The 136,657-nt window shown below is 53.7% G+C and overlaps 7 protein-coding genes across 7 annotated transcripts; 4 read left to right on the top strand and 3 right to left on the bottom strand.

The window, feature by feature from the left end:
- Nucleotides 1–19,745: 19,745 nt before the first annotated feature.
- WDR93 (WD repeat domain 93) lies at nt 19,746–31,338 on the bottom strand. The gene is made up of 15 exons (XM_054169200.1): nt 30,996–31,338; nt 29,726–29,921; nt 29,170–29,234; nt 28,859–28,937; nt 27,924–28,051; nt 26,506–26,593; nt 25,527–25,710; nt 25,252–25,322; nt 24,707–24,790; nt 24,208–24,339; nt 23,490–23,706; nt 22,153–22,287; nt 21,420–21,595; nt 21,137–21,314; nt 19,746–19,863 (listed from the first exon to the last, which is right to left on the bottom strand). The coding sequence occupies exons 1-15, from the start codon at nt 31,257–31,259 to the stop codon at nt 19,746–19,748; spliced, it is 2,115 nt and encodes a 704-aa protein (XP_054025175.1). The 5' UTR covers nt 31,260–31,338.
- Nucleotides 31,339–32,117: 779 nt separating this feature from the next.
- On the top strand, nt 32,118–37,194 carry PEX11A (peroxisomal biogenesis factor 11 alpha). The gene is made up of 3 exons (XM_054169237.1): nt 32,118–32,215; nt 32,597–32,712; nt 34,398–37,194. The coding sequence occupies exons 1-3, from the start codon at nt 32,160–32,162 to the stop codon at nt 34,949–34,951; spliced, it is 726 nt and encodes a 241-aa protein (XP_054025212.1). The 5' UTR covers nt 32,118–32,159; the 3' UTR covers nt 34,952–37,194.
- Nucleotides 37,195–42,229: 5,035 nt separating this feature from the next.
- On the top strand, nt 42,230–48,631 carry PLIN1 (perilipin 1). Its single transcript, XM_009903911.2, has 8 exons — nt 42,230–42,401; nt 43,879–44,077; nt 44,208–44,290; nt 44,639–44,891; nt 45,057–45,319; nt 45,863–46,015; nt 46,709–46,942; nt 47,584–48,631. Exons 1-8 carry the CDS (start codon nt 42,357–42,359, stop codon nt 47,953–47,955), a joined length of 1,602 nt encoding a protein of 533 aa, XP_009902213.2. The 5' UTR covers nt 42,230–42,356; the 3' UTR covers nt 47,956–48,631.
- A 227-nt stretch (nt 48,632–48,858) lies between these two features.
- On the bottom strand, nt 48,859–52,288 carry LOC104303297 (ras-related and estrogen-regulated growth inhibitor-like protein). Its single transcript, XM_009903913.2, has 4 exons — nt 51,668–52,288; nt 51,165–51,218; nt 50,642–50,718; nt 48,859–50,098 (listed from the first exon to the last, which is right to left on the bottom strand). Exons 1-4 carry the CDS (start codon nt 51,804–51,806, stop codon nt 49,673–49,675), a joined length of 696 nt encoding a protein of 231 aa, XP_009902215.1. The 5' UTR covers nt 51,807–52,288; the 3' UTR covers nt 48,859–49,672.
- Nucleotides 52,289–52,942: 654 nt separating this feature from the next.
- KIF7 (kinesin family member 7) lies at nt 52,943–64,353 on the top strand. The gene is made up of 18 exons (XM_054168964.1): nt 52,943–53,275; nt 54,522–54,722; nt 54,955–55,366; nt 56,572–57,103; nt 57,381–57,518; nt 57,652–57,879; nt 58,278–58,483; nt 58,757–58,863; nt 59,141–59,296; nt 59,635–59,837; nt 59,968–60,165; nt 60,897–61,022; nt 61,478–61,654; nt 61,957–62,172; nt 62,379–62,585; nt 63,300–63,498; nt 63,583–63,732; nt 63,943–64,353. Exons 1-18 carry the CDS (start codon nt 52,975–52,977, stop codon nt 64,308–64,310), a joined length of 4,125 nt encoding a protein of 1,374 aa, XP_054024939.1. The 5' UTR covers nt 52,943–52,974; the 3' UTR covers nt 64,311–64,353.
- A 1,161-nt stretch (nt 64,354–65,514) lies between these two features.
- TICRR (TOPBP1 interacting checkpoint and replication regulator) lies at nt 65,515–87,659 on the bottom strand. Its single transcript, XM_054169101.1, has 22 exons — nt 86,948–87,659; nt 86,154–86,439; nt 85,345–85,586; nt 84,868–85,111; nt 83,824–83,959; nt 82,657–82,799; nt 81,763–81,975; nt 81,082–81,227; nt 79,613–79,707; nt 79,195–79,288; nt 78,376–78,455; nt 77,799–78,041; nt 76,768–76,864; nt 76,169–76,238; nt 74,928–75,068; nt 74,348–74,438; nt 73,101–73,162; nt 71,720–71,857; nt 70,824–70,981; nt 68,114–70,376; nt 66,342–66,455; nt 65,515–66,019 (listed from the first exon to the last, which is right to left on the bottom strand). The coding sequence occupies exons 1-22, from the start codon at nt 87,602–87,604 to the stop codon at nt 65,901–65,903; spliced, it is 5,832 nt and encodes a 1,943-aa protein (XP_054025076.1). The 5' UTR covers nt 87,605–87,659; the 3' UTR covers nt 65,515–65,900.
- A 6,172-nt stretch (nt 87,660–93,831) lies between these two features.
- Nucleotides 93,832–102,154, top strand: RHCG (Rh family C glycoprotein). The gene is made up of 10 exons (XM_054168973.1): nt 93,832–94,042; nt 97,383–97,569; nt 98,015–98,165; nt 98,924–99,071; nt 99,453–99,619; nt 100,298–100,435; nt 100,780–100,916; nt 101,434–101,558; nt 101,884–101,957; nt 102,089–102,154. The coding sequence occupies exons 1-10, from the start codon at nt 93,832–93,834 to the stop codon at nt 102,152–102,154; spliced, it is 1,404 nt and encodes a 467-aa protein (XP_054024948.1).
- The last annotated feature ends 34,503 nt before the right edge of the window (nt 102,155–136,657 follow it).

The raw sequence follows: 136,657 nt of genomic DNA, 5'->3' as shown, positions 1-136,657 counted from the left end.
ACTCCACCACCTCTCTGGGCAGCCTGCTCCAGTGCTCCATCACCCTCAGTGTAAAGAAGTTCCTCCTCATGTTGAGGTGAACGCCCCTATGTTCCAGTTTGCATCCATTGCTCCTTGTCTTATTAGTGTGCACCACCAAAGAGAGATTGGTCTCCTCCACCTGACACCCACCCCTCATATTCATAGGCACTGGTCAGATCCCTTCTCAGTCTTCTCAAGGTGAGGAGAAAGTTCTTCACAGAGAGAGTTGTTGGCCATTGGAATGTGCTGCCCAGGGAGGTGGTGGAGTCCCCATCCCTGGAGGTGTTCAAGAGGGGATTGGACGTGGCACTTGAAGCCATGGTTTAGTAGCCATGAGGTGTTGGCTGACAGGTTGGACTTGATGATCTTTGAGGTCTTTTCCAATCTTATTGATTCTCAGGACTAAGCAGCCCCAGCTCTCTGTCTCTCTTCACAGGTGAGATGCTCAAGTCCCCTGATCATCATGTCCCTCTGTTGCCTGCATAAGCACAGCCCTGGCAAGCTGTGGCCAGGGTCCATGGGAATCTGTTTTACCTTGCTGTCAATCCCACCCCCAGGAAGAAGTTTCCCTGCCAGCCTGCTCAATGCCAAGCCAGTTTCTATTTTCCACACTGTCAGACTCAAATCCTATCAGATTTCAGAGTGTAGAAGACAGATTACCTCAGCAGCATGGTGACAGGTGCACTGCTGGGGATGTCCAGCTACTCAAAAAGGGAAGGGTAAGCTTTCCCCCCCCCCCATGCCTTTCTACCTGTGTCAAACCCATTTGCCATCCACTGCTGCATTCATCTCTGTCACACCTGGCAGCTGTGACTCTGCTGAAGGATCTGCAGCACACATTAAGCAGAAACATGGTTTGATGGAAACATTTGGCTTCTTTATCTATCAAGAAAAGGAACATCCTGGGAAAAGAAGCTGTGGTTAATCCCCCCTGCATATTGAAGGAGCTGCTCTGCACAGGGCTCAAACTGCAGTCAGACTGGAGCAGCCACTTGGCACAGAGAGAGATTGCTGGCTCTGTCATACCTGTGAACCTTATTTACAGAAGCACCACCAAAACCATTTGAGCTGGCAGCCATTCCATTCTCAGAGCAAAGACAGCTGAGAATTCTGCAGCATTTACAACTTCAGCAGTTTAAGCTTTCAAACACATCTCTGTCCTTCCAGTTCTTCAGCTCCTGCCTGCATTTTTTTCCAAGAGAGTCTTAAAAGCACAAAGTTATTTGCTAAAACACAGAGGTGTTGACCTCAGTGCTCAGCCTGCTTATGAGAAGCAAACTCTGAGACCAAGAGCAGCTGAAAGAGATTGTGTTTGGAGCCTGGTGCTGCTCAACCTCAGCTTCTTGCACATGCAGCCAAGTTAGTGGCTGCCTTCTGGACTGACACCATTGGAGGTGGTTTACACCATCCATGAGTCAGCCTGCAATGAAAACATTGGTTTCCCAGGTGGTGCTGAGCCTTCCCCAGTTTGGGGCAAAGAGAGACAGTGGTGCTAGCAAAAGGTTCCTGGAGGCATGGCTGAACTGCAGCAGCTCCCCAGGGTCAGGGCAGTCCCAGAAAACAAATTTCTTACCCTTCCCCCCAACTGTGAACTCAGAGCGCTCAGAGGCCTCACATGAATTGGGCACAGCCACAGGAGCAGCCCTGCCTTCAACCCCATGCTGCTCCCTCCATCACTCCAGTCTGCTTTTGCACATGCAGCTGCACTGAAGAACTGCTCTGGGCTAAAAATAGGGGCAGCTCTTTACAAATAGTCTCTTAAATTTAGCTTTAGAAGATGCAGCAAAACTCAGCTTGAATGGAGCTGGTGGGCAGAGGGGGAGATGTCTCCTGGCAGTTTGTGCCCACCGTGGCAAGCCCAGCACCTCCCAGGAGATGAGCAGCTCCTCCATGCTGCCCCTGTCCTCATCAGCATCACACGCCACAAAGCCTGGGGTCCCCAACACCACCACAGTCCTCCCCATGGGCCACATCTGACCAGGCACAGCCTCACCAGAGACACGAAACAAGGCAGATCCTCCGCCCTGCCCCAGAGTACTCAGTGCCTTTAGCTCATCATTGTAGCCAAGGGCAAAAGCCCCTAGATGTTAGGGTTTGCTGTTTTCCACAAGCTTCCCTGCTCAGCTGAAACATGCATCCATACACTCCACAAAAGTCATCTCTCTGCATCCAAGGAGAGGCAGAGAGGTAAAAGTCAGAAGGCAGGATTCACTCTGAGTGCGCCACCCTCAGCTCACAGCCATTCCCCTTCCAGGCTGAGCACACTAACCAGCTCTGCAGCTCACTCTCCTCTTCCAAACACAAATGCACAGCACAAGACAAACTGTGCCAGGACAAAAAGCACCTTTCCCCCTACCAACAGAGCCAGCACTGCACTTCAGAGCCAAAAAGTCTCACCTGGATGCTCATTAAAAACTCAGGTCAACACTTGACTTGCCTGGCACCAAGCAGAGCAACTCTGCTGAAAGCTGCTTGAACTGCACTGGCACAGGTCCTCCTGCCCTGCCCCCCAGAAAATCAACAGAGAACTTCCCCTGCTTAAGCAACTCTGCTTTCCCACTTGGTTTACCTAAGTGCAAGCCCTCTCCTGCTCCTCAGCAACTCACAAAGGGTTGAGCCCCCAAGTGAAGCAGCTGCTTCAAACAGAAGCAAAACCACAGCAGTCACCACCCCGACTTACCATCATCTCCCAAGCAGCTCTGCTTCCCACAGCCACCATCCTCCTCTGCAGAAGTCCTTCATCCTCCAAACTCCTCACCCAACACCACCCCACCCACCCACTGAGCCTTTTATAGGCTCAGGGCTCTTGATGATTTTCAGGTGGTCTCAATTTAATACCCACCACCACCCCCAAATAAAAGGCATCTTCTCCACCTGAAAGCTCTTACCCCTAGACTGCCCAGGGAGGAAAACCTGACTTTGATGATGGATCTTTTTTGTTCCTTCATGGGAAAGGCTGACAGAGGGTCCAAATGCAAATATTTCTTGGTGCACTGGTGTGTTTGGGTTTGGTGTGGTTTGGTTTGGTTTTCCTCCTGGACAAAGAAACAAGCTTTTCCATGTGGCAGAAATTAAAAGTAAATAAACAAACAGGGGGGGGTTCAGCAGCAGGGCACAGATCTGCTGCTAAAAACCAGCCTGGAGTAAAGGTGTCTGTGACTTGCTCCACACTTCAGCACCAGAGTGTCACTGAGGCATAGCTACCCATGCCACCAACCACGAACCACTTGCTGCTGCTCCGCCTGCAGAGCCAGGTCAGCAAAGAAAGAGCAACTTTGGGTCTGCTTTGCCCTACTCTACTCTACCCTTACTCTACTCTGCCAGAATTGTCCCTCAGAGGAGGGAACAGGTCCTTAGCAGTCTCCAGCACCACACACCTGTCACTGCTTGCTGCTGGAGCGTGATGAGGCTTCCCCTGCCCTTACCCACGGGTGACAAAGGGAGGCCAGAGGAGCAGCCATGCTTTAACAATCAAAGGGAACCTTCTTGTGGACCACTGCAGGAACAATGCTCTGCTAAACATGATTTAGCTCTGCACACCCAAAGTGTGAGCTCACTATGATGTTACTTGCAGGACTGGAGCCCAGAAAGCCCCAGCTTGGGGCAGCCACAGGGGCTGAGAGCAGTGTGCATCCCCAAGGCAGCTCTAAATGGCACCAGGGTGGATGTGCACGTGGATTCTTCCTCCCACAGCAGTCCATGGCATCCTCCTTGGCTCCACAACCCCTGCAGGTGTTCAAGAGGGGATTGGACGTGGCACTTGGTGCCATGGTTTAGTCATGAGGTCCGTGGTGACAGGTTGGACTTGGTGATCTTTGAGGTCTCTTCCAACCTTGGTGATTCTGTGAATCTGCATGGATCTGTGAATCTCCTGTGAACCAGGAGGGAGCACTGGAGCCTGTTTCTGTGTGGCTTGGAGAAGCATTCACCCTGCTGGGAGTGTTCCAGGAGAGGAAAAACTACTTTTTATTGAAGTGCTGGCTGTACATGGTGCTTTAGTGATAATACAACCATGGAACCGAGCTCCAACCTCCACAAACATCATCCTCCTGGTCTGAATCTGAAACTCCTTTCACCTCCCCTTTCCCGCTGCTAGCCACCGTGGTCCGGTATTGATTTGAACACTTACCAATTATTTAAGTCAATTGCCTATTAAAATTCATTTTTGGCAAAAGGTCAAGCTGCTGCAAGCTGAAGCCAGATGCAGTAGATTATGCCTATCAGTGCTGTGATCTGCACACACACAGGTTCATTATGGCTCCTGCAGAAGTCATTTCTGCTGTCAAGCTCTGCCCCGAGTGCCACGTCCCCGGCGCGGGCTCCGCTAATGAAGAGGCTTTCTGTTAGGATGAACAGAAAGGTTCAAACACTGCAGCCTCGAGTGAAGATATGTAAAAAGGCACCAGGGGCTGTGCATACTGCCCCTGATGTGCAGAAAGAAAAGGCAAAGGAGTGAAGTTTGCAGCTGGACGTGCATTTTACTCAGGGGCAGAAGACCTGAGGAGCTTTAGAGGCTCCACCGAATAGCAGTGCTAAGTGGTGCCCTCCTCCCACACCGCCAGGGACTTGCACAGGCAGGGCTGCATCACTTTGTAAAGTGCTGAGACTTCTCAGCAGCCCTTAATCCACTTGAAGTCCATCAAGAGGAAAAGGCCACAGGAGTGGCCTCCCCATCTCACCCTGGAACTTGTGCTGACTCCTGATGAAGGGCATCAGAAGGGCAGGAAGCCTCAGAGCAGCCTCAGAGCTGTCCTGCTGCTCTCTCCCTTCACAGCCAGAGCTGGGAGATCTCACCCTGGCTTGCTCTGGGTAGCTGTGAGGTGGCATGTGATTTTTAAGGTCCTAGAAAAATAAAGGCCAGATACTTTGGATTCCTCTGCCATGGCTTGCCTGTGTCTTCCCCCAGCACAGGGAAGGGATCCAGGTGGCTGATGCAGCAAAGGGGGCACTGGCAAGCAGGGCCAAATGTGGCAGGCTCACAAGAGTTTTGTTTCCTTTGAGGTTGACTCTGCAACTGTCTCCAGAGGAAAAATTAATTTCCTTCCCTACTAAAAAATCATTTGAAAGGAAGGCAGCAGTCCCAGGGGGGAAATGCTGGCATTCCCCTGGGGGAAACTGGAAACAAGCCCAAAGCGGAATCTTCAAATGCCAGCTCGAAACAGGACATTTGCCTTTGTGCCCTCCAATAGCAGACATGCTTCTCCTTCTTAGGTGTGTTCCAAAAGGCTGTGTTCTGCTGCAAGGAGGTGGTGTTTCCTGCTTCTGATAGGCAAATCTGTTCTCTGACCACCTCTGAACAGCTGAGAGTGTTTGGAGCTCCATACAACGCAGCCTACCTTCTCACTTCGCAGGGCCACAAGCTGCAAAGCTCAAACCAACAAATCTTCAGCATCCCCTGAATAGCTCAGCTCATCAGGGAGCTCCCAGCCCAGGGAATGACTTTGTTCCCCCTTGCTGGGGAAGACAGATGAGAGATTCCATCCAGCTCTGTGACTGGCCCTAGATGCATAAGCAGGGAAGAAGAAGAATGGAATGGAATGGAATGGAATGGAATGGAATGGAATGGAATGGAATGGAATGGAATGGAATGGAATGGAATGGAATAGGTTGAAACCTTTGAAATCATCAAGTCCAACCTATCACCCAGCACCATCTAATCAACTAAACCATGGCACCAAGCACCCCATCCAGGCTCTTCCTAAACACCTCCAGTGATGGTGACTCCACCACCTCCCTGGGCAGCACATTCCAATGGCCAATCTCTCTTTCTAGGAAGAACTTCTTCCTAACACCCAGCCTAAACCTCCCCTGGCACAGCTTGAGACTGTGTCCTCTTGTTCTGGTGCTGCTTGCCTGGGAGAAGAGACCAACCCCCACCTGGCTACAACCTCCCTTCAGGGAGTTGTACAGAGCAATAAGGTCTCCCCTGAGCCTCCTCTTCTCCAGGCTAAGCAACCCCAGCTCCCTCAGCCTCTCCTCACAGGGCTGTGCTCCAGACCCCTCCCCAGCCTCCTTGCCCTTCTCTGGACACCTTCAAGCAACTCAACATCTTTCCTAAACTGAGGGGCCCACAACTGGACACAGGACTCATGATTAAATGTTTGTTCTCTTGTACCCTGGTGAAAACTGAGAGGAACTGCACTGAAATGAGAGGAAAAGTTTTCATTTTCAACCAGGGTTTGGAGCAAGCAGAGGATCCAACCTCCTATTGACTTCTCTCTTCCCAGCTACTCATGCCCAGGAAGGGCTGGGATGCTATTTCCTATTGTCTCCTGAAATTAATCCCAGGGAAGAATACACTTTTTACAGAGAGAGGTGGTATCTTAAGTAGGAAGTGTTGGGAAGGTGCAGGTGAAGGGGCTGCACCCAGAGCAGATGTCTGCTGCACATCTCATGGGAAATTAGGTCCCCTCTGAAACCCCAGGAGTGTGCAGCCAGCCACAGAAAAGGGGGTTGAGGATGGGGAAAGGTACCCAAAAGCAAGAGCCCTGTTTGAAGGGATGCAGTGCTGGTCCTGCTTCTGGTTGGGTTGGGCTTAACTCATCTCTCTGAAAAGTTGTTTGAGAGCAGCTCTGTGGAGACAGCCTGCAAAGAAAGGAGCAGTGGAGAGAATAGGATCACAGGCTCACAGGATGTTAGGGGTTGGAAGGGACCCAAGGAGAGCATGGAGTCCAACCCCCCCTGCCAGAACAGGAGCATAGAATCCAGCACAGGTCGCACAGGAGCACATCCAGATGAGGCTTGAAAGTCTCCAGAGAAGGAGACTCCACAACCTCCCTGGGCAGCCTGCTCCAGTGCTCTGTGACCCTCAGTGAAGAAGTTCCTCCTCATGCTGAGGAGGCACCTCCTGTGCTGTAGTTGATGTCCATTGCCCCTTGTCCCTATCCCAGGGTGCAGCTGAGCAGAGCCTGTCCCCTCAGGGGGTTGTTCTCTCAGTGCCCACCGTATTCCCAGTTGAGCTGTGGGGGTGGCTGCTCTAAAGGCAGGAGGTGGCTGCTCTAAAGGCAGGTGAAGGCTTCTCTTGCAGGAGGGTTTGTGATACAAGCATGTATGTGCCAGGAAGAGAGTGGCATGGGCAGGCCAACAAGGCTTAGCAGATGGTGAGGTCCTTCCAGCTCAGCACAAGCCGCAGGGCTGTCTCAGGAGGAGGGGAAGCTCAACACCTGCTCCTTGAGTCTCACACAGCTCTCTGCAAGCAAAGGATGTTAGGAACAAGTTCTTTACCATCAGGGTGGTGGAACCCTGCAACAGGTTGCCCAGGGAGGTGATTGAGGCCCCATCCCTGGAGATATTCAAGGTGAGGCTGGACAGGGCTCTGGGCAACCTGATCTAGTTGGGGATGTCCCTGCTGACTGCAGAGGGGCTTGGACTGGATGACCTTTGGAGATCCCTTCCAACCCAGACCATCCTGTGATTCTATGAAAGGGATGAACCAGGAGCAGGACATGCACTGCCCTGGGGATGGTGGAGCCTTCCCAGCTGTGATCTCTGGAGGCCACAGCAAGAGGTCTGCAGGACAGCAACATTTGGAGGTCCCCACTGGGGACTGAAAGTGCTGCAGCTGCCCAAAAGAAACCACAGGAAGCAGGAGTGACTTGGAGCTCTGTCAACTAGGGGTTAAAGCCCAAAGTCCAATTACCTCTCCCCCACCTCTCTTTTTTTTTTCCTTCTTTCTTCCTCCCTTAGAACAAGGGCAAGCAAAACCTAGCCCCAGGCGAGACATCACAGCTCATGCCAGACCAGAATTGCCTCTCTCAACGCAATTCTCAAAGGGGAACCACCTCAGAGCCACTTCCAAATGTCCAATATGGAGGAGTTAAAATCATTTGGCAGAGCTCATCCCACTGACAGTGCAAGATGGTCCCGGGCTGGGTACACAGCTGATGCCAAACTGATGCTACACTTGATCTTAGCTGAAAGGCCATTAAGGAGGCATCAGGAGAGATGGGCTAAAAGCAATTTATGGGGTTCCAAAATGATGTATTACATGCACCATGGCTCCAGGTTTGCAGTAATTTAGGCTGGTATTGATTGAGGAGAGACTGGGGCATATTCCACCACCTTTTTAATTTCAGTCTGATTTGGCCACCACTTTGCAGGTCAGCAGGCAATTTGAGGAGACAAAAACAAACCAAGCATTAGAGCAGCCTAAATCACCCACGTTTGGAAGTGCCTGGTAAATAACTTTTAAGGCTGAACAAGGGGAAGGAAATGAAAGGACTGGCTGCTAAGGAGAGCCAGGCTGAAGTTCCAGGCAGGGAAAGAAAAACGGGTTCAGGGCACAGGTAAGAAGGAGTTTCACTCACACACACACACACCCACACCCACCATCATTGCCTGCCTTTGTTTGCCCACACAAGCAGGCTGCCTTTCTCCTTGTGTTGTGGTGCTAATCCTGATTCAATGGGAACTGATTCAAGCCCAGAATACAGCCCGGGGACACAAATCACATCCAGGCAGCAATGGGAATGGAATGGAATGGAATGGAATGGAATGGAATGGAATGGAATGGAATGGAATGGAATGGAATGGAATGGAATGGAATGGAACGGAACGGAACAGGACAGGACCAGGTTGGAAGAGACCTTCGAGATCATCACATCCAACCCATCATCCAACACCACCCAATCAACTAAAGCATGCAACCAAGCACCCCATCAAGTCTCCTCCTGAACACCTCGGTGGGATTCCAGGTTATCCAAACCACCCTGTGATGGTGTAAGGCTGTCTCTGTGCTGGAAACTTGAGTGTGAATCTGGGGGGATTTTCCTCTCCCAGAGGTGGTGGTTACACTGCTGGATGTACTGGCATGTGGGAGGTGTTAGTGAAGAGTGGAAACCCACAGAATCACAGAATGGTCTGGGTGGGAAGGAGCCTCCAAAGGTCATCCACTCCAAGCCCCTCTGCAGTCAGCAGGGACATCCTCAACTAGATCAGGTTGCCCAGAGCCCTGTTGAGCCTCACCTTGAATATCTTTAGGGTGTCAGGGAGGGATAGGACTGGGGGGAAGAGAACAAAACTAGAGAAGGGGAGATTCAGATTGGATGTTAGGAAGAAGTTGTTCCCCATGAGGGTGGTGAGAGACTGGCACAGGTTGCCCAGGGAGGTGGTGGGAGCCTCATCCCTGGAGGTTTTGAAGGCCAGGCTGGATGTGGCTGTGAGCAACCTGCTGTAGTGTGAGGTGTCCCTGCCCATGGCAGGGGGTTGGAACTGGATGATCCTTGAGGTCCCTTCCAACCCTAACAATTCTGTGATTCTCTCTCCAGGGTTGGGGCCCCAGCAGCACTTCATCAGTGCTTGTGGGGGGAGGGGGTGGAAATTGCCCATCGACTGAGGTCGGGGAAGAGAAGTTGCCAGGTAGCAGGTGGTGCTCAGGAGACAAAGCACAGGCAGAGAAAGCGGGAGGGAAAGGTCATTTCCTTGTTCATTTTGCCACTGAGATCCTGGTGCCGAAGGCGTCCCCTCTTCACAAAGCTGCATGGAATCCCCAGCCTCCTCCCCGCTGGAAATCAGCCCCAGGCGTTACCTGTGAATCCTCGAACGCATGCACAGGGCGAGAGGGTGGAGGTGAGATGTGGTAAAAGAGGGAATTGCCTCGGATCAAGGAGTGCATCCGACTGCAGACTGCCTTCAGGGTCAGCTGCAGCCCTGAGCTCACCTCTGCCGTGTTTGCATATCGATCACAGGCAAAGATCAGAGGCAAAGAGATCAATGATGCAGCTCAAACCAATCATCAGGTGCTGCAGAGAAACAGACTTTCCAGATTTACTACGACCATCAAACGCTTGAACTTTGATGTGCACAGGGAGAGAAAGACACAGAAATCTCTGATTGGACTAATTAACACTTCCCTGCAGGAAGGTTTCCTCTGATCTCTAATTGCATCTTCATTGCAGGCTTTTAATGTTGCACTTGTGAGGCTTTTCCCCCCCCCTTCTTTCTGCAGGTAAAGGGAGATGTGGCCTGGGATTCTGCCACTGGTGTTGGCAGAGCAGCTGATGTGATGCCCAGGTTTGCTGAAGCTCACAAGGGAGCAAGAAATCTCTCTGGATTTACTTCAGGCCAAGCAATTGCTGAGGAGCCAGGTCTTTATTCCTGGCTAGTGGGGCATTGGCACAAAGAGATCCCAGGCAAGATGAAATCCCACACTTTGGGCTCATAATAAAGTCAAGCTGAGTGGAGTGAGGGAGGATGACATCTCCTGCCACGGGCCTGGCAAAGTGATGACCTGCTCCCACAGGTGTTGGGAAGCCAGCTGAGCCAGGCTGTCACAGCTAGCATGGGGATTCTGCCCCTTTATACTGCTCTTGTGAGACCCCACCTCGAATGCTGCCTCCAGTTCTGCTGTCCCCAGCATGAGAAGGACACAAAGATGGTGGAGTGAGTCCAGGGGAAGGCACAAAGATGATCTGAGGTCTGAAGCACGTCTGCTATGAGGATAGGCTGAGGGAGCTGGGGATGTTCAGCCTGGGGAAGACTCCAGGGGGACCTTGGAGCTGTCTTCCAGTACCTGAAGGGATCCTACAGGAAGGCTGCAGAGGGACTTTGCATGAGGGTGTCTAGAGACAGGACAAGGGGGAATGGTTTGAAGCTGAGGCAGAGCAGGGTTAGACTGGAGCTGAGGAAGAAGTTCTTTGGTAGGAGGGTGGTGAGACTCTGGAATAGGGAGGCTGTGGCTGCCTCCTGCCTGGGGGTGCTCAAGGCCAGGCTGAATGAGGCCCTTGAGCAGCTGAGTCTAGTTGCGAGGTGTCCCTGACATGGTGGGGAGGTTGGAGGTGATGATCTCTGAGCTCCCTTCCAACCTGAGCCATTCTGTGGGTTTAAGGAAAATGCAGGGCTCAGCTGCCAGTGAACCCAGTTCCACTCTCCTAATAATTAGCTGTACAATCAAATGAAACCACCTGAGCATCTTGTTCCTTCACTTCAACTCCAGAAGTCAAAGACCTGAAAAGTTATTGGCAGTTTTAATTAAAACTAGCTTTGAGATAGAGAGCAACCTTTAATGGCTGTGGCTCATTCTAGATAACAGTGCAATAACCCTCTCTCATATTAAATATAGCAGCAATATTGTTCACCAGAGATGAGGACATTAGCACAAATAATCAGTCTCACTGTCGTGGAGAGGGCACTGAAGCCAAGAGGGGCTCTGAGATGATTGAATAAAAGGCATTTGCTCCTGACAAAGAGATACCCTGCAGCTCCCTGCCCTCCTCAGCACCCTTCCCAGAAGGTCTTTAAGTCTCCAGCAGGTTGAGTTCAACCTCCCCTTGCTCCCTCAGCAAAGTGCTGCTAGTGGGAGCAGCTTCCTGTGCCTGCTTGGGCACTGGCTGGACCACCTCATTCACCTGAGCACCCCTGTCCCTGGCACAGGGCTTTAGCAGGGAGGGCTGCAAGCACAACAGTTGCAGATGTGTCTGCAAGTTTCAGCCCTGCTCAGCCTTTCTGATTCCAGGCCCTGGGCTCTGCTCCAGGGGCCACAGCAAACACAGGGCTCAGCTCACAGTTTCCCCAGGGCTCCATGTTCAAGTAGCCTGATAAATATCACCATGGCTCTGCTGCATTGCAGAGCTGGGGTGGCCATGCTGCTCCAGCAGAAGGGCTTCAGTTAGAAGCCCAGGAGGCTCTGGATAGGATAGGATAGGATAGGATAGGATAGGATAGGATAGGATAGGATAGACCAGACCAGACCAGACCAGACCAGGTTAGAAGAGACCTTTGAGATCATCAAGTCCAACCTATCACCCAGCACCATCTAATCAACTAAACCATGGCACCAAGCACCCCATCCAGGCTCTTCCTAAACACCTCCAGGGATGGTGACTCCACCACCTCCCTGGGCAGCACATTCCAATGGCCAATAATTTTTTCTATGAAGAACTTCTTCCTAACATCCAGCCTGAACCTCCCCTGGCACAGCTTGAGACTGTGTCCTCTTGTTCTGGTGCTGCTTGCCTGGCAGAAGAGACCAAACCCCTCCTGGCTACAACCTCCCTTCAGGTAGTTGCAGAGAGCAATGAGGTCTCCCCTGAGCCTCCTCTTCTGCAGGCTAAACAACCCCAGCTCCCTCAGCCTCTCCTCACAGGGCTGTGCTCCAAACCCCTCCCCAGCCAGGGACAAGCAGAGTCCCTCAGGGATCAGTCCTGGGACCAGGCTTGTTCAACATCTTTGTGGGTGCCATGGACAGTAGTATTGAGTGCAGCCTCAGCAGGTTTGCTGATGACACCAAGCTTTGTGGGGCAGCAGACAGCTGGAGGGAAGGGATGCCATCCAGATGGACCTGGACAGGCTGGAGAGGTGGGCACAAGCCAACCTCATGAGGTTCAACAAGACCAAGTGCAGGGTCCTGCATCTGGGTCTAGGCAATCCCAGGCACAAATCCAGGCTGGGCAGGGACTGGCTGGAAAGCAGCCCTGAGGAGAGAGACTTGGGGGTGCTGGGGGAGGAGAAGCTCAGCAGGAGCTCTCAGTGTGCACTTGCAGCCCAGAAAGCCAACCAGAGCCTGGGCTGCAGCAAGAGAAGTGTGGCCAGCAGGGCAAGGGAGGGGATTCTCCCCCTCTGCTCAAGCTCTGCTGAGACCCCACCTGGAGTACTGCCTCCAGTTCTGCAGCCCCTATTGCAAGAGGGATCTGGAGGTGCTGGAAGGTGTCCAGAGAAGGGCCAGGAGGGTGAGCAGAGGGCTGGAGCACCTCTCCTGTGAGGACAGACTGAAGGAGTTGGGGCTGTGCAGTCTGGAGAAGAGAAGGCTCCAAGGTGACCTCATTGTGGCCTTCCAGGATCTACAAGAAGGCTGGGGAGGGACTGCTCAGGATCTCAGGTAGTGATAGGACTAAGGAGAATGGAATGAAGCTGGGGGTAGGGAGATTGAGGCTGGATGTGAGGAGGAAGTTCTTCCCCATGAGAGTGGTGAAGCCCGGGAATGGGTTGTCCAGGGAGGTGGTTGAGGCCCCAGCCCTGGAGGTGTTTAAGCCCAGGCTGGATGAGGCTGTGGCCAGCCTGATCTAGTGTGGGGTGTCCCTGCCCATGGCAGGGGGGTTGGAACTAGGTGATCCTTGTGGTCCCTTCCAACCCTGACTGATTCTATGATACTATGACACTAAGAGAACTCGAAGCTCCTGCTAACTTGCAATCCCTGGCACCTGAAATGAAATGCACCTCAGTGGCCATTCTGCTCAGGAACACTTCATCCTTGGGAAAACATTATTGCTGGAATGCTATGTGAGTCCACAGCTTCGAGCTGGAAGATGCATTTTAAACTCTCTAAAGAGGCTTTAGGAATTCATAACAGTGCTTGATCTACCTTTGGGGGGAAGGGGGGGGGGGAGGGAATATGTCTTCTTTGTGCTGCAGCAGCTGAAAGCATTAATTGGTTGATCTTTTTGCCAACAATTCATTAGATTTCATTACCTGCCTTTCATCTCTCTGTTCTGTTGCCCCAGTGCTTGGCTAAATATTCCCTAACTGCAGGATGGCATCTTTGAAAGAGGGAGAGGGCCTCTAGCAGTTGCTCTGCTCCCAACAAATGAAAGCAAAGTCAAAATTAAATGGGGAAATGACTGTCACCACAATGAGCATCAAACTGCAAAGGGCGAGAGTGGCTTTCCTCTGGAAGCTCTGGAATCACAGCATCATGGAAGGGGTTGGGCTGGAAAGGACCTTAAAGATCATCCAGTTCCAACCCCAAGCCACAGGCAGAGAGACCTTCCACTGGGCCAGGGTGCTCAAAGCCTCATCCAACCCAGCCTTGAACACCTCCAGGGGGGAGACATCTACAGCCTCCCTGGGCAACCTGTTCCAGGGCTTCACCACCCTCACTGTGAAGAATTTCTCCCTGATCTCCAGTCTCAATCTCCCCTCCTCCAGCTCACAGCCATTGCCTCTCTTCCTGTCACTTCCAGCCCTTGTCAAAAGTCCCTCCCCAGCCCTCCTGCAGCCCCCTTCAGGTACTGGAAAGCTGCTCTGAGGTCTCCCAAGAGCCTTCCCTTCTCCATCCAAGCGTTTCTACCAAATCATTATCTGTCATCAAATAACCTCAACCCCCCCTTAACTCTTCAGGTTTAAGTCACTTGAGCTCATTCCTTTTGGCATGTCCAGGGGGAATTCAGCACCCTTTCCCCTCTGCCTGCCACCCTGGCCCAGGAGAATTCACATTGCCCCCAAGATGTTTGTCTTCCAACAAAATGATCATGTTCTAATGAGGCTGCCCTGATGCAGTAGGTAAGGGCAGCTGTAGTTAATCCTGATTTCAGGGGGAGTGCCCCAGCAAGTAGCCTAAACCACAGTTAGCCTCCATACTCTCCTCCTCGCTGTGGAAGGTTAGGATCAGCGTGGTCACTGGGAGATGCAAGTGGAAAATCCAGGTCTGGATTTCAGGTTTTCCCTGAAGAGGTGGAGAATATACAGAGAAAGGCTTCAGATCCAGATTGGCTTTGTACAGGAGATGTGTCTCTATCTGTTCATGCTGGTTCTAACAAGTAAATAACCTCAGCCTCTCCGATCCCTGAGGAATGATGATTTACAGCCCTGGTAATGTGCACTGAAGAAAAATACAGCTTGTGCCTGAAAAGCACTGATTAAAGTGATGATAGCAAAGCAAAATAACTCGGCACTGCCTCTTTTTTTTATCACTCATACCTGCTTTACCCCTTCCTACCCCTGCTCAGAGCACTGCCTCCGAGTTCCCCTGCAGGAGGGGTGCTTTGTCCACGGTGCTGATCCACACCATGCGGCCTCGGCAAAGGTTCGCCGGTGCCAAGGGACCTCCTGGCAATGCTTTTGGCAGAGATAGTTGTAGGAAAACGTGTTGCTGAAATAGGAACTTCCACAGAGACAGCACCAGGAAGGGAAGAAACCAATAAGAGGTGACAAACCCATCGTCCCCAGTGCCTGCTCACCGGGAAGGGGAAGGGCTGTTGAAGCAGGAGGGAAGTACAGCCTGGCAGGTCTGTTATGTCCTGCCTCACCCTCCACCAGCACTGCTGCAGCCTCTGCCAGGAGCCTGTCGTGGGGGAGATCCATAAAGGATAAAAGCTACTAGGAATGGAACTGAGTATTCAATTCCCCTGGGAGCAACTGCAAATCTTTCTCCTGGTCTGGCTCCCTGCTCCTGTTGCACTGCCCCCAGGGACTGGGTGAAATGTTGTTCTCCTTTTCCTCCACCACACTAGAAGAATGTAACAGCCTTCATGGAGAGCAAGGAGCCAAGCAGAGAATGTGTGGGGAAGGCTTCAGGAACCCACACTGGTTTACTTCCAGAAATGGAGAAGCACTGGAAAGAAATTTGGGCTGGAAAAACCTCCGAAGATCTCCCCCTGCTACCGAGTCTCCCTGGCCAGGGCAAGGTCTGTGCAATGCCATTCCTGTCAGCTGCTTGAGAAGGCTTCCTGTGGTAGTTTTAGGCACATCCACAGATGGATGCTGCTGCAGGACTCCCCAGAAGAACCACACTAATGCTGCCTCCACAGCCAGTGCCAACTGCCCCTCACACCTAACCTCACCTCAACTTCACTGTGGACACCAAGAACTGTGTCTGCATTGAGCTTACACACAGCTTGTGAGTCTCTCCAACACAAACCACGCAGCTCTTCCATCTCCCTCACATCCAGCAAGGTCCAGTGAAGCTGGAACATGACCTGTTCAGGTGAGAAATGATTCCAGTTCCATCACAGGCAGCTCAACACCTGGCATCATTTCCACAGCCTGCGCTGGCACCTCTGACGAGCCGTTTAAAATCAGGGTGCCGGATGTTTGTTCCAGGATCCTCGTGTTTCTGAAAGGAATTAATTCAGCAACATCCTCTCCTTAGTGTTTGCCCTGCATCACTCTGCTCTATTATCCTGTAACTGATTGTTAGGTGAGGATTGCAACCTGGCAGGTTCCTCTTCCTTGCCTGATTAATGTCTCTTCCTCCTTGCTCTGTGCGGGACTTGTTTTTCCCCCCTCCGCAGCTCTCCATCTCCTTTGCACACTCCCTCACAAACCTATTCCTTCTCTCTCTGACCAGGATCCAGCCCTCTGCATGCAGAAGAGCTGTGCTTTGCTCCAGCAGGCAGATGTAAAGTTGCCACCAAAGGGAGCTGCTCAGCCTGAGGTGCTGGAGGCGACCAAAGCGTGTCACACTTGGCAGCCCCGGCCCAGATGCTGCACATTTCCCTCCTGCCTGATCAGCAGCCCTGCAGTGCCATGAGTCATTCACCTTCCCCTCCTCTTACTGTGGACTTTCCTGGGGCTGAGCCAGCACATGGCACTGTACAGAGGTGTGCCACGTGAAGACTTGGCCCTTGCACTGATAAATCCTCCCCTACTGCACAGCCAGGTTGCTGCCCCTCACCCCAGCCATGGCTCTTGGCTTACCTGGGTGTGAGTTCTTCAGTGAATGAGCTCTGTCTGTCCTCAGCTGCCTAAGGGGCCTGTACATCCACGGGGTGACAGCCAAAGCACAGCATCCCCCCAGCCATTGTGCAAGACTCTTATCCCTTCAGCACCCTCAGCCTGGCTCAGCCAGCTTCCTCCTGGAGTTTGGCCTTGAAATCAGGGCTCATTTCTCATGCCAGCAGTCTTCCTCTTACAAAAGCAGGTATGAAGGCCAGCAGAACCTGGCCTCTCATGCCCTGTGATCCTGCTTTGGCACAGGGGTTGGACTGGATGATCTCTGGAGGTCCCTTCCAACCCCTCATGTTCTGTGATTGCACCAGGTCATAGACAGAGCAGCAGCAGCAACACCAGACAAGGACAAACTGGCACAGAAACAGGGACAAACTGGAAGGGGTTTACAGAAACTCCAAATCCAACCAGGCTGAGATCCCTGACACAATGCATTGAGGAAGATTAAAAGAGTTAATCTGCTGAACAGCACAGCTTGACAGCTATAGCCTGGACTCAAGGGACGATGAGAAACTGTGCCCTGGTACAGGGAACTGGCATTAGAGGTAATGAGGCAACACTGGCTTGGACAATGAGAGCTATCTGAGCAGCTAGGAATGGGATGTGGCACCTGGCTCAGCTGTATCCAGACACAAATTTGTACAGCAGGGATAATTTTGACCTTGTGCTGCTCCTGTTTCCAGAGCAAACAGAGCAAGCACTTGCAGGGAGTGCCCTCGAGGCACCACATCGTGGCCCACAGTCTCTTGCCCCAGACAGGACACAGAGGTCTTTACAGATACCTCCTTGGGATGGCTTCAGGTTGTATGTGGTGAGGCACTCGAGGATATGTGAGCTGTTGTTGCCTCAAATCTGGCACCACAGGTGCAAGGAGTGTAGCTTCCAGAGCCCTTCTGAGGGCACAGCCAGGACTTATCCACACAGCCCAAGCCTTTGCTGGCCCTGGGGCGTGGGGGGAATCTTATCAGCTCAGCCTCTGATTTCCTCTGCTTCCAAAAAGCACAAACAAGTATGCAAAGATGTAAGATGACATTTGCCTTCTTGCAGAGAACAGCAGATAATTTAGTGAGATTAAAGGAGAGGCTCCTCTCCCACAGAAACCATCTCTGCATGGCTGGGCAGGAGCCTGGCTCTGCCGCCACGGTGCTGCTCCAGCGCCTCTCTGTGGCTCCCAGCTCCCCGTCCTCACTCTCACAAGCCTCAACGCACCAACGGGCTTCGTTTCTTAAAACACACAGAGAAATTGTTCTTATTACACCCAGGCAGCACCTCTGAGCTCACTGAACCTGGCACTGAGCTAGGAGCTGGCTCCCACCCAGGGCTCTTCAAGAGTTTCATCTTTTGATGGTGAAGTTTATGACACTTCCCAAGGCCTCTCTACAGCAGCAGAAGAGCTCAGGCTGGCTCAGATCTAGTGACCAGGAATGAAAGACTCGCTGGCAAGGGCATCATCTTTGGAATAAGCACTCCTCAGAACCTCTCCAGAAGGTGCTGTGGGAGCTCAGCACACAGCTCCCTCACAGAGGCAGCCTCAACACACTGATCAGACCTATTTTTTCCCGTGTCCCTTCGAAGAAGCAGGGAACAAATGGTCCCCTGCTGAAGTCATGAGGAAAAACAAAGGCTCTTCATCAACCTCCTGCAGCTGCTTGTTGTTTTCCTTTCTCTGTGGAGCCTGCCAGCTCCTGGCTATCTTGGCCAAGCACATGATTAGAGTTTTAGAACAAATCCAAACTGCAAACAAACAAGCACCTCTTGAGATGAACACACACAAAGTGGTGGAAGCACGGGACAGCTAACTGGTTAGCAGATCCTGCCCTGCCTCTCCTGATGCCAGGCAAGCCCTGCTCCTTTTCTGCATGGAAAGCAGATGGGGTGGGATTAAGGACACAGATCCTCAAGCCCTTCACATTTGCTCAAACAGCAAGAATTAAGACCCAGTGCTGTTCAGGAGGCTGTGTGCTAGCTGTGCTGGCTCTCTGCAGCGTGGGAAGCAATGCAGGGATAAGAATCCCTGCCCTGAGGGATCCCCTGTGTCCAGTTATGGCAGAAGGTCCATTGCTCATCTTAAAGTACCACAGAAACAAAATGATGAAGTTGTTAGTGCCAGCACAGCAAGCACAAAAGCAAGCATCAGGAATTATTCCTTGCTCACTGCAGTGCTGAACCAGGTGGCTCAGTTTAAAGAGGCATTGAAGGTGGTTGGAGCTAACCCACTTGACTTTGCACTGAGGCAGATGGGAAGAGCTCACTCAGCCCAGGATCAGTACCCATAACAATCAGAGGAGCTGTGAAGCTGTAATCTGTGGCAGATGGAAAATGACAGCACAAAAGGGCTTGGCTCGGGCCCCCACAGCTCTGCACAAAGGTAGCAAATAGAGAGGTTTAGTTCAAAGAGCTGCTCCTTCTCCACAGCAAACCCAGGCACCTGGCACTGGGGAACAAGTGGAATGCTTCTCCCCATTCCTACCTCCCTGACAGACTGGATGACTTTATTCCCACAGGATGAGCTTCAGCTTTTTATGGCCTTTGAACCAACATGCTGGCCATGCTCCTGGCCTGCCTTTGCTTCAGCACAGCCCTAACTTCTCTCCAACCCCCCCAGTCTCTGTCCTGCTCCTCAGTGACAGTGGTTCTTGGCTCCAAAACCAGCTCTAGCCTCACCACAACCCAGAGAGCTTCTCTGTACTGCCTGCTTGGAAGTCAAAAGAAACAACCACGCTGCAGAAGAGCCTAGGTCAGGCCTGACACTCTGCAGTGGCACTGCTGTGCTCTGCCCCCTTCATGGCCAGTTGGCTGGCTGGTTTGAAAAGATCAGGTCTCTTGCTAAGCTGAAGGATGCTGCTGCCTGCCCCTTTGGGTCAGAGCAGAAGATAAGACACAGTGGTGAGCCTCAACAACAGCAGGACAGAACACCAGAGTACAATAGAATGCCAGTCCTGTCAAGAGCAAGAGACTTCTGATGGAGAAAAGGCTTTATTATGGTGGGACACTGTGACACACCACATTGCCCTGACACTCCAGGTCTCTGGGAGGACCCAGAGATCCAGCACAAACACTTGGCTGAACCACACAGATGCTGGGCCTGCCACCTCCAAGCAGTGGCCTTTCCCACCTCAAGATTCTTCCATCAGCAGCATTTGGCTCTGATGAGGAGGAGCTGAACCCTGCTGGAACAGGCAGAGGGTTAGGCAAAGGGAGAGGCAGGGCTGCAGATCCTTGTGGCTGAGCAGCAGCAGCCAGGCAGCTGCTCCAGATGACAAACTGCCCCAGGCTGGACAGCAGCAGGAGAGTTGAATTGAGCTGCTATCAAAGTGTCAGTGCTGGGTCACAGATCTGCAGGATTATGGCTTCTTCTGACCCTTCACCTTCACTCTTTCCTTGTCCATGGCAGCTGCTTGTGCCTGCAGTGAGCTCCAGTACTCAGATAACTCCTCTTCACTTCCCAGCAGCTTCTGCTGCCTAACAAGGGGAGAAAAGGCTGATTAAAAGAGACCCTAGTGCTCAGACAACTTTAGCCTGGTTCCTCCAAGGGTCCCTGGGGCTCATTGTAAATTAAACAGTTCTGACTTCTTGTGTCCAAAAACCCTCAGTGACTCCCTCATGGAATCATAAAATGGTTTGGGTTGGAAGGGACCTCCAAAGGTCATCCACTCCAAGCCCCTCTGCAGTCAGCAGGGACAACCTCAACTAGATAGGCTGCCCAGAGCCCTTTTGAGCCTCACCTTGAATATGTCCAGGGATGAGGCCCCAGCCACCTCCCTGGGCAACCCTCATGCTCAAGTTTACTGTTCTTGACAGCAGTGACCTTCACCTTCTTCTTCACCTGCTGGCCTCTGTAGGCACAGGGCTCACTGCAGCTGTATTTGCTCTGCTCTGGCTCGAGCTCTCAGCACCCAGGGAGCAAGATACCCCTGGAGGTGAAGTCTCCCCTGGTTTTGTGTTATGAGGCAGGGAAGAGTCTCCTCTTCAGCTTTATGGGAGGGAGGGACAGAATGGGTGGCTGGTAGCACAGGATGAAACTTTTCTGCACTTAACCAACCAGGCAACAGCACAAGAATCACCCTGGAGACAAGGAATTGGGGAATTAGCAGGTGATGTGTGCTGTGAGGTGACCCCTGCACCCACCTGCTCCATTTCAGGTGGGAGAACGAAGGCACAGTGAAAAGAACAAAGAGAAGAGCGCTGGCACGGACCGAGCAGAAGCTCCCAAAAGGGAAAAGGTGCCCCGATAACAGAGGTCACATTGCCACCTACTGACAGCATGAACTCAACGCAGCAGCTCTGCAACCACGGCCTGAGGCGCTGGGGACCTTTTTAAACCGAGAAACCTCCAACACAGCTCTACCCAAACGTTAAATAAACCTCGGCGTGGAGGAGGGGAGCAAGGTGCCAGGGATCCCCACTCTGTCTGTCTCTGCTGCCAAAGGGAATAGGCAGACACTGAAGTGAGGATCATTTCCTGACAAGCTTGCACAGGAGCACAGTAGAACACAGTAGGACAAAGCTTCCCCCAGCATCCTGGCTTACAGCTCTTAAGTTGTTCCAGGAAAGACAGAAGGGAGTGGAGGAAGGGTCCTGGGTCTCTGTCAGGAATCCAGCTACCTGAACATCAGCCTTCCCCAGAGAGAAATCTGTCACAGCACTCAGAATGCAGGAGCTCCAGAGTGAGAGCTGAACACTGCAGCTCCCAGCAGTGCAGCTGCCCTCCCCTCTCAGGCAGGAGGGACCTTACCTATCACACAAGAACTTCTTACATCTCTCCATCCAAGGCAGGTTCTGTAAGGATTTGAGAGGCAAATCTGGTTCCTTTGGGAAAGCTTCCTTCAGTGGGTAGGAGTTGAAGTCAAAAAGGAAGATGGTGCTGTGGTTGTGTGCCAAGGTATCTCCCTCCTCCTGCTGCTGCTTATCTCCTACACAGAAACAAGAGCAGAGTCAGCCAGTGAGAACTATCAAGGATCAGTGCACAGCTGAAGCTACCCAGTGAGCACATGGCTAAGGCTACAGGTGCTGCCCACCTCGAAGCAGCAAGCAGCAGTTCACATCATCCATGCTGAACACTGGCTGCCAGGGGGATGCTACAGCATGAGGAGGTGGAGTAGTGAAGCAGCAAAGGATCTGTGATGTGGCAGTGTTCATCAGGGACAGCTTGCCATCCCAGGAGAAGACCAGCACCTCAAACAGCAAGTTAACACTTAGAAATAGATGTGACAGGAGTGAAAAGCATTTCCTAGAAAGGACATGGAATGACATTCAGCACTTCACATCCTCAACCCTGCTACCGTTTTCTTTGCCGGCTCAGTAGTCCTAGGGCCAGAGAAGATCAAGAACAGGCTGTGCAGGGAACCTGGACTGGAATTGCTGCAGGATGGGATTGGAAAGGGGCAGTAGAGAGAGTTAGAAATGAACTAGTTCCACCCTTCTGCACAGCTTGCTCTGGTGAGCAACTTTTTGTCCTTTTCCCCCCCATGCCTGAAAACTTTAAGGCTCCTTTGAAAGGTCTGGCTGGACCTGTGCTGGTAACTTCTCCTCACCATGATGCCCTCTCATATCTGACCCTGATGCCTGAAGCTTCATGCTCAGATCCTGTCATCTTTGCAGCTGGACCTGTCCATGTGCAGAAGGTCTCCAGGGCCTCTGGAAGGAAGCCCCCATGCTAACAATAGTTGGAGGCTGAGAAAGGATGTGAGGGCAGTACCACATCTGATTGCTCTGTTCCTTGTTTTCCAGGCATCCAGTTACAGCCATTACTTGGAAACAGGATCCTGGCCCAGGTGGACCTGTGACCTGCCCCAGCTGTGAGGAGGGCTGGCACTGCTACTCACTGCACTGGGGAGGGCCAGGACGGGCACCACGGCGCTGACCGCAAGGTCTGGATCTTCAGGCCTGGAAAACAGACTCATGGTGATGGCACTGCCTCATGGCCCTGCTGTGCAGTGAGAGCCTGTGAGAAAGGCAGTGTGTGGCACAGGGGCTGGCATGAAGCTCTAACCATGGAGGAACTGCTTGTCTTCTCCTGGGCAGGAAGCCCTGAGGCCCATCCTTCTGCAGACCTGCCTAGGAGCTGCGCTGGAGATACCAAGCCCCAGCCTGCCATGGAGGCAGGAAGCCACAGCCTGCAGAGCTGCAGCTTTCCTAGAGCTGAGCCCTCTCCTCAAACCAAGGGAATACATGAACACAACATTGGTGGAAAAGGCAAGAAATGCTTATTCTGGCTTCTGGGGGAAAGTTACTTTGGCAAGGGCAGAAGAGAAAAGGGAAGAGCTCCCATGGCACTTGGCAGAGACCCACCCAGCTGAATGGCAGCCCTGGAGCAGTGCTGCAAGGACTTGGGTTCTGCTTTGTAGAGCCCAGAGACAGCCCTAACTCTGCCATAGCCACTGACTCCTAGCAGAACCACACTTGCTGCTGGCAGCAGCATGGCAGAGCTACCTGAGTAACAGCAGTAGAAAGCTCCCTATAGAAGTCTGGGGCTCCCTGACCACCTGGACCTGCCTACCACCCCACAAGGCTGCTTTGGCTGGAGTGAGATCTGTCAGAGTCACAGAACCACAGAATGGTCTGGCTTGGAAGGGACCTCCAAAGGTCATCCAATCCAACATCCCCTGCAGTCAGCAGGGACATCCTCAACTAGATCAGGTTGCCCAGAGCCCTGTCGAGCCTGTATGAGGGCTGGGTGTCAGGAGGCAGGGGACAGGCTCTGCTCACTTGTTCCCTGTGATAGGACAAGGAGCAATGGATGTAAGCTGCAGCACAGCAGGCTCCACCTCAACACAAGGGGGAACTTCTTTCCTGTAAGGGTCACAGAGCACTGGAACAGGCTGCCCAGAGAGGTTGTGGAGTCTCCTTCCCTGGAGACTTTCAAGGCCTGTCTGGATGTGTTCCTTTGTGACCTGAGCTGGATTCTATGGTCCTGCTCTGGCAGGGGGGGGTTGGACTCCATGATCTATTTGGATCCCTTCCAACCCCTGACATTCTGTGATCCTCACCTTGAATATCTCTAGGGCTGGGGCCTCAATCACCTCCCTGGGCAACCTGTTGCAGTGTTCCTGCACCGCCCTCACAGCGCAGAACTTGTTCTACCTCACCTGTCTGCCAGAAGCGTGATGCTGGACCTCCCAGTCCTGGGTGCTTTCACCAAATAGAAAGAGCTGTCTGTACACAGCACTAGGAGCTGCACCATGGGGCAGGCAGGAGCTGCACCAGGACAAGGAGTCTCATCACTGGCAGCTGTAGAGCTCTGCAGGAAGTGGAGGCTACGGATGCGACGCTCCTCTGGAATGGCAGTCACAGAGAGTGGGTATCCTGGGGAAGGAGGGGGAGGAAAAACCAAACACACCAAAACCAGCTGCTTAGGAAGAAATCCAAGGAAAGTTTAGCTTGGACAGTGGCCTGCTCAGAGGCAGAAGCCACCAGAACAATCCTGAGAGCAGAAAATTCTTCTGGCAGGAGAATCCCTGCACCACGGCAGGACGACACTAGCACTGGCAGCAGCCTGGACTGTAGATGCCACAACAGCCTCAAAGATGGCCTCAGGCTGAAGTGGCAAATTGCCGCCTGGCCCACAGCCTCAGGGCCAGGCAGGCATAAGCCCTTGCTGCAGCAGCCCACAGCCCCCTGCACTGCTGTGGATGGGAATGGGTCTGTCAGGGCTAAGGCTGTCACACTGTGCTGGCAACTTCTGCCAAGCGTCCCATGAAGGAGTCCGAACTGTTTGGACTCCAGTTCCCAGAACCTGAAACCCCTAGGGAAGGGAGCAGTTTAGCCACTGTGACCCCAACACACAGTCCCAAAGGGCAAACTCACCTAGGTGCTTATCCCAGATAGCTATTGCTGCATCTTCACATGCCAGTGCCAGGTACCTGGAGCAGAAGCTAACAGCAGAGCACACAATTGGAGCTGCACATGGCCACACAACATCAGGGTTTGGATCAGACTCTAAACAGGAGGACATGAAGAGAGGTAACTGTAAGAAGGTGCAGGGCACACTCTCTCAGGAGAGGATTTGGTTCCAATTTGCTGCTACAGCATAGAATCATAGAATCAATAAGGTTGGAAAAGACCTCAGAGATCATCAAGTCCAACCTGTCACCCAACACCTCATGACCACTAAACCACTCTGGGGCCTCCTGCCAGAGTGGCTCCAGCATGGAGCCCTAGCATCCAGCCCAGCCTACATGACATGGGGCAACTCTCCTCCCCATTCCTCATTTCCCTGAGCCACCAAGGTCTGACTGAACAACAGCCACTGGCCACTGAATACTCCTGCTCCCCACAGAGTGCTCTGCTAGAGAGAGTCTCTTACCTGCTCTCTCCTTGAGTGGGTGAAGTGAGTAGAAGCAGAGGTTGTGGCTTCCATCCCAGTGCACACTGATGCCAGCTGCAACATCTGGTACAGTGAAGGGGACAAGAAGAGAGAGGAGGAGTTTGGGGACAAAGAAAGGAACCATACAGAACACCAAAACACCATCAGAAAGCTCTTGTTAGAGCTCTCATGGTTCCCCTGACACAGAAACTAAGCCACAACAAACCCTCCCTTTGTCTGTTACTTTTGATTATTTGCCTGCTCCATTTCTGTGGTGCTCTGGGGGGGATTTTTGTGCTGGTTTTGCTCTTCCATTTGTTTCTTGGCTGGTTGGTTGGTTGTTTTTTAAACCATGGAGCTAAGTTTCTTTGATTCCATGCCAGTAATTGGCTTGTAAGTCTCAGACATTTGTATCCAGGCTTATGTCCTTGGAGATGGAACTCATACAGTGAAGCCAAGCCAGAGCCAGTGAGCTCTAAACTGGAGCTCCAAGTCATGCAGTGATGTGCTTCACAGCTTAACAGCTTCTGATCCATTTGGGTTACCTGGCTGGACTTTGATTGCAGGTCCCACCTGTAGGATCCAGCTGGGCAAAATGAAGTGAAAAGTAGCATGTCTGGGGGGGAAAAAAAGGAAGAACTATTTGTAAAAGAAAAGCTTTGGTAAGTCAGCAGCACTGCAACAAGACCTGGTTCTAGCCCCCTGCCCTGGAACTTGAGATGAGGGGAGCAAAGCTGTGACAGAGGCTTCCCTCTGTGCTTGAAAAGGACCCAGGGTGGATGTCTCATGGACTGAAATCCTGGCTGATGCTCCCACTCACCTGGGGGTCTTCTCCTTGCACTCTGCCTCATCCACCACCTTCAGATACTCCTTGTAAGTTCTACAGAAGATTGCTTCATGCAGCTCCCACTGGGAGGCCTTGATTAGGTGATTGTACCCCAGGCCAAGCATGCTGTCATCATCCACTTCCTTCAGAGCATCCAAAGGGCTTTTAAAACTACTGCCTGGATTAGGGACACAAGGGGAAAAGGCACAGCCTTGGAGGAGCAGGCCTCATGGAGAGCTCTGAGGCACTTGAGTATCCTTCCTTCAGGGTGCCACTGTCCTGAAGAGGGACACATGGCATCTCCCTGGTAGAGGGATTTCAACACTGAGAACATGAGGCACTTGCCATGGCACTGGTCCCTGAAGGCAGGGACTAGGGCAAGTCATCTGAGGGCCCAGCTCACTCTGCCTGCCTGGGGCATTCTCCCTGAGCAGTGTTCCAGCCTGTGGTCTGCTCCCTCCCCAGCCTCAGCACCTTCCTGTGAACCCAGGACTCAGAGTGGCAAACCAGGGTTGCTGTCATGGAATCATAGAATTGTTAGGGCTGGAAGGGACCTCAAGGATCAGCCAGTTCCAACCCCCCTGCCATGGGCAGGGACACCTCACACTGCAGCAGGTTGCTCACAGCCACATCCAGCCTGGCTGCAAACACCTCCAGGCATGAGGCTTCCAGCACCTCCCTGGGCAACCTGTCAACCTAGGAAGCAACTTCCTTGCTCTCTGCTGACAAGGAAGCCAAGGGTGTATGACACCCACTTCAAGACACACTGAAGTATTTTGTGCTCACAGAGGTGACACCTGAGATGGTTGGAGAAGGAACAACTACAGCATTACAAGGGACTCCAAAGAGAGGTCAGGAAGGCACCAGGGAGCATGCTACTGGAACTCTCTGAACTGTTCTGTAGCCATAAGGGCCATGACCCCTTTGACAGCTGAAGGAGGCTTCACTTTGCAAGTACAGGATTGGTCCTGACCTGTAATGGGTTTGGGTGGCTTCACCTTCAGCAGCAGCACTGGGAGGCTCAGCTTTGCAGCAGCATTGTTTGCAGACACATGAGACTCCTGCAATGAAAATGGCAGCCTGAGAACTGTCCTGTGCCCCCTGTACTGCTAAGTTTCCCCCTGCTCATGGGAATCAAAAGCTTTCTAAAGTAACTGTATGCAAAGTTGGGCTGACCCTGCCTAGGAGCTACTGGGTTTAAGTTCAACCATCAAAACACAGAAGCTTCAGGGAGGTCACTGCTTTCTCAGCATCACAAAGGATGTTCTGCCCAAGCACCTCCTCTCTCTGTGCATTGAACAAGCCTCCACTTATTGCATGGGGCACAGGAAGGTACAGGGAAAAAGATGAGGGGGCAGGGAAAGCAGGACTAAAGGTTGCAGAGTGCTGCTGTCTCTAAGAACCAGGTTTTACTTCAGAGAGCCCAAGAATGGGGACTAGCACTGGGGAATCCCCATCATCACCAGACACACACACACACACACTGACAACTGGCTAAATAAGAGTCAACCATGTCTGAGAAGTACCTTACATGGAATCAGCAAAGAGGGAATGTCTGGGTGTTTGCTTTTGGCTTGGCCAAGTGAAGGGGAATGTCTGCCTTGAAGACAGGGCTGAGAAACACCTCCCTCTTAAATGGCCAGAAAAGCCTCTGCTGAAAAGGGGAAGGAAGGAGATACAAGGCAGGCATCACAGAGGGTTAGCTGGAGGTGCTGGGCAGAAGGTGGCTGTGTGTTGGGAGGTAAAATTTATCAGGGTGGAAGCAATGCAGGAGAGGGTTGACCACTGAGCTAGCTTTAACGTTCTCTGTAACAGCTGAGGCCAGTTATCATTTCAGCTGCACCCTCCATGCAGCTCCAGAGTTTTCTGCCAAAGAACCAGAGGTGGCAGTGGTCAGTGCAAACAGGCAGAGACCCAGTCCTGCTCAGGAGGGTTCAGCCACAACCCCACCAGCCTAAAACACAAACCATGGCTCAGGACCAGACTTCTAAGTGGAGGTACCAGGCCCAATTCCCACTCCTTAACCTTCCCCCAGCAGCATAAGGGAGAAGCCCTGTGGAATGCCCTTGTGCAGGGCACCCTCAGATGGGGCAACACTGCTGGGGAAGGAGTTTCAGGGAGGGGCAGCAGGACTAGCACTGGGACCAAGGGAGCCTCATTTAAAAGCCTGTCTTGGGAGAGTAAACATGTCCCAGTAACAAAAAACCCTTGTGAAATGTGGGATGGGCAGCAGCACAGCCACACAGACACAGACTCCATCCCCCTGGGCCAACAGACTTGTTCAGCCTGTATCTTGCTGTCACTGCCTGCTGGAGCAAGGCTTGGGGAAGGACCTGTAGGCAAAAGGGTACAAGCAAACAAGGCACAGTGGGAGATGGAACTGTTTTGTACCACAGATGTCCAGCTTGACCTCCTTTCCCCACAAACCAGCCCTGTTGCAGCTCCTGAGTTCTTTTCCATCTCCTTCAGCCAGGACTCCTTAGGCAATTGGTAGATCTCCAGCCAAGCTTTTGTACTGTCTGCATTGAGAAACCACGTTGAGCAATTGGAGAAGAGGAGAAAAGGTCTCTCAAGCAAGCAGCCTCTGCTATCTTATGTCCTCAAAACATGATCTGGATTACTACTTTTTCTTTAAATATAAAATCCCACCCCTCCTCCTCCTTAAGGCTTCACATGATTGATTGAGACTGACACCTCAGCCTCCAGGCCCAATACCCACCATGGAGAGGCTCCAAGTTATTTGCCCTCTGAGATAAAGTAGAAAGTGAGACAAGGTCTCACAGTGGTTCTGTGTGTGCCACTTATCCTGTTCTCTCAGGCAGATTCCACCAAACAAGGGATCAGAAAGCCTGCCAGCAGCAAATGGGTTCACACAGGCAGCTGCCACGAAGCAGAAAGATGTTGTGGCAAGGAGGTTGTTGCAGTGATTTTAGAGCCTTTGCTGCCTGGCTTATGCCTGTGGAGAACATTCTTCAGATGTACCTATTCCCACTGTCCCAGGGAGCCACAGCAAACCAGAGGAAAAAGTGAGTTTGATTCTTCTGAGGAGGCAGGAAAGTTGCTTTCACTGAGCCTCCTGGGAGCTGGGAACTGTGCTGGCCAGTTACAGACAGCTCACTTTGGGGATCAGCCCTGATCCACAGCAGGCCTTTTGGAGAGGATGGAAAGTGGCAGGACCAGCTTTCTCAGCTGGAGGAGGGACTGGGAGGGTTAGGAACAGGATCCCTGTGAACCCAGAACATTTTGAACACTTCAAAAGCATTGCTGCTGGCCTCTCTGCTAGAACACAGCAGCCATCACCCAACAAACCATGTGGCTGCACTTGCCTTGCAGCAGGACTCCTGTGTAATCACCTCCTGGAGACAGCACCACCTCCACACAAGTACTTTGCATCCTGATATCCTCCTGCCAAAGAAAATAGTGCTGGCATCAAAGCAAGATCCCTGATTCAGAGTTCTGTGGCCTTCCACAGTTCTCAACAGGGGGAAGGCCAGACAGACTGTAAGAAGAACAGGAATGAATATTGAGCAGCACTCTCAAAGTGCTGCTGCCCATGACAGAAGTTCTTGAGATCAATTAGCACTCCCTATGATTGATTTCTCACCAGCCTTTGCCCAGTGTCTGTGGCAGCACTTACCACTTCATTTAGGATTTTAACGAGCAAGAAGCTTTCCTTGTGAAAGCAGAAGAGCCAGACAAGTCCTGCAATAGAAACACAAAAGTAACAGAAGGAGGAGGAGAAAAGTGAACAGATGGCAGCCATGCTCTTTGGAGAAGGCTGTTACAACATGTACAGGAGAGTGAACAGGACAATATTTTTCTCCTGGGCTCAAGGAAGAACATCCCACTGCTTCCAGCACTACACTTTCACTGGCTTCCTTATGCCAGCAGCAATAAACACTCAACTGTAGACAGAGATGGATAAGCCAGTTTGAAAAGCCTGGTCTGAGGTGTCCCTGAAATCTCCCACACTCAGCTCTGCACCTGCCTCTGCTGTGCCAAAGAGGACACGAAACCCACACCCTCTGCTAATCACAGTCACCCTACAGCCTGCCATCGAACGCCCTCTTTGCAAGGCTTTCCAGGAACCCTGTCAGCCATTCCCATCTTCCTCCTGATTCAGCAGCTGTCAGCTCTTCAGCTCCAGAGCACAGCCATCCCCAGCCAGCCAAGGAAATCCAGGCCACACCAACCCATTTCATCCACAGCCAGCAGGACGTGGCGCCCATTCCCCAGCTGCGAAGCACGGACAGCACAAATCTCTGTGCTGGCTGCATCCCAGGCACTCAGCTCCCTGCAGTCAGACACCCTGAAGGCAGCCAGACCCACGGACAGGCCAACAAAGATGCATGTCCCAGACACTGCAAGGCAATTGGCTCTTCCAGTTACCTGCCAAGAAAGGGGAAAAGATGAGTGTACCCAACTGCATCCCCACATCAGCCATGCTAGCAAGAGACTCCCAGTCCTTCACCAGCAGAGATCATTGACTCTGCAAGGGAGGCATTTTAGCCTGAGCTTTCATCAGAAGAGCAGGGAAAGGCCTCTCATTCCCACCAAAGAGACTGGTCTGTGTTGGGAAGGAGAAAGTTTGCTCCCACCTCTCCCCTGCTGGCAAACAGAAGGGGCTTTAAAGGCCAAGAGCTGAGGAGCACTCAGCCTTCCCACAGAGCTTCAATGGGAGACCATATTGCTGTCTACAACTACCTGAAGGGAGGCTGTAGCCAGGTGGGGGTTGGTCTCTTTTCCCAGGCAACCAGCACTAGAACAAGAGGACACAGTCTCAAGCTGCACCAGGGGAGGTTTAGGCTGGATGTTAGGAAGAAGTTCTTCACAGAAATAGAGATGGGCCATTGGAATGTGCTGCCCAGGGAGATGGTGGAGTCCCCATCACTGGAGGTGGTCAAGAGGGGATTGGATGTGGCACTTGGTGCCATGGTCTAGTAGTCATGAGGCGTTGGGTGGCAGGTTGGACTTGATGATCTTTGAGGTCTTTGCCAACCTTATTGATTCTATGATACTGAGCTCCTCTGGGTAGAGCCCCAGCAGGCACCACTGCATCCTCCTGGATACCTCCACACAGCAATGGGGAGGGCAGTGCTGCCCTCCTGCTCCTGACCCTCCAGCCAGGGTGTACCCCAGAAGACAGAGCTGAGCTTGCCCACTGCTCAGGACTAGCTGCCTTCTCCTCAGCAAACAAGGGTGGAGCCAGCCTGAGAAGCAGAAGGTGAATTAAAAGCTGCTTAATATCTGCTTCTCTCTTTTCAGAGAGGTGTGATAGGTGGGTGAGAAGCAGAACCTGTCAGACCAGCTTAGAAGCTGCAACCTTCTCAAGTGAAAGCAGTGAGCTGGTGGTGGCTTCTGGGGAAGGTGATGAACAGAAGAGTATAAAAGCAGCTGAATGGATACGCTCCAGGAAAACCGCTACGGCGCTTAACTCTGCCTCTGCTCCCAGGGGCTCTGTACCTGGAATTCAGCTGCAGGAAAGCATTTTGTGGGCTGGCTCTTCAGTTTTTGGGCCTCTTGGAGCATCTCCCTTCTTTCAATGATCTCCATGGCATTCTCAAAAACCAGCATCACCAGTTTGTTGACCATCCTGAAGGGCTGAGGCAAGGCAGCACGCTTTCGCTCGGGATCCTGCAGGAAGAAATTCTCCTCCTGGTCCTTCAGCCAGTCCTTCTCAGATGGAGGAGGAATCTCCAGGGGGTGCCTCCGGCTATACACAGCCATGCTGCTGCCCTTCCAGATGCAAACCACACCGCGGACGTGGGAACCACAGGAGATGCAGAAGAGTGAAGAAACGTGCAATATCTACTTGCATGAGGTAATGGGGTGGGGGTGGGTGAAGAAAAAGGTGATTAATGCTCTCTGCAAGGCAAGGGAGATTCCTTTCAGCACAGATAGGCAGCCCTGTTCTACACAGATCATTTTGTCCCCTGCATTACCTCTGTTCCTCCTGGGAGTACTGAGCCAGGCAGATGTCTGCAAGCTGCCTACAGAAAACAAGAGTGTAAAAGCTTTGGCCCCAGTTTGTGTAAGAACTGTGACAAAGCACTTCGACAAAACGTTCATTTGTGCCCTCATTAGGAGACCTAATTCAGCCTGGATTAGATTCATGGAATCTTCCGATGCTTCGGGATGGAAAGGGACCTTTAAAGGCCGTGTAGCACAACCCCCGAGATAACCCCCCCCGACAATTCATTTGGAAAGCAGCTGATTGCCCTGCAAGCTACGACCTTCCTTTCCAAGCCAGCGGCGGCTCGCTGAGCTTCCCTCCTGCACAGCGGGGCCGGGGCAGCTGGGGCTCGGGCCGGGCTCCTCTCCGCCGCCGTCACCCCGCACCAGCCTCAGAGTGCGGGCCGGGACCCGAGGGCCCGGGCCCGGAACGGAGCCGCTGCCCTCCCACCTTCCCGAAGGCAACAGCCGTAGCCGGGGGGAGCCTTTAGCGGCGACACCTGCCCCGTGCTTGACGGTTACCGCGGCAACGGCGCGCAGCCCGGCCGGGAACGCAGCCCGGAGCCCAAGGTTCCCTCTGCGGGGCGGGACCCGGGCGGAGCGGGGCGGAGCGGAGCGGAGAGGCCACGGCCCCCGCGCCCCTCCCGCGCCTGCCGCCCCTCCGTCGCCGCTGCCATGGAGGCCTTCGTGGACTTCACCAACCGTAGCCAGGGCCGGGACCAGCTCTTCCGGTGAGTGCGGGGCCGGGCGGCCTGCTCATGCCGGGCCGGCGGCTCGGCCCCTGCGGGCAGCGGCCCCGCGGGGGCGGCTTTCCGGGGACCCCCGTGGGGCGGAGCATCCCCGCTGCGCCTCCCGGGGAACCCCCTGCCGCCGGCGGGGGAGCCGCCTGGGCTCCCCGGGCGGGCACCGGCCCCTCTCCCGCCGCACTGCTGCTCCCCTGCCGCTCCGCCTGTCCTCAGCCGCCCCTCCTGCGCTCGGCGCCCCTGCTCCCGGGTAGAGGGGGCGAGAGGGGTGACCTTAAGCTCGGAAATAAACTTTGCCCTGCTGCTGCCATCGCTGTGAAGTGCCTGTGTTTCACCTGTGTACCCTTTTCCTCGTTTTCTCCATTCCAGAGCCACTCAGTTCACATGCATGTTGCTTAGCTATCTAATAGAGCATAAGGCTGATAAAGAGAAGCTGGTAATGAAACTCAAGCAGTTGGAATCTAGCATGAGTTCTGGCCGCAAAAGTAAGTACCTGGTGTCTGGAGGGATAAGTCCCTTTTCACTTGTACCTCCCAGCAAAACAGCTCCTGGCCCTGCCTTTTCTGTAGGTAACTTAGCCCATAGCCACCAAATGGAAGCTGTCAATAGACCTTATTCTTGCCTTGGCTTGCCAGGCTAGGTATGGCCAAGTAGACATCCGTCACCTCTCAACCTCCTCTCCATTGAGGACATCTGAATTATCATGGGGAGAACTAGGGTGGTAAGTAAAGAGGCAGCTGTTGCTGCAGAGATCAAATTGTCACCTCTGTTCAAGGACAGACCACAGGGTTATGGTGCAAGGTTGTCTTGGTGCCCTCTTGTTAGACTTTCTAAGTGATGGGGTTGAGAAGGCCTAATGTTAAAGATCATCATTCCGTTAAAGATCACCTCTGAGGGACCAGACTTGACTATGGCTTTTTATATCCTGCTTCACAGATGAATTTCCTTTAGCATTTGTCCTCCACTAAATGATTTTTCCCTTCCATCCTTTTTCTCATAGTCTCAGTTGCTTGCATCACATTGTTCTGTGTCACAGCTGCATCCATTGTGGTTGCTGTCGTCATCACTGCTTAGGGTTGATCTTGCACCCACTTAGCAATTGCTCAATCCAGGAACAACTTCAATGTATGAGGCAAAGCTTCTGATTTCATGTGTTGCCATGGATTTGTTTTGGGTTTCCTTCCCCAGCTAGCTCCACAGCATGGTGAATTCCTAAGCAGAGAGGCCAGCTGGTTTATCAGCCATAATTCTGTTGCTGCTTATAAACAAATTAGGAGTAGATGTCAAGCCTAAATCCAGGACTAAGCTTGGGTGCTGCCAACATCTACCAGGGCAGCAGGTTATTCAAAGTGGTTTGCATAATAGCATGTTAACATTCAGGGGGCAAAAGCCAAACTGGGCAGCAGAAGAAATCATTTCCAAATGTTAGAGCTATTCCTGTCTGCAAGGAACTGCATCTGCCTCTGACAAATTCATGGCTGGGGAGGGACTGGGGTCTCATTGTGCTCAGCACATTACCCACCACCTTTCACAGAGGCTTAGGGAAGCCACAGCCCAAGATAGCAGTGGGGTTAGTGCAGTAACATTTCCTCCCCACAGAGCTAGGTGAAATCCAGTGCAGCATACAGCTGGAACTGGCAGCTCTGTCACTTTTGGCTGCCACATGGCTGTCTTGGCAAGCCGCAGTTCGGAAGCTGGAACAGGTTGCCCAGGGAGCTTGTGGATGCCTCTTCCCTGAAGGTGTGCAAGGCTAGGTTGGATGAGCCCTTGAGCAACCTGGGCTAATGGGAGGAGTCCCTGCCCATGGCAGGGGGGTTGGAACTGGATGATCTTTAAGGTCCCTCCCAACCCAATCTGTGTACCCATGGGTGATTCTGGTCCAGAGAGAACCCAGGCACTGAGAATGGAGCAGCAGGAGAAGGCTGCAAGTCCTGGCTATCGGCAGAGTTTGTGTGGGGGTGCTCAGGACAGAACTGAGGTGCTGACAACCCTTTCCTCACTCATCCTAGCTTCTCATGCTCTGAGAAGAGGATGCTTGAGCACACAAATGCTCAAAGCCCACAGAGGTTTCCAAGGGCACACGTGTGCAGGGACGCGGCAGGCTGTCCCGCCTGGGCCGGCCTGCGGTAAGGGCCCAGGCCGTGCTAACCTTTGTGGGGCTTTCTTGCAGTGTTCAGGCTGGGCAACGTGGTGCACGCCTTGGTGGCAGCCAGGAGGACGACACAGCTGGCAGATGTGGTTCCTTGCTTCTGCCTCACAGCCTCCAACCTGTCCCGAGCCCTCTACTTTGTCTGTGACACGGTCCTGTGGCTGAAGAGCGTGGGGCTGCGGCCCGACATCGACAGCCCCAAGTGGCACGGCTGGGCCACCAAGTGTTACTACATCTCACTGCTGCTGAACCTGGGCAGGGACTGGTATGAGATCTCCTGGAGGCTGGAACAAGCCATACAGGAAGAAAAGGTGAAGGAGAATTTCTGCCACCGGGAAGTAGGATGTGTGAAATCTGAGGGTTTCCCTGGGTTCCTCCTCCTGCTGTTCCAGGTGCTGAAGAGGCATCCTGCTCTGCTGCTGGACTTGGTGAAGAATCTCTGTGACCTCTCAGGCCCTCTGGATACATTGGGCGTCTACAAGACCAACCCAGGAGTGATTGGTTTCTGTGGGGTCCTCTCCTCCCTTGTGGGGATCCTCACACTGGCAAGGCCACACCTGAAGCTGAAACAGTGACTCCAAGTATGCGGCGAGCAAACAGCGCTGATCTTCTGATAGGTTTTGATCCTTCCTGTGGCACTTTGAAAATCCACATGTCTCACAGTAACTTCCAGATTGATTTTGTCCCCTGAATAAGTGAATTCTGCCCTTTTCCTTGCCCTGTGTCATTACAGCTGAGTTTGGTGCTATGACACGTTAACCTGATGGGGAGAAGACAGAGTGATGTTTCCCAAACAGAAACAGGACTTGGAACGTGGCTGCTCAATGAGGAGATGTTGATGGCCCTCTCCTTTAGTGCAGGGTTGTGAAATAACTGCATAGATACTGTCCTAGGGGTATGACTCAGAACTGATCGTGTTTGCACTGGAAAGCTGGAATTCAGGCCAAGGTTCCTGCATTCAGATTTTCTACAGTGGGCTCAGGCAGGTTAGGAGCTGTGCTTGCAGTGGCCTGAAGTCAAGTGTGAGTGTTCTGAAGGGTTTGGGTTGATGGACCTGTTCCCTGCAGGCAGTGGTGTGAATGCAGCGTGCTGGTTGCTGAGGAGTGGTGGGATCTGACCTTCTGCTCATCTGCTGGATCTGCAGTCTTGTGAGAGCCAGCTTGTGCCCCAGGAAATCAGCACTTTCTTCTTCTCCTTTGATAATGTGAGCCAAGGGCCTGTTGGCCACCACCTCTGGTTGCTGCAGTGGGCTATGGCTGAGGGGTTTGGTGGAGGACAGTGTGTGGAGCAGCTTGTCTGAGTGCTGATGATGCTGTGGTTTGTAGGGAAGTGGGGTTTCCACAGCTGTGAACCTGGAAGCACTCACAAGCACTCGACTTCCCATCAGGTGTGTGCCTGAGCTCCCTGTGACTCCAGGTACACCCACCTCCCATTAACCATACTGTGATGAGGAGCTTGCTCTGTGGTTTTGATTTTACATGAAAAATCCCAGTATAATAAAGAGCTCTGGAACCTGGAGTTAATGAGAGAAGCCTGGCTCAGAGCTCACTGAGTCAGAAAAACTGCCAGGGTGTGTTTCTAGTTGTGCAAGCTCCCAGTGGGGGAAGGGAACATAGTTGGTGGTGCTGTCAGAATCCCCATGGAGAAGAAAAGCTCATTACTGGAGCTGGGCATTCATGGGTTATATTTTCCTGTCTAGTCCTCTCTTTCCTCCCCTCTCCCATGGCCACAAGGCTTCTTGTGTGTTCCCTCACTGCTTGAATGGGTTCTACCATTTGAAAATGCCTTAAGTCTGCCCTGCAGCTGCATCCTTGCTCCTGGCTTACCCTTTGCCTAGCAGTGTCACCTAGGTGGAAGGAGCAATGTTGTGTCCAGCTGTCTTAACATGGCAGGCAGTCCCTGTTGCTCCTGGCTTGGCAGAGCACCAGTTCTGACACCAACATTTGCACATTATATGGGAGTGGTCCTTGTCCTTCATTAGGGTCAGGCCTGTGTGTTCTGCTGCTTTCTGATGCAAGGTCTCCTTGTTTAATCTCTTGGGAGATTTGAGCAGAGACTGCTCTAAGCTGGGCTCAGGTACTCTTATTAAGCCCTGATGTTGTCTGAAAACAGAAATGAAAAGGTGCTGGTCTCCTTTATTAAAAGGTGGAATTGAGGAGGCTCAGTCAGTGCCCCACTTTACCTTAAACTCTTGTGGTTGGGCTTGGAATTACTTCCAGCTTGGATCTGAAGTGTGAGCCTGCCAAAGAAGTGTTTGGAAAAAGAGGTTGCTGGGCAGGATGATAAAGTGTTCTTGAAGACCAAAGGTAGCCTGCAGCAGCTCCTCTTTTTAGCATGGAAGTGAATACCTCTAAAAGTAGAGAGTGCTGGCAGTTCATACCATAATGGAGCATCACTTAGGGGATATTTGTCTTCAAGGGCCTCCTCTCCTTTTTTAACAGTGGAATTTGTTGTTGTTGTTGTTGTTCCTTTGCTCCATTTGCCTTTGAGCTGCTGGCAACGTGCAGCCCAGCCCTCCCTGGTCAGCTCTGATCATTATCCCAGCCTGTGGCAACCCCTTCTAAGGAAGAAAGAGGAGTCTTGGTGATCTGGCAGCAGAGCTTTGGCCTCCTTTGGTCTCCTGAATTTGATCTTCTTGCAGAAAATGATGTTTTGAATTCCTCTGGGGGACCTGCTGGATACAAAACCCTTCTTTCAGTAGTTTGCAAACTGATTTCTCTTTTTCTCTTGTACTTCAAAGGTAAAGGGAAATTCATTACCACAGTGATGTGGTCCCTACCCAGCTGCACCTCCCTGTGCCTGACAAGGAGGAAGGGTGTTTTTTCCCCTTGTGCCAGGCAAGCACTGCAAAGCTATGAGCCAGGCTTTGATGTTTCTGCTGTAGGGACTGACATAGATTAGCAAGCACAGGCCTAATGTAGGAGCTGGGGACGTGAATTTTCAGCCTGTCTCAGCCTTACCTCTCCCCTACTACATGAGGTGGGTGGGAACACAGAGGAGTAACTCTCTTTACTGGATATTAAGCACTAATACTGGCCTTCTGCTCCCCAGCTGGAGGCTAGCACTTTAATTTACCTTAACATAATGTGACTGAAGCCATAGAATCACAATCATGTGGAGAAAATCCTTTTAGTGCCTTTTGTGTGTCTGTGTGTATGTTTCTAATACAGCAGCTGGCATAAGGCCAGCAATAAACTGAGATGACTGTGACACTGTCTCTGCCTGGAACTTAAAATGTGTTATGCAAAGGTGCTGCAGGAGGGATCCTCCCTCCCACCTCTGACTTTTGTGGAGGATCATCCTGTTCTTGTGCCTGGGTGCTGCAGAGCTGTCCTGTTGTGGCAGCCAGGTTGGTCAGGCTGATTTCCACTCCCCTTTTCAGCTGCAGAAACCTGGAGGAGTAGCTTTGTGACTGCCAGGTGAAACTGGAGGTGTGAAATCCCCTGAAACAAAGTGGCATCCTCAGAACTGCCATCAGTCACCCTTCAGGGCCAGCAGTGAGAGCTGGAGGCTTGGCACAGCTACAGTGAAGGGGATGTTCATACAGTCACAGAATGGCTCAGGCCTGAAGGGACCTCAGAGAACACTCCAATGTACCAGTGGTGTAGAGGAAAGGTGACTGGGGAAGGGTGTGAGAAGTCTTCAAGTGGTCTGCAAAGAAGGAGGCAATAAATCAGTCTTTAAATCCATCCAGGAGGTAATGCACTGAGATGGCAGCCAAGGGGAGTTAAATCTCACTTCTCCCAAGCTGAAGTAAAGCAGAACACCAAATGGGCTGCCCAGAGAGGCAGACCTGGAGAAGAAACTGGGCAGGCATCTGTCAGCAGAGAGGTGAGGGAGGTGCTGATCTTGCCATAGGGCATGGAACTTCACAGATTGTGTTGGGTGGGAAGGGGCCCTCAAAGGCCATCTTGTCCAACCCCTCTGCAGTCAGCAGGGACACCTCCAACTACAGCAGGCTGCTCAGGGCCACATTGAATCTGCTCCTGAATGCCTCCAGGGATGGGTCCTCAACCACATCCCTGGGCAACCTGTTCCAGTGTCTTACCACCCTCATTGTGAAGAACTCCTGATGTCCAACCTAAATCTATTCTTGCTCCAGTTTCAGACCATTGCCCCTCATCCTGTCACCACAGGCCCTTCTGAACAGCCCCTCCCCAGGCTTCAGACTGAATGCAGCTCTAAGATCTCCTTGGAGCCTTCTCTTCTCCAGGTTGAATACCCCCAGCCTGTCCTCAGAGGAGAGGTGCTCCAGCTCTGATCACCTTAGTGGCTTCCTCTGGATCATGTCTGTCTTGTGCTGGGGGACCCAGAGCTGGACACAGCACTGCAGATGAGCAGAGCAAAGGGGCAGAATCCACTCTCTCCATCTCTGGCCACACTGCTTTTGATGCAGCCCAGGCTGCCACTGTCCTTGGGCTGCAGGTGCCCATTGCAGGTTCATGTCCAGCTTCTTACCACCAGCACCCCCAAGTCCTTCTCTGCAGGGCTGCTCTCAGTCTCATCATCCTCCAGGCTGGATGGATATCAAGGGTTGCCCTGACCCAGGTGCAGGACCTTGCATTCTCCAGTTGCCTCCCAAACCTAACAGCAGAGGAGCCCTGCAGCTCCCTGGGGATCTGGTTCATGCTCTCGCTGTGGTGCATTAATGGTATGGAGCAGACTGCAGAGGCAAGGGTGTCAGACTGCTTCTGTGCACCCAGCTGATCTGGTGAGCTGTAAATGTTGCCTGCAGAGACACAGAAAGCATTTCTGGTGCTTGGGAGTGGAGGCAGTGGGAGTTTGCCCTGCAGAATCCTGGGTTGGCATAGCCTTTGCCCCAGAGGATAGGAGGGGGTGAGCTCAGGCGCCAGTAGGGCAAAGGCTGTGTGCTGTCTGCTGATCCTGGCTCCTGCCAGTGCAGGGAGAAGGTTGGCATGCCCCCTGCACTTCTAGCAAGGTCTGTGGGGCTGGAAAAAGGCTCAGTGCCAAAAGAGCAAACTTTTGAGCAGGCTGCTGCCCTTTGTGCTGCTGTCTGGAGAGCAGTGCCTCACCCCACCGTGAGCTGGTTTGTGTGCCCCTGCACCCAGCTGGCAGGGCAGGCCAGTGAGCTCTGTGCAGCCCCAGGCTGGGAGCAAACTCCAGGCTCTTTGCAGGGGAAGTAGGGATTTTCCTCTCTTGCATGGCCTTCCCACATGCCTGGGAAGTGTCCCACTCCCATGTAAGAGCAGCACAGCCAGGAGCAGGAAGCCTTGGAGCCATGGTGGTTGCACATCTCCGAGCCCTGCATCGGGGCGCTGGGCAGCTGCAGGTGTTTAAGGACTTGGCTTTGCTGCTTGGGCCTCCTCTGATGCTGAGCCACATGCCAAGGGTCTCCCTGCCTTGTGCCAGGTGGTCCAGGGGACAGAGCAGGCTTGTGTCAGCCAGCTGCCCAAACCACTCACCTGCACCCTTGGTTATTGCCTTGTCCTCTGGCCTTAGTCCTCTTTACACCACATTGTCCTCATCTGATCAGTGCAGCTCATCCTTGACATCCACAATCAGCAACCAAAACCTATCCTAGCTCCACACAGGTGGTGTCTTCTCTTTTTTTGAACCAATACCACAAGCAGCTTTGCTCACTATGGTGTGAACTGGCAGAGTGCCTCCTGTGCAGTGAGGCAGGCTGGCCATGGAAGAGCAGCAGTGGTGACAGCATTGCTGGCAGGTCAGGAGGAGCAGTTGCTCCTCTCTATGAAGCACTTGCAAGGCCACATTTGGGAACTGTATCCTGTTTTAGCCTCACCAGCAGAGAGCTGAAGTCCAGCAGAGGAGTCATGTAGCACAAGCTGTACCAGTGCAGACTGGAGCACAAACTCTGCTCAGGTGCACAGAAGAAGGAGAATCACACAATCAGCCAGGTTGGAAGAGACCTCCATGATCACCAAGTCCAACAGATCACCAAACCCTATCTAGTCAACTAGACCATGACACTGAGTGCCTCATCCAATCTCTTCTTCAACACCTCCAGGCACAGAGTGCAATGGAGAGCATCCCAGCTGGACATAAGGAAAACAGTTTAGCAGGAGTATGGCTGGCACAGGAACTGGGCCTCAAAGAGGTGGAGACCTTATCCTTGGAGATTTGCAAAGCCTTTAGACAAAACCTTGAGCTGCCTGATCTAGCTTTGAGGGTAGCCCTGCTTCGAGCAAGAGCTGGATGAGGTAACCTCCACCTTGATGTTTGTCCTCTGTTTCTGTCCACTCCAGATGCCTAGAGCATTCCTAATGCAGTGTCTGCCCTGACCCTCAGCTGAAACCCTCCCTGCCAAAACCCTAGGTGAATTCTCCTAGAAACTGCAGACCTGGCCAGACCAGACTGGTTTATGCAGGACGTGTGCCCCATGGCCACCTTTTTGCTCCTTGTGCTTAGTAAACTCTCCTGGGGAGAAGCTCTGTTCTTGCTCTGTGCTGTGTTCCCCAACAGGATAGCATCCTGGCCTGTCATGAGGCATAGCAAGGGCTACAGAAACACAGGAAAGGTTTTAATCTCTTAGAATCATAGAATCAATAAGGTGGGAAAAGACCTCAGAGATCATCAAGTCCAACCTGTCACCCAACACCTCATGACAAACTAAACCATGGCTCCGAGTGCCGCAACCAATCCCCTCTTGAACACCCCCAGTGATGGTGACTCCAACACCTCCCTGGGCAGCACATTCCAATGGCCAACAACTCTTTCTATGAAGAACTTTCTCCTCACCTCCAGCCTAAACTTCCCCTGGTGCAGCTTGAGACTGTGTCCTCTTGTTCTGGTGCTGCTTGCTGGGAGAAGAGACCAACCCCCTCCTGGCTACAACCTCCCTTCAGGTAGTTGTAGGCAGCAAGAAGGTCTCCCCTGAGCCTCCTCTTCTCCAGGCTAAGCAACGCCTGATCCCTCACCTTCTCCCTGGCTGCTCATGATCTGTGGCTTTTGAGGTGGTGAGGGCCAAGGGCTGCTGCTGTTCATCTTCTCTTGAAGGAGTGGCTTCACAGCCCGGTGCATCCCAGCTGGGCCACAGCTTCTGGGCTCTGCAGGGCAGTTGGCAAAGGGGATTTTCTGCTGTCATATGCTCCAAACGGCAGTGGTTTCAGGGAGCTCTTTGGCCAGTTTCCACTGCATTGTGCCAGCTCCCAAAGCACACAGGCAGGAGGTGGAGCCTCACGGCGGTAGTAGTGGCCGGGCAGGGTGCGTGCATCACTCTCAGAGGACCCGGGTGAAGGGACAGCACAGCCACCACTCTCTGCTCCTGCCTCGCCCTCGGTGAGTAGCCTGTCCCCATCCAGTGCTCTGTGGAGAGCTTCAGCAGGACCAAGGGGATGACAGCAGGGATCATACCACCCTTCTTAAGCCTCCTGAATTTCATCTGCTGCTAAGAAAAGGACGGTGCCAGGGCTGGGAGCTGCTGCCCAGCTGGGTGCACAGGAGATGGGTGTCCTGTGGTGCTTTTGCCCCTGCATGGAGCTGGTGCCTTGCAGGGTTGGGTGCTGGCAGGACGAGCAGCAGAGCTTCAGGGCAGGCATATGGGAGGGGGCTGCTGGGCAGCTTGCCCCATCCCTACCTGCAGCTCCTCTCCTCCTGTCCTGCCTTACCTCCTCTCAGCCTCCATCTCAGCCTGGCCCTCACACACAGCAAAGAGCATCTTGGTTGCTCTGAATGTGCTGTACAGCTCTGCCAGTGCTCTCTGTCCTGCCTTGTACTGCAGACTAGATGCCCCTCATTTTCACATCTTTGGGTGTTAAGAGACACTAGCAGAGGATGGTTGTGTGGAGTCATCAGTTCTACAGCTTCACTGGTGAAAAAGTCAAGCTTTAGGTATTGCCAAATCCATTGGACTGGCGTGGGGGGGGGGTTGTATCTCAGCCCAGCTCCTGGATCTGCCATGCTCAGGAGGTACAAGAGTGGTGGGGAGAGGCTGAGCCCAGCCCTGCCTTTGCAGCAGGGTCTGTGGCTCCCAACCTTGCTTTGCAGGTGTGTGCCACAATGACAGTGAAGAAGAATCAGACTCTGCAGAATGGAATTGCCAAGGTGAGTGCTGGGAGAGAGGGAGGGCAGAGGTGTGCCAAGGGCACCAGGCAGTGTGTGCCAACTCTGCCACAGAATCTCACACTGCCCCACAGTTCCCCCATAATTTTACATGGATCTTTACCTATCTATAGCCAGAGCATCATCAAATGCAAAGGATAAAACCTTTCACTGGCTTGAAATTAAATAGTTCAGAATGAAGAAAGTTACCCCTGAGCTGATGTGAGCCCTTGGTGATGCCTGCAGGCAGTGCCTGCCCTTCATCTGTGTCCCCACTGCGGGGAGAGCAGACCTCCAGCAGGCGTGAACAGCTGGAGCCCCTGGGATTGCTGAACTGCAGCATCTGTGAGAGGGTTGGCTCCCTGGCAAGCCAAAATCAGGACAAGATAGCACAAAACAAGGAGAGCTTTTCTCAGACCTGCAGATTCCCAGCCCAGGCATGGTATCCAGTGGGACATGAAGCCACACTCTCACCCACTGGAGATCAGGGCAAAGCTCAGCTCTTTCTTCTGCTCTGTCCCATGCAGCCCATGGTGCTCCTGCCTCACAGCTGCTGTGAGGAGCCAACATCCATTCTGGTCCTCCCTTGGGACTGCAATGTCTCTCAGTTGTCTGGGTGCTGGGTGAGAGCAGCACCCAGTGGAGTGGAGGGTTGGAGCTCAGGTTTATCCTGCTTACCCAGCTTTGAGGAACCTACCTCCACCCATGCTCTGACACTGGCAGTGCACACAGGAGTCAGCTGTGCTGGTGTGTACTGCCATCCCATGTCACCCTTGCTAGCAGGGTGTGGGGACACAGCACCTTGCTGCCTTGGAGAGCTCTGGTGCCCTCTTATAGCAATGGCTCCTACCAAAGTCTGGCATGCCCTCGGGGCCAGACCTGTTCCTCTCCACTTCTCCTTTTTGAGGTCCATATCCCTTACTTGTCACAATGGTAATGAGACAGAGAGGACAGAGGTGCCACATAGCCTGGTCTTTGTTGGTCCAAGGACAGTAGCAAGGACAGGGTCAGACAGAATGTGCTGCCCAGGGAGGTGGTGGAGTCACCTTCCCTGGAGGTGTTCAAGAGGGGATTGGACGTGGCACTTGGTGCCATGGTCTAGTCGTGAGGTCTGTGGTGACAGGTTAGACTTGATGATCTTTGAGGTCTCTTCCAACCTTGGTGATACTGTGATAGAAGAAACAGTAGAGCAGAGTGGAAAGGCAAAGAGAGCACCTGGACAGTCAGGCTCCAGAAACAAAGGGAGAGGGCATCATCACTTCTCTGACACTGGCTCCTTCAGCAGCAGCAGGAGCCAGCCTGCTTGCCCACGCCTGGTGCCATATAGAGCAGCCCCTCAGTGGGGTTTGAGAAATGCCCCCCTGCAGAGCTGAGGTCCTCTGGGCTCACTACGAGGCACCAAGCGCCAGCGGGGCGGTGAGGAGGAGGCGCTCCTCAGGGAAAGGCTGCCGGCTGACTGGCTCCTGTCTGCCACGCACAGGAGAACGTGCTGCAGAGGGTCCTGCAGCTGCCCGTGGTGAGCTCGACCTACGAGAGCCTGCAGAGGACCTACAGCAGCACCAAGGAGGCTCACCCGCTGGTGGCCTCGGTGTGCGATGTCTACGAGAGGGGCGTGCAGGGCGCCGGCGCCTTGGCCAAGTGGAGCGTGGAGCCCGTGGTGCGCCGGCTGGAGCCTCAGTGTGAGTCTGCACGGCACGGGGGAGCCCACCACGGCCTCTCCTGGTGGGACAGTGCTGGCACTAGCATGTGCCCAGCACAGCCCAGGAGCTTCTTGTTACCAACCCACCTCATGCTTTTTGCCCAAGGCAGTTGCTGTGGCTAACGACCTGGCTTGCCGAGGCTTGGACCACCTGGAGGAGAAGATCCCTGCCCTCCAGTACCCTGTTCATAAAGTAAGTCCTGTCACAGCCTGGGACCCCTTGGCCTCTCCACAGAGCCCACAGCATGTCTCCTCTGGCTCTGTTTCTCGATGGTGATGGCCTGCTATGGGGAAAATGAGGCAGCACCTCCAAGCCAGGGTTCTTTCAGGGGCTCCTGCAGTCCAGAGGGTGGTTTGCACACTCCCTAGTATGGGCCAGCAGCATCCTGTCAGCTACCTCCAGCCCAGGCTGGAGAGCTGTTATGCCCCTCTCAGGGCTGCCTACTGGCATTGCCAATGTTGGACTCCCCCTGGTCCCTCCAGCTGTCCCACACCACCCCAAGCACACCAACAAGGTTGTCCTCCATCTCTCTGCCTACAGCTTGCATCTGAACTGAAGGGCAGCATCTCCCTCCCCATCCTAAGTGCCAGAAGCACCATTGGCAACTCTGTGGATAAGATCATAGAGCTGGCAGCAGAGGGCTATGAAGCCACCAAGAGCACAGTGGAAACGACAGCAAAGTACACGAGAAGGAACTCGGTGACCCAGATGGCAGCTGCAGGGGTGGACACAGCTCTGGGAGGGCTGGAGAAGCTGATGGAGTACCTGCTGCCAGAGGAGGATGAGGAAACAGGTAGCCCTGATGCCCAAATGCCCTCTGAGGGTGTCTAATGAGGGCTGGCTGTATGTGGGGTGACACCTCACTCGTGGGGTGCACATAGCAGGAGGAAACTCCTGGATTTTGGCACAGGGATGGTCCCACCGGGACATAAATTCCCCACCGCTCTTCTGCCTTCAGATCAGAAGCCCAAAGCAGCATGTGGGGCAGCAGCAAAGGCCTCTCAGAAGCAGCCCTGTGTTCCCAGTGCTCCAAGTGTTCCCAGTGCTCCAAGTGCTCCCAGTGCTCCCAGTGCTCCCAGCACTCCCAGCGCTCCCAGCACCCTGGGACGGATTGGCGCCTTGGTTAGCACTGTCTCCCACCGCGCTTACCAGCAAACCACCCAGAGCCTCCAGCGCGCCAAAGCCAAAGGGCAGGAGCTGGCCACTTGGATCCCCATCCTGGTGAGTGCCAAAACCCACCTGCCAGCTTCCTGCTCCCCCATCCCTTCTTTCAGGCTGACTCTGCCTTCAGAGGGACATTTCAGGCTCCTTGGAGCAGGGCTGAGGGCAGAGTGGCGGCAGCAGGCTGCTCCCCCGGCTCAGCAGGACAGGCTGGGGCTGGCGGTTCCCGTGGCACGTTCACACACAACCTTGTGCTGTGCTGGTGGGACGAGTTATTTTTAGCTGCCTCCCAATGTATGTTGTTGATTTATGGCCTTGCCATAACATCCTCCTAAAGCAAAAAGCCCCTGCAGAGACCCAGAGAGGATGGGGAGAAGGAGGTGCCTCTCCTCTCCCACCCAGTGCTGTGGTGGGAACCCCTTCCCAGGCCTGTGCCCAAATCCCAGCGCTCTCAGCTGCACTCAGGATTTCCCCCGTGTGCAGAAATTAACTCCTCTGCTCCCTGCACACCCCTGGACCCCCGTGAAATCCTCAGGCTAAGCAGGATGGGGGGATGGGACCTGCCAGCTTTCTCTCAGTGGTGGCTTTTTGCTCCTTTTCCAGGGCAACTTGGCCAAGCCAAGTGCACCTGAGGCACCACAGGTCCACAGTGATGGGAAGAGCACCACATCTGGCTGGCTGAGCCGGCGGCAGAGCAAGGTGCCAGAGCAGAAGCAGGAGAAGGCAGGGAAGAAAGACAGCAACCCCACCAAGGAGGTATGGAAAAAAGAGGGGCAGTGAGACAGAGGCACCCCAAAACATCCTCCTGCCACCATGCCACCATGAAGGATGTTACCCCCCACAGCCTTGAGGACCATGCCTCCATCCCTGAACTGCAGCTCATTGGAGTCCAAGGGGAGTTGGCAGGGGTGCAGCCCCAGGAATCCCCTCCCCTGGCTCCCCAGAGCTGGAGGCTGTGGGCAGGCTCTGGGTTGGGCAGGGTCACTCTGGTTCATGTATTCAAGACTCCTTTGGTGCAGTGGGGTGTCAGCACCTAGCTCCCTGCTGAGCCCCTGAACACACTCAACCCCTTCCCTCCCAGTCCCTGCAGTGAGGGATGGTGTGAGCTGGTGGGGCTGGGAACAGTCCCCCGTGGTGGCTGTGCTGGGACATGGGGACAGGAAACAGCAGGTCGGGGTCACTGTCCTTCACCCCTGCCTGCGGCGGAAGCACAGCCCAGAGCAGAGTCCCTGGGGGCCTGGGAGTGGGAGCTGGGGGGTGGGAGGAGGGTGGACAACAGGGAGTGACCCTGGCACAAAGGACTCTGGTGGCTCTTGCAAAGCAGTGAGCTCAAAGCGCTCAGGCTTTGAGCTGCAGAGGGGACAGGGAGCCCTGGGCCACCCCTGCCCTGCCCTGCCCAGAGGGGCTGGTGAGCCCAGGGCCAGCAGCTGAGCTGGTTTCTCTTAGCAGGCAGGAGAGGAGCCCGGGCTGGTGGGCAGCATGGCTCACAACCTGCAAACTGCCTATGCCTCTGGCATCTCCAGCGTGAAGAAGGTCCCAGCCGTGGCCTGGGATGCAGCAGAGGGCTTGATCCTCTTCACCCCCCGCCGGCTGTCCAAGGCCATGGAGACAGTGGATGCCCTTGGAGGGACCCTTGTCAGTGCCCCCAAGCACCTGCTGGGCACCCTGTACAGCTATGTGCCGGTGAGTTTTGTCCTCAGTCAGGTCTTGTCCATCTCTAGCAACCCCCAGTTTGCCCAACCTCCTCCCATGAGCATCCCATAGCTCCAGGCAGTGCCAGGAGGTACCAGATGGGATGCTGTTAGAACACTTCAGTTGCATTCTCCTCCTGAGCATACCCCAAACTGTGGCAGCAAGTCCCCCTCATTCAGCCAGCAGATAGGCCAGTGGCTGCACCTTCACATGGAGGTGTTCAAGAAATGTGGGCATGGCACTTTGGGACGTGGTTTCACGGCCATGGTGGTGTTAGGTTGATGCTTGGACTCAATGTTCTTAGAGGTCTTTTCCAGCCAAAACAATTCTATGGTTCTATGCTTTATACCTAAACCATGTTGTGACAAGAAATTCCTGGGAAGCTCAGGTTGAACTTTTAACCACCCTGCTGCTCTCTTGGGACCATCTTTCCACTGCGGCTGCCCAGGGGCTGCAGCAAACCAGTCCCCTCCACTGGGGACCCTCCTAGGGGTAAACTGGCTTGTCCTGAGGCCCCTCTAGCATTAGGGGAACTGTGTGTCACAGGGCTGGCCGGCGGGCACGGGGCTGGCAGGCAGGCACGGGGCTGGCAGGCGGGCACAGCCCGGCCAGGTGCTCACTCCCTCTCTCAGCTCCGCAGGCAGTCAGTGAAGGACGAGAACGCGGCCGGGGGCAGCAAGCCTGACCCGGAGAAGGAGCAGAAGGAGGAGGACACCAAGTCTGCCGCCCCCTCCACCGAGGAGAAAGCCCAGCTGAGGGGTGACTGGAGGATGTACCGCGGCCACCACCCCCTCTCCTTCCTGGGGCTGGAGGACCCCCTGTTCCTGCGCCACAACTTCTACCGCAGCCCGGCCTTCGAGCCCGAGTACGCCGTGCCGCGGAAAGCCGCCTTCACCCCCTACAGCCGGCGGGTCAGCGAGGGCTCCTACCGCTTCGGCCCCGACGCCCTCTACGGCCGCGCCTACGGCGGCAGCCTCTACAGCCCTGCCTTCAAGAAGGACTGAGCGGGGGCGCAGCATGAGCCCACCCCGGCTCCCCCTCTCTCAGTCACTCCCCCGCATGCTTTGCCCGGGCCACCGCCAGCCACCCGCCCGCATCCCTGTACCAGCACAGGAGCTCAGAGTGGTAGACATGCCATGGGATATCCTCAGGACTGCATCGGGGCCAGGAGAGGGGAATAAAAGCATCTGAAAGCCCTGTTAGGGGAAGGAGAAGGTAGGGGGAGGTGGGACCAGAGAGGACCAGAGAGGCAAAGGAGATGTAGAAAGAGGGGTGAGACCAGAAAAAGGGACCAGCCAGGCCTGGCACTGGACTACCCCAGTCCCTACTGAGCAGATAGTGTGGGCTCAGATGGGATACGTGCTGAGAGCAGCATGGAGAGCAGGGAGGACAGCAAAGCCATGAAACATCAGCACAGCAATGTTAGCTCCCCATCCTTCCTCCCTCCATCCTCCCTCACAGGGCCCATCCCTGGCCATGGAGGAGCTGAAGATCCCCACTGATCAGGAGGACTTGGGAGTAAGAAAGCCCTGGGGATCCATCCCACAACATGGTGGGACAGATGGTGGGGTCAGGAAGAAAACTGGTGAGAACAGGTGGAGCTCCTGGAGCCCCTCTCTCCCACAGGACCTCCTGGCTTCCTGCAACACCTCGTTGTATCTGCTGCAGCAATAAACCTTCCTGACCTGCTGCTCTCTCTGTCTGCTCAGCTGCTGTACGGGGGCGAGCCACCAGAATGAGAGAACACAGTGGGGTGAGACACCCAGTCCAGGGCTGAGGGGGTGGGCACGGGAAACTCATCCTTGAGTCACTGCCAGGGGGAGAGTGGGTGCTCATGCCCAGTACGAGACGTGCCTGTTCCCATGCCCCAAGTACAAATCCACAGCCCCGAGGAGCCGGGGGCCTCCTGCCAGAGACGATTTATTGCATTTCCAGAGCACAGCAGAGAAATCGGCCCCCGTACCGCAGACACAGACCCGCTCCCAGCAAACTGCTTTCCCAGGCACACCAGGGGAAGAGGCAGGGAAAATCCTCCCAGCAGCAGAAGGGGTCGAGCTGAGCCCAGAGACCCCTTTCCCCATTTCTTGCCCCCCTCCCCGGGGACAGGCAGCTGTACGGCTGGGAAGGCGCAGGGTGCGCTCCTGTCCTGGGAACGAGCCACGGCGCTGCACTTTCCCAGGCACGGCCTGCAGGGACCTCGCACAAGGGAAGTGGCTGCAGTCACTGACAGGCTGTGGGACACAGAGCTCGGAGCAAGGAGGCTGGGATGGGAGGTGTCAGCCCTCACTGAGGCCCTCCAGGGTCGGCTGGTGCTGCAGGCTCTGGGATGGCTGGGCGGCCGTGCAGAAGTGGTGTGTCCTCCCTGCTCTCCAGCTGCCTGGGCAGCTCCCAGCCAAGCAGCTGAGGAAGATGCTGCCTGGAGCTATGGCAAAAATCACCCGGTGGTTTCCAGTGTTGGAGGATGGAAGGAGAAAGCAGGAGGCACCTACAAAGCTGGTACAGCAAAGAGTAGAGTTTCTGTCCCATCACAGAGCCAAGAGGAAGGCACTACAGCCCTCAGCTGCACAGGCTGTGTATGGCAGGACACCCAGACACGGGCGTTAGGAGGTCAGCAAGGAATCCGTCATACTTATGGAGACACACACACCATCTCCATGGGCACCCAGAGAGGAAGGAGGCTCAGCCCAGCTGCACAGCACAGATAGAAGCAGCAGCCATAGCTCAGAGGGAGTCCGTTCGCTTACGGGCAAACACAGCTGACATGGTCTTGACGATGCCACGGATCCCTGTGCCCTTTTTCAGTGCCAGTTTGGTGTCGGGGATGCGCTCTGCCAGTCCATGGAAGACCATGAGGGCCCCGTGATAGGCCTCAGCTGCAGAGACCTCGTAGAAACCACAGTCCAGAGAGAGAGCCAGGAGCCTCCCCTCCTCGCTGGACACCACCCGTTGGTGGTGCAGGTCCCGTTTGTTGCCCACTATGACGATGGGCACCTTCTCCTGGTTCTGCCCCTCCTTGGCTGCCTTGATGAACTGGATTTTGAGGGGCAGGATGTTGAAGCTGGCACGGTCACAGATGCTGTAGACCAGGACGAAGCTGTCTGCCCACTGGATTCTCTTCTCCTCGGAGGATCCCTCCTCTGCATGCTCCTGGGAAGAGAAAAGGAAGGAGTTTTTGTCTGGCTCCCTCCCTCTGTGCCTGCCTGGAGGCAGCAGTCCTGAGCCCAGGGACAGGGACCGCTAGCAAGTAGCAAAGGGGCATGAAGAAAGAGAAGTATTGAGGGAGGCTGAGAAGCACCTGGCAGACCTCAGCAAGGGGACATGTTTTGAGCTTTAGCATCACTGTCCTCACCTTATCACCCAGCTGCCAAGCACTGTTGCTGCAGGTGATAGCAACATGGGGACCTCAGCACGGCATTTCTACTTTGTCAACAGTCCTGTGCTCAGTCTGGGCTGGCAGTGTTATTGCTTCAGCTCTAATGTCCTCAGCTGGAGGACCATGGGCTACAGTGACTGTCACTGCTCTGCCAGCAAGGCTGTTGTCCTGTGCTCAGCAGGCAAGAAATCATCTGATGAGAGAGCTTTACTCAGCTGGAGCTTTGCTGCCAGCCTGTGGTTCCCCATAGGTAACTTTCAGTAGAGCTTCTGTTGTCCCTGGGGTGAAAACAGGTGACAGGAGTGCAGCCTTCTCACCTGAGAACTGGGGACATCCCAGATGTGGAAGAGAATCTCTCTGCCATCCACAGTCAGGTTGTGGCTGTAGATGAATTCTGCCAAAAAATATGACAAAATCATCATCCTCCAAGAGGTAGCTCCCTCAGCTCAGGTCTTCTCCTCCTGGGGACAAGTCTGCAACATCCACCCTGGCAGGCTGTGCTCCACAAGTCAAGATCCAGAGGCTTTTTTGCATACAGCAACAACCACGGGGTATGGTAACCTTCACAGCTGTGGCTGCCACAGCCTGCCTCCAGCCCAGCATTCAACCCAGGTACACTGGTGCCACCAGCTGCCACCCGGGACATTTTGCACCCTAGAGATGCAGTTCTGGCAAAGGGAGCTGAGTCAGTTTATAAATACCACCACTGAGCACCCTGCGAGCAGGCAAAGGCTCTGCAGAAAGGCAAGGAGTGGATGGAAACCCCAGAGGGCAGAAGCAGGCTCTAGCCCGGACCCCAGTCACCAACGGGAGCTGGCCTGGCCTTGGCCTGGCACTCACCCATGTCTCCGTACTCCCCGATGAAGCGCCGGGTCAGGAAGCGCACAGTCAGAGCTGCAGAGGGAAGGAAAAGAATCATCAGAGCAGTCCTAAACCCCAAAGAGTCTCCTTTTGCAAAGCAGAGCACAGGCAGGCACCATCCCCTGTGAACTCCCACCCAGCAGAATGACCTCTGGTTTTCTCGCAGCCGCCAGCAGCTCCGTGAGCAGAGCAGAGGCAGGGCATGAACTGCAGCATCACCGAACTGCGGCTCGGCAGGAAACACTTCTGCCCCTCGCTCGCCCGCTGCCTGCAGGGTTGTGCTCAGCCCCGAGTCACGGTCAGCGCCCGAAAGCTCAGACCCATCTCACCAGCTTGCAAACAGGGCTGCTCTCTGCAGCTTGCACTTAAAGTGCTGCTGCAGTCTTCAGCCTTTTTTTAGGGGCGTGGGGGAGAAATGGATCTCCCTGCCTGGGCACCCCCTGCTCCCAGGGCTCGGTTCTTACCCGACGGTCGGTCCTTACCTGATTTCCCTACGTTGTCTGCTCCCATAACCAGGACATTTGCTTCCATCTTCAGGGTGGTGGGGCCAGGCACCTCCATGAGGGCAGGGTGGTCGGGGGTGAAGCTGGCGCTCCGGCGCAGGGGCAGCCGGAGCCCCATGCCGAGTACTACCGTGCCCGCCGGCAAGCCCAGCTATGTGTGCAGCTCCGATCCCTGCAGCCGAGGAACCAGCGCGTCCCACAGCACCCAGGGGACCCGTGAGGCACATTCTCCTCCCCGCAGCCGCAGGGGCGGTGCGGCCGGAGCTGCGGGTGGCCAGATGAAAAACTTTGCTAGCGCTCAGATCATCATCCCGAACAGACGTCACTGCTTGCAGCCGGCCCTGCCAGCCCCCGGCACGGCAGGCGGCCGGGAAGCACCGGCTGTCTGCACCAGCTGCTCGCAAACGGCATCCCAGGGGGCTGCCCACGCCTCCACCTCAAGCGTTGTCCCTTGGCAGGGCCACGCAGCCCCTTGTCTGTTCCCTAAGGTGAGCATGGGAATGCCTGCGAGGAGCGGTGGAGCGTCTGGGCAGTGCTGCAGCATCTCCCAAGGGATGGAGCATTGCCTAACGGGTGTTGGAGCGTCTCCCAAGGGATGGAGCATTGCCTAACGGGTGTTGGAGCATCTCCCAAGGGATGGAGCACTGCCTAACGGGTGTTGGAGCATCTCCCAAGGGATGGAGCATTGCCTAATGGGTGCTGGAGCATCTCCCAAGAGATGGACTGTCTTCTGAGTGAGGGTATGTCTCACAAGTGATGGAGCACTGTCTCACAACTGCTGCAGTGTCACACAAGTGATGGAGCATCTCGCAAGCAGTGGAGCGTCTCTTGAGTGCTGGAGTCTCTTGTGAGTGAGGGATTGTCTCAGAAGTGACGGAGCACTGTCTCACGCAGGTGATGGAGAACCTCACAAGTGGTGCAGCGTTGTCTCCCAAGCGGTGGAGCGTAATCAGATGAGTGGTGGAGCACATCACGAGTAGCGGAGCATCCCCTCTCAAGCGATGAAGCATCTCACAAGTGACGGAGTCTCTCCTGAGCGACGCAGCCTCTCGGGAGCTCCCCTCCCCGCAGCCCACTCGTATCCCCCGACCGCCCTACCCCCAACCCGCCGCCCACTCCGGCTGCTCTCCCCCGGGCTGGCCCCATCCTGCTCGCCCCCCTCACCCGGGGCGGTGCTGGTCGCTCCCCCTTCTCCGCGGCGGGCGGAGCCGCCTGACGCCATCGCGGCGCGCCGGGAGCGGAGGGGCTCGGCTCGGGCGCATCCCGCTGCCCGCGGCGGCGGGGCCATGGCGGCGGAGGGGGCGGCGGTGCGGGTGGCGGTGCGGGTGCGGCCGCTGCTGCCCCGGGAGGCTCTGCGGGGGCACCGGTCCTGCCTGCGGAGCGACGCCGCCACCGGCGAGGTGGCGCTGGGCCGCCGCCGCTTCCGCTTCGCCGCCGTGCTGCCCGAGGCGGCGGGGCAGGCGGCCGTCTACCGGGCCTGCGTCCAGCCGCTGCTGCGAGCCTTCTTCCGCGGCTTCAACGCCACCGTCTTCGCCTACGGGCAGACCGGCTCCGGCAAGACCTACACCATCGGCGAGGCCAGCGTCGGTGAGTCGCGCCGGGCACCCTGCACCCCGGCAGCGTTGCTTTCTTGCTGGCGTCGCTGCTACCCTCCCGGTCTCCTCACCAGCCGCCCCAGGGTCACACCGCCACCTCCTTGCATCCCAAGACAAGCCACCAATGCCACCATCCCACGCCCCCCCGTGGCTTGCCAACCTCACCCATGCAGCCGTCCCTACGCACCTCATCAGCTTTGTTTTCTCCACCCAACCCCACCAACACCACCGTCTCCATCACTCCCAACCTCACCGTCCCAACCAGCCCCTTCACCCTGCCCTCCCTCTTGACCCTGCCAGCCCCCTCAGCCTAACCCCACCAACCCAACCACCATCCTCATCCCGCTCACCTCTCCACCCATGCTGTCATAGCCATTCCCCCATGGACAATACTTTCTTGGGAGATCACAGCGTGAAGGTTTTCTGCCTTAACCCTGCAGGACAAGCAAGAGGGCTGTGTCCATTCTGGAGGTGGTGGTGGTCTTCCTCGGGCTGGAATCTTAACAGCTTTTCTTGAAATAAACCGTAGGGAGAGGGAGGCTTGCAAGGGTTAATCCAGTTTGTTTACATGAAGGAAGTGAGAAAGAGGAAACTTTCCCTCCTATAGCTGCTGGTTTAATGTTGTTACACCACACAGAGGATGCACTGTGAGTGTTTCAGTCAGCTTTAGTTAATTTCATAGTTTGTAAAAGCTAGATTGTTTCCCTACTTTCAATCTACCTCTGTCTTGGGTTTCCCAGTTCAGGCTGTCAGTGAACCAGATGTGAGGACTGCCCTTTTACATGGCTGTTGGAGGCAAAAGCAAAACCATTTCAAACGCAGGCAGCAGAGTCCTGTGGCCAGATACAAACAGGCTGCAAGCACAAAAAGTCCTCAGAGGTGGGAAAGGTGGTGGAGTCATGCAGACTTCAAAGGAAGGACAGCACGCTGTAGCTGCAGGCATGGTGTTTGCTATCTGCTGAAATGCTAACGTGCCTTTTCCTTCTTGAGGAAGGACTGGAGACCAGCAGCGTTGCTGGAATCCAGCACCAGCACTGGGATAGGATTTGCCCAAAGGTCCTGTGGCTTAGAAATGCTCAGAGGGATGTTTAATCCCAGGCTGAGCTGTGGGAGGGCTGTGAGGTTGCACCTTTCCAGCTGATGCATGCTGGGTGAGCTCATGGCTGCAGCTCTGTCCCTGGCCAGCACAGGCTTCCTGGGCACTTGCTGCTCCCGCTGATCACATACTTCTGTGCCAGCTTCCATCAATGAAGATGAGCAAGGCATCATCCCACGAGCCATGGCTGAGACCTTCAGGCTTATTGATGAGAACGACCTGATTGACTACACGGTCCGAGTGTCCTACCTGGAGGTCTACAAGGAGGAGTTCCGGGACCTGCTGCAGGTGGATACAGCCAGCAAAGACATCCAGATCCGAGAAGATGACAAGGGGAACATTGGTATGTGTGCTACTCACAGGCTCCCTTTTTGCCCCATGCCCAAGGCCATGGGCTATCTATCCCTGAAGGCAGGGCCAGGTCTGCTCTTTCCATCCCTCTCCCGCAGCAGGTTGCTGTGCTTAGTCCTGTTCTCTGTGGGAGGCAGGTCTGTGTAGGGCAGGGACACAGCACAGACGAGCTGTGTGCTCGGGCAGCTCGTCCCTCTCAGTCACCGTGCTGTTTGCTTTTGCAGTGCTCTGTGGGGTGAAGGAGTCAGAAGTGGAAGGGCTGGACGAGGTGCTGAGCCTGCTGGAGATGGGGAACACAGCCAAGCACACCGGAGCTACCCACATCAACAGGCAGTCGAGCCGCTCGCACACCATCTTCACAGTGACCATGGAACAGCGGCGTGGGGCCGGGCGCCTGTCCCTGAGCCACCACCCCCCCGCTGTCCCTGCCTCGGGACAGGTCCTGGTTTCCAAGTTTCACTTTGTGGACCTGGCAGGCTCAGAGCGAATTGTGAAGACAGGAAACACAGGGGAGAGGCTGAAGGAGAGCATCCAGATCAACAGTGGCCTTCTGGCCTTGGGCAACGTCATCAGTGCCTTGGGAGACCCTCGGAGGAAGAGCAGCCACATCCCATACAGAGACTCCAAAATCACCAGGTAGAGTTGAGACCGGGACTCTCCCTCACAAGCTCTTGTCCCAGCAGGAGGGACAAGCTAATCCCTCCTTTTCCCATGCCCAGCCTGCCAGGTTGAGAAGCAGAGACACCAGCATGGCCAAGAGCACCCTGCAGGTCCAGTTGTCCCTTCTGCTCTCACACCGAGGCTGTCAGATTGATTGCTTGATGGGACAGTCAGCCTTTTGTGCCCCATGGCAGTTTAAAAGGCTTACCTGCTGTGGGAATTTTCACCTAGGGAAGCTTGAGGAGCAATGAGGTCAGGGTAGACATGCTGGATTAGGTCATCACAGTGCTGCTGAAGACAAGCCTTGCTTAAGTCATGCTGCCAGAGCCGTGGTGGGGTGTCAGCCTGGATTATTCTGCCCCTTGCTGCCTGGGAGCAAACAAACTGGTTAGACTTAGCCAAAACAATGCAGCCAAGGTCAGCAGAAGCCAGCACAGCACAGAGTTAGTATCTCCCAGAGCAAAGAAGCCAAAAGAGAGAAAGTTTACCAAACTAAATCTTATGGTAGATATCTTGTGGTAGATATAGTAGATAGTTTAGAACTATCATTGGTTTCCTTTTTACACCCAATAGTGACTTATTTACATTTTACTACTTTCTGTTCCAAGATGACAGCTGGCTGAACATGAGCCAGCAGTGTGCCCAGGTGGGCAAGAAGGCCAATGACATCCTGGCCTGCATCAAGAATAGTGTGGCCAGCAGGAGCAGGGAGGTCATTGTGCCTCTGTACTCAGCACTGGTTAGGCCACACCTTGAGTCCTGTGTCCAGTTCTGGGCCCCTCAATTTAAGAAGGACATTGAGACACTTGAAGGTGTCCAGAGAAGGGCAGCGAGGCTGGGGAGAGGTCTGGAGCACAGCCCTGTGAGGAGAGGCTGAGGGAGCTGGGGTTGCTTTAGCCTGGTGCTGGTTGCCTGGGAGAAGAGACCAACCCCCACCTGGCTACAACCTCCTTTCAGGAAGTCGTAGAGAACAATAAGGTCTCCCCTGAGCCTCCTCTTCTCCAGGCTAAACAACCCCAGCTCCCTCAGCCTGTCCTGCTGACCTCACTCGACCCAAACTGGCCACCGAGCAAGAACATCATTTTCCTTGGGCTTCAGCCTCTGAAAGGGTTGAAAAACTCCTGGATCTTGCATCATTTTGAAATTCAGCTGCTTTAATGGCTCTGCTCATCAATCCCTAGGATCCTGAAAGACTCTCTGGGGGGGAACGCCCAGACGGTGATGATCGCCTGTGTCAGCCCATCCTCCTCCGACTTCGACGAGAGCCTCAACACGCTCAACTACGCCAGCCGGGCTCAAAACATCCAGAACAAGGCTGTGGTGAACTGCCGCAAGGAGACGGAGCACGTGGAAGAGCTTCAGCTGCAGATAAAGAACCTGCAGAAGGCGCTGGAGCAGCGGCACCGCTCCGAGACCCGCATCATCAACCGCTCGGCCGCCGCCAAACGGGGCGCGCCGGACGCCACGGCTCGGCTGCTGGCCGAGTGCGCGCATTACCGGACCTGCACCGACGCCGCCTACCGGCTGCTGATGGAGTTGCAGGAGGGCAGTAACCTGTCGGTGGAGCAGATCCTGCGGGTTAAGGAGTGGTTGTGCGCCGTGGAGAGCGAGAGGAGCGAGCTGACCTCGGCCGGGCTGGACAGCGGCATCGAGAGCACCTCGGCGGAAGAGCAGAGCCCCGAGGCACAAGGCTCAAAGTCGGCAAAAGCCGAGGTAATGATTGGGGTGGTTTAACTCTGAGGTGGGGTTTATCTGATGGCTGCCAAATGCAGCGACCTCAGCACAGCAGGGTGGAAGGGGCAGGAGAGGGAGAGGAGAAGTAACTTGGCCAAGAGGCTGTAGGGAGAGAGAATGATGTGGCCCTCAAAGCAGGTAGGGAGAGGCTGGATTTAGCTGCAGCCAAGAGGTCTATTTCACAGGAAAAAAATGGGTGTGCAGAGAGGGAAGAAGCTGGGTGCTGATGCCATCTCTCTTGTGTTTTGGGGGGCAGGTGAACACTGAGAAGGGGTGTGAGTCCCTGAGAGATGAGCAGGTGGCCAAACTGCAGAGGCAAGTGGAGCGCCTGGAGGAGGAGAACCGGGATTTCCTGGCTGCCTTGGAGGATGCCATGGAGCAGTACAAGCTGCAGGTATTTCTGGGCTCTGCTCTCTCTGTGGCAACCTGCCCAACTCCTACTCTTCTTCCCCAGGAGGGCACAGCCCATCTTTTGTGTTCTGCTGCAGCAGTGTGTACATAACCACCTTTTTGTCATTGCCTCCCAGAGCGATAAGCTGCAGGAGCAGCAGGACAAGATCTCGGAGCTGCACGTGCGCTTGGAGATGGCAATGCCAAACCTCTGCGTGCCACAACTGCTGGAGAGCCTTCACCTGGTGACTGCTGGCCAGAGACCTCATACAGCCCCACTGGATGCTGCCCCATCCCTTGGCTTCAATGGGGTTCCCTCGGGGCTCCTTCCTGCTGAGCAGAGTGGGAAAGCCCTTTGCAGGAAGGTGAGGGTACAAGTTTGTACTATTGAGGAGCTGCTGCCTTTTCACTCAAATGCTCTCCACTGCAGGGACTCCTTTTTCTCCACCATTAAGTGTGAGCCTTGTCAGAGGTATAGTCCAGAGGGCTGTGTTCACATCCAAAGAGATTCATAACTCTGGCAAGTGCAGCCCAGCTTCAAAACTGAGGCTTTTACTTTAGTGTTGCAGACAGGTCCCAGCTGAGTTCAGTGTCTGAGCAGCAGGAGGGCAGGCAGCTGGGTCCAGCAACACTCCAGTTCTTCTGAAAACCCTCTCAGCTCCATTTTGTTGCTTTCTTTGTGCTTGGTGGTGATGCCCAGCTGAGAACTGCTCTTTCCAACACCAGCTCTCATATTTCCTCTTTTTCTGATCCTCTGCCCTAGCAGCTTGACAGCAACCACTCCTTCCAGGAGGAGGACCTGACAGGCTGGCACCTGAACCACACGCACTGTTCAGCTGGCAATCCAGAGATCAAAGCTGTGGTGTTGAGGAGGGAACTCAGCCAGGACTTGGAGAAGCCAGCAGAGCTGTCCTCAGGAGAGGAGGAGGAGGAGGATTTGGACCAGAAGCGGTCTCTGTCCCAGCGCCGGTGAGTTGAGGCTATTCCAGCACCGTGCAGTGCCCTGGCACTTGTGTGACCTGGCTGTTCCTGCTCTGCAGCTCAGCTCTCACATAGGGTGTAGAAGGTAATGCTGCCTTTGGGGTCAATGATTCTGCTGCCTGGGGAGCTCATTACCATCTTTCCTGATCACAGCTGCTGTTTCTGTCTGTATCTTCTGAAGCCTGTGGATCATGAGGGTCCTTACTGAGAAGAGCTCTGGCAGTGCCCATGCCCAGCTGACTGATTTGCTGTTCCTTCTAGAAACGGGATGCAAAGCTGCAGCAAGAAAGAGAATCACAAGTTGAGCGAGGAGCTGAGCGCAGGCAATGCCCACTCGGTTCAGGAGGAGCAGCTGGAGCTCTCAAAAGGCAAGTAGCAACTGTAGGTCGTTGGACAGGTGGTGCTCTGTTGGGTGCTTTTGATGTCCCACCTGCATGGGCTGAGAGGACAAAACTGGGGCAGATGACAGTCACCTGCTTTTGCTGAGGAGAGACTTGAACTACAGGGGTCTGGCAGGAGCTGCCTGTTTTGGTGGAAGCCGTGAGCGACTGGGCTGTGTTCTGCCAGTTCTTGGCTGCAGATCTGAGCCTTCTATCACTGGGCTGCTAATGTGGGACCTTCCTTACCCAGGAACCTGTGTTGCAGAGGCCTGTAGGAGGCGGGAGCCGCTGCTGGGTCCCTGGGAGCGCCTGCTGGGGAAGGACTCCGAGTGGAGGCTGGTGCAGGCACAGCAGAAGATCCGAGAGCTGGCCATCAACATCCGCATGAAGGAGGAGCTGATCACAGAACTCATTAAGACAGGTGGGAATATGAACCCATTCCCCACGAAACCTCCTCCTAGTCATGATCTTGGTCTCTGCTCTTATCCTCAACTTCCCTCCCTGTGTTGCCTGTGCTCAGTCCTCCCTGCAGGCAGCGGAGCCCTGTTTCTCCATCCCCTCCATCTGGCTGAGACCCTTCCAGTCAGCTTTTCCCTTCCCTGGAGTAGTTGAGGGGAAGGAAGCATTTTGTTTTCTGTAGCCAAAAACTACTTGGGAAGAAAGGGGAAAGGTCCATTCCTCTGCAGGACTCTGGCTGTGAGGGAAGGCGCCCTGGAGGTGACGCCTGGAGGTGACGCCTGGTGGGGGGGACTGTTGCAGGCAAGGACGCGCAGGCTCTGAACAGGCAGTACTGCCAGAAGATCAGCGAGCTGGAGCAGGAGGCAGAGCAGGTGCGGGCAGAGCTCAGCGACAGCCAGAAGCAGCTGCAGGAGCTGGAGAGCAAAGAGCCGTGGGACCCCGGGGAGAAGCGCAAGCTGCAGGAGTGCCGCACTCGCGTGGCGGCCGCCCAGAGCAAGGCTCAGGTGAGCAGCCAAGGGAGCACCCAGGGAGGCCGGCAGGGGCAGAGCTTGGGGAGGGGCCAGGGGGGATGCATCTCCACAAAGGGCATGGGGAAAAGGCCGAGCCCGAGGGCAGCTTTCCACGCCCCGACAGGTTCTGTCCAGGAAGAAGCAGGCGACGGAGCGCCTGGTGTCACTGTCGGCCCAGAGCGAGCGGCGAGTGCAGGAGCTGGAGCGGAACATTGAGCTGATGCGGCGGCAGCAGGGCCAGCTGCAGCGCCGCCTGCGCCAGGAGAGCCAGCAGAAGCGGCGCCTGCAGACCGAGGTCAACAAGCGGCAGCACCGAGTCAAGGTAGTGCGGCCGCGGTGGGTGGAACATTAACCCCCTGTGGTGGGTTGAAAATTAACCTCCCCGACATGAAAAACTGCCAGACCAGCTCAGTGAAAAGAGCCAGGGAAGCTGTATTTGCAAGCAAAACCACAATCTAAAGTACAAAATGCAATGAGTATGTGCAAAACTGACAATATTTACAGGTCTTTACAATTTATAGACAGCACAAGAACCACCCCCAGCACAAAACCATGGGGGGTAATAATAGCTTCCCCTTCCCTGCTGCCTCCCACCCTGTACACAACACAGGAGAGAGAAAAGCAGAGAGAGTTGTTTGTTAGATACTCAGCCACAACAAAGCAGTGCAGCCTGTGACTGTCTTGGAGAGCACAGAGAGAGAGTTTTGTTTAAAGAATATCCAAAGAGCTAGCAGAGTCCAGAGCCTGTCACAGTATCACAGGATATTAGAAGTTGGAAGGGACCTCAAGAGATCAGCAGGCCCAACCCCTCTGCCAAAGCAGGATCGCTTAGGGTAGTCCACACAGGAATGCACCCAGGTGGGTCTTGAAAGTTTCCAGAGAAGGAGACTCCACAACCTTCCTGGGCAGCCTGTTCCAGTGGTGTCTGTTCCTGTCCCTCTGCCCCTGGCTGCAGGGCAGACAGCTTCTCCTCCAGCCTGTCCCTCTGCCCCTGGCTGCAGGGCAGACAGCTTCTCCTCCTCACTGCTCACAGCTGCTGTGTCACACACGCAGGAGCTGGAGCTGAAGCACGAGCAGCACCAGAAAATCCTGCGCATCAAGACAGAGGAAATTGCAGCTTTCCAGAGGAAGCGGCGGAGCGGCAGCAACGGCTCCGTCATCAGCCTGGAGCAGCAGCAGGTACGGGCAGAGCAGCCTGCCTCCTCCTCCCTCCTTCAAAGGAACTGCTTGGCAGACTGCAGGCTGACAGGGGAGATCTGGGAGCAAGGAGGTCAGATTGAAAGGGGCTATCAGCTTGAGGAGGACAGTCCATCATGTCACTTGTAGCTAGGAGCAGAGGACCTAGATCTTGTCTTACCCTCAGGATCTCCTCTAAATCCTAGCACTGGTAAAGAAGCTGTGAAACTTGTCTGTTAGCAGAAGGGTGATGTGGCTTCCTCGCTGGAGTTTTAGCTTAGCTCTGCCTCTTGAGGAGGAAGGATAAAATGAGTGAAGTCTGGGCTGAAGGGGTTAGCAGAGATGGAATCAAGGCTCTGATCTCAACCCCACTGCTCTTTAGCAGCCCTGGGCTTGCTGCCCTCTGCGCACACACACCCACACACACACAATCTGCCCTTTGCCTCTCCTTCCACTAGAAAATTGAGGAGCAGAAGAAGTGGCTGGACATGGAGATGGATAAAGTTCTTGAGCAGCGCCGGGCCCTGGATGAGCTGGAAGATGAGCTGAGGAAGCGGGAGGCTATCGTGGCCAAGAAGGAAGCTCTGCTGCAGGAGAAGAATGGCCTGGAGAGCAAACGACTGCGCTCCAGCCAGGTAGGACAAGAGGGTGACACCTCAACCCCTTGTTTGATTTCTAGCAGAGGTGGGAGGCTGGAAGAGCTGGGTGCTGGTCTGGCTCTGGCAGAGGGTTGCAGGACAGGATAAGGTGGTGCTGGAAGTGGGTAGGAAATCTGCCTTTACAGGGGAGCCTGCTCCTGCTGTGCCTCTGAGCTGGTTGTTTCAAAGGCTCTTGGCTTAGGGGGTGTGTGGATCACTCAACTTAGGGAGGGAGCAGAAGGGGGCTGAAGGCCTGACTTGCCTTCAGAGCAGTTGCCCTTGAGCATCTTCTGCTGCAGGCTCTGACAGACGACATAGTGCGTGTGTCCAGCCGCCTGGAGCACCTGGAGAAGGAGCTGACGGAGAAGAGCGGGCAGCTGCGTCACGGCAGCGCCCACGACCAGCAGCAGATCCGCCAGGAGATCAACAGCCTGCGCCAGGAGAAGGACCAGCTGCTCAAACAGAGGTTGGAGCTCGACAACAAGCTGCGGCAGGGCACCCTTCTGTCCCCAGAGGTATCTCTTCTTGGCCGGGGCTGCTCTGCTTGCAAGAGCGTGAGGTAGTCAGAGGGAAGGCCGGATCTGAGCACAGGGTGGTTAGCAGATGCTCCCCCACGTCCCCAGGCTGCATATCCCAGCTTCTTGCCAGCACTGTAGACATGGTCAGGGCAGGGTGGGACAGCAAACTCTGCTCCCTAGTAACTGCAGCTCTGCCTGGGCAGGAAGAACGGATCTTGTTCCAGCTGGATGAGGCAATTGAGGCTCTGGATGCAGCCATCGAGTACAAGAATGAGTCCATCACCTGCAGGCAACGAGTTCTGAGGGCCTCAGCCAGCCTGCTGTCCCAGTGTGAGATGAACCTCATGGCCAAGCTCAGCTACCTCTCCTCCTCTGAGACCAGAGCTCTGCTCTGCAAGTACTTTGACAAGGTGAGACACAGCTGCCCTCTGTGCTGGTGGGAGCTGTAGGATCTGACCAAACTCTTGTTTTCCTCAGCTTCAAGCTTTCTCCCTGCCTCCTACTGTACTTTGGTCCTATAAAGGCAAGTCTACAAAGCCACAGCACCATGATCTCCACCTGCTTGAACACCTGGGACAAGGGCTTAACTATTCACAGACCCCTGTGGTGGCTCTGTCCTATCAGTGCAGACACACATTGCTCCTGCCTGCACGAGGTAGCTCTGGCATGCCAGAAGTACAAACTTCCTCCTAAGCAGAGTGGTTTGGGTTGGGTTTGCCTGCAAAGGTCATCTAGACCAACCCCCCCTGCACTGAGCAGGGACATCCTCCACTAGATCAGGTTGCTCAGAGCTGTCTTGCCTGACCTTGAGTGTCACTGCAGGTCTTTAAGAAAAGATTGGATGTGGCACAGTTTAGCTGATGTTGTGGTATTAGGTCATAGGCTGGACTTGGATGATCTCAGAGGGCTTTTCCAGCCTCACTAATTCTGTGATCTCCAAGGATGGGGCCTCAACTATCTCCCTAGGCAGCCTGTTGCAGTGTTCCACTACCCTCACAGTAAAGAACTTCCTCCTAACCTTTGTGTGCTCTACCCAGAAACTGACTCCTTCAGGCTGGGCATCACAGGAAAGCTGCTAGGCTCTGAAGGAGCTGAGGTGTTCCTTGCTCTTGGGCCCTGGCCAGGTGGTGACACTGCGAGAGGACCAACACAGGCAGCACATTGCCTTCTCAGAGCTGGAGATGCAGCTGGAGGAGCAGCAGCAGCTGGTGTACTGGCTGGAGGCAGCCGTGGAGCGGCAGCGCCTGGAGCTGGACCGGCAGCTCACCCTGCAGCAGAAGGAGCACGAGCAGAGCATGCAGCTGCTGCTGCAGCAGAGCCGTGGTGAGCACCTCACTCCTGCAGCAGGGGCCCTGCACTGGGTTTTGCCAGGGCTTGCAGCTTGAAGTGGCCTCCTTTTACTTGCAGAGCACATGGAGGAGGGGCTGGCCAGCAGCAAGCTGCAGTATGAGGCAAGGATTCAGGTGCTGGAAAAGGAGCTGAGCCGCTACATGTGGGCAAACCAGGAGCTAAATCAGAGGCTGAATAACATGAACCTCCATGCTGGACAGACCAAAGGTGAGAGGAAAGCCAGGCTGGGCCTTTGCTGCTCCTACCAAGTGAAAAGGGAGTTTGAATTCTTTTCCCTGGCAGTGAGAGCTTTGATTGGAGTCAAGGGCAGCATGGATGCAGGTCATTGCTGGCTTTGAGCGAGTGCTCTACAAGTACTGAGAAAAGCAGAGTGAGGTCGTGCTGCCCTTTCACTGTACCCCTCATCTCTCCCAGCAGGGATGGAGAGGAGCGTTCACGGGGCTGGGGACAGAGGGCCCTATGAAGAATGCAGCCCTGGGGAGCAGCCGGTGCCGCTGTCCATCGCCGAGGAAAGCCACCGAGCCAGGGAGGAGAGCAGGGACCTGGTGCACGCCCCTCTGCCCTCCACCTGGCGCCGTTCCTCCCTGCCCAGCGACAGCCCCGGGGAGCTGCGGCAGCGGGAGGCAGAGCCCCTGCCGCGGGCAGGGCAGCCCCCCGAGGGGCACCCCCCGCGCAGCCTCGGGCCTGCCGCCAAGCCCCGCCGGGAGCTGCGCAGAGGCAGCCTCAACGTCACCCCCCTGCCTCACCACCCTGCCATGATAGATGTGAGGAAGAACCCCCTCTAGACACGAGCTCCACGCTAACCTGGCACAGGGCAGGGAGCAGCAGGTACTGCCTGGAGCTTCCTGCCACTGCCAGCAGACCTGCACCACTGCAGAGGCCTGAGGAAGCAGCAGCTGTGCCTTCACCGTAAGGGAAATGACACCAGCCTGCACTGCCCCTGCCAGTCCACACAGTGCAGGGCTGGACACCTTTCCTTATGTAGCTTGAATACTGGCAAGCTTTGCTTCCCAGTTTCTCCTGGCCTAGGGGAAGGTGTCCCTGCTCACTGCAGGGGGGTTGGAACTACATCATCTTCAAGGTCTCCTCCAACCAAACCCTTCTGTTACCATTCTGTGATTCTAAGATACCTTCACCCCCTGGCCTCTAACACTAAAAACTTGTTTACAGTTTGGAACCCTCTGCTTCAGGGCTTACTCAGCCCCAGAGGGAGATGCTCTGCAGCCCTGCAGACCTTGTACATAGATTTTTGTAGCAACTTTGGGGTTTTTTTACATTTCTACTGTAACTTTTCTAATAAAGCAGAGGATGTTTTATGAAGTAGTCACTTGTCTGAGGCTGCAGTTGTCACTCTGGCTCTGTAGGCAGGAATTCTGTTTAAACCTCACTGCATGGGAACTCAGCTGCTGTCACAGCGTTGCCTTGATGTTTAAGTACCTGCTTTGTAAGTGCTCAGCCAGAGCTGGGAGGCTTCCTACGCTGAGTTGCTGCAGGAAAGGCATTTCCAGGCAGCAGCAGAATTGTCAGGCACCCAGGATAAAAGGAGTCCTGGCTAAGTGCCACATTCTGCTGCAGCCTGTAACTTTTGCAGCCAAGGGAAAAGGTCCTGTCTGGCTCTAAGAGAGATGAAATACAATCCTGTGACTAGGCATTGGTACCATCCACCTCAGGAAGAGGGACGTAAGTTTCACTCTGGCAGAGTCAGAAATCAAAGCCCAGGTACCTGCTTTAAGAAGGGTATGGGCAGAAGAAAACAGCAGCTTGGCTACCTGACAGCAAAAAGGCAAGCTGTTTCAGGACAACCTCTCAGCTCCCTTCTTTCCCTGCCTCTGCATGCTTTTGGCATTCATCAAGTGTTTTGAGTAATTTACTTTTCAAGTCAGAGTTAATCTGCTTGCTGCTTTCCCACTATGCTGTGGCAAACTGGATGCAACAACAGAGGGATCCAAGTCAGGGTTAGGACAAGGTACACAGCTTGGGTTGTATCCATTCACTTCCAGCATCCTTCTTCCTCCAACCCCAATCCAATTAAGTGACAATAAAAATTGACACCAGTTTATTGTACAAGGAAGGCACAGAAGAGAGACAGCTCTCCCTCTTTACCTAGCAGAGCTGGACTTCCACTGCAGAACTTAGCCACCACCAGCAGAAGTGGTGCCACAAAGACTGAGCCAGGCTTTGAATGGGTGGAGAGATGCTGCAGTTGAGGTTGACAAAGCAACTTTTGGAGTGGTCCTTACTTCCACTGCTATATGCTTGCATCCATTCTCCCACCAACACAAGACAGCTCCAGCCCAGCACCAAAGATGAGGTCCTTGGTTAAGGGGATGTTTTGCAGCTGGGAGGAGCAAAGCTTCCCAAAGTGGCTCCAGACTTCAGCTGAGCAGCTTTTTCCGTGAGTAAGTCCTGCTGAGGGGGCGCCTCCTGGAAGCCATGAGGCGGAATGGAGACAGCTCCTGGTTGGCAGTGATTTGGAAGCCATCAGATTCCTCCTCTACAAAAGAGAAGGAATAAATTAAGCCAAGGTTTGCCAAAGTTTACAGGTGACTCCAAGAAGCCAAACACCAACTGGAAACAAGAACACTATGCTGCCATTTCCTCCTAAGCCACTCCCTCTCTTCATCACTGCTACCTCCCCACCCCTCCCAAGCTTCCCAGGCCATGCAGCTTCCTGGAAGCCTGAGATTGCACTGACTGCAGGACTGGCAAATCCACAGGCTGGGGAGGAAGGGCAAGCCCCAGCACAGCACTCTGCTGCTTTCCCTGGCTGCATGCATGCAGAGCACACCAGCCTGCCCTTAAGGACAGGTAGTTACCTGGAGCAGGCCTTCTGCAAGGCTGTGGCGTTTGGCCCGGGCACAGCAGTGGAGACTGGGTCAGGGCTCGAAGGCTGCTGGCAGACAGAGAGCTCTTCACTGGTGGGGTTGAGCCTAGGGAAGCACAGGGAGATGCTCCAGCCAACTGACAACTCAGGAGTGCTTTCATGTGAGCTTTATGCACAGCCTTTCTTCTACCTCAAAACTTCCATCAGTGATGCTTTGAGTTTACCTGAGAGAAAGTCTAGGCTGGCACAGCAGCGGCCCCTTCTCTGAACACTCAACTGCTTGGAACTCTTATCCTGGAGAGAGCTGCTCCAGCCATGGGGGCTTGCAAACACACACCATGGGTTTGCAGGTACAGAAAGTCTCTTACTGGACCAGTAGAGGCTAAATACTGCTGTTATTTTGTGTCCTGGATATACACCATAGAATCATTAAGGTTGGAAAATGCCTCTAAGATTATCAAGTCCAACCATCAACCCAACACCACCAAGCCCACCAAGTCATGTCCCCAGGTCCCATGGTTTTTCAACACCTCCAGGGATGGTGATTCAATTACCTCTCTGGGCAGCCTGCTCCAGTGCCTGATCACTGTTGTAAGTAAAGAAAATTTTCCTAATATCCAACCTAAACCTTCCCTGGTTCAACTTCAGGCCATTTCCTCTCTTCCTATTGCCAGTTACTCGGGAGAAGAGACCACCCCCCACCTCACTGCAGCCTCCTTTCAGGGAGCTGTAGTGAGCAAAGAGGTCTCCCCTCAGCTTTCTTTACTCCACACTAAACAACCCCAGGTCCCTCAGCTGCTCCTCACCAGCCCTCTTCTCCAGCCCCTTCCCCTGCTTCATTGTCCTTCTCTGGATACACTCCAGCACCTCAAGGTCCTTCTTGGAGTGAGGGGCCCAAAACTGAACCCAGAATTTGAGGTGTGTGTGACAGTCATGTGGACTAATGCTGCTGCTTTCAAGTTTACCCACTCATCTCAGTGACACCTGTTGAATGAGTAAGACACTGCCTCTCTATCTTGCAAACCTTTCCTTGCAAGAGAAAAAGCAGACACTGAAGCTCAATGCTTCAGGGCATTGACTACAGAACAAGATCTTCTTGTTCCAAGTAATCTCTAAACCAGCACTGCATGAGCTATTGGAAATTCTCAAGGCCTTGCTTACAGAGCTGAGGCCGAGTGCTTCACCAAGGCCAGCTCAATCTGTACCCACAAGAAGAGCAGAGGTAGTTTACACTTCAGCACCTCCCAACAGAACGTTACTGTTGGTGAGGCAATAATTTCTGAGACCCACTTCCACCAGGCCTACCAGCATGGGCAGACAGAGGAACTGGAGCACCAACAAATACCAACATCCACAGGGCTAACACTGCAGTGGAACAGCCAAGGTTTACACTTAAGTCAGTTGGCTTCACTGCTGGCTGCTGGGCAGAAACAGCTAGCAGCATGCACACACCCCCAAATCCAGACCTCACAGCACCAAACCCCACCGCTGGATGCAACTGGGATCCTCCCTCCCCAAGTTCTCAAAGTCTTAACTCCTCCAGCTGATTCCTATTTGTCTGATCTCTCTGCCTTCACTAACACTCCACTGAGGAACTCCCCACATGCAGTCTCTGTCCTCATAATTAGCTGCTATGTCATTTACAATCTACCCTCCCTGCACCTCATTCTCCCTCAGACAGACAGGAAACAGTTGTGTTCTTATTTTTTTGCATACTCCACATTTTTAATCATCTCTGCATTTCCACGTAGTGCCAAACATTACCTGACAGAAGGAAGACATCATCCTCCCCTACAGAGGCATGCTGCTCAGGAGTTAGGAGCACACACGCTCTAAGCTTCTCAGGAAGTAGAGAGTCCGTCCCTGACTCGCTTCTGCTGCCCTCATCTGTGGAAGAGCCATCCAGATCCAAGCTGTGCTTATCCCTGCAGGACCTCTTGGCATCCTGACTCTCCCCCTCGTCTGGTGACAGACCCTTAAAGGCCCTCTTCCGAGATTTCAAGCCAAAAGTTCCCGTGGCAGAGTCCTCCTCAGCCCTGGCTTCAGAGTCACTAGGAGATGCCTGGTCCTGGAGCCTGTAAATCCCTTCCAGTTCAAACTCCCCAAGAGTATTTGCTGCTTTGCTGCTGCAGTGCTCCGAGACCTTCACCCCTCCTTCTGTGCCTGCTGACATTCTGCTGTGTTCCTCAGCACTCTTCTCCCCTTGGCTGCAGCTGGCATTAGCAGTGCTGCCCGCTGCTCTCTTCCTCCGAGGCCAATCCTTGATAGCATCAGGGGTAGCCTTCCCCTTCCGCTTTGGAGAAGGCGTCCAGGGAACTCCTGCTTCTAAGGGGGACGGGGAGGTGGTGGTAGAGGCACAGCTGGTCGGGGTGTATGACTGGCATATGTAGGTCTGTCCTCCACCTTTCCCAGGTGTACTGTGGAAGGAGCGAAAGCAGGAGGGTGAAACACAGGCAGCTGCTGGCTTCCCAGGGTGCTTGCTGCACCAGGTGGTAGCAGGATCCCCAAAGGGGCTGTCTCCTCCCTTGGCTTTGCCGGCACTCGCTTCCTGCTGGGCTTCCAGCGCCGAGCAAGAGCCGACCTTCTTGATGCGCAGCTTGGGCAGGCCTGAAGCCTGCATCTCCAGTTCCACTTCGTAAGTCGGGGAGCCGGCAGCGAGCTTGCAGCGACTCCTGGGAGTGGAGAGCTTGGCCGGGAGCCGAGGATCCCCCAGCCGCGCCGCAGCCTCCCGCTGCCTCCTGTCTGCGGTGCAGCGCAGAGAGTAGGCAGGAGACTTTGGCACAGGAGGTGAAGTACTCTGGGCAAACCTGGAGTGTCTCTTCAAACTTGGAGCCTTCAGCCCCACAGAGTCCTCCCTCAGCAGAGATTTTGCTCCCAGGTCATCACTAACTGTTTGAGAGCCCTTCAGGAAGGTGCTTGCCCCGGAGGTCCCCTCCTTCACCAGCTCTGCATGCTCTGTCTCAGCACCCTGTGCACACACCTGCCCTCCAGCAGAAGGATTTCCAGACAAACATGTTTCCAGGTTCTCCAAGTTCTCTTTTGGAGGAGACCTTTGAGTTGCTACAGCCAGATGCTTATCTTCCTCTGACACAGGGGGATTTGCATTGACTGGGGGACAAAGCTGAAGGCTGAAGGAGTGACCACCACTGTCATCACAACTGTCCTTACTTTCAGAAGCTGTTGAACATGCAGGTGGAGAGTTCTGCCCGCTAGAATTTGGTTCACATCTGGCCTGCTTGGATGTGTGAAGCCTGAACCTCAGTGAAGTGTCAGTAACATCTGGAGATCTTTGAAAAGGTGGTTCAGAGGCACTAAGTTCCCAGCCAGATTCCCTGGCCTGTGCATAGGAAGGAGAGCTGCTGGCCACAGCCTTTGTGGACCTTTCACAGAGAGGAAAGCCGAAGGGAGGCTCTATCCCCACAGCAAGCTGCGGTATTTCTGCACTCCGTGGGCTGGGACAGAGTTCAGAACCTGGATCTTCAGGTTTCCTGGGAGTACTTCTGGTTAATTGAGTTGGATCTGGTGGCACCTGGCTGTCCTTTGGGAGGGTTTGCCTCCAAGCACCAACCGGAGATGCCGATTTTGAGAGGTACCTCAAGGAACGTCTTGGTGTTCGCAGTTCTGCAAAGCATCTCTCCTGAAGGGAAGCAGCAGCTGGGTTTGAATCTGTCTGAGGTGACAAAGAGGCATCAAGCACTGCAAACCCTTCCTGCTCTGGCATTTGCTCTCCAGCCTCTTTGGAAGAAGGGGAAAGCCTTTCTGCTGGAGAACAGTCCTTGAAAGTGACTTGCAGCGAACGAAGCCTCTTACTGTCAGTTACAGCAGGTGGTGACCTGACCCTTCCCACAGGATCAGAAAAGTACTTTCCCAAACATTTAGCTGCAGTCTGCTTAGCAGCTGGACTCTTGCCAGGAGTCTTCTCCAGCCTCTGTGGGGTCCTGTGGAGAAGCCGAGGTGATCTCCTTGGGAGCTTACTGGCAGAGTTCAGTGGCTTCTGGGCACATTTCTGAGGGGTCTTTTTAGGAGTCTGCAGGAGGGAGGACAAACAACAATTAACAAAAGTATGCTTGATCCATCCCAGCAGTATTGGTTACCCCTCTTAGTAAGTTACTTCTCAAGACTGGGGGTTGGACTAGAGGACTTTTGGAGGTCCCTTCCAACCCAAACCATTCCATGATTTACAGCACAAAATCCATTTGACTGGATCTTAGAATGCTAGGTTGGAAGGGACCCCAAGAATCACCCAGCTGACAGTGGAGCTGAAACGAGCTGGCCCAGCACCCTGTCGAGCTGAGTCTTCAAACTGCCTAATACAGGGGAACCCAGGGAGATTATATCACTGCCTTACTGTTCTCATGGTGGAAGAAAAAGTCTTAAGAGAAACACTAAGTTTAAGATGTGTAGGTCTCACTAAATATGCAGAGGAAAAATGGGATGGGAAGAAACAGAGAGAGAGAGAGAATAGTGTTTCTACCTGACAGGCAGGCAACTCCTCTAAGTGTAAGGAATCTTTTCTTGTCCTCCTCCTTCCAGGTGAATGCTTCACTGCAGGACTGCATGCATCAATGACTGCACCAAAGAAAAACCTCTTGGGAGTCTGGACAGTGGGGCCCTCTGAATGCCATTTAATGCCTACAAAGTGGAACAGCACAATTCAGCTAACACCAAGTAACCTGCCAAGAACAATTGTCTCAATCACTTCAGATGTATGGGCAAGCAGCACACAAAGCCTATACCCTGGCATGTTCTTTTCCAGCCAGATGTTAAAGCTTCACCAGCATTGTCATTTCCCAATATGAAACTAATATCCAACTGCACAAAGTGCTTTAGCAGGGGAAAGAAAGTATAGAATAGCTCAGCCTCTTATTCTATTTATAGCTTGCAGCTTCAGAAACTTCTGGTTCATGACTAAGGGCTCTAGTAAGTCCAATATGAAGAACTAAACATCACCATTTATAGCTGATAATCCTACTGAGAAAACCAGCAAAGATGATCCCATCAGTCAGTGCTTTATGCTGCCACAGAGCAGACTGAAAGTCAGCTTGAGGATTTCTGTCCCATATTTCAGAAGGATTTCGCTGCATTGAAGCAATGCAGACTGACAATCAGTGGTATTCTGTTAGATGGCCCTGACTGGGTTCTTAAGTTGGCAGTATATTCACCACAGAAATAGCTGCCTTACCAGCCTCCAAATTCAGGTTCCCAATTCAAAAATAATTACTAGGGATGAATTTCTGTCTGCAGAAGATATTACACCACAGCTCTTAGCTTCTTACGGTCTCTTGTAGAGCCAAATCAAATCAAACTCGGAGCCAGTTACACCAGCTCTTCAGATCAGCAATGTCAGCCTGCTCAAATCCCATTCAGTACCTTCCACATCCTGCAGTGTGCAGCTCTCCTCTTCATGTCCCTGCTGGACTCTGGGCTGTGCAGTGGAACAGAAAACACCAGAGCAGGTCCTATTCAAAGACAGCTGTTTGATGCGTGGGCTTCTTCTCAAGCCCGCTTCTGAGGAAGATAAAGATGATGTTGAGGGAGAAAGGCTCAGTGTCCAACAGGGACATTCCTGACTGAAAGGAGCACTCAATGAAGAAACTTCCATAGAGCTAACTGCCTGACACAGGGAGGCAAGTGTGGGAAGAAGAAAGCTTCGTCTTCCTTGAGGATATGGAACATTGATGCCTACAAATCTTCCTCCTCTAAGTCATCTTCTCCCAGGCAAGCAGCACCAGAACAAGAGGACACAGTCTCAAGCTGCACCAGGGGAGGTTTAGGCTGGATGTTAGGAAGAAGTTCTTCATCTCTATGGCCCTTGGAATGTGCTGCCCAGGGAGGTGGTGGAGTCACCATCCCTGGAGGTGTTTAGGAAGAGCCTGGATGGGGTGCTTGGGTGCCATAGTTTAGCTGATTAGATGGTGTTGGATGGCAGGTTGGACTTTATGATCTCAAAGGTCTTTTCCAACCTGGTTAATTCTATTCTGTCTTTCCACTCATCCATCTCTCTCATTGATATGGTTTGCTAGCATTCCTCTCCATGAGCTAGTGTCTTCCAGCACAAGCACAATCAATTTGTCATCTACATCAATGTGTACCTGCCCAGAGAAGTTGTGGAGTTTCCTTCTTTACAGACTTTTAAGACCCCTCTGGATGAGTTCCTGTGGGATCTGCCCTAGGTGATCCTGCTCTGGCAGGGGGAATTGGACTGGATCATCTTCAGTGGTCCTTTCCAACCCCTATCATTCCATGATTCTATGATCAATTCAAGTTACACTTGAGTTAAATGATTAGTTCATTCTTCTGTCTCTTTTACTACTGAGTTCACCTTCCTGCTTGCCCAACTGCTACATTTCCTTCTTCAGTCCTGGAGATAAGAAACAGCAGCAGCCAACATAAGAGACACTCCAGAGAGCTAGGTGGCCATTGCTAGACATCAGAGCAGTGTTAGGGTCACAGCACATGTTGAAGTCACATTAAAACAAACACCATGTGCTGGCTTGACAGCACTTACAGCAGCTCAGAACCTTGCTCATCCTCAAAGTCCTTCCTGTTACTTCCATTTAAAAGTCTTTCTCCCTATCTTTCTTTACTTCTACTGCACAGGGGTGTCAAAACAAGGAGCAGCAAGTGGTTCCACCAAAGGAGTGCTGCACCAACAGAGCAGTAGAATAGAATAGAATCACCTGTATTGAAGCCTGCTCATCTTCAAGCTACAACAGCAAAACCCACCCCTAACCAAACAAACAGTGCTTACCTCTTATGGTTTTCTCTGGAGATTCTTCCACAACATCAGTGTCACAGCCTGGATCAGAGGACCTTGGAAGACAGCAGACATTCTGGCCTTAGCACACTGCTCATATTTACAGAGCCTGAACTGGGCACACAGACTGAGAAGCACTCCTCTCTCCTACACCAATACACTGCTTTGTGCACTGCTCTGAGCAATCAGCAAGCACTATGCCTCCTGTTAACACAGCACTAAGCAGGGCCTAGCTGTCCAGGCAGCAGTGTGACATGGAAGCAAATGCTACCCTTCAGCCTAGACCCCACAAAATACAGCAGAAGCCTTTTCTTCAGAAGACCTTGAAACAGCAATGAAACTAACTAGAAGTTAGCTGCAGGAATTAAAGCACCCTGTACTTAGTTACAACAACCCCAAGCAATGCTCCAGGACTGGGGTAGAGTGGGTGGAAAGAAGCCCAGTGGGAAAGGATCTGGGGGGTGCTGGTGGGTGGCTGAACATGAGCCAGCAGTGTGCCCAGCTGGCCAAGGCAGCCAAGGGCATCCTGGCCTGGATCAAAACCTGTGTGGCCAGGGGTAGGGCAGTGATGGTGCCCTTGTACTGGGCACTGGAGAAGCCACAGCTTGAGCACTGGGTTCAGTTCTGGGAGACAAGACATTGAGGTGCTGTAAGGTAGAGAGAAGAGTAACGAGGCTGATGAGGGGTTTAGAGGGCATCATACAAGGATCAGCTGAGGGAGCTGGGGTTGTTTAATCTCAACAAGAGAAGGCTGAGGGGAGATCTTACTGCTCTCTACAACTGCAAGAAAGGAGGCTGGAGTGAGGCTGGTGTTGGTCTCTTCTCTCAAGAACAGGATGAGGACATGGGTTTGAGTTGTGCCAGGGGAGGGTTAGGTTGGATGTTAGGAAAAACTTCTTTAGTGAGTGAGTGGTGAGGGGTTGGAACAGGCTGCCCAGGGAGGTAGTGGAGTCACCCTCTCTGGAGGTGTTCAAGAAGCTGCAGCTGTGGTGCTTCAGGACATGGTTTGGTTGGGTTATGGTTGGATTCAACAATCTTAAAGGTCTCTTCCAGTCTTAATGATTCTATGATACATGAAGCAAGCAGTACTTCCCCCCTCTCACACAGAGCTTAGCTTCCACTGGTTCTCTTACTGCCTTAGGAGAAGATGACACTTTGATCACAAAGAAGATGCCTGGTTCTTGTGCTCACAGCAGAAGACATCTGTTACTTACTGAAGAACTTCAGACAGAGCTACTCACCGCCCTTTGATCTGCTTATGGAGCAGCCTCCTGGAGACCTGCTTATGTAGTGGTGTTTCTGCAACTCTCTTGGTCAGTAACTTGTGATGATCTAAAAAACATCAAGCAAGAGCTACCCCATCACACGATCATAAAGCACTTAGGACAAAAATAAAACCACTTTTGTACAGGCTTCAGTTTAAGAATGTCAGCCTATACAGAATGCTTGTGCATCAGCCCCCCAACACTCAAGAGTCCATCATTTCAGAGTCGTGTCTACACTTCCTTCCCACCCCCTCATTAACAGCACTTTGTGTCAGACAGAATTAACCTACTGAAGTAACTCTTCATGCTTCAGCTTTCATTCCCAGATCCCTTTTGAACCAAGCATTTTAAACATCAGTTTTCTTTATAAGACAGAGCTCAGTACCAGGTTTCAGTTTCAATCCCATCCTATTCACCATCAAAACACCACAGCAATGAGCTCATTTTGGTCTCCTTCATTAAAAACAAGTAATTAATTGTTTCAAAGAGCTGAGGACATAGGGATTTCAGCAAAAGCTCTTTCACAACAATCCCACAGGTGCAAGTCATGCCCTACCTTTAGTGCCTTCATCAGCACACTTGTATCTTAAGCCTTCCACAGCAGACACTGACTGGCTTCTAGGCAGCTTTTTCCCAGCCCTTTTGGATGGTGAAAGTATCTCTTCATTGAAGAGGTTCCTCCTTACCTTTGTAACCTCTGTGAGTCAAAAAGCAAGCAATGATCAGATTAAAAGGATAGAGAAAAGGGGAGGAAAGAGGAAGAACAGAAATAAATCATAGGGAGATGACTGTCAGGCCACTATAGATAAGAACATCACAACCTAGCATAGAAAAAAACACCCTCAACTCTTTAGAGACACAAGCACTGAAGAGTTGTTTTTCTGCTGCTGGAACATGCCCTGCTCTAAAACCATCCTGGACTTCTCTTACAAGTTGGCATTATTCCAGCAATAAACTACAAGCAGATGCCACAGCAGAAGCAGCAGCCAGTGTCCCAGATGAAGCAACATGATGGGAACCACAAATCTCAAGTGAAGCATGAGCTGGCTCAGAGAATTCATCTGCTGTGTGTTGTGCAGAGATGTTCTCTTTCCAGATACAGGAGTTCACTCTTGTCCTGATTCTCACAGATTCACAGAATGGTTTGGGTTGGAAGGGACCTTGAAGATCATCTAGCTCCAACCCCCCCTGCCATGGGCAGGGACACTTTCCACCAGACCAGGTTGCTCAAAGGCCTCACCCAACCTGGTCCTGAACACACAAAGATGGAAATAATTGCAAGATTCAAGGAAGAATGGAAAAAGCTTTCTTTTCAAGAGACATGGCTTAGGTCTTCTGCATGTGAGCACAAAAAGAGCACAGTAATTGTTTTTTCCCTAAAAGTTTGATTGATGAGAAGCTCCCCAGGAGCCAGCAGAGCTCTCATGCAGCCCAGAGGGCAAACCATGTGCTGGGCTGCACCCAGAGGAGTGTGGCCAGCAGGGCAAGAGAGGGGATTCTGTCCCTTGACTCTGCTTTGCTGAGATCCAACCTCAGCTACCACATCCAGTTCCAGGGTCCCCACCATAAGAAGGACACAGAGCTGGTGGAGTGAGTCCAGAGAAGGCCACAATGATGATCCAAGGGCTGGAGCACCTCTGCTATGAGGACAGGCTGAGGGAGCTTCCAACCTGAGCCACCCTAGGATTCTCTCAGGGTTCCAGCATGCTTCAGCAGAATTTCACCACAGGTCACTAAATTTCACAGAGAACACTTGCTGAAGATGCACCTGTGGATGGAAGTCAGAACTGAGTTTACCTTGCACTGCTTCCTTCTGCAAAGGCAGCCGCTGGGACTTCTCGGCGGCAGGGCAGGAGCGGAGGTCCTCCTGAAACAAGAGAAGGTGGATGGAGCCTCACTGCCAGCTCCAGCTTGTGTTTAACCACTGTGCATGTTAACTGCAAGCTCTGCATCACCTTGTTTCAGTTTCTCCTTCAAAACAATCTGGATCTCTGCACAGCTGATGCAGGGTGTAAGTGAATGCAGAGTGTGGTGGGTTGAAGTTTTCCCCCCCAGCATTAACTTCAGCCAGAGTAACTCAGAAGCAAATGAAGCTGTACTTGCAAGCAAGAACTACACTCCACAATGGAATGCAATGGATATGTATGAAATACACAGTATTTACAACATCATACAGACATTTACAACTAGCAAACATGAAAACTCCCCCTGGTAGAGACCAGGGAAGCCATTCCACTGCCCCTTCCCCCTGTCCCACAAGAGAAGCAGAGAGAAAGCAGTGGGTTAAACCTAAACCCACCACACAAAGCAGGAGGGGTTTTTTTGCACCAATGTCCCTTCACAAGGTTGCTGCACTCTGCAGATGCTACCCACAGGATCCTTTTGTGAGACCTTACCTTTCTGACAGGGTTCTTGGCTGGCTTGGGGATCTCAATTTGACGCAAGTTCTGTGGTGCCTCTGTCATGCTCCTGTGTCTGGCCAATGCATGATTCCTTCAGAAAGCATACAAAGACTAAGTGAAAGACACACCACAAGCATGCTTATCAACCTAATGACAGTTAGAGGCCCTCATGCAGCCCAGAAGGCAGCTGTGTGCTGGGCTGCAGCCAGAGAAGTGTGGCCAGCAGGGCAAGAGAGAGGATTCTGCCCCTTGACTCTGCTCTGCTGAGACCCAACCTGAGGCAACCTGAAGCTGAGGCAGAGCAGGGTTAGATTGGAGCTGAGGAAGAAGTTCTTCAGGAGGAGGGTGGTGAGACTCTGGAATAGGCTGCCTGGGGAGGCTGTTGAGGCCTCCTCCCTGGAATTGTTCAAGACCAGACTGGAGGAAGCCTTGAGCAGCTGAATCTAGTTGAGAGGTGTCCCTGCCCATGGTGGGAAGGTTGGAGCAGATGACCTGTGAGGTCCCTTCCAACCTGAGCCATTCTGAACTGAGGTTTGACACTAGAGAGAGAAAATCTTTGCCTAAATGCAGATTGCCAATTGTGTTGGCACCTCACTTAAAACAGTGACAGATGACTTGCAATACAGATGGCTGCACTTAACTTTATGGCTGGTACCAAAACCCCTTTCACAGCTCACTAAAACATGCACAGGATCCCCAAGAGCAGAGGTCTACACTAAAGGAGAGGTTTAACTTTGAACAACACAGGGGCACCTACTGCACAGTAGAAGACCCTCTCTCCCTCATGGAAGCTGCTCATCAACACCACTTCTGCATCAGAATCAAGACTGCACTTCCATGCAGCCAGCAATAATGATTCAAAAATGAAACATGGGAGCCCTTAATATTTCTGGCTTGCAGGGTGATCAGTAGCTGTCAGCCTGCCCTAACTACTTATGCAGCACCAGAAACATGACTGAGCTGCAGTTTAGGTAACTGAGCCACAGGCAGGACTGCAACAAGCTGCTGCTCTTTGGAATAGTTACCTTCTCTTCTTGGCAGACCTGGTGCGCAGCTCCTCCAGCTGAGCGCTCTCGGTGCGCAGGCAAACGGTGCCCGGAGTCAAGGCCGAGGATAAAGATGGGGAAAGGGCTGGAGATTTGCTGTCCAGGGTCACAGAGTCATCACTGAAGAAGTCTGAAGGCAGAACTGATGCCAGCTTCGGGGGTATTTGTGTACCAAGGCCATAGTAAATATCTCCCAGGGTCTTGGGTATAGAACTCATGTACCTAGAGCATCAGAGAGAAGCCACATCAAACAATCCCCCAGACGACCTGTCAGTGCTTCAGCCCCCAAGTCTGAACTCAAAGGTTTGTTCTTAAATGTCAGTTAGAAAAAGCAACTTAAAAATCCACTGGCTTGGTTGGTTTGGAGTTCCCCCCCCCCCCCCAATTAGTTTAATTATCAGCTACCTCTTCTTTAAATCAAGCTAAAGCCTAACAAACAGAACGTGTCCAAACTTCTGGAGACTCCAAAGGTTCAGTGCATCAGAGCTGCAGACTGCTCTTTACTGACCACAGGCACAGTCCCCAGTAACACTTTCAGGCATGCTCAAGAACTTACACTTCTAGTATTTCATCTAGAAACCTTGTGAGATACCCTGAGTCTTCAGTCAGGCACAAGATGCGCAGCATATCTGTCATCTGGAAGAGAAAACCAAGCCGGGGGGAATGGGTGAAGCTGTGCCAGCTGCAACGTCAGGGTGGTTTGCTTTGGGGTTTTTTCCCAGCAGGGAATGTAAAGCACCACAGCAAAAATCAAGGGAAAACTACAGGCTGCAGGTCTGCATTTCGAGTGCCAATCAGAAACACAACCTGGTCTATGCAGAGAGGTGATTCTGCCACTTGGCTCCGCTCTGGTGAGACCCCACCTGGAGTAGTGTGTCTGGAGCCCTCAACACAGGAAGGACATGGACCTGATGGAGAGGGTCCAGAGGAGGGCCACAAAAATGATCAAAGGGTTGGAGCACCTCTGCTATGAGGACAGGCTGAGGGAGCTGGGGTTGTTCAGCCTGGAGGAGGCTCCAAGGAGACCTGATAGCAACCTTCCTAAAGGGGGCCTACAGGAAGGATGGGGAGAGACTGTTTACAAGGCCCTGTGGTGACAGGACGAGGGGCAATGGCTTCAAACTAGAGAAGGGCAGATTGAGATTGGATATCAGGAAGAAGTTCTTCACTATGAGGGTGATGGAACATTGGATCAGGTTGCCCAGGGAGGTGGTTGAGGCCCCTTCCCTGGAGATACTCACAGTGAGGCTCACCGAGGCCGTAGGCAGCCTGATCTAGTTGGGGATGTCCCTGCTGACTGCAGGGAGGTCAGACTGGGTGACCTTTGGAGGTCCCTTCCAGCCTGGCCCATTCTAGGATTCTCTGATTTACTTGCCTCCTCCAACAGCTGCTCCATTTCATCAGCATTGCTTTGCAGAGAAGGACACTGAAGGCATAACTCAAGGCGTAAAAAGACCTGAAGGCGGCACCTAAGAGAAGAGTCAGGATTCACTGCCTTGTTCCCACTGGAAACAGCACATCCACTGCTCAGGAAAGCCATGGGAGAGGCAGCAGCTCCCTTGGGTAGCACTTCAGTTAGGTGGCAGGGAAGATGCCTCAGTTCAAGTGCAGGCTGCAAAGCTTATCACAGTCTATGTATAGCTGCATTTCATGGCATGTTTGTACTGACCACAGATTCTCTTTGGAATATTTACCCCAGGCACAGAGTTTTCCACATGTACAAAATGCCCACCACTAAAACTTGCCAACCAACCCCACTGAATCTCAGGGGAAGTAAACAGAGTGTCTCATACTCTCCAACTTTGGTGTCCTTCTGTAAGCCCTGTTGTTGTCTGAGCATTTTGCTGGTCTTCAGGAGGTGGTTTCTGACTCCTTCCAAACAGGCAACCTGCAGAGACAGAATTACATCAAAAGCTTCAAGTCTGCTCCCTGTCTGCAGGATAGGATTTAGACCCACCCTTCTCTTGACCCATACACAGAATATCAGAGGTTGGAAAGGACCTCCAGAGATCATCCAGTCCAAAACCCCCTGCCAGAGCAGGGGCACCCACAGCAGGTCACATAGGAACATGTTCAAGTAGGTTTTGAAAGCCTCCAGAGAAGGAGATTCCATAACCTCTGAGCAGCCTGCTCCAGGGCTCCATCACCCTCACCATAAAGAAGCATCTCCTCATGTTGAGGTGGAACCTCCTGTGTTCCAAGCTTGTCTTTGTTGTTCCTTGTCCTGTCCCTGGGCACCACTGAAAAGTGCCTGGCACCTTCATCCTGACACCCACCCCTCAGATATTAACAGACATTGATCAGATCCCCTCTCAGCCTTCTCTTCTCCAGACTGAACAGCCCTTCACAGCACAGCTGTTCAAATCCCTTAACCATGGAATCATAGTTTTGGCAGCTGGAAAAGCCCTCCAAGATCATCCAGTCCAACCATCAACCCAGCACCACCATGGCCATTAAACCATAACCCCAGGCACCATGGCCACATCATTCTTGAACACCTCCATGGACAGTGACTCCACCACCTCCCTTGGCAGCCTGTTCCAAACCTGCTCCTTTGGGCAGCCCAATTTCCTTAGGTGGCCCTTACTTTGGAATGCAGCCACAGAAAGCTTTCTGACATTCTTTTGGGAACAGCTCCTTTTCCTGTCTTCTCCTTCAAGGAAAAGAATTCTCTTTTTCTTTCAGTGGCAAAGACACCAGGAGACACAGAAAAGCTGGCAGCTTGAAATCCCACAGGAGGTCACCTACCTGCAGCTGCAGCCCTTCACAATGCTGTTTTTCAATTACAAGCTGACCAATTTTGCTTTCATGAAGTTATTTTAGCTCCATAAATAGTGTTAATGGCAATCAAAAAAAAACCACCCAAACCCAACCTTGAAGTCCTCTCTCCTGGAGAAGCAGGAGGGCTGGGTTTGCCATGCAAAGCAAAACCAGAAGACAGGCTCTTACAAAAGATGGGTTTCAAGAATGTGGGGTGGTTTTTTTTTTTGGAAAGACCCTCTCTGAAGAAGTGAAATTAGAATTGAGAATGAGGTCAGTGGAAAGGAAGAAGACATCTGCTGTGATCTGAGAGCCCAACTGGATTTTCCTCCACTCTTTACAGCTGCCCACAGGTTTTCACTTCTGAGCTGGTGGCTGTGGTTTTGACCAGTTTGTGCAACTGTGCACAAAATCTTCAGGTAAGATGAAGGAGAAGTAGCATCAAACAGTAAAAATGTTCACTTCCAGACCAGTAGTAACCCTGCCCACAAGCCCTACCTACCTCTCTCTCTTTGGCATCTACTTTCAAGAACCTTTTAATGGCCATGATCATATTCTGGGCACAGACAGATGAAAGGGCTCCCTCAGCCACAGCCTTCTGGTAGCTTGTGGTTAAGTGGCACTGCAGCTCCTCCTCAGTTTTGAAGTCTGCAAAGGGAAATGGTCCAAGTTAACTAAATGCCTGTGCAGCACATCTCACTGATGAAACACTCCTGCCAGCTGAACTGGGGAACAGAGAAAGCATCAAAAGAGTTTTCTTCTAGCAAAGACACATCCAGACCACAGAACAACAACAGAAGCAGTCCCGGATCCATAACAAGTAAGTTTGGTTGTGAGTAGGTCTGCAAGCTCTCAGGTCAAGAAACTCTTCCCTTCTGCACAGTTTAGCAAATAGCTGCTTCCCTCTGCTTCTGGTGGTTAAAGAGAATAATTAATTACTCCTTTTTCTCAGATGGAGACAAGGCAGGAAACTAACCCCAGGAGTGGCTGCAACAATGCCTTGCAAACAGTTGTAGAAAGTAACTGGGAAAGGGGTGGGAAAAATCCAACCACTCTGGGCCAAGCTGAAGATACAGAAACCCAAACATTGATCTGTTCCCTGGCACCTAGGGCTCCCTTCTTGGCCTTCCTTCTCCCTTTCAGAAAGATCTCATACAAGCTGGACTGGTAACTCAGCACACACCTATTGATATTTTAAGTGCCTTTTCCTTCTCTTCCACCTTTTCATCCAATCTTTTCGCTGAAAGCTTCTGTGGAACCTTCTCATTCACTGTTGGTGGGGCACCATCAGGTTGGAACTTCTGGGCTTTTACATTCAGTCTTGCTGTGTTGAGCATCTGCAGGGATCTGGGCATGGTCTTCATCTTCTGCCTGACTGGAGTTCGGGGAACTCCACCTGCAAGGAGGCAATAAGGGAGTTCCACCATCAGACACAGCAGGGCAGGAACTCCACCCAAGGGGAATTCTGTGTTACTGTCAAGTGAGAGTAGAAACTTTCTAGTGGAGAACGTGGCCCTCAAGGTGTGTATTTGTGTGTGAAATAAGCACACAGTCAGCACAGCAGGCAGCTGCTTCTGTAAGCAAAAAGCAAGTGAAAGCTGTTGTTCCACAGAACTGATCCAGGTATAAATCAGAATTCACATCATAAAGACAGCAACCTTGTGGCACAGCAATTGACATGGGATCAGGTGAGTGGGCAGACAACTATGATTAGAGCACAAACACAGTAACTAAACTCTTGGAGAAGAAAGCATTTGATTTCTCCAAAGCAGAAAAAAGCTGGGAGGCTGCAGGCTTCACCAGTAGTAGAGAGTGGTCCTGGTTTCAGCAACTAGAGGAACTGCAGAGCTCTGCATGCTGCTTTTCAACAGCTCTGCCAGTCACTGCACAGCCTTGAATTAGAGAGATTTGGGTTGTAGGGAAGAACAATCCTGCTAGTAACACATAAATGATGCTGTCCCTAAATACAAAGTCCCAGGCTAGGAGAGATCTCTTGGGTTCATGCATGAGAAAGGCCTGCTGAAAAGCCTTTGCCATCTCTGACAGCTGTGCACAGCTAAGCCCAAGCCACACATACGTCTCTTTTTGTTGTTTCCTGCTCCAGCTGCAGCAGAGGTTTCACTGAACTTTCTCTGGTACAGCTCAGAAAGACTTTCTGAGAGTTCCACTTCAGACTGCTCCCCATCACCCTTCCCATTGGCACAAGGAAACTGCAGGAGCCTAGAGAGAAAAAGCCAATTGAAACCAGTTAACACTGATGGGAGTGGGAGGCACGTTCCTTGCTCCCTTGAACAAGGGTTTTCTAGGTGCCAGTCCACAGCAATAGAGTTGCCTGCTCCCCAAAAGCTCTTAAAGATACAAAAGCCCCAAACACCCTCAAAAAAGTTAGAACCAAGAACAACAACATCAAGTTGGAACCAAGCAAGAGTTACCAAATGTACAATGGATTTGGCATTGACTCATGCCACAAACCACCTGAGCAGCTTTGTGCTAGGCCCCACTAAGATTTTTTGGGGTGTTTCACTCAAGCTTGTTGAAGAAAACAGATTTACTCATTCCCAGGAATTCCAGAGAGGCTGAGGGAGCTGGGGTGGTTCAGTCTGGAGAAGGGAAGACTCCAGGAAGACCTTAGAGCTGCCTTCCAATACCTGAAGGGATCCTCCAGGAAGGCTGCAGAGGGACTTTTCATGAGGGTGTCTAGAGACAGGACAAGGGGGAATGGTTTGAAGCTGAGGGACAGCAGGGTTAGACTGGAGCTGAGGAAGAATCTCTTCAGTAGGAGGGTGGTGAGACCCTAGAATAGGCTGTCCAGGAAGGTTGTGGCTGCTTCCTGCCTGGGGGTGTTGAAGGCCAAGTTGGATGAGGCCTTGAGCAGCTAAGTCTAGTTGAGAGGTGTCCCTGCCCATGATGGGGAGGTTGGAGGAGATGATCTCTGAGGTCCCTTCCAATTTGAGCCATTCCATGATAAGAAGAGCCAAAGCCTGATATTTTTCCAAGGAGCTTAGGTCATTTTAAGTCAACCTTTATCACTCCTGAAACCATCAAGACCTTAATCCACACCCATCACTACCCAAGCTCCCAGTTCCTCTTTGCCCACACACCAGACAAAGCAAAAGCACACAGCAGCCGAGTAGAGAAGCAAAAACACTGTGAGAGCACAGAACTCTGAGCAGCACCACAGCCACACTCCCCTACAAGAAGCAGAAACCCTTTGTTATTTCTTAGAGATGTTACAGAAAAATACCTGAATGACTCCATCAGATCTGAGCTTGCTCCACAAGCATTGGATGCAGGATACCATGCCTCCAGCACTGAAGGATGCCAGCCTCCTGTGTGGGACAGTTCCTGCTGGACCCACTCGGGCACAGGAGCTTCTTCTCCTGGGAGCAGACACATAAAAGGAATATTAGTGGCAGAAGGTTCCAGTCTTCATAGAAGCTCTAAAAGCAAATCCTTTCAAACCTTTGCTCCAGAGGGGCAATTTAATAGACAGTACATCAGAGAAGGAGACACACAAGATGAATCCTAGAATGGCTTAAGTTGGAAGGGACCTCAGAGATCATCTACTCCAACCTGCCCACCACAGGCAGGGACACCCCTCAATTAGATTTGTCTGCTCAAGGCCTCATCAATCCTGTCCAGAGGTGCTCCAGCCCTTGGATCATCTTTGTGGCCTCCTCTGGACTCACTCCACCAGCTGTGTGTCTCTCTCATGCTAGGAACACCAGAACTAGAGGCAGGATTTGAGGTGGGGTCTCAGGAGAGTCAAGGGGCAGAATCCTCTCTCTTGCCCTGCTGGCCACACTCCTCTGGCTGCAGCCCAGCACACAGCTGCCTTCTGGGCTGCATGAGGGCACTGCTGGCTCAAGGGGAGATTCCCAGCAACCAACATCCCCAAGTCACTTTCTTCAGAGCTAGTCTCAAACCACTCTGCACCCAGCCTGGATTTGTGCCTGGGAATGGCCCCTTTGCAGCTGCACCCAAAGGCTTTAGGGGCCAGGGATGACCTATGTGACATGCTTACAGACACCTCACCCTTAGAATTTGTCCCCAGGCACAAGTACCTGTGCTGTATCTACCAGCTAAAGGAAACCAACACTCTGCCTGTAGAACACAAAATACAGCAGTGCGGATTTCTGCATCACATCTCAAGGCATGACAAAAATCAACAAGCCCCCAAACTGGGAGGCTTTTCACCATGGAAATCATTAGCTTGAGATTTTTGGACTCCAAATCAGACCCAGAGATGATCAAAAGATGGTTCAGTTTTGCATTTCCTGACACTTACCCACACTGGCCAGAGAATCTTCCACTGATGTGTCAACTTTACTCAGCACACTATGCACAATATCTGGGAGGTGGAGAGCATGGTCTTGGGAAGAATTCTCCACCACAGCTCCTGCAAGGTTGCATGGCTGAGCTTCAGCAGCCTTCTCAGTCCTGAGGATGGTCAAAACTGCAGTGCTCTCAGAAAGTGGTGACAAAACAGCAGTGCAGGGGCAGCAAGTTTTAGTCAGAAATACCTCAGCCACCTACATTTTTGAAGGAGGAGAAAAGTTTGGGTTATCTAGGAATACAGAGACCTAGGAACAGGCTACAAGCACACATGATCCCCTAAAGCATGTCCAGGACTTAGCTCCAAATAAGCTATGTGCAGTGCAACAAACAGAAGTGTTCTTGCCTTCACAACATGATGCACTGTCACTTGTTTTGCCTCTGCTCCTTTCAGAGCAGGTATTAGTTGAAGGCAGAGAGAAGGACTTACCAGGTGCAGTTCTTCAGCCACCAGACTCCTTAACAGCTGATGAAACAGTGACCTGTGATGTTCTGCCTCCTCAGCCTGTGAGCTCTGCAGGATCCAGCTCTCTGTGAGGAAGTGGCCAGCCTGCACCAAGCTCCAACTCCTCAAGCTGCCTCTCAGGAAGATGTTGACTGGACAATGCAGTTGTCTTTGGCTCACAGAAAGGGGTTCCAGGATCACAGCACAGCTTTCCTGCTTCTCTCCTCCTGTGCAGGAACAAGATAAAACAGAAGGTCTAAAGCAAGTGAAATGGAAAAAACCCAAACAAACAACAAACTAACCAACCAACCAAGTTCCAAGAGGAAACAAGGAAGAGTTCTGCATTAAGTACACTACAGATATGACCTTCTCCAAGCTCTCAAGGAGCCAAGTGCACAAAGGGACCACTAAAGAAAGAGCCAAGGCACAGTGCTTTAAAGCTTATCTGTTTTCTCCTGGAGGGGCTTTTTGTGCTGCTAGTTTAATTCAATTGAAGCCGAGACAAAGCACATAGGAAAAGGGTGTGCATCTATACAAGGTCAGACCATCAAAGAGCTCTTCATGCACCCAAGCTTCTAGAAATATGGAAAACTGAAGAGACTAAATCAGAAATACTATCTGATAGCTCTTGTGTGAGAGGAGCCAGAGCACAAAGCAGGACTTCATATTTGAAACTTTGGCTCTTCAATATCTGTAGTTTCTTCTAAACACTGCTCACAAGGGAAGCTCATCAAGGGCCCTTACAGATCACAGTCACCACTGTGCACACCTAGCTTCTTTATGGGTTTTATTACCAGGCATGCTGAGAAACAACACTCCTTCCTGCTGGGGAAACACTGCTTGAAACACGGAGGGCTTCAAGAACAAGCAGTTCAAAGTTGCATCCAGAGGCAGCAGCGTGGTCCAAGGCACAGTCTGTGGCACCAAGGAACTTGAGTCTCCAACACAGCCAGGAGCAAGACCTGTCCTGTTGTGACTCAAACCCTGCACTAAGGCTTCAGCTGGCAAAATGGTGCCTCCTGTCTGGCAGATCAGCTCAAACATTGTCCAGTAGCCAACATGATCAGGGGATTCAATCAGCTGAAATAAAGCAACAGAGAGGTCTCCAGTTAATGTTAGCAGCGAGACAGCCTTCACCCAAACAAAGAGTGCATGCTTACAGAAAAACTGGCATGGAAAAACGTGTACAAAGCATCTAAACAGAGGGCTGTCCAAGTGTTTTTATGGACTTCACTGGCCTTCACAGAAAGCTAATAAAAGAAAATGCTATACCTACGGAATTAAGAGCTAGCCGAAATTTTCAAGCTGGTATCCTGACATCTGAATCACCAGAATGCTTACCTGCCATTCTGAACAGCTAAAACCCTCACAGAGCCCAAAGCACGAGACGATCCATCAATAAACACCACGATATATCAAACTCTACACGTCTCTTGCTGAGCAAAATCATGCAGCAGTAACAGAAAACCTTTCCCCGCTGCTCAAGGGCTCTAGCATAAACCCGCTCACCGTTCTTACACGGGAGGGCAGCGTAGAAGATGGCCCGCGAGTACTCACGGCTGAAACCTCTGCGGTCTGATCCCATTACCTGAGCCCACTCGGCAGTGTCCACCCAAAACAGGGCTATTTTCTGCTCTGCGATCAGCTCCTGGACACTCTTGGGCAGGAGTTTCTCCGCCAGCTCCTGAGCCGTGGGCGGCAGACGAGGGGAGGAAGGGGCGTCACTCCCCGACACGAACTGCCGCAGCTCCCTCCGTGAATGGGGGCAGGGGGAGAAGAGGAAGATGGCGTTCACAAAGCCCTCGGGGGGAGACTGGCTCTCGGGGGGGTCTCCGGCGGACAGCCCCGTCCTCCGGCTCCTGCGCAGCGGCTTGGCGGGGGACGCAATCTCCGGACGGTCCCACTGGAAGTCGAGGAGCGTCTCCTTGAGGCCGCTGTGGGTGAGGGCAACGCGTGGCGCCGGCCCGGGCAGGACGGCAGCGGGGTCCCGCGCCCCGAACCGCTCCGCTAATTCTTCCTCGAAGCGTGCCCAGGCGCTGGGCCCCGGGGAGCGGAAGCCGCCGCCCCGAGAAGCCCCGCCGCGGCCCCCGAGCGAGTCGAAGAACCTGAAGGCCCAGCGAAGGCGGGGCAGGCCAAAGCGGCAGCACAGGTGGTTGAGGAGCCGCAGAGCGCCGCGCTGGAGCCGCGCTCGCCGGCCCGGGCTGGCCACATCTAGCAGGAACACCACGCTGTGGGAGCAGGCCATGGCGCCCGCCTCAGGGACAACCACCGGCCGCCGCCCGGCCCGGAGACCCCCTCAAAGCGCGCCCGCCGCCATCGCCCCGTACAACTGCTGGCGCCTTCGCCAAGCGTGTCCTCATTGGCTGCCGCCGAGCGACCGCCCCCCTCATTCCTCGCTCCCCATTGGGTCGCGGCGGCAGTGCTCCGCCTGCTCAGCGCGTACCCGCGCTGGCGGCGGGCGAGGGACCGGAAGGGGGGCCCGTGCCGCAGATCGAGCGACGCTCTCCGCTGATTGGTCGGGCGCGGCGTGCGTGCGGGGAGCGCGGCGTCCCATTGGCGACGGCGCGTAACGACAGCAGAGTGCGAGGCCCGCGCCCGGAGCGAACCCATTGGCCGCCGCCGCCAATTTAAAATTTAAAGGCGTCGGGCGGCGCAGGACGGTGACGTCATTGCACTACTCTCACCCTCATTGGGCACCAAGGTGGTGATGTCGTGATGACGTCACTGCCGTGACCTCCCCGCGGACAGCCCGGAGCGCCTGGCTAGGGGATCCCGCGGGGCGGGCAGGGCACCCCCGGGGCTGAGCCGCAGGAGGTTCCCCGTCCTGCACCCACGCAGGCTGCCGCTGGCCGCTAGAGGTCAAGGCCGGCCCACAAACAGCTGCCTCTGCAACCCTGGCACCGGGCGACCATCCGCGGGCAGGCCGAGCCCGGGGCAGGAAGTGCAGTTACAGGCAGGAGTCCTGCAGCGCCCCGGGAGATAGTATGCTGTCGCGTCTTTTAATCTCAGAGCCTCCTTGGAGGACAGCAAGGACAACTCAGGGCCCATGTGGGTGAAAAAGGCGTAGTGCCGGGGTGCCTGGACAGAGACTGATGGCTGGGGGAGTGGAGGACACGGAACCTGGGCTGTCATTATGTCTGCTCCCGAGTATCTCCTCTCTGCGGATCTCAGGGCGCATCTTACCCCGCGGGTGTTAGCAGTCGAAGTGTGATCCATGGGTGGGTAAACGGGACTAAGTAACAGGGAGGAAGAAGCCCTGCAGACCAAAGGCACCCAGATGTCCACACCACCCTTCTCTCCAGAGCTTGAATGCCCCGGTCTAAACCAGTGTCATTGGCAGCCAGTCGTATTTATAAAGCAACAAAGACAAGTGGGCAATAAACCACCCGTTGGGCTTTGCTGTGACTGTGAACGCAAGCGGGTTTAATGAACTGCAACAGGGACCTGATCCACTTGGGCGCACAGGAGTAGCCAGCCACCAAGTGCAGGGGAAGGACACCACGTCTCCCTGGTTGAAAGGGTGGCAGGCAGCCTGCAATCTTGATGATGTGGGCTCCCTAGGGAGCCCTGGGTCCCTCCTCCCAGCTGGGGGTTGTGCGTGGCCAAATGAGGCAGCTCGTCCTGCTTGTCGATCTGTTGCTCCCGAGTCCTGAAGAAGAGCCAACCCCATTGTGCTCCCACTGGCATTGCCCAGCCACTGGCATCTGTCCTAGCAGCCTGCTGAGGACACTTAGCAGAGTGTGACCAAAACCTGCCTTATCACAGTCCACCTGGGACCAGAAACAGACTTGGAGCAGAGGGGAGTTTCCCAGCAAAGCCCAACACAGGAATTGCCACCGGCTGCTTGAGCCCCTGCTGACTCCAGCATATTTGCTCTTGAAGCCCATCCAGCTCTCAGGAAAGCTGATGAGACAATGGCTAAGCCCTGGTGACCTGCATGTTTCCCAGCGTGGCAGGCAGAGTGTGGCAGGCAGAGTTTTGCACTGTCCCATGCTTGTGCTGCTTGCAGAAATGTTTGTTCTCTGCCTGCTCCCCAAGGACACTGATTCCACTCTCAAACAGAGCCCTTGGCTTTTTTCTGGACAATCATTTACTTGCTGATAAATGCAGTTTCTTGGGAGGAAGGGGAAAGCACAAGAAAAATCCTTTGTCAATCAGGCTCACATTGGGTTGGCACTCTGATCCAGATAGGGTTTGTTGGGTTTGGGGTGTGGGGTTTTTTTATCTAGGTTAAAAGTCTTGCTTTATTTTGACCTTTTGCCAACATTCCTCTACAAGTGATACTTACTAATGAGGGCTGAGAAAACCCAGACCTGAATGAACTGCTTGATCTCCTACTCTGCCCACCACTCTGTCCCTCTTTGGTGGGACAGTTTGTTTGCTATTCTGCTGAGCCAGCACCCCCCCAAAAAAAAGGTTTTGTTTTGGATTGAGTCAGATACTTTGCTTTCAGGCCACTCCTCAAGGACCTGCAAGTGCAATGAGTCACCTTTGATGATGGGCAGTGCCTGGAGACTCACTTCTGCTGTGTGAAGACTTCTGAGCCTCTACTGCCCTCTCTACCCAGTGTGTCCAAAGGCTACTTGGTAGTGGCTGCTGCTAATTCTGGAGAGCAAGGCAAACAGGGAAAGAAGGTTTCCTGATGGATCTCCAGCCTGCTGTCCAAAAAGAGAGAGAGCTGCAGGAAGAGAAGGGGACAGATGGGAGAGTTGTCTGTATTTCTTTAGCCTTACAGTCCTTGGAGGAGGCTTTGGCCTGCACGTAGCATGGCATGAGAGGTCAGTGCAGAGGCAATGTCTTCAGTTCTTTGTCTCAATGGGAGAGGGTTTGATCTGTCTCCCTTCTCCTCACCACCAAGCTGGGCAAGCCAGTATGAGCTCCAGGGTAAATCCAGCCAGGACTGCTGCCTGCTGTATGTGGGCCAGCCCAGCCTCACATCCCTCCCCTGGAGCAGTTCTGGCATTGCCTGGTTTTACCTGGTTCTCCTCACTCCAGTGAATCCTTGGAGCTGCCAGGAGATAAAGGAGGGAAAGGTGAGGGTAAGCAGGCATAGACTGTCAGGCCAGCACCCTCAACACTGCTGATGGTGGAGGTGGTGGTTCTGGCTCTGTGCTCCCCTGAGCACCTCCAGACCCCCTTGGCTTTGCAGTCGCCTCTTGGAGCCAGCCCAGCACTGGTCATGATAAGATCTGCCAAGACAGTCTGCAGTGACCCAAGGAGGCCCCCATTCCCACCTTTCCAGGGTGAAGCTGCAACAAGGCCTCCAGGCAAGAGGGAAGGATTTCTGTGTGCTTTAGATTTTGTTTTCATGTCTCTCAAATATTTTTAGTGCTCATGAAAGTGAGAAACTAGGAGAGACCCAGCTAGGACCAGTACTGTACAACCCTCACCCAGAGCCTTCCCCAGGCAACTGAGACCTTCCTGCTGCCAGCTCCAGTCCTGTGTCTCCAGAGCAGGGCAAACATGCCTGCCTTTCTTCCCCCAGCATCTCCTTCCTCTGATTTTGGGGAGAAACCTTGCTGCTTATAGGGGTGCTGGACATGATGGGCCAAATTCAGTGGTGGAAGAGTAGAGGTTCCAACAGGGCTTTTAAGTCAGCTCAGCATTTGTGACTGGAGCATGGTAAAGTCTGCCCCATGCATCCCACCACACAGGTACCTTGCAGGACGGATGCAAATGGCTTGGTGTCTAACCCACCACAGGAAGCTCTATGCCAACAGTGCTGTAGGCACCTGTGCTGGCAGAGCCCCATCAGTTTTTCCAGTGTTACCCAGGCCCTGCAAAGCAGCCTGCAAAGAAGGTGGTTTTAATGAGCTCTCCCAATATGGGCAGGCAGTGGAGCATGCCAGCTCTGCTGGGACTGTAGTGGCAAAGTGCTGATCTGCAGGCTGATAAGGAGGGGCAGCACAAGGCAAGTGCAGTGCACTGGTGGGAAAGCCAAAAGCTTTTGTCCTCAGCCTGCAGCAGAGAGGGGCTGGGGACAGTGAGTGGGATAAAGCTGCTACCTCCTGGGCTGTGTGAGGGCTTTGCAAATTGTTTTTCTGGGGCTGCTGCTGGTTCAGTGAGACCAGAGGTTAGAAAAGCTCTGCAGTTTGTTGTTTCTTCTGCTAGTGAGTAATCACAGAACATAGCTGCTGGTGGCTGTGCTACCTTACTATGTTCTCTTGTGTTTTAAAGTGCTCCCCTGTGCCTTTGTGTTGCCTTTCTCAAGAGCTGCTCCAGGGCAGGGCTGAAGCCTGGTCCTGTCACCTAGCTGGTGAGAGAACATGAGACTGTCAACAGTGCTTCTAGCAATTAGGGCTCAGGTATTGTTTAGGGAGTTCATCCTCTTTCTGCCTGGAGATCTCATCTTTCTGGTGCCTACAGCTGCAACTTGCCCTACAGAAACAAGGTGGAAGGGAAGATCCACAAACAGTGACTGGGCCCTGAGCAACATTGCTCCAGGGAGCAAGTGCCCGTCCTCAGGACAGCAGCAACATCCACTTGCTTTAGGTGTCCCCCCCAAGTGACCCCAGTCCAGCCACAGCCAGCTGAAGCTCTGCTCATGCAGGGTAGGGGCTGGGTCGATGAGGTTCTCTTTTCCTCTGCCCTGGCATGGGCAGGAGGGGAGTGGTGCTTGTCTGGCTCCTTGCCAAGACAAATGCAGCAGTGGTTTGCAACCTCAAGCTCCCAGTGCTCCCCCAGAGCTGCAGGAAGGAGTCTGCACCTTAGTGCTCTCCCATGGTCTGACACTCACTCCCTGTCCAGGTTTATTTGCCATCTTACTCCCAGCCAGCCCTTCCTGGTGAGCCTGGATCCCCAGCTGGTTCTTCTGCCGTACTGGAGTGCTCCTGAGCTGCATCTCCCCCCAGCTCTTCCCAAAGCTGCCTCTGCCCTGCTGCCTGCATGGGGCCCAAATGAAGCTGGAGAATGGTTTTGTGTGGCCATCAGTCTCTTCAAGACCATCCACACCATTTTCCTGCCATCTGTCATTTTGAGAAGAAAGAAAACAAGTGAAAATAATAAACTCAAATGATTGCCTAATCAACACAGAAATCAGTGCTGCTTGCTCAGCCTGCAGGCCACAATTAGATGCCATCAGCAAATTTGGGCAGCTTGCCTGGGCTGTAGTCTTTCATCTCTTGAAGACTGACAGGCATCTTGGGGATCTGCAGGCGAAGGAAGGAAGTGGGATTCATTTGAAGGACTTGCCCAGCTCTTTGGGGAAAGAGTACATGGCTCAAAACTGGGGGGATAAAAGGAGTGATGTGTTTATGTTTATTAATTAAAGGAAGCCTCACACCAGAGGAGGAGATGTTTCAGCTGCAGTGCTGAGGTCTCCAGCACCACCTCAGAGTACTGCCCTTGTTTGTGTAGCCCCAGCCCAGCTTGCCCTGCCAGGAGGATGCTCTGGGTAAACCACTCCGGGAAATGGTATGATGTGTCACTTGAGCATCCCTACAGGTCCATGGCGGCCTTGGTGAGGCTGTTGCATGTCTGGGGGGGGGGGATACACACACCTTGGCATTCAGGTTGAAGCACATTATTTCCCTTCTGGGAATGCCCCCCAGAGTGCTTTCCCAAAATCCCAGCCCAGTGACTCAGGCTGCCTTGGCATGCATGTGGGGAGGCCCCCATCTCCTCGTGGTCATCAGAAGGGAGCATGACTCAGCCTCACTTAATGTTGGTCAAACTGAGCCAGCTGCTCTGGTTAAGGAGGGGGCAGCCCGTGGTAGATGCCCCTTGCAGCAAGGTTGTGTCTCCCCATCTCTGCACCCTGGAAAGAGGCTTGCAGGGAGAAACAGTCCCTCATGATGACAGTTTGGTGTTGCCCAAGAGGCTCTGGGAGTTGCCCAGCATGGGATGGTGAGCCTGTCCCCACTGACCTCCACCCTGGCTCATAAGGTGTGGTCAACTGTCCAGATGCATGCTGCACAGCCAAGAGCAGGATGGTCTCACCCCGGGACAAAGGGACTCCTGGGGCTGTTACTGCGCATGGCAAGATAGGTGGTACAGATGAGAGCTGGAGCAAGGGGCACCCTGCTGGCACCTTGCCTTCACCCTCGATGCCAGCTAGGGGAAGGAGTTTGCAGAGCTGAGTGGGGCCGTGAAGGGAGAGAAAGAGTTGAGGGTGTAGGAGTCAGGATGCTCCTGCAAGGGGAACGGAAGGGGTGTGGGGCCGGGCAGAGCAGGGGGCAGTACACCCAGGCTCCACTCTCCACTCACGGTGGCCTCCAGTCTACTCGTCCCGAGGGAGGCAGGGCTCAGAAGTGCTCGGAGCAGCTGGAAGCGAAGGTGCCGAGGTCTGTCCCTCCTCCCAGGGAGGAAGGGGGGAGAGGAGCAAGTCTGCCGAAGCTCTGAAACGTGATCCTGCCGCAGGCACCTCCCTGGGCCCCACCTCGCCCTCTCCAACTTATATATGGCACCTGCCGTGGCCGAGCGCGGGGGCTGCGAGTTGGCACGGGCTGGGGGGGCCCTGGGGAATCCCTGTGGATGGAGCGGCCGAGGCACCAGGGGATGGCCAAGAACACCTCCATGCGCTGGCGGCTGCCGCTCCTCTGCCTCCTCTGGGAGCTGGCCATGGTTGTCCTCTTTGGGGTCTTTGTGCGCTTCAGCCCCGAGGCCGACGCTCACTGGGAGGAAGAGAAGAGAGAGATGAACCTGACCAGCGACATCGAGAACGATTTCTACTTCCGATACCCGTGTGAGTACTGCGGGAGCCTGCTCCTGGTGCTGGATGCTCCCCATCCCATCCCATCCATCCCCTCCCGTGGCAGAGCCGCTCAGAGGCGGCGGCTCCGCTAGGTGCTGGCAAGTTGAGCTCTTGCCCTGAAGCTGTTTTGGGGTGCACCAAAGAACAGGAGAGAAGCCTCGAGGCTCTCTTGGGGCTCTGTCGGCAGGGCACCACTGCACCAGTACATGACGTCTGTTTTCCAGGAATAGGGCTGACGTGTTCCTAGCACCCTGCAAGTGTCGGCTTGCTGCCCCCTCCCTCAGCTCTGGATCAGAGCAAGCTTTGCTGTGCACAAGGAGAAACGGCTGTCAAGATGCTGTGACATCTTCCTCCCATTCCTACATCCTCCCCCTCACAAGTAAATTACCCTTTAGGTAGTGGCATTTTGATGCCAGGGTCCTCACAACCTGCCAGGCTCCCAGGGCTCTTGGGTCACTGCATCATATTGCCACGAGGATTATTCGGGTGGCGAAAGCCCTTTTGGCCAGGCAGTGCCTTTGGCTGGCTTTGATCTCCAGGGCTGGTCATCTTTGGGAGCCATTCAAAACAGGCTGCTTCTGCAGGCAATTGTTTCCAAGGAAGCAACAGGCCTGAGTCATGCATCTATTTAGAACATTTCCATTAAAAACACCTGCTAAATCAAAGCAGCTATAGAAACCTGTGGCTGCCGAGGATTAGCTAGCTCAGAAAAGGATTTGCTTACAGAAACCCACTCCTCAGCCAGCCTCCAGCTTAGTTTATGGCCATGGGCTCTCCTTAGCAAGATCTACCCTTGGGACTAACCCCTTGCATGTTAGCATAGAGCAGCAGCAGTGCCTGAGGGCTGCTTTAATCACTGATGTGCTGGAAGGACATTAGGGGTCCAAGAGTGAGCTTGCAGGAGCCAAGGACGTGACATCTCTTCTGTCCTTGTATCTCACCCCTGCTCTGCAGCGCCAGATGTTCCTCCTCAAGTGGCTGCACGGATTCACAGGATCACAGATCACAGGATGTTAGGGGTTGGAAGGGACCTCTGGAGGTCTTTGAGTCCAACCCCTCTGCCAGAGCAACTAAGTCAACCTGCTTAGTTCAGCTTAGTTTAGAGCTGTGTTTCTGTTTCGGATTTGAGGAAGGGCTGACGCGCTCAAAACGCCAGCTGGTTTGCCTCCGTTATCTAATCAGAAACATTCTCTCTCTGCAAGGATGGACAAATCATGGCAAGGTGGTCTAGCCCTGGCATCGTGATCCCTGTGTCCATCCAGCGCCGCTCAGAAGAGCGGTGGATCCATAATGATGTCTTTGTGACCACTGCTGTCCATAGGACCTGTCCACAGTGGCAGTGGGATATGAGTGAGGAGCTGACAGCTCCTCCCAGCCCAGAGATGATTGGCAAGGCAGGCACGGGGAAGCCTGTGGGTGGCTGTGCCAGTGGTGCCCGTTGCCAGGTCCAGTCAGTGTCACGGTGCCTTCTCGTTTTGTATCACATATTGATGATGCTCCCTAAGGGGTGACTCTTCTGCTTTCTAGGGAAAAGAAAGGAGATCCTTCAGCACAGGGGGCATTCCCAAAGGCCAAACACTTCCTCTCAGTAGTGATGGCAATTGTCCTGCCACAAAAGCGGGGTTAGAAGCAGTTTAGTGCATGGCAGCACCCAGGCTGGCTCCAAGCGATGCCAACGCTGGTCTTCCCAAGGGAATGCAAACATTGAGAGCTGGCAAAAGGCTTTAGGCTGGGTGCACTTTGAAGACCTGCTCTTCCTCCTGGGTTTGCACAGAGTCTAACACACAGTGGGGATCTTCAGTGTTTTCAGAAGGTGCAGCATTACCTCTGACCTGTGTGCTTCTGGTTCTAGGATGAACAAGGAAATACATCATGCAAATAGCAGGGGGTAATTCTAGCTGTGTGTTTACCCTGGAGAAGAGAGGTGGGGAGAATAAATGCACCTGCAGAGGAGTCTGGGGCATTGCTTGGTAAAACCAGAGCTGACCAGTTCTTAGGACGAGCAGAGGAGTGCATTTGAAGACCTCAGCTGAGCAGTCCCAGCTGCAGAGCTTGTCTCCTTCGTTTCTTTCCAACTTGTTTCATAGGCATGGGGGGCATTTTAAAACCAAGCAGGCTCTGCAACATGGCAGAGCGTTGCTGGAGCTTGTCCAAATGCTCAGCCTTAAACAAGGCTGCAAGACACTGTAAAGCACCAAAGGACAAAAGCCACAGCTTCTGCAAAGCCACACTTCACCCCAAAATACTCACCCAGTACTTAGTGGAAGCAGCAGACACAGCCACCCTGTCCCTGCGGGAGCACATTTGGGGCTGCTGAATTTCAACACGGGTTTGGTGTGGAGCAGATTCCGTCCATTTCCTTTGCCTGCCTTCTGGGAGGCACCTCAAGGGTTGCTGGTTGAAGTGGCTACAATGGCTTGTGTGCTGCACAAGGTTGCACTTGCCGGTGTAGCTCCATCGACGAGGTGTTTACCAGCTCTGCAGTGCGGGTTTGCTGGTGGGAGTGTCCTGTGGGGGATGCCAGCCCTGGCCCTCCCGCTCTGTTCATGGGCAGAGTGGCCTGCAGCGTGAGGGGTTGCATGGTTCAGTTTGTAAGTATGCAGCCTTTCAGCTCCCTTAATGGCAAGGCCAGGCTTATCTGATGGAAACCTGCAGCATTAAAAAGTACAGCGGGTTTACTGCCCTGAGAAGCCCTTGGAAGAGGCTCAGGCAAGTCTGGTTTCCCCCCCGGGGAAGGGCATCTGAGGGGCTCCACTTGGCAGGTCTGAGCGTTAGTGGGAAGAACTGGGTCTCTCTGGTTTAAGCACTCGAAATCTCTCAAGGTGGGGCTCCTGGTCTCAAGGGTGTTTAGCAACTGATTTCAGTGGCATTTAAGTAGGTGTTGTTTTGTGCTCCTTGTTCTGAGCCATCCCCAGGACCCCACCTTGGATGGACCTACCCAAAAGTACCATTCCTGTGTCGTTAACAAACTGCACTGCTCATTTCACAAGGCATTTGCCAAGTTTTGTGCTAAAGAAGGGGGGGAAAGAAACCTACCTGAATAAAACAACCTGTTCTCTTTTGTATGCTCCATTAGTCTCCACTCTTCTCTTGCACACAACTTTTAATAAACTCCTACTTTCAAGACTGAGCCTTTTAACCAAAAGCAGTTTCTGAAAGCTGAGCAGTTTTCAGACTTAGAAACCCGGGGATATGGGACAAACACACATTTTTTCTCTTAACTTCCCCTCTAGTGCCACTGATCCAGTTACCTTCCTTTCACCACCAAGTTCAATAAGCACTCATAGCCCTGCTGTCCTCACAGAGCTGACAGACCCTTCCCTCTGCACAGCTTTCCAGGATGTCCACGTGATGATCTTCGTGGGCTTTGGCTTCCTCATGACGTTCCTCAAGCGTTACGGATTCGGAGCCGTGGGTTTCAATTTCCTCCTGGCTGCCTTTGGGATCCAGTGGGCTCTCCTGATGCAAGGCTGGTTCCACTCTTTCAAGAACGGGAAGATTCTCATTGGAGTGGAGAAGTAAGGGGGAGATGGGCTCTGGGATGCCACCTCTTGACTGCCCAGTGGAAGAGCTGGGATGGGAGCCAAGCATCTGGCAGTGCCAGCTGCCCTCTGTTTCATGCAAACAAGTCTTTGAAACGTTCTTCCTTCTGCATATCTCTACTTGCTTTCCTCCCCTTGGCCCAAAGGTAGCTGCCATTGTAGGGGTACTGCTCAAAGGGAAATGTGAGATGAGTGTCACCCCTTAGTCCCAAGCCAAGCACCATGGACACGGTGCTGAGAAAACACCTCCCACGTTATTTAACAGCACCTTTCCTGGTGTAAGGACGGGAGGAAGGTCAGTGGGAAATCCAAGGCTGTCTCTTAATCATCTGTCCTCCTTTGGGTGGGATCTCAAGAGCTGGGGGTGAGCTACCAAAGAATATTTGCTTATTAAACTGCAATTTCCCTTCCCCTTTTCCAGCCTGATCAACGCTGACTTCTGCGTGGGCTCTGTGTGCATTGCCTTTGGGGCCATCCTGGGCAAAACCAGCCCCATCCAGCTCCTTGTCCTCACTTTGTTTCAAGTTACACTCTTCTCAGTGAATGAGTACATCCTCCTCAACCTGCTTCATGTAAGGCTTTAGGCAGCACCTGCTTGGTTCTGCTCCTTCCTCCCTGTATCTCTCCAAATTGTCTGCCTTTGCTACGGCTTCACCAAATAAGCTTTTGGAATGCAAGAATTCTGCAAGAATGAAGGAAAAGTAGAGAAATTATGAAGGAGAGGGTCAGGGGGTGCTACTTGCCTGAGAAGGGAGATCTTCTGGGCTTTTGAACACAACCTTGGCAATTCAGTGTCCCCCTGCCACAGCTCCCGAGGCAGACAAGTAGCCTTAGCATGAAGGAGCAGTCACTCCCTTCCTGCCTGAGGTTTCCCTCATCTATTTTCCCTGCTGGAATATGGGTGTTGTAGAGGGAAATCAAGTTACAAAGAGGATAAGATATCTGCTGACAGAGGCAGGGCTCCTGCTGGGTCCTGACCTCCAAGAGAGGGTTTGGAGGGCTGAGATGCAAATGAGCTCCCAGAAGACCTGAGTGCACTTGGGAGCCAACCTGGCTACGCTGCAACCTGCCTGCCATGGGGACAGGTCAGAAAGTTCCCTCTGCCTCAATGCCTTCCAAGGGGAAGCTGAGAGGAATGTCATAGCCATGCATAGGACCAAGTAAGCACAACAGCTAGCAGGACCAGATCATTTTCATCCACATCTCCCCACAACTGAGTGCAGGCTGGAAGGATGACTGGGCAGGCAAGCTGGGCATGATGCGAAGCAGACCTCAACTCCAGAATGAGTGGCAGTTGCAGAAGCAAGCCTCTGTTTTTCCTTGGGTGCAGGTTAAGGATGCAGGTGGCTCCATGACTATTCACACCTTCGGAGCCTACTTTGGCCTCACAGTGACACGCATCCTGTACAGACCCAACCTGGAGCAGAGTAAGGACAAGCAGGGCTCCGTGTACCACTCTGACCTTTTTGCTATGATTGGTGAGTTGGCCTGCACTTTGGGGCTGCTGGGGCATGCAGACCACTCAGGGGTGCTGGGACATGCAGACCGCTCAGTTGCAGAGGGCTGGTCCCTGCTGTGTCTCTGGGGAAAAGCAAACTGAAACCAGGATCTGGGGCTGAGAAGCTCTGCATCCTGTCTTCCACCTCACAGAGCTCCCTTCAGCAGTAGCTGGGCTGGGCTGGTGCCTGGACAGACAAGCATGCATTTTGTTTCCCTCTCTTTGCTAGCTCCTCCTGATGCTGGTCCCATCACAGGGGAGTGTGCAGCTGCAGGGCAGCAGGACTATAAGATTTGGCTTACCCTGTGCAGTCCCTTTATTCTCTCTTTCCCCTTTCTCTTCTTCACCCCCACCCCACCAGGTACCCTGTATCTATGGATGTACTGGCCCAGTTTTAACTCTGCAATTTCTGATCATGGGGATGCCCAGCACCGGGCTGCCATTAACACCTACTGCTCACTGGCCGCTTGCGTCCTCACCACCGTGGCCTTCTCCAGCGTGCTGCAGAAGAAAGGCAAGCTTGACATGGTAAGCTGCGAGCAGAGAGCTCTGCAGGGCCCAGGCCACTTCTAATGAGGCTGATTGAGGGTCCAGGAAACGATCAACACTTCTCCTTTGCTGAACAGATACTGGGCTTCAGGGCGTAATGATGAAACCAGCATCCGGGTAGAAACCCAGAGGCTGTATTGAATGAGCAAGTGGGAAGCGAGTCCTGCGGGGACTGAGATGCAGGGTGATGCCCTGCACATGGTGGACCTAAGCCACAGCAGGCACTGGACCTCCTCTGCCTAGAGAGCTCCTGATGGGCATGTTGCAGAAGCATGCTTGGCAGCGCTCCTCTGCAAGCCGAGCAGGGCCTGCACGGCAGCTCGTGAGCAATCAGGGGGCTGACTTGTACATGTTCTGTGTGTGGGTGACATGTCTCTGTGACAGCAGAGCTTGCATGACACACGGGTGAGACAATTTCCATCTCATCACAACTCCCCACCCATATTTGTGGATGCAGGGAACGTGTGTGGTACGGGGAGTGGGAGTCCATGTGTGCCTGCGCTGCAGACAGAGGCTGCCTGTTCCTCTCCTGTTTTTCCCCAAGGAGCAGGCCCTGACTTCTCTTCTGGAAGCGTTTTCAGAGCCGACTCTCCCACTTTGCCACTTGCACCACTTGCAGTCCCCCGAGATGCCAAGACAGGGTGGTTGCTTCTGCAGGTGCACATCCAGAACGCAACGCTGGCAGGCGGCGTGGCTGTGGGCACCAGTGCGGAGATGATGCTGACTCCATACGGCTCCCTCATCGTCGGCTTCATCAGTGGCATCGTGTCCACGGTGGGGTATGTCTACCTCACGGTGAGTGCTGCCCTAGGGGCCTGCAGCCCTGGTCCTGCTAAGGAGACCAGAAATTGGAGACACTCCCCTTTGATGGTTCCTGCTTTCCACCATCCCTTACATAGATGCACTTCTGGCTCCATTTACTGCCCCAGGATGCTCAGGAAGGTTCAGTCTTCCCTCAGGAGAGTGTTTGGAGGATATGTTGTTATTTTTCTCTTGAATTTGGCTCCACAGCCTTTAGCCCTTTAATGGGACAAGACATCACTCTTCTTTCTCTGCTTTTGGCAGTCCTCAATGGAAGGAACTAATCCTTTGCAGAGCTGTGCTTATGTCTGGTCTTCCTCTACCTCATTTTCCATCAGCCTTTTTTGGAGTCCAGGTTGCACATCCAGGACACATGTGGCATCCACAACCTCCACGCCATGCCAGGCCTTATTGGGGGCATTGTAGGGGCCATCACTGCAGCTGCAGCCACAGAGGATGTATATGGAAAGGAAGGGTAAGACAGCTTGAACGTATTCCCTCTGAGAATAGATTTCATCTGTGGTTCCTTGGGCTGGGAGCAAGGAGCAATTAACAGCCCTTGTCAATTGCCCTTTGCCCACTCAAAAACACGGGGTACACTGTGTCAGACTTGGTGAAGTGTAAAAGACTCCTCTCCTGCAGCTGGCTCCTTGTGGCATCAAAAAAGTCAGCCACTGCCCTACTGCTTGGCATTATTCTAGGTCCCAGGTGGGTGGGGAAGCGCTCCTCCCTCCATCCCTGCATTGTTTTGGGGAGCCAGGTAAGCCTGAAGGTCTGAAATACACGATGAATGTTTATATTTGGGCCTCCTCCAAGGTAAAGCTTTGCCAGGGGCTAGAGGGTAAGGAAGTGAGAGGTGTTTTGTGTCATTGCATCAGTCTCCTGGTCCGCTGCAGAAGTGGGATGGGGCTAGGGAGGAGTCCCCAAGGGAGCAGGACATGAAGTGGGGAAGATCTGCCAGGAGCAATCCTCACCATTGCTGCCCTCGGCAGGTTCATCAAGGCATTTGACTTCACCGGCGTGTACCAGACACGGACACCCAGTGTCCAAGGAGGGTTCCAGGCAGCTGGCATCATGGTGTCCCTGCTGATGGCTTTTGTCGGGGGTGCCCTTGTGGGTAAGCAGGAGGGGAGCATGGAGAGGGGAGCGTTGAGCCTGTGACTGACATGGAGGTATCCATGCACTGTGTGTCCTTGCCGCTTGCATTGCAAGCATCGTAGCCCTGGCTTGCTGCCATTTAGACTGCCCCAAAGCCCATAGGAGCAGGGAAAAGCTGGCAGCCAAGCTGGGGGTAAGGTCAAACCGGTTTGGAGAAAAGGGGAGATTGGCACCAAGCACCTTGCTGCCGGGGTGGGTGAACTCCAGCCACCCACACCCCGCATCCCACACGGCACCACGGCGGTGCGAGCACCCTGCCCACCGCCCTGCCCGCCTGCTTCCAGGGGCCATCCTGAAGCTGCCCGTCTGGGGCGACGCCGCCGCCGAGAACTGCTTCGAGGACGACGTGTACTGGGAGGTGAGGCGAGCAGGGGCGCAGCGAGGGGTTGGGGCCGAGGCCGGCGGCGGGCGCGGGGCGGAGGGCGCGGGAGGCACCAGGTGGCGCTGTCGGCCCGCGGCCTGAGGGGGCTGTGCCGTGCCGCGCCGCAGGTGCCGGAGGACGAGGAGAGCGACGCGTACCACATGCACAACCCCGACAAGCCCGCCTCGCCCTGAGCCGCCCGCCGCCGCCCCCTGCCAAGGGCGATGCCCCTCGGGGGGCGGGGGGGCTGCCCGCCTGCGAGCCTGCCCTCGCCCCCAGCCTCTGCCCCCATCACAGGACCGCGGGGACGGCTGCGGGGTGAGGGCAGAGGATCGTTTTCTCCCCGTGCTCAGGCGGCACCTGTCTCTGCCCTTCTCTCCTGCTTTTGTAACGAGCTGTTGTGAATAAAAAGAATAAGGTGTTCTTCTTTCCAGCCCTGTGCCCCCGTGTGTCGGTAGTGGGGCAGAACAGGGTGGTACCCAGGCTCTCACAGAGCAGCTGCTGGGAGAGGCTTTGGCTGCCGGGGGTAAAGCGGAGGTGCTGGGACACATCCGAGTCCCATGGGGCCAACACAGATGCACAGGCGATGGCAATGTGGGGATAGCACTGGCTCAGGGCCTGCTGCCTTAAAATAGAGCGGCTGGAGGCAGCTGCCAGGCTCTCCATGGCAGGAGCTGAACACGTGTGGGAAGCACAGGCTAGGCTGGTGGGTCTGGGGGGGCACTGAACTGCAGCAGCCGGTCCTGCACTCCTCCAAGACCTGGGCAAGGGCCAGCTTTGAGCCCAGCTACACTTTTACACTCTGCCATCATCTTCTCTTCACCTGCTTTGCTGAGGCCTCCATCTCTGATCCTTGGAAGCCTTGTTCACGTGTACAGCACAGGCAGACCAGACTCTGCCCTCTTTGGTTTCAGCCATTTCTTCCAGTGGTATCAGACCACTCCTTCCACTTACCAGTGCTGTCCTGATAGGAAGAGCACAGCACCTGGCTCTTAACCAGACCATCAGGCTTCATCCAGAGTTGGGGGAGACAGGAATGAGAATCAGGCCTAAAACCTGCATGTTTGCCAGGGTGATAAGATGTGAGGAAAAGGGGAGGGGGGGAAAGGAGGGTAGGAGGGCTGATAGGTCTGCTCACCACATCTAGCTGTAATTCTCACACCTGAGGGGGGGAGTCAAAAGTAGCTATTCACATCCCCTTGGGATATGACACCCTCATTTTCCACTCTGGGTAAAGACAAAAACCCCTTTACAACATGTTTCTGGAATTTGTCAGCGGCTGCCAGCAGCACCATGTTAATTAAATGTCGGCAAAGATGGAAGCAAGAGGCTCTGCTCTAATTGGACACTTTGCTTGGTGGAGCTGAAAAACATTGTGACAGAGGAGGAGGTGCCGAAACGCTGTGTTCCCCTGCCACGGCGCGGGGATGGGGACAGCCAGGCACAGGAGACGCTCTCTTCTGAACCCCTGTTGCCTCCCCTTTGCCTGAGACAACCTCACTGTTGAAAAAATAGAAGTCCAACAAAAGGCCTAAAATCTTCCACAGGAATGTTCTCAGTGGCGTGGGACGCAGGGAAAGGGCTTACTGGCTCAGGGGAAATGCAGAAATGTCATAGCTGGGCCGTCAGGAGCCCCCTTGCCAGCTGGTGCTATATTGTGTGCTCTCTGATGATGGCAAAGGCAGGTCTGGCAGGGGTCAGGCGTGGTTTCCAGAGATGACCCCTGCGGGGACTGAGCATACGTTGAGCTGCACCCTTTCCCCAGGGTGAGGATGGGGAAGCGAAAGGCAGTTCCTGGTCTCCATGTGCTGGGATCTGCTGAAGGAAGGAGATCTCTCAGCCTCTTTGTGCTTCTCCATGTGCTGGGATCTGCTGAAGGAAGGAGATCTCTCAGCCTCTTTGTGCTGGGGAAAGGATGTAACAGCCATTTTCTGCTCACAGCTTCAGCCAGAGCGCCTGCCAGAAGCCACCACAGGGATGTTTATTGACGTGCACTGTAGACAATCTCATTTTAAAAAGGGAGTCCTAAACTTTTTGCCCCAAGTCTGCCAAAACCTGAAAACAGAAGCAGACCTTTGGGGCACTGCATTTCCTACTGTGTCACCAAACTAGTCTCCCTCTCTCCCACCCTGTTTGAGCTCCAGTCATGCCCCAGGTGAGCCAGCATTCAGCTGTACATCCAGCCCCTGTGGCCTCCAGTCTTCCCCCCCGCAGGCAGCTTGCAGGGGCCTCCGGGGGACCAGTGAAAGAAAAGCCTGAGTGACCTTCATTGCCTTAGCGAGCCTTTAGACACTGGAATGAGCTGCCCAGGGAGGTGGTGGAGTTGACATCCCTGGAGGTGTTTAAGGAAAGATTGGATGTGGCACTTGGTGCCATGGTCTGGTCAATGTGGTGGCGTTGGGTCATAAGCTGGACTTGATGACCTCAGAGGTCTGTTCCAGCCTCAATAATTCTGTGATTCTGTGGCCAGCCCACATGTCTGGCAGGTCAGATCTGCCAGCACCGGCAGCTGGTCCTGCGCCAAGTGCGTGTGCCGGGACAAGGAGCCCCGACCCTGCTCCCCATCCCTCCGAGCTCTGCCTCCTCCTCGTGGGAAGACGCCTAAACTGCCCAGGCTGCTGGGCAGTGAAGCGTTTTATTGCCCATGCTCTTGCAGGGCTCTGTCTGGTCTCAGTACCTAAATCACTCGCTGGGGCTGGCCTTGCAGCTTTAATTCCCCGGCAAACAATGCTGGCGCGTTTGAAGTGCGGTCGCGGCCCCAGCGGTGGACGGGCGGTTTCTCAACGGGGGAGCGCGGGGAGCAGAGGATTGGGGCTGCTCCAGCAGGCGGGAGGACGTGGGAGAAAGGGGTTGTCGATACCCGCGGGGATTAGGTGGTACAAATTGGCTGGGAAGCACCAGAGCCATTGACCAAAGTTGTCCTGGGGCAGGTTCCCATGGGGGGGCTGGATGAAACAACCTGCCTTCAAGGAGGCTGGAAAGCCCAGCCTAGCTGCTAATCCCCTGAAATCTATGGGGCACGGAGCAGAAAAGAGGTAAAACTAAAAAAAAAAAAGGGAAATCTCGTGTAAAGGTGGTGTTTTCCCCAAGGGGATGGGGTGGTGTTAGAGTGGGAAGGGGGAACAGCGTCATTTAATCCTGCTTTTAACAGGCAGGTGGTGAGCTTTGCTCGCACTCCTGCTCCTGTGAGCTGCAGCAGAGATTTTGGAGGAAGGCCTTTGCTCGCCTCCACTGTCCCCTGCTCCTGGCGGGGACCCCGGTGCCTCTGCAGGGGGTCCCCATCCCCAGGCCTGCCCAGGAGGATGGAGACTGTGTGCTTACATCTGTTGCCGTGCGTGTGTTGGTGAGCGTGGCTGCAGGCACACGGTGGAAATCCCAGATTTAGATGGGCTCGTTGCATGCCCCACGTGCTGGCCACGGCAGCTCTCTTGCTGGCGGTGCCTCAAGCATGCAAAGCCTTGCAACCCCACACACCTGTGTTCAGTCTTCTCGACCACGTTCAAGCAGCACACTGAAAAGCACGATGTCCGTGTTGCCAGAGATGTGGGAAGGTCCTCACATACACACATGCCAGCCGGCCAGCCACAGTGTTGCTGTGCACATCCATCTACCCTTGCCCTGCACATCTATCTACCCTTGCCAGGCACATCCATCTCCTTTTGCCAGGCACATCCTTCTCCCTTTGCCAGGCACATCCTTCTACCTTTGCCCGTGCATGTTGGACCTGGTGTGTCCACGCCTGCGTGAGCCCCGCTCCAGCCCCTTCTGAAGGAGCGCTGTAAATTGTAATCAGATTAGGGCAGCCGGTCGCTTAGGGCCCTTGAAAAGGGCATACGTCCCCTCATCAGTACCTAGCATTGAGTCACACAAAGGGTCTAAGTAACTCTGCGGGGGTCGGGCCCTCTGGAGCGCAGGGGAGGGGGCTCGCCTTTCTTTTCTCTCTGTCCCTTGTAATTATGTCAATTTGCTAGCCAAATTGTTTGCTTGAGTGGACAGTGGGGGCTTGCCCCCCTTCCCGCCTCCCCCCCACCCCTAACCCCATTCATGTGCTAATGTGGGAAGGAGCATGGCCTCCTGACTTCAGGAGGTGGCCGTAGAGGAGCAAAGTGCAGGGGTGCTCAGGCCAGGAGCTCCCCATCTACGGGCTCCTGGATGCTTCGGCCTTGCAGCCCGGATGTCAGGGGCACTACTGTTCGCTTTAGTCCGTGGCAGGGCGTGCAGTACCCACCTAGCAGCAGCCAGCCTTGGTTTTCTCTGGCCATCCCTCACCTGGACCACGTCCCTGCTTGGGCCACCACATGCCCAGGGCTGGGACCTGTGCCCTGTCGCGCGGCGGCTTTCTCGGTGCACCTCCTGGCATTTGCATATATTCTGCCTGCAAATCCTTGTCAAGGGGAGCCTCTTTATTGCCTGTATAGATCACAGGGTGTTAGTTAAGGGGCTTCTTTGTATTGCCTCAGACAGCTGGGGTCATCAAAAGTCCTGCGGTGGGAAGGAGAGACAGGAGGAGGGGGGAAGCTCTGACAATACGGACTGAAGGATTAAAGGAGCATATAAAGTTCCTATTGAGTGAGACAAGAGGCTGTTCACTCCCAAGATTGACAGCAACCAGGAGGCGATTCCCAACACAATGTCCAATTAATTCTCTACCCTCTTCGCTGCCGTCTCCTCCCTCCCTCCTTCCCTAGGCTGGGGCATGAGCAGGGAAGGGCTGAGGCTAAGATCCTCAAGAAGGTAATTAATTATTCCTGACTAAGAGGAGCCTGCCAGGGTGCAGGCAAGTCCCCAGGCTCGCTGGGCATCCATCTCCCTCCCACAGGCTCCCATCAGCTTGGGCCACTTTGCAGTAGTTTTCCTTTCCATCACAGGCAGAGGAATCCCACCAAGGGTCCACCTCCAGAGCAGGTCCTGCACAATAACCATGGTTACTGCTGAGCCCAGAAGAGGTGAATTTAGGGCTAAAGCCAGGTTGGTAGGAGCATGCAGCAGGGCAAGACTGTGGCAGCAAGAGTGGTAGGGAGCAGGGCAAGGTGCATGGGCACACAGAGCATTTGGGGAGAGCCACAGCAATGTGTGCCAGGCCTGGGGATCAGGCCTTATCTGCGTGTGCTTGTGGCAGTTGTTAAAGCAGCTTCATTTACCCTTGTTTTGTAGGGAGAAGTGCCCCTACAGGTGCATTGCCCTTGTTTCCTGGGCTGGCCACCCACACTGGACCCGGTGCTGAGCACAGCAGGACGTGTGCTCCTCTTTGTGAGTGTGCCTTTACCTGTCCTGCTAACTGCACCTCTCTGAAATACCACCACGTTCAGGAGAGCAGAATCTGAGCCACCACATGAAATTCCTGCAAACCACGGGCTGAGTGTGACTTGTCTGACCTGTCTGGTCTGGTTTTCCCCTGGCAAACCTCTCAGGCCAGAGAGAGGGAGTAACCAGGAAAGCCCCTTTCTCCAGACTGGCCACATCTTTGTGGGTGCTCTCTGCAGCACCGAGGCTCCCAGGCACGGCTGCCAAACATCCTTCCACAGCGGCAAAAAGCTGCAAGCCATCTGGTACGGTATCAAAAGCCATGCGACCAGCAGGGCCCACGCCTCCCCGCAGGGGACACTTCGGCCAACCCATCACCTCCATTCCCACCGCTCAGCACCAAACTCTTCCCTTCCGCTGCCCGCGGAACAGAGGATGCCGCGCGGGGTGGGGGACCAGCACCACGCTCCCTGTGCACCTCGCAGGCGGGGGATGGCCTCAGGATGCCGGCGCTGGGCCGCAGGCATCTCCTGCCCGCTCCCTCCCGCCGCACACGCTCCCAGTGAAGTTGTTTGAAAGTCTTCCGGCAGTTTTCGCGGCCAGGAATAACAGATTAGCCATGATCTGATCAGCCCAGTATCTAAGCTGTATTCTCCCCGCTGACAAGTATTTGAAAGAGGGGAGGGGCCACTTTCAGCCCAGCGATGAATCTTTCACCGACAAGAAAAGAGCCTTTTTTCTCCCGCCAGCCGCAGCCTGCTCCGTGCCCTGTTGCTAAGCGAGCCCCGGGGCCGCCGCTTGCACGCGGCCGGCTCCAGCGGAGCCCTCGGGTTAGCAGAATCGGGAGATTCACACCAGACATCCTGGCCTTTAGGGAGGGTGTTTCTTTTCTCACCCGCCTTTGACTGGCAGGTAACAGCTCGCCAGCGAGGCTTGGGGATGCCCCTGCCGAGGCAGCTCGCCCTGGGAGGACAGGGAAGACGCAGAGCCCTTTGGAGAGAGGGCTGGGGTCAGGGGAGGCAGCCCCAAATGCCTGGGGTTTTGCTGCCATGCGTGGAAGGTGTCCCTAGACAGGCTGTGAAAGGGCAGCCACCCCGCACACCCACGGCCTGCTGGGTTGGGACACACTGGGACCTTGAGGGCATGGCCTCGGAGGATGGTCGGTGCTGGTGGCCAAGGAGAAGCCTGTCTTGGCCTCATACAAGGATGGCTCTGGGCATGGGCTTGCAGGGGGACATGTGGAAGAGAAAACAGGAGGATGATCTCCAAGCTTGGGCCAGCTTTTTGGTCTCTGCAGTCTCACACTGCTCCAGGGCACCCTCCTCCCAGCTAGCACCAGCTGGGGCACGCAACCCTGCGAGAAAGAAGGCCAGTCAGTAAAACAAAGGCTTCCAGGCTATTTCTGGAGCTACCAGCATGAGGTGCCCTCGCCTAAGACATTGTGCTCGCATCTCCCCTCTCTCCTGCAAGGCAGAGGTGCAGGCAGAGCTACAGGCTGCCAGGCCCTGGACTGGCACCTTCCTGGAGCCCCACCTGCCCTCCTCCCTCGCAGGCAGGGTGCTAGCAGGGAGGAAGGAGGCTCCCCTTTGTGCATGTACCCCTCTGGTGGCTCTCTACTGAACCTCCCTCATCAGCCCCAAGCGCAACACCCTTGAGCATTACCAACAAACAGCATCTCCAGCTCTTTGTGCTCAGCGCTTTGTGGGGAATCCTCCCTTTCCGCTGCTGTAGGAAGCCTGGAGGAACACCCCCATCCCTGCTTCAGCATTGACCTCAGGCTCCTGTGAGCCCTTGACCTCATGATGGAGGGAGCTGACCAGGGCTCACTGCACTGATGTGCCAGGGGGCTGAGGAAGAGACCCGCACAGAGGCTGTTTCATTTTCTGTGAGCAAAGGGAGCCACTGGCACAGCACCACAGGCTGCTCCCTCCACATGGCCACACCAGTTGGTGTGAAAAGCCCCAGGGAAAGATGCCAGAGGCACTGCAAAAGTTACACCAAAAGGGAAGAAACCCTCAGCCTTCAGGTTTGAAACACAAAAGGCCGGATCCATGGCTGTGATTCAGCCTCTCTCTGTAGCTTTAGCAGCACAAAGCAGCTGAAAGATTATTTCCTCTGGTGAGCTGAGCTCTCCTCCAGTCTGGGGCAGCAGAGGGGGGTGGTGTGGGGTGTGTGTCCCTCAGTGGCCAAAGGGGCCACCCCCTGAGCCTTGGACAGTGGTATGGGATTACCTAGTGGCCCGAGGTTGTCCTAAGTTTCATCAGAGGCATGATGACTTTCTCCAGCCTTCCCAGGAGCAGAAGTGCCTACCTTTGGTGTTCTGGGGAGCGGTGGTGTTACTGTGCAGGTGCTTGCAGTGGATAGCAGTGGCTGTGTGAGCTGCTTGCCATGCTTGGTGGTAGGCACCCACCTCAGATAAACACCTCCCAGCTAGCAGCTTCTCAAGTGTTCAGGTCTCCCTAGGGTTGAGCTGACAAAGCACAGGCAAGGTCTGCTGACCTGAGTCACAGTCCTACCTCTCCAACTAACACTCTCAAGCTTTCTCTTGACTATTGGCTGCCCTGGCAGGGCAAACTCCTGGCTTTGGGACCTCATCATTGCTCTGATACTTCAGGCCAGATTTTTAACTCTTTTGGGGTGCCTCTGCCAGCCATAAGACATGTCCTCCACCACACAGACAGGTTTCCTGCCTTGCTCTGCAGCCAGGAACGGTATGAGTGGAGAAGCAGTGGGATGGAGCAGACCTTTAATTCTCTTCAGGGGAGGTCAAAGGGACTTTAAACATATATCTTAAAGCTTCCTGGCCCACTGCTCAGCTAACCCTGCAAACAGCCTCTGTGTCTCTTGGGTAAACTACTTGACTCATCCACTTTACTGTCTGCAATACAACTATCCAATGCTCACACCATGGACATGAAGATCCATGTGTAACTGGGTCACGTTATCATGGCACTGAGCAGGTTTGTAGGACCTCCATGTGCTACAAACAGCAAGTCCTCAGTGCCCAAACAAATTGCTCCTGTCTTTACTCCTTCTGCCCTGGTCATTTCTCCTGGCTTTGCCTCTGAGCTTTGGCTCGTGTCTGGCAGGTGCTGGAAGGTGCTTGGAGGGTGAGAGCAGCAGGATGTTGCTTTGGCTTCGCTTTTCTCTGAGGAGTCCCAGACCACTAAACCAAATTTGCTCTTTCACTTTGGGTAGTCTCTACAGTGGACTATGCCCTGTAAAACTCTCCTCTGAGAGGGATGTGGTCTGCAGAGGTAGACCTGACTCTCCTCCTGAAGGCCTGATCATCCTGCAGGAGAGCACAGGGGCTCTCCCCCAGCCAGGGGCTGGGCAGCACCACATCTTCCTGAGGAAGAAAGGAAAATTTGCCTTCAAGGACTCGTCGGTAAAACCTGTTCCGAGAATTCGTGTCCCAGTGCTGAAATAAACCATTGTGCAGCAAAGAATAGTAAGCACTCAAGAAAGAAGAAAATAATTTTATCCTGATTTCTAGTGTCTTCCTGACTTGTGAGCACCCTTCCATACTCACACATGTCAGCAGAACAGAGCGGAGATATATTTGTATGAAAATCTGGCTGTCTCCACAGCTATCTATAGCAGTTCTCTCTGTGTCCTTAGCTCCATCCTATGGCTCTAGATTTCACAGAATCATAGAATGTTAAGGGCTGGAAGGGACCTCGAAAGATCATCCAGTCCAACCCCCCTGCCAGAGCAGGGTCACCTACACCAGATCACACAGGAACGCACCCAGGCGAGTTTTGGGTCTCTCCAGAGAGGGACATTCGGTTTGCTTCAGTTTGGTTCCAGTGCCCAGAACATCCCCGGGCAAAGGGACAGCGTCAGCACCCCGTGCCCAAAAGGCAACGAAATAAAGAGCCATGGTGTGACCAGCCTGGCAGCTTGGATGGGCAGGGGGGAGGAGGAAGGGGGGGGGTGGGAGGGAGGGGGGCAGACGGGCAGCCCCGAGCATCGCAGCATCCTTTTCCGGGGCGCTGCTGGTGGGGAAGGGGGTGCCCCCACGGGCCTCCCTGCAGACGAGGGCCCCTGCTCAGAAAGAAGTGGCAGCCCATCAGTATGCAGGAGTGGTCGCCGCTCGCCAATAAATTAGCATAAAGCACTCTAGGAGGTAAATAGACATACAAGGCGCCAGTGTGTGCAGCGTGGGCTGCGCCTTTGTCTCAGCCCCACTATTGTCACGGCCCCTGCTGCACACTGACCGAGTGGGGCCGGTGTGGTGGGCTCTTACACTTTTGACTGCTGGATAAAAGGGGGGAACATAAAGAGAGGGGAGAACTTTCTTTCGGGGTTTTTTTATAAGTCCAGACGAAGTTACAGACGTCTGTTAAACGTCAATTACAGCTGAATAAAGACGTCTGCTTGAGGCTTAGTTATGGCTCCTTTCAGCCACCGAGATTTTTCCAGGGCTGGCCCGGGATGCCTTCGGCAACCTAATTTGGAGATTGTAACTCTATAAACAGGCTCTGGCATTAATCAAGGCTGGTGAAAATGCAAATGATGGCGTGGAGGGGGCTCAGGGACAGGACAGGGTCCTGTGCCTTGCAACTCAGGGCAGGGAGTAAAAAGAGGGAAGCAAAGAGGAGGAAGAAAGGGCCGTACAGAAGAGGAGAGATCCGTAAATAGAGAGCTTGGTGGGGATTGCTGACTTTGCTTCGGGTGCTCTGGGAATCTGGTCCCATCAGAACTGGCTGTACCCGACTCTGCTTCCTGCTGGTTAACCCTTGCGGTGCTCCTGGCGAGGTCTACAGCAACCTGGCCTTAAGATCCCATCTGCACAGGCTTTTCCCAGCAAGACCAAAGCCAGAACACCAGCATGCAGGCATTTAAAATCCTGGAGGATCACTGTGTGTTTTGGAACAACCAGACTGTATAAGCAAGAGTGTCAAATCAGCACAGAGACCACAAGGAGTCCTTTGGGAGGGCAGTTCATGCTCTGCATGGTTCCCCATTGCTTATCTTGTGGTTTGTTGATGTTGTCTCCATTTTATGTGAAAAAGGCTTCTGAGCTCTAGGTGAAGGGGGAGAATGAAGTTCCATGTCAGTGTTGTTCATGCAATTAAAAGCCATCCTAGTGAACATAAAGAGCAAAGCAGGAACAAGGTGTCTAGGGACCTTCTTCCCTCTTGGATATATCCATGTGAAGAGGATGAGAATGGAGGGCTGGAACTCCTCTTGGCCTCCGCAGGCAGTGTTGCCTTGTGTCCTGGTATGGATCAGTACCTGGTGACAAGGGCCATGTCCTATCCTACAGCCATGATGCAGCTGGATGTTGCAACCCAGAACACGTGGAACAAGCCTGACAACCAGAGTGGGAACAGCACTGATGCTGAGGGCTAGCAGTCCCTTGCGTGTGCCTTGGAGGAGGCTCACTCCTCACTCCCCCAGGCTATGCAGCATCCTTCCCATGCTTTGCCCTGGTGCTCAGCACTACACTAGTCCAATGCACTGTGTGGTGACTGTGGGGTGGATGGTCCAGAGGAGCTCAATTTTCCCTCCCTTCCTCAGTTCTTCTGGGAATCTTTCTTTTTTGGGGGGAAACATTTGAGAAGACAGGTGCAGTATTGGAAAGCTAACTACCACAGGAGCCCCTTTCCCTTTCCTCTTCCTTAGGAAAGCATTTTCTCCTCTCATTTCCACTCTGTGGGGAGCATCCTCTGCCTATCCCAGCTTCTGTTTTTCCCTTCTTTGCCAGCTTCTGGTTTTTTTCTTCTTTGCCATTCCCTTTTCCCCATCTCACATGGTTACACACTCTCCTGTCCCCTCTCTGCTTCCATATCAGAAAACCCAGGCTGGCAGAGACACTCTGGAGAGCCCCCTCTCTGGGGGGTTTCTCAGAGAAACTCTGAATTCAATCAGCCCAGAGTACCAGGTTCCTCCTTGGCCTGTGGGGATGGGATTTGGAGTCTTGGCCACTTCACAGATCTGCCACAGGACTGGGCTTGAAGATGTGACAGAAATGGAGATTCATTGCAGAGCACTGAATCAGCAGCACAGATCCTAGGTCCTTGCCCTTTAGACGGTGATCAGGAGGGAGCTTGCCCTTCTCAAGCTATCAGCCTGACACTGCTGGGAAGGGAAACCAGATGTATTTTCCCCTGGTTGGTTTCCATCTGCCTATAACTTCACCACAGTGGGCTGAAAAAAATAAGACTGCATGCTTCTAGAAAACACCTGAAGGATTCCCTCCAACCCAAAGAGGGTCTGCAGGAGGAATTTAGGCCAGAGGACCTCCTGCACAGCTGGGCAGTTTTCCTGCTGAAGCATCCTAAGAAACCTGTAGTTGGTCCCAGGGAAGTGTGAGGGAGGGAGGCAACATGCCCAGCATGGCTGTGGGGAACCCCTTGCAGCGAGAGGACATGTTCATCAGTGTCTTTTGCAGGATTTGATATGGGGTTTTTTTTGCAATGGATGTGGTTCAGGGGAAAGCCAAGAGAAGAACAGGAGGGTGAGATCTCAGAGGACTGCATAGGCTGGCATAGACACAGAGCAGCAGCACCATACCCAAACAGGCAGCTGGTTGTTATGGGCTGGGATTGCTGGTTCTCTGCGGCCCCCAGCTGATGTTACTGTAATGCTGAGGGCACATCCTTCCCCCTTTCATCTAGGAAGAGGGGAGCAGGTGGCTTGTTTTGGGGGGGAGCTGACAGCACTTCCAAGGAAAGGCAGGTCAGACCTTGCAATGAGAGAGCGTCGCTGAGCCCAAAAAACCAAGAGACAACAGAAATAGAAGGGCCGGGGGGGGAGGGGGTGGCGGTGTTGGGAGAGGAGGCTGGAGATGAGAGGATCAAAAGGGGGATGTTGATCAGGGCACGGAGCCAACCCGGCGGACAACGCCCAAGGCTTCCTGAAAAAGGGAAAAAATCAACCAAAAAAAAAAGAGAAAAAAAAAAAGGGAGGATGGGGTGGACCAGCGACAGCTGGAAGATTTAATTGCTCCTCTCCACAGACCTGCTCGGCTCCCTCCCTCTCAGATCTGCATTTCAATATGAGAGCAGCAGTAAGTGGGATGCCGCTGGAAGGGGTTAGAATGATTAATCATTTAAAAAGCAAGATCTTAATTACAGGGTGCAATTTTTGCTATTTAAGGAGTCCATTAGTTTCCAGAAAGGAAGGGGGAAAAAATCATATATATATATATATATATATATGTATTTATATATTGCAAGTTATTCTCCTTTTGAAGAAAATGGGAGGGGGGGATACCAGGGGGCCGCAGCACCCAGGCTGGTGTGGCCGCCCCTGCCAGGGCGAGGGCGTTGGTGTGCGAGGATGACGAGGGGGAGGTGGTGTCATTTGTTCCCCGAATGATATTTTTGAAGGGTGCTGGCTGTGAGCGTTCGCCACGCTCAACCACGCGTTGGCACAATCTGTGCCGGAGCAGGCAGACGGCTCCGGCTCAGCCTCCCCCCAGCACAGCTCCTCCTCCCCGGGGGCAAGGGAAGGATTCGGCCGCTCTCTCAGCACCGCTGACCCCTCGGCCGAAATAGCTCCCAAAGGGCTTATTGGGGGGTAATTGCCGTGATAACAGCTTGTCTGCTGGGAGTCGGGCTGAGGCCTCTCATAGCTCATCTTGCTGGCGGCTGGGACAGCTCTGACCGTTCTGGGGGGGCTGCTGCAGGGCGCCGTGGCCCTCAATGCTGCCCCTGATCGTGACACGGGACGTCGAGGAGCAAAGGGATGGCGGCTCAGCTGATGCCCTGATGCTTTGGCCCCGGCGGCTGCAAGCTCAGCCCTGTCTCACCCTCAGCCGCAGCCTGGAGGGAGGTGACGGGGGTTAATCGCCCACCGCCTCCCCTCTGACCCCTCTGTGGGTTTTTCTCTTGTATGGTCATTTAGCCGTCCCCTGACACAAAAGGGAGCGATTAAACACAGCTCAGGCCCTTCATGCTTTAGTGGATTAATTTGCTGATCCCCCACGGATTAAAGGTCTCGACAGGATCAGCGGGAGCAGCGGGGCAGACCCCGGCGGGAGGAGGCCAGTGATAGTCCGGGGCAAGCCCCAGCCCACAGCAATCCCCCTCTCTGGGGACCTCGTGGTGTCACCGAGCTGTGTCAGGGTTCACGGCATCGGAAGCTCGCCTAAATCCCGCGTCCCCAAACCCTCCTGCTCACTTTGCTGAACAGCCAGGGACGTGAGGTCCCTATCGCCCCGCTCACTCCAGGGAGCAGAGCCCGTCCCTGGTGCAGCCAGCAAGGGGAGACAGGGCGAGCATGGCCAGCTGCTCTAGAGGAGAGGGGAGACAGTGGTGACTTTCGGGGGCTGCACCCCAATGGGAGGGGTGTTGTTGCCCTCCCCAGGCCTGCGGGAAGCAGAGATTGCATCTGCCTTTAATTACTCCCTCTCTGCATATCAGATGCTCGTGCACCTTCTGCACATGAATGCTGATTAATTGCAGGGTTAGGCTCCTAGGCAGGCCGGACCACATTATTTCTGATGTTTGCTCTTTTCACGAGGAGAATAAATGCCATGAATCCACAGTAATCAGTGGCTTTTAGCTTGTCACTCTTATGACACTCTTTACTTAGACCAGGAAATGGCAAATGTGGTGGAAATAAGAACTTTATTATCTCTTTTTTTCTCTCTCTTTTTTTTTTTTTTCCCTCCCAAAAGGGAGGTGTGTGGCAAGGAGGGGGAAGAAGGTGGTGGGGGCATCTCGAGGCAGAAAGCAGCTCCATTTTCCCTGTACCCAGGGAGCTGTGATTTGCCCTGTTCAGCCAGGGAGAGAAGAAAAGCAGCAAAATCTTCTTTGTGGAAGGGGGCCAGGGCAGTACACCAGGTTGGAGCTGTCCCGGAGCAGTGGCAGCACCTTGGAGAAGGCAGAGTTGGAGAGCAGGGGGGTGTCTACCACGGCCCATAGCTCCCATGGCCTCGCCTGGAATACTGAGCATGGGCAAGCCCTCTACGGCCACTTCTGGGGACAGACATCCGTGCCTGCTGCATCCAGCCTGGGAGACATCCCGTAGCCTAACCAGAGAGGAATAAGTCTGCGGGGCACACCCAGAAGGGTGCTGTGCCTTTCGTCAGGGAAGGGCGTGGGGGGACGAAGAGCAGCACCCGCAGCATCTCCCACTCCTCGTCTGTCGCCTTCCCCCTGCGGCACGGCCCGCACTACTCCCGACCGAGCCCCATCGGCTCAGGTGGGAAACCCTTTCACCGCCTCCCTCAATGCCCTGCTACCGATCTGATTGCCGCCGCTTAGCTCAGTGCGAGGGCAGCCCTCTGCCTTTCAGCACCGAACATCTGGCGTGCGGTGGGCGGCTGGCCACCGGCCGCATCCGGCCCCCTCCCCGCGCCGCCGGGGATGCCCACAATTAGGCAGCCCTGAGCCCCCCGGCCGTGGCCCCGCTCAGGTGAGCGCCCGGTTCCCGGGGATGGAGGTGTAATTAAGGTTAATCAGAGGGCTGGGGGGTCAGGGCGGTGGTGGGGAGACCCGGCGAGCCTAATGGCGGCCGTAATTAGGCAGCTGTGGAGAAGCGGTTAATGAAGACGGCAACCGTTAATAAAGCTCTTCCTGAGCAGCCTTCTGGCCCGGGTAATTGAGGGATTTGCAAGTGCCATCTCCCCCTTAACCCTGTAATGAGCAGACCCATGGCGGCCCGCGTTAACCCTTCCAGGGACGGAGGGGATGGTGGCAGGGCCGTTGGCTGCCCCTCGCTCGGCAAGGACGTGGCCGTGGGGCCGGGGTCGTGGGAGGTGTGTCTGAGCCTCTCCCCATGCCACTGGGTCCCCAAGGTTCCCTCTGCCCCGTGGCTTCCCCAGGAGCCCTTTGAGCCATGCTCAAAGCGGCTGGCAGAGACTTTTCTCGCAGATGCTGTGGTTTCCCACGCCTGCCTCGGCATTATGCAATCCCCCCCCACCCCCCCCTTCAGTCCTCACCGCCCCCCCGGCCCCACCACCCACCAGCGCCGGGATGTCATCATCAGCCCAGGCCCTGGGAACCCACATTGTTAGCTTAGTAAATAGAGAAATCCCCACTCAAGCATTGCAAATGAGGGCAGAGGGGGAGCCGGGGAACCGTGCCGGCCACGGCGGGCCGCAGGGTCTCTCCCCTCTCTCTCTCTCTCTCTCTCTCTTTGAGTTGTCAGATGAATTCAGTGGTTAACAAAGAGCAAAGGAGGGAGCTGAGCTGCCGTCGCAGCTGGGCAGAGAGGCAAGAGGAGGCAGGACTGCAATGCCACCACTCCAGGGAGCAGCTTTGGCCCTGTGATACCTGCTGCAGGTGGGCAGGAGCTTGGTGTACCCCCATGGCTGTACCTCTCAGGTGCCTGAGTATCAGCAGCTCTGCACCCCAAGGCTGATGCTGCAGCAGCGGGTGGCAAGGCAGCCAGAGGAAAGGCTGGAAGGGGTGAGGGATGTGTCCCGTCCCCTCTTCTCCCTTACTGGTTGTACCTGCATGGCTGCAGTTCCCAGGGGAGTCCTGAGGACTGCTGAGCTACAGGGAACCTACTGTACCCAAACGCTTGTGAGCATCCTGAAAGTGTCAGTAAGGAAGTGAGTCAGATCAAAAGGCAAAGAAATGCTTTTATTTTCATCTAAAATGGAAAACAAGCACAGAGAAGGCTGCTTTTACAGGGCAGTGGTTCTGTCTCTCTGAATGGGGCATGAAAATCACCCAGTGAGCAGAGCATCCAGTGCCCAGTGCCAGCTCTGGCAGCAGCGATGCTCTTTTGTCTGTAATGCAGCAAAGCCTTTTTTGGCCCTACCAGGAGGTTTTTCTTCACCTCTCAGCAGGGATCCTCCTGCTTCCCTCTGGCTCCAGGTTTCCACACACACAGGGAGGTGCTGGGAATGGTAACACATTCTCCTTTGCAAGGTACACAAGGGCTTGGAGGTGCTGTGTGGGTACTTCCCACTTGGTGCTAGTGTCTGAAGGTATATCTGCAACAGCCTGCATCAGGTAGGGCAGCTGGGGTGTCTTTAAACTCTTTATTAAGATGCTGAGGTGTGGATGCCCTTCTCTGCTGGGTGCCTCAGCCCAGAGCCTGAGAAGGTCATGGTAATGTGTCAGGAGCTTTGCAGGCCGCCTCCCTTACCTGGTGCTATGGGCAGTGATGCTGTTCCTGAAGCTGAGCAGTTCCTGAGGTCCCTCTGCTGCAGTGCCCACAGAGATGCTGTCTGCAGGAAGTGGGCACAGTCAGGAGGAGCTGTGAGACCCTGGGACAGGCACCCAGGGGATGAGGAGCTGAGATGGGAGCACAGCATCAGGGCAGTTCTCTATTCTAGTAAGGAGCTTTTACCATCCTTACTGGACACTCAGGGAAATCTGCCTGGAGTTGTCAGCTGGGAAACCAAGGGTGTGTTTTCCCAGGTCGTGGTGATTTGTAAGGGGTTGAAAGATCTCAGCTTCTGGTTTCTAATGCTAACCTGGCTTTTGTTTTGGTTTTGTTAAACTCTTTAAACCACGTGTTTCTATGATAATGCCCTACTGGCTTTGAAATAAAAAAGGCCTTTCTGAAGATGATAGCAAAAATGTTTCACTTTGGCTCTCTGACCCTGGCTTCTGCCACTGCAGCAGGACTAGCAGGAGGTGGGGAAGACTCAGGGAGCTGCAGAAGTCCTGCAGGGCGCTGGCAGCTTGGCCACCTTGGTAACTTCTGCCATCAGATGCTTGTCAGAGACCAAATCCTGCAGCCTGAGGCTAGCTCACACTCTGACCTCTCCCCAAATCTCTTGAACCTTCTTCAGGTCAACCCTCTCCCGCTAGATTTACTCCTGGATATGCTGGGGGGACTGAAAGGAGCCAAAACCTGCTCCTCTGAGACAAACTCAAAGAAGGCATGGCTGTTCATCCTGCCCTGAACATCTGTGTGTGTAGGGGTGGGAAACAAGTTGCTAGGAGGAGAGAGCAGTTTGGAGCAGCGCTTGTGTGTTTGGGAAGGAGGATGAAAAAGAAATCTCTCCTTGCAGCCCCTCGGTTTCAGGGCCCAGATGCTCCAGGCTCTTCACACCCATGGCAGTCAGGAAACCGTGCTGTGGGGTCACACAAGGTCCTGGGATCTTCCAGCCACACATCCATGCACCTTGGGAAATCAGTCCTCATCCCTCCCCAGTCCCACAGACTCACCCTGTCACGGACATCCCCAGTCCAGCATTGTGATACATCAGCTCCCTCAGCACCCACTTCTGGCCTGGCACACCACAGTGCCATCGAGCCAGGAGCTGCAAGTGAAGTGTCCTTCTAGGCATCTTAGGGTGCCTTTTTTCTCTTCCTCGAGGAGAGCAAATTCCTGTTAAATCACAGACAAAGAAAGGGGAGAAAAAGGCTCAGAGGGAACCGAGTGGTGCCCGGTAGCTGCTGCCTGCTGGTTTCGAGCACCACCAAAACAATCCTCTCCCTAATTATTTACCAGCAAAGCTGCTTTGGTAGATTCCCACAAAGAATAAGAGATGCAGATTTATTTATTATATTAATTTCCCCCCCCCCCCCCATGAGAAGGTTTATTTGATTTGATTTGATTTGGCTCCGTGAAACACACTTCCCCCAGCCACACACCGAACACATCGATCCAGTTTCTTTCAAACAAAACAAAATAACCTCTCCTCTCCATCTGGCCCCCTCTCCCCTGCTCCTTTCTAGCCTGGTCTGCTTCTCTGTTCCTCGCAATATGGAACATGACAGGGTATTTTCAATGCTATTTTTGTCCGTTGTGTCATAGCTTATATTTAAAATAGCATTTAAATCTGCCAAGTAGTGCGGTGTTTTAAACTGCTGTCAGACTGAATTTCTCCTCCTACATACCGCAGATTTCAGCTACGACTTAAAGACAGCTGAGGGAAGCTTTTGGGGGGGGGGGGGGGGGGGGGAGGTGGAGGTGGTTGGGGACCAGATTGTCTGCAGGTGTGAGGAGAGTCAAAAGGATATTAATAGGGGGACAGAGATGCTAAAGGGGTGTGAGGGGGCACGCAGCGCCGAAGACGACCGAGGAAGGTGCATCGCCTTCCCAAAGGCAGCTCTCGCCTGGGACAGGAGGCTGTGAGAGCGGAATCAGGGCTCTGCACTTGGCAGGTGCAGAACTGGGGGGGGTTTCTGGTTTGAAGGTGAAATGAGAGACCCCCACCAAGTGGCCTTTGGCCTGCATGTGAGGTTTGCCTTGCGGGTCCTCAGAATAGGGTCAATCAAGCTTTAGCAAGGGGAGCTCTAAGGCAGAGGAGGGGCTTCTGACGCCTTGCTAGCATTGAGGTTTGTTCTCCTTTTCTTCATCATTTATTTGTTGGGACATGGCTGGAAGCTAGGAAGTCCTGCACCAAAGCAGTGCAGTCATAGCCCATGGTCAATGCCTGGGGAAGGGCTCGTTCCCACTCTTTACATTTGTGAGGATCTGAAAATCTGTTGGTCCCTTCCTTCGGCACCATCAGTAAACATCAGAACCACCCCCAGCAGAGCTGCCTTGGTTGCCATCAAGTTAGAAACATCAGCCTAGCCTCTCCCAGGCAAACCCTCAGCCACTTCAGAACTCCCTGACCCCTCTGAAGTCACTTCCCACCCAAGAAGTTGCTCCAGAAGTGGCTTTTCTCTCCCATCTGAGCTCAAATCACCTTTTGCTTCATGTGTTCAACCTCCAGGCCTGTAGGCACTGGAGCAGTTGTGTCTTCCACACGTCCCCCTCTACCAGAGGGCACATCCCAGCAGTGTGATGGGTCCTGAGTGGCATCTCCCAGCCTATCTCCCTTTGCCCTGCTCTGCCCCTGCAAGCACCTTCCCTTGCATGTCCATGTCATAAGAAGATGCACCATGCCAGCACACAAACAGCATGGGGATGCCCAGGCTGTGGTCCCTGACACTGTGGCTGCTGCCTCCTTCCTTCTGTCTCTCCCTGGCTGCTCCAGGGTCTGCTCAGCTCAGCTGCCTGTGTAGGAACTGTTGGTAGCACAGGGAGGGCAAATGGGGGTGGGAGCATCCCCACGCCAAGCCTGGCAGGCACGAGCCCCCGCCCTGCTGCGGGGGAGTTCGGTGTCTCTTCTTCCCCATCTCGTTTTTGGCTGCAGCCCCAGCAAAGCAGCTGACATTCAGGGGAGGATTCCTCCTGCACCCTTCTCTGCGCTAAGAGCTCCAAGCAGAAGGGCCGTGGGGTCTTTCCCGGTCCCTGCACCTTCCCCAGTGGGGCCCACAGCAGGTAGTGATGGCAGCTGAGTCCTCCCCGCTGCCCAGAGGGGTGGATGTTTCACAGGGTGCTGTCCCCCTGCAGGTGCCCCCCGCTCTCCGAAGACACTTTGGGTTTCTTTCCCGCGGCCGTCCGAGGCTCATTTCCTGCTCCATCTCCGCCGGTGTCTCGCCCTCTCCTGGGACACGTGTGCCTGCCATTGATATCTCCTACCCATCCTCTTCTGTCAACACCATCTGAGGAAGGGACAGATTCAATTTTTAGCAATGTGTCCTCTGTGTCAATAACTCCCCCTCACCCCTTCCTGGGCGGCAGGGCTATCTGCTCACCCATCTTCTTCTCCCTGCTTGGCAGGCAGCTTTCTTCTGCCTCTCCACTCTTTCCTTCACCATTCCCCCCCTTTTACCTGGCTCTTCCCATCGCTCACTCTTGCTCAGAAAGGGGGAGATGACCCTTCCCACAGCTCCCTGCTGCGTCACATCCCTGTGCCAGCCCCAAACCCAGCTCTGTCACCCCTGGACCAGGATGGCAGAGGCATCTATGTTACACCCCACAGCCTGCCGGGCTGAGACAGCGACAGAACCGGCATTGGGATGTCCCCCTTTGGGTTCACCTCCAGCTCAGCTCCATTCCCCAGCTGGGATGGGGTGACGCGCCGTGGGCGTGGGTGCCAGGTTGGGTGCGATTATTTATTCCCCCAAAAGGCAAGGCTGAGGAAGGGGTACAGCCGGCTCTGCGATTGCATCGTGGCGCCTTAATCAGTCGCATTAAAATTCCGAGGCAGCTCCTGCCAAAGTGGCTGTGCGCTGCGCAAGGTGCCTGGGAGCCGCCGGCAGCCGTGACAGGCAGGCGCGCAGGCAGACAAAGAGCTGGCTCCGTCACTCCGGGTCTGCTCCGGCAGCAGACAACCAACACACGCCCCCCACTCCACGCCACCACGCAACCCCACGCCGCCTGGCCACGCGGCTCCCACCAGGACGGCCTCAAGCGGGCAAGCGTGAGGCCACCAGCCAGCTTGCCACCGTCCTGACATCGGCCCGCGGGGACGTCTAGGCTGGTCGGGCGTCCTGGCTGACCCACAGGCAACCACAGGGATGGGTGGTACCCACCACGGGGGACAGGGATGTCACGGCGACGGGGACCACCCGCTGCTCAGCCCCCAGCATCTCATCCCTTCCTGCACGGGGTGGGGGAGGGGTGTTCTCGTGGAGCTGCAAGTCCCCAGGGCGAGGGTCTCCCAGGCCCTGTGTCCCCCTCCAAAGCCCCTGCCAGCTGTAGTAATGCGTTTTGCCACAGGGTGCCACTATGGCAAAGCTGTAAGGCCGCCGAGCCCCGCAGCCCTGTTGTGTAAAGCCATACCTGGTGGTACCCACGTTAGTCGTGGTTCCCTTCTTTCCTTCTGCTACCAGCTCCCCTCATACTACTGCAATGAAACTACGGCAAGAGCCCCCCAAATATTCATCCGAAGAGGACGGTGCTGCCAGGTGACATGGCGGAGGAAGGGATGCTGTGGTCCCCTCCAGGGTGTCCTGAGAGTGACACAGGGGACAGTGGGGGCCAACACACCACCAGAACAATGGCATTGCTCTGTGTCCATCAGACCCAGCAGGGAGGAGAGATTTTGGAGGCTCAGCAGGACCAAGGCCATGCTAGTGGCTGAGGGAGCTGCTGCTCAAGCCAGGCATCTAGGAACAATGTGCCAGCTCTGCTCTTCTCCTGTATTTGGGATAGTGGGCTCTGGGACCCCCTCTCCAATAAAGGGGGTCTGGCCCCCTTGCTGGGAGGCATGCAAAGGGTCTGGCAAGGCTGCAGCCTCTAGCCTCCTACAGCCTATCTTCAAGGATGGATCTGGTCAGCCCTGTCCTCCCACAGCCAGGCCTGCAAACTGCCTGCAGGCAAGGGGATGCTGCTTCTGGGGCACCCCATCCCATCTCTTCCTGTCCCATCCCAGGGAGGCAGTGCTGTAGGAGCAAGCAGGCTGGGTCCCACTCCCTGAGTTTATCATCCCCCTGGCACACTCCAGCCCCCTCCCAGCCTTTCCCCAAAGGTGAGGAGGAGCCCTAGGGCAGCTCAGCCCTGCACCACCACCCCCAGCAGCACCCCAGCAGACCCATTCTGCACTTGTACACAGGGGACAGCCCGGCCCAGCCTAGGAAACTGAGCTGGTGAAAGCTACGCAGGATCAGGCCAGAACCATGAGGTTTTTCATCATTTTTTTAGGGTGAGAAGTGCTGTGCAAATGGCAGGCAGTGGGATCCTGCCTGCTACATCCGCTGCAGGCGGAGAGAGAGAAAGAAGATCCTCTTCTTCCCTCGCTAATAAAGTCTGGCTGAAATGACACAGTATAATCAGTGTTTACCTGGGAGTTTACATATGGTTTGTTGTAATTATAGTTTCAATTCCTGCTTTTGCATTTTTTTTTCTATTTTTTTTTTTTCCTCCCCAACATCTATTTTTCAATCAGTAAAAGTAAATACTATTTTCAGCCCAATGTAATTCTTCCACTCCCGTGGCCACAAACACAGCGAGGAGAGCGATTCCATTTGTGCGCTGTGCAATTGAGCAGAGAGAGAAGCCCGGCGGCTGCAGGGCATCAGCAAAAGCCACAGCCGAGCAGGGACCTGGGGACATGGGGACAAGCCTCCCTTCCCTGCCACGAGTCCCCTGGGACCTCCACCCCACCCAGTGGGGCTCCTTTTGCCAGTTAAAATCAGCGTCAGGCCCAGACGCTGCTTCCCATCGCATCGGCATCGTTAAAACCCTAAAGCTGCATGGTCGGAGGCAGCAGGGAAGGGATAAGAGCCGTTAGGTGCAGCATCATTTATTTCAGGGCTGGCAAAGCTTTGTTCCAGCTTGGGGACTGAGTTGGCACTAAAAGCACCATGATCCTCTGGATTTATTCCCTCCTCCCCCCCCCCATTTTTACAGGTGTGATTTGTAATAAATCAAGGATGTCAGTGTCAGGTCCCCTTCTTCACCCAACTATTGTCACACACACGCTGATTAAAACCACCCCGGCCCCTACCAGTTCCTCCTTGTCCATCCATCAGCCTCTACGGGGACAAACTTAGACATCCCACTTCTAGCCCACACCTCCATCCATGCCTGTTCTGGTGCAGTGGTTTTTAAGCCAATCCTGGGTGTTAATTTGGTATGAATATATACACATTTAAATATGTGTATATATATATATATATATATATATACATGGGTATATTTATTTATGTTGTGTCCCTGCATCCTTGTGAAAATAATTGGGAGCTCTGTTTCTAGGAGGAATTGGGCATTGTTGGGATGCAGAATGAAAACACTGGCCCTAGAGACAAGCAGAGGGTTTCCACCTCAGCCCTTCCAGTTGAATATTTTCAGTTACAGCCCCAAATCACAAGGCAGAGGCTCTGCCTGAAGCCAGCGGGCAGGCACTGGAGGGAAAGCGGGATAGTGCTGTAGGGAAGGGAACCCTTCCACTGCCCAGAGGATCTCAGCCTCTCAAAAGGAATCAAGCAAAGACCAGCAGCCCTGCCTGTACCCCATTACACTCCAGCCCGCTCCTCATTCTCATTTTGGGGTTACAAAGATGAATGAGGAGGAGGATTCTTGTTCCAGAGTCGTGTTCTCGGCGTCTGCTCTCCAACACGCCTTGCTTCCCACCAGGAGAATTACGGTTTTTAGCCATCCCCAAAAAGTGCTGCTTTCTCCCTGGACGCACACGTTGTCCCTCTGAATATTTCAGGGAGCAAAGGGAAAAAATTCAGCCGAGGTTTTTGGAAGCGCCCCTCTCACTCAAGACCCCGGCACAACAGGCAGAGCGCTGGGGCCGTGAGCAGCCCCGGGAGCGGAGCAAGCCCCGCAGCAGCCGGGGCTCCCCCAGCGTTTGGAGTTTGCACGGCGAAACGCCTGTCCCGGAACACGGGCAGCTCAGCCAAGGCATCCGGGGGGAGGGGGGGACGACGACGACAACTTTGGGGTTTCCCAAGGTGGAAGAAAGAAGGGTGAATATTGGCGGGGTGGGGAGAAGCATCCCTTTCTTGCTGCTGCCTGACACTGGGAAGAAAAGGAAAAGCTGAGCAGCTTTAAATCAAATTAAAATATATTTTTTTAAAAAGGAAATAAAATTAAATTAATAAAATAAGTTTCCTCTGTCACCAAAATAAAATTATTAATAAAAAGAAATCTCTCCTCAACCATCCCAACTAGGATTATATTTTTCTTCCCATATCTCTTAAAAGCCTACCCTACTCGACCTTCCTTCCCCCCACCCCCCCTTCAAAATCAAGAATTAGCTGGTTTAAACTCTCACCCCAAATATTTATCATGAGGAACAAAGGTGTTGGAATTGTCACTGGGTTGGTTTTCAGTTCTCCCTTTCAGCCTTTTATCTTTTCAATCCAAATTTCAGTGACAATAATCCGATTTTGATTGACATTAAAATTATTTATTGTCATATTGTAGCTGTTTAATAAATTGTGCCTGCTTGCTTTATTTTATTAGTAGTAGTATTGTTATTGTTATTCTGAATACCACCTCTTTAATACCTTGGTGCTCAATTCAAGGCAAGGAGCCACTTCTGAAGTCAGGCAGCCACAGCCTCAGCTCAGACAAGACGTGGGGGGGGGGGAAAAATGCCTTTTTACACTCCCAGCCCTAAGGACAGAGAGGGTTCCACCTTTTTACTGCTTTTAGATCTTTCAAATCTCCCTGGTTCCCCAAATTTTGCTTTTGCTTCGAGTGGCAAAACATCTCCTCCTGGAAGCTACGCCTGAGACAAAGGTGATTTAATCCCCCCCTCGCCAGACACTGAACAATTAATTTGGCAGCAGCATGTTAAATAAATAAATAAGCAAATAAAAACCAGGTAAACAATTGGGTGGCCACTTTCAGGATCCAGAGTTGAGGGATTTCATTTGGGTGGGGTTTTTTTCCCCCCACCATGCTGGGAGTGAGTTCATAAAATGGAAAAGAAATGTTTAAAATGAAAAGGAAAGGAAAGGAAAGGAAAGGAAAGGAAAGGAAAGGAAAGGAAAGGAAAGGAAAGAAAAGAAAAGAAAAGAAAAGAAAAGAAAAGAAAAGAAAAGAAAAGAAAAGAAAAGAAAAGAAAAGAAAAGAAAAGGAAAGGAAAGAAGAGAAAAGAAAAGAAAAGAAGAGAAAAGAAAAAAGAAAAGAAAAGAAAAAAGAAAAGAAAAGAAAAGAAAAGAATAAGGAAAAGAAAAAAGAAGAGAAAGGAAAAGGAAAAAAATAAAATAAAAGAAAGAAAAAGAAAGGAAAGGAAAAGAAAGGAAAGAAAAAGAAAGGAAAGGAAAAGAAGAGAAAAGAAAAGAAAAGAAAAGAAAAGAAAAGAAAAGAAAAGAAAAGAAAAGAAAAGAAAAGAAATAAACTTTTAAAATAAAGTAAAATAAATACAGAAAATTAATTAAATAAAAGAAATAAATACAATAAATTATAAAATAAAATAAATAAGCAATAAAATAAACAAAAGAAGTAATAAAATAAAATAAAATAAAATAAGATAAATAAAAATAAAATAAAATAATTAAAATAAAATAAAATAAAATAAAATAAAAATAAAAATAAAATAAAATAAAATAAAATAAAATAAAATAAAATAAAGTAAAATAAAATAAAAAAAAAATAAAATAAAATAAAATATAGCAATAAAATAAAATAAATAAATTCGGATAAAAGAACACAAAATAACATAAAATAGCATCATATAACATCAAATCTAAAAGGAAATAAACCAAACCAAAGCCCAGAGACATCCATTAAAATCTGGGTCGTGTCACAAAGGATTTTTTTTAAGATTCATTTAACTTATTTTTCCCTCCCCCCCCCCCTTTAATTTCCACCAATTTAAAAGAATTTTCAGCCCCTTCTACTGGGGAAAAATATTAAAAACAGGGGGGGGAAAAAAGAGAGAAAATTAATAAAGGACACAGGAAACAAAAACGCAGCCCTTTTGGACTAAACCAAAAGCGGCTCCTTGGCAGAAATGTTTCCCTGGGCGAGAAGGTTTCAAGCCTGGGTCCCACAGATGCTTTTTGCTGAAGAGGGTTCCTGCTTTTTTACCCTGGGAACTAAGGGATGCTGGGGGTGCCAGAGGATGCCAGTGCACCACTCTAGGGCTGCAGCACCTCGCCCTCCTGCCTGCAGCGGGCACAAGCTGTTTGCCCGCTGCTTGGATGCCCTGAAAACCCTTTTTGGGGGTGGTTTATTGGAGATAAGGGAAAGTATCTGCCAGGGAAGAGGGGGTTCATTCCCTGCATCCATGCAAGCAAGGGTGGAAGTGCCAGGACCGTGGATGGGCTCGTGGGACCAGGGAGGGATGCAGGGATGCTCTGGCCGGACTCAGCCCCAGGCACCCCCTGCACCCACTCTACTCACAGCCTCTCTGCCACCTCTCCTCTGCCACACACACCCACCAAACCTGCCCAAAGCCCACTTCCACATCTTATTACATCTACATGGCTTTGCTCTCCCACTCTGTTATCGCTGCTGCTATTTGGGGTGGCGTTACAGTGCTGTGGGAGAGACCCCAGGGAAAGGCAGGACCTCTCCCACAAGGACACGAGGTGGCTGTGAGGACACAAATCCTCGCCCAGTGCCAGTGGGGATGGTGAGGCTGCCCTGGGCCTCCTCAGATCTCCTGCTCTGCCTCTCCCAGCGCTGGGCAGCCGCAATGGCTCTGGCAACGGCGTTTGTTTACGGGCTGAATTGGGATTAAACCGGTTCATTATTTTCCTGACTGGCAGGTTTCCAGTGTCCGTGCTAGTTAATAATTGCAGCCAATTAAACCCTCGCAAAATATGCGCCGTGGGGACGGGGATGGGGGGCAGAACACGCAAGGATTTCTCGCCAACCCACGGGTGGCTCGCGCCGCTGCAGAAGAGCTCCGTGGCGGAGCTGGGGACAGAGCGTGGCACCGCTGCCAGCCGCAGGGACCTCCCAGGAATGGGGATTCTTACAGGGCTGGGGTTTTGTCCCTTTGCAGGGGCAAAATTTGCAGCTGGTGGAGGAAACATGAGCAGGATTCGTCCCAGCCTTGTGGATTTGCTGCCTCCTTGGCCTTGTGGGTATAAACACTGTTCACCCCAAGCCCTGACCTGCCCGCTCGGCCTGGAATGGCTGTCTGCAGGGTGCGCAGGCTGGACTTGGGCCCTGACCCTGGGCATCCCACTGCAGCTGCAAGAGGGTTTCTTTTCAAAGCACAGCTCCCTCTTTTCCTGTCTTTCCACTCATTCCCTTCCGCTGCTGGAACACCCTCTGCCTCTGCAGGCCGGCAGCGCGTCGCCTCCGAATCCCACCCCGATTCCCCCTCCAACCCAGGCTCGCTAGAACATTTCTCAGGGCCAAAATACCGGCAAGCCTCAGTGGTCCAAAACCCACCTGAGGGCTAAGCCTACCCAGCCTTCCTTCCTTCCTACCTGTGACCTCGGGTGCCTTTTTGCAAGCCCCAAGGACAGGAGCAGGGTTTCTCAACCACCGCTTGAACAGCAGCCAACACCCAGGCATAAAGAACCGTTCTTTAGTGAGCAGCTCGCCCTGCTCTTTTGAAGCTGGGAAGCTCGTCGGGAAGGCTGGATGCTCGGGCGGGCTGTGGCCAGGGGAAGGAAGGCTGGGGGTGTTGTTTCTCGGATGCTGGAATCGCTGGGAGAGATGCGGGAGCGGGAGAGCGTTCGCGGGGAGGACGGCTGAGGGGAAACCGCCGCCTTTCAGCAAGGCAAATAATCGCAGCCTAGGTTAGCTCTTCTGTCGAGAGAATAATTGTGCTTCTAAAGGCCCTGATATGATGAGCAGCGCCGCTTTGAAATCGAAATAAATACATAAATAAATCAGGGATCCTGGACTGATTAAGGCAATTGCTTCCCTTGCTTTTGCAACCCCTTTGGGTCCTGGTTCCCAGAGCAAATTACATATTTAAAAAGTTTCTCTCTGAGAAAAGAAGGGGGGGGGGGGGGGGGGGGGGAAGAGGAAAAAAAAAAGAAGGGGGAAAAAAAGAAAGAGAAAGAGAACTTGCAACTCTAAAATAAAGTTTCTTTGTGGTTGCCTAATGAGCAGCAAGGGCCGGGGCAGTTTACAGTTATTAATTGGTTTTAAATGGCTCCAGCTCTGTCTCGGAGCATCTTTATGAGCTGGCCACAATGTGGCTGTGCCCTCCCAGCTGCCCCGCGCGGGGTCAGGGCGCACTGGGCACCACCAGTCTGGGCCTCTTTGTGTGGGTGAGCGGCCAACCTGCCTGCCCCATGGCCTCTCCTCCTCCACACCGCGGTCAGCCCTACAAAACCTCCCTGAGACCCACGGAGGTGACGCTGCCTCAGCCAGGATGTGGATGCAGCTAGCAGGGAACGTTGCTGGGGGGATGCTGAGGCTGCTCAGCCGATGCTTTTCCAAATATGTTCACAGTTTCTCCAGCTCCCTGCTCCCTCCTGTGTGACTACAGGTGAGATTTGCTTTACCACCTGCTCCCTGCTTTGCCCCTCACCTTGGCACACAAAAAAACTGTCCTTGTGTCCCAAACCTTATTTTTAGATTCTGCATGACCATGACATGTGGGAGCTCAGCAACCAGCACAAGCCCAGGGGCTGCCCGAGCGTCACCGAACACATCACACCAAACACCACCATGCACCTCCAGGCACTGAGCAGGTGGAGAAAAGACTCCATTCCTCACCTGAAAAAAAACCCACCCAGGATGGGTAATTCAGTAGTTTCCTTGCTATAAGGATGGTGAGAAGTAAACCTCTCCCTCAGCCCTGTGAGGTACAGAAACCTCACCTCAAGGATCACCCTGGATGGCAGAAACTGTATTGGATTGGGTTTGGGATGTAAGGAAACGCTGGTGACTATTGATACTTGCCAGAGCTGCTTCCAAACCTATTCTTGGCTTGGAACAAGTTGTGTGTGCCAGCTCTGACAAACGGGTTTCAGCTTCAGTTCGAAAAATAGCCTGATGTTTAGAATGCTATATAAGGTTTTCTCCTGGCTGTGCTCACGGGATTATGGATGTGTCCGTGTGTGGGTGCAGATGTGTGTGCAGGGACACAACGAGACAAACAGCTCAGTCTGGAGCTGGTGGGGAGGCAGAGCTGCACACGCAGCCCCAAGAAGCTGCTGGGTCCCTCTGATACCAGTTTGGTTTCTTTTTGACCAGCTGGCAGAGCTTGTCCGAACAAACACGCCATGGTTTGGCCCAGCGTCGTAGGCGCAGGTACATGTCCTGGGCGGGGGGGTGGGGAGTGTAGGCATAGAGGGGCGTATTCACCAGCTGTTGAATGCTGGAGATGGGCTGGTGGATGACAAGATGCCAGACGCTTTTCAGCACATCAAATCTGTATCTCAGCACTTTGCAGGGCGCGGAAAGGAAACAGTAATTAAGCGACAGGACTTACACCGCTTCCGCGCCGGAGCCAGGCTGCCTCCCATTCAGCCCCGTGCACGTGTGTGCTGGCACGCCCAGCCACACCAAGAGGAGCCTCACCCCTTTCTAAACACAGCCCTGGTTGTTTGGTTGTTGTTGGTTTTTTAATGCTAACAGAGAAGTTATTCAACAGAAAGAGTGTTTCTCCCATTCTGAGATTTTCCTGGTAACACCTTACTGGTCATTCCTATTGGTCCCTGCCCAGCGTTGCTGGGTTTATGAAACACTCTGGATTAATACTGGGAATAGCAGTGTGTGGGAACGAGGAGGAAGGTTTTAACTGCATGAAGTCTTCCATCTCCAGCTCTGTTTCTATGGATATCTGAATGGAGTTTATATTTATCCCTCCCATTTGAGCCATGTGTGCAACTTTGGAGGAGGAGGCTGTGAGCAGAGCTGCTCCGTTGGAGCTGCTGGCTCTGCTGAGCCCTGACCCTTTTGGGTCAGCAGTGAGAGCATCATCCTGATGGGCAGCATCCTTTCACCCAAGCCAAAATGTCACTGCAAGGGGATAAAAAACCCCAGCAAAAATACTTGGGCTAGAGCTCAACACAGCAGCGAGCACGCTGTCCGGCAGGGAAATGGCCCTCTCCGTGACCCCCAGCAGCCAGCCAGGGATGTCAGGGCAGGAGCATCACTCCTGATCCTCAGTTCCCAGTCCCTCCCATGACTGCCCTGTAAATGGCCAAATTTCCTGGGAGCGAGGGATTTTCCATCCGTCACATTGTCCTTTGCTGTCAGGAGAGGAGTGGGCACAACCCCGGCACCAGGGGGGGAGTGTGCTGGGGCACCGGAGCAGGTAGGAGTGGGAAGGAGAGCGTGTGACTCGGCCTGGCCCCGGTGCACCGGCTCCTGGAGCATTACCGTGATGGCTCCATCATTAATTGATCAATCACAGGATGACAGTTAATTAAGTAGAAAATAAAGCTACTCTGCCCAGCCTGGCATTAGTAGGCAGCGGCATTACGATTTCTGGAGTACAAGGGGTGGGGGGAGATTAAAAAACAAAGGCACAGCTGGAGGAATAACCCCATCATCTGTGGCTGAGGTGGCAGCCTTGGCACGATGCTCCCTGGGATGGAACGTGTGGGAGGCCCCTGCATGGCAGCAATGGCCGCTTCCTCCCTTTTGGAGAAGACCATCCACTGCCCTCCAGGCATAACCCCTGTTATTGGCATGGCTCCTTCCCCAGCAGCCCTGGTGCTGCTGCCCGGGCACCAATGTGGGACCCTCGCCAGCCTCCAGATCCACAAAAGGGCTTCTCTCAATCCCGTCTGCCCACCTCCCAGTCCTGCCCTGCGAACTAAACCACAGTGGGGAGAGAGAGGAAGCCAGAAGAAAAGCATCCTTCACCCTCACCCCTCCCCGCCTTGTGCACCCAGGATTGTCTCGATATGAAAAATTACGGTTTTTGTTAAAAACTATTACTAATGAAGCGTCTTTCCTGCCCTTAATTGTTGCCAAGGCGATGACCCCAGCCAGCCATCTTTAATTAACTTAGACTAGATCTCCTGAAATGAGTTCCTCGGGTAAATTGCTCACCACGGCTTTCAGGCACGGAGCCGTGTTTTGCCAAGCCCATCGGCTCCAGAGCACCGCCGCAGCCACCAGCAGAGGTGATGGCACGGGCCCGGCGTCCCCTCCTCTGCCACCGCCAGGCCGGGCAACTCCCAAACCAGCCGGGAGCGACTCGGAGCAATACGGGGCTGGGAATGAAGGGGCAACCGATGTCTGACTTGGGGGGGGGGGAATGGGATGGAGGTGGATTTCCCCACAAAATGGGAATTCTCCCTGTCTGTTTGGCTTCTCCCAGGGACCGGAGCGCCGGAGGGGCCGGGGGCCTGGCCGCACGCTGGCTGGCACCTCTCCAAAGCAAAAAATCACATTTCCTGCCTTGACAGATAACGGCGGTCAAAGAGAATGCCAGGACAATTCCTGAAAATGCCATAATTGTTTTAATCTGATGGTGGATAAAAGATAATGATGCTAACAATATTTAAACGTAATTATAGTTTCCTGCGGCTGTTGGGCTCTCTGAATCCTCTCCACTCAAGTGCCTTTGTTTACGAGCGGTTTCAATAAGGCAGGGCCTGTTTTCCCCTTCTATCGCCTTCACACCTGCACCCCCTTCGAGGCTGGGGGGTGGACACGTGCCAAGGGGCTGGCTCTCTTCAGGGACTGGAGCTGGCCAGCTCTGCACACCCCACCCCCACTCCCCGCTCCCCCCCCAAGCTCTCCTGCCCTTGATTCACCTTCGCCCATCCTCTGCCTCCGGGGATATGAGGCCTCCCTTGGGATGGTGGTGTTTGGACCTTGGCAACACCCAAAGAGCAGGCATCTGTTTGGGCAAGGTTTAGAGAAAGGTGGCAGGAGTAAATCCACCCCAAAGGGATGAAATAAGGCATATGGTGGCTAGTTCATGCTGGTCACCTGTGTCAGAGCTGTGATCCTCCCTACAGCCCCCAAATCCCATCCTCAGCTCCCCTCCAGGGGGAACTCCTGAACATCAATATAAAACAGCAAAGCAGGACAAAGGGATTTTTCAGGAATGATTTGCTGGTTGGCAAACAAATAAATAAGCACCAGAAGTGGATGTCCAGGGGCTTGGCATCCACGGGAGAAGAAAATGGATGTGGAAGAAAGCGTGATGAATCCCTGACATTGGAGACCTTCCTACATTGGATACTGCCACCATGATCCTAAAGAAAGCCCCCCCAAAACAAGTGTTCTTTCCGGGGGGGGTGGGGAAGGAGAGAAGCTGGATGTGCTGACAGCCCAGGGAGTGGCAGGAGAGGTTGCAAAGCAGCTCGATCGAGTGCACAGAAACAAGCAGTGAGAAAGGACGAGGTTTAAACAAAGCTTTTAGAGGAACTCAAATATGAAACAGCTATTTCAGTAGCTGGAGTTTAGCCTCCTGTGTGAATCGGTCTTTGTAAATAGGAATGGAGGATAGCCAACTTCCCCAAAAGGGCTCTACAGGGGGTCCGGAAAACCACAACGTCCTGAGTTTAATGGGGAAAACAGATAGAAATGGTAACAAAGAATGGGGAGAAACAGCAATAAACCTGATTGTTTGGTAAATAAGGTCGAGCCTGTTGCTGAGAAGTGAAGTTTGAAAAGCAGCTGGAGGAATGAATAACCGGTTAAAAGTTAGGAGACAAAGTGGCGTAACAAACCCGGGGGGTTCCTAGCGCGGAGGGGTCACTGCCGGAGCCCCCACGGCGGGCAGCAGCACAGGCCTTCGGAAGTGCCAGGGAGGAGGGGAGGAAGCAGGAAAATATCCACTGCTGCTCCAGCATGATAAAATCTGACATGGTCTAGAGGGGTATGGAAGGGTCTCACTGTGCTGATGAACTTGGCCTTGGAACGAAGGAGAAATTCAGCATCGAGCACAAAGAAAACAAGTCCACTGCCTACATGACAGTGAAGCGGATACCTCCAGTGAGGAATAACACTCTAAGGCATGGATATGACTTTGAAAAGACCAGTCTGATCTCTGGCAGGGCAGCAAGAAGCATCAGGAATGATTCAGGATAGACCAGAGTGGAAGATAGGAACGGGTGAAGATTCACTCTGCGCTACATGAGTTCCTGCCTTGCCAGGAGGATCTCATGAGGCCAGGGAAGCAGAAGGGAAGGATGAGGACGTGCAATAGCTGCCATGTGAAGAGGGATTAAGTAGAGTAGGACTCAAGCCTACAGGAGAGGACTAAGGAGGGGAGGAAAAGGGGCTGTGAAAGCATGAATGGCAGTGAGAAGGTGAATGAGCACTTGCTACTCCCTGCTTGTCTCAGCAGAAGAGGTGGAAGACATTGAATGTGCCGGCTGAATGTCCATTACAGGGAGCTGCTTTGGTAGTCAATCTTGGGGGCTGCAGGGACCAAAAGATTGGAGAAGCTGGGAAAATAATTGGGAAATCAAGAGCAGAGAGATGCCTGGTTGCTGGAAAGGCTGGGAGGCTGCTGGGGCTGGAGGCTCAGCAGGACCCTGGGCAAGAGCAGGCAATACAGTGCAACCCTGCCTGCTGCTGTCCTGCTCTGGGACACCTCTGGGGAGAAGGTGGTTTATCCCCGGAGCTGCTGTGCGGTTAGAGGTGGCCCATCTCCAGAGTGTCTCTAACTCCTGGAGCCAGGGAGGCACCACAGGGGGGACCTCCTTCCTACAGCACTGGGCAGGATTCACTCCTCCCTCCCAAAATGCACCTCCAGGTCTCCTGGCGGCTCACCCCTACCACGCCGGGAGGGAGGAGTCTCACAAATTATCCCTTGTCCCCGAGAAAATCCACGCGAGACACGCAGGGACAACTCTGTAGAGGACACACATTGAAATGGTGCATGCTCACCCGGCTTGCCCACGCAGGACGGAGTCGCGGATGGTGGAGTCGGGGTGGGGGAGTGGGGGGTGGGTGGAGTGTAGGTGTTACTGGGAAAGCCCGGCCCCTGCCCTTCCTGTTCCCACAGCCCACAGCCGCGGCCACGCGTGGCCGGCCCGGCGCGTCTCCACGGGCTCGGCGCAGCCCCGACGGGGCGCGTTGACATCTGTAACCAACACGCCGGCTCCGGCAAAGGCAGGGCTGCCCGGCCAGGCGGAAAATTAACACTGACATTGAGTTTAATTAAACAAAACAACCAGGCTGAAAGCTGGAGCGGAGACGTGGCGGCAGCTGGAGGAGCCGGGCTGGGTGCGGTTTGGGAGAGAAACTTGTCGGAACAAGCCCGCTCCGCCGTCCGGAGCCACGACGGGCCCGGGAGGCCGAGGCCGGCCGAGGAACCCGCCTTCCCCGCGGATCCTGCCGCCCAGGGCCGGGAAACACCGTTTTCCCTCCCCGTATTGCCTGTCGCTTTACTAAAAAACCCGCGTGGAGCGCAGTATGGCAGGGGAGGCCCACGAATGTCCCAGCCCCGGCGGGGAGCGGGGGTGGTTCTCGGTGGGCTGCAGCACGGAGAGACGGCGAGGGGCGCTCCGGGGGGCAGATTTCGTTGAAGGCAGTTTGGGGAAATGCTGCTCCGGCGAGCACAGATCCCGTCTCAAACCTACCCTCTTACTAGCTCCGGCCCCGCTTCTTTCTCCCGACCCCGAATGAAAGAGGTAGGAAGGGGATGATCTGAGCAGCGACACCCGAGCACCGCATCTCCCGTCCAGCTGCTCCCCGCCGGGCACCAGTAGCACCAGTAGCACTTACAGTGCAGGCAGCGGGGAAGCCCTGCCCGCCGGGGCTGGGTTATTTTTGCCGCACCGCACGGGAATAACTCGGCATCTAGGTCCTGCGGGCGAGGCAGAGGCGTCCTGCCCGCTGCCCGTTGCCCGCTATCCCTTCCCTTATCGCGATTCCTCCGCGTAAGAGCTGAAAATAGCGCGCAGCCCCGCGCAAGCCGAGCAGGGAATAGCCTCCTCCGGGCAGCCACAGCGCTGGGGTCCGGCGGTTGCGGCCGAGACATTGCTGCTGCTTTTGTCCGACGCCCCCCAGCCCGGGAGCTCCCTCCAGCATCCAGAACTCTCAGCGAGTAGCCCGGGTCCTGGAGGTGAGGAGGGATCCCTCTGCCGCCGGACTCATCCTCCTCCTCCCAGTCCGTAGCTTTGGGGCTTTTAGTCTGGTAATTTTTTTAATTTTTTTTTTTTTTTTTTGGGGGGGGGGGGGGGGAGGGAGGGCACGGGGCGGGGGGGGGGGGAGAGGGGGGGCGTGAAATGTCGGCTTTGAAGGATATTTGTAATAACATAACCAGCAAAATGAATGTCATATTTTTGCTCCAATGAATTGGATTTCCTGAAATATTGTCTCCGTAATGATGCCTTTAGGCTCCTCTGGATTAGATAACTCTCCAACCACATCAAGAAGGCTAATTATCCCAAAGCCACTTTCCCCGCGTTCCCACATCTCTGTTATCTGTCTGTCTGCGCCTGTGTGTATGCCCGCGG

The sequence above is a fragment of the Dryobates pubescens genome, chromosome 17 (genome assembly GCF_014839835.1).
Source record: "Dryobates pubescens isolate bDryPub1 chromosome 17, bDryPub1.pri, whole genome shotgun sequence".
NCBI classification, from domain to species: domain Eukaryota; kingdom Metazoa; phylum Chordata; class Aves; order Piciformes; family Picidae; genus Dryobates; species Dryobates pubescens.
Note: the sequence above shows the minus strand (reverse complement) of the source record. Positions and strands in the feature narration are given on the sequence as shown.

Excerpts from the sequence above, each read along its gene's own strand:
- WDR93 (XM_054169200.1), bottom strand. The coding sequence starts at position 31,259 with ATGGCTGTGTATAGCCGGAGGCACCCCCTGGAGATTCCTCCTCCATCT. Across the intron at positions 25,711-26,505 it reads GCCACCCAAACCCATTACAG|GCAGTAGTTTTAAAAGCCCT; the intron begins GTCAGGACCAAT and ends TCCCTAATCCAG. Across the intron at positions 21,315-21,419 it reads CTGCTGCTTGCTGCTTCGAG|GAGATAAGCAGCAGCAGGAG; the intron begins GTGGGCAGCACC and ends GTTTCTGTGTAG.
- PEX11A (XM_054169237.1), top strand. The coding sequence starts at position 32,160 with ATGGAGGCCTTCGTGGACTTCACCAACCGTAGCCAGGGCCGGGACCAG. Across the intron at positions 32,216-32,596 it reads GGCCGGGACCAGCTCTTCCG|AGCCACTCAGTTCACATGCA; the intron begins GTGAGTGCGGGG and ends TCTCCATTCCAG. Across the intron at positions 32,713-34,397 it reads CATGAGTTCTGGCCGCAAAA|TGTTCAGGCTGGGCAACGTG; the intron begins GTAAGTACCTGG and ends GCTTTCTTGCAG.
- PLIN1 (XM_009903911.2), top strand. The coding sequence starts at position 42,357 with ATGACAGTGAAGAAGAATCAGACTCTGCAGAATGGAATTGCCAAG. Across the intron at positions 42,402-43,878 it reads TGCAGAATGGAATTGCCAAG|GAGAACGTGCTGCAGAGGGT; the intron begins GTGAGTGCTGGG and ends TGCCACGCACAG. Across the intron at positions 45,320-45,862 it reads CCACTTGGATCCCCATCCTG|GGCAACTTGGCCAAGCCAAG; the intron begins GTGAGTGCCAAA and ends CTCCTTTTCCAG.
- LOC104303297 (XM_009903913.2), bottom strand. The coding sequence starts at position 51,806 with ATGGGGCTCCGGCTGCCCCTGCGCCGGAGCGCCAGCTTCACCCCCGAC. Across the intron at positions 51,219-51,667 it reads AGACAACGTAGGGAAATCAG|CTCTGACTGTGCGCTTCCTG; the intron begins GTAAGGACCGAC and ends TTCCCTCTGCAG. Across the intron at positions 50,099-50,641 it reads GGGATGTCCCCAGTTCTCAG|GAGCATGCAGAGGAGGGATC; the intron begins GTGAGAAGGCTG and ends TTCTCTTCCCAG.
- KIF7 (XM_054168964.1), top strand. The coding sequence starts at position 52,975 with ATGGCGGCGGAGGGGGCGGCGGTGCGGGTGGCGGTGCGGGTGCGGCCG. Across the intron at positions 54,723-54,954 it reads AGATGACAAGGGGAACATTG|TGCTCTGTGGGGTGAAGGAG; the intron begins GTATGTGTGCTA and ends TTGCTTTTGCAG. Across the intron at positions 63,733-63,942 it reads CCATGCTGGACAGACCAAAG|GGATGGAGAGGAGCGTTCAC; the intron begins GTGAGAGGAAAG and ends CTCTCCCAGCAG.
- TICRR (XM_054169101.1), bottom strand. The coding sequence starts at position 87,604 with ATGGCCTGCTCCCACAGCGTGGTGTTCCTGCTAGATGTGGCCAGCCCG. Across the intron at positions 70,377-70,823 it reads AGGAGTTGCCTGCCTGTCAG|ACTCCTAAAAAGACCCCTCA; the intron begins GTAGAAACACTA and ends TCCCTCCTGCAG. Across the intron at positions 66,020-66,341 it reads TTGCAGAAGGCCTGCTCCAG|AGGAGGAATCTGATGGCTTC; the intron begins GTAACTACCTGT and ends TCTCTTTTGTAG.
- RHCG (XM_054168973.1), top strand. The coding sequence starts at position 93,832 with ATGGAGCGGCCGAGGCACCAGGGGATGGCCAAGAACACCTCCATGCGC. Across the intron at positions 97,570-98,014 it reads ATTCTCATTGGAGTGGAGAA|CCTGATCAACGCTGACTTCT; the intron begins GTAAGGGGGAGA and ends CCCCTTTTCCAG. Across the intron at positions 99,620-100,297 it reads AGAAAGGCAAGCTTGACATG|GTGCACATCCAGAACGCAAC; the intron begins GTAAGCTGCGAG and ends TTGCTTCTGCAG.